The 144,179-nt window shown below is 40.2% G+C and overlaps 3 protein-coding genes across 8 annotated transcripts; all 3 read right to left on the bottom strand.

The window, feature by feature from the left end:
- Nucleotides 1–57,478: 57,478 nt before the first annotated feature.
- LOC132427148 (allergen Fel d 4-like) lies at nt 57,479–85,098 on the bottom strand. 6 transcript variants are annotated; one of them, XM_069540758.1, is made up of 8 exons: nt 84,980–85,076; nt 83,926–84,011; nt 62,216–62,363; nt 61,756–61,851; nt 61,419–61,492; nt 60,614–60,724; nt 59,766–59,811; nt 58,561–58,888 (listed from the first exon to the last, which is right to left on the bottom strand). In XM_069540758.1, the coding sequence occupies exons 5-8, from the start codon at nt 61,468–61,470 to the stop codon at nt 58,831–58,833; spliced, it is 267 nt and encodes an 88-aa protein (XP_069396859.1). In that variant the 5' UTR covers nt 61,471–61,492; nt 61,756–61,851; nt 62,216–62,363; nt 83,926–84,011; nt 84,980–85,076; the 3' UTR covers nt 58,561–58,830. The 6 variants fall into 6 exon arrangements, with proteins under 6 accessions (XP_059870293.1, XP_069396859.1, XP_059870292.1 ...); XM_060014310.1 differs by lacking the exons at nt 58,561–58,888; nt 61,756–61,851 and adding an exon at nt 57,479–57,679; XM_060014309.1 differs by lacking the exon at nt 61,756–61,851 and having other exon boundaries at nt 85,068–85,098.
- Nucleotides 70,190–71,221, bottom strand: ZNF883 (zinc finger protein 883). The gene is given in 1 exon segment (XM_069540757.1): nt 70,190–71,221. A coding segment is annotated over 1 exon segment (1,032 nt).
- Nucleotides 85,099–102,754: 17,656 nt separating the features above from the next.
- On the bottom strand, nt 102,755–141,922 carry ZFP37 (ZFP37 zinc finger protein). The gene is given in 7 exon segments (XM_060014305.2): nt 102,755–103,444; nt 103,446–103,602; nt 103,604–103,885; nt 128,780–130,280; nt 137,011–137,142; nt 137,452–137,578; nt 141,791–141,922. Coding segments are annotated over 7 exon segments (2,820 nt in total). The 3' UTR covers nt 102,755–102,955.
- Between the last annotated feature and the right edge of the window lie 2,257 nt (nt 141,923–144,179).

Below are 144,179 nucleotides of genomic sequence, written 5' to 3'. Positions count from 1 at the left end.
TATTAATTAACTGCCTGACACATCTCTGTAATACTTTTCCGCCCTCAGATTTGTTTCATGCTCTTTGATCACCTTTAGGCATGACAATAATTTTTTTTTGCAGTACACGGGCCTCTCACTGTCGTGGCCTCTCCCGTTGCGGAGCACAGGCTCCGGACGCGCAGGCTCAGCGGCCATGGGTCACGGGCCCAGCCACTTCGCGGCATGTGGGATCTTCCCGGACTGGGGCACGAACCTGTATCCCCTGCATCGGCAGGTCGACTCTCAACCACTGCGCCACCAGGGAAGCCCGACAATAATTTTTTAATCGATAGTTTAGAAAAGTTTCTCTCAACTTCACACCTCATGGTAATGTCTTGTGACTTTCTGGGATTTTGTCACATATGGAGACTTTAACAAGTTCTTTCAAGTATGAACTGCAAGATTTCCGGGCAATTCATTTTTTCTTGGGCAGTGACTAATATTACATAATCTTTGAATTAGTGACACATGAACCTGTTTGTGGATGATGTCCTTTTTGTGTTATATTAAGTGTTTTATATTATCTCTGTTGATGTCACTATTCCATGTCAAATCATCAATATATTAAAATATGTTTTTTTCTATATGTTCCTATAATTCACTCTTTCTTATTGGTTTATTAAGTAATATAGTAACATATTCATGGTACATTTAAAATTGTTTGGTCTGCATTATCGATAGATTTTCTCTTTTGATAGGTGTTATTGAGAACTGAATCTTTTGCTTCCAATTTTGCCATCAAACCACTCAACCTCTATCCACAGTGATTCCTAGGGAAGAAGAGGCCTAGAAGCCCGATTCAGATGGTTTCATTGCGCCTTGCGTACTCCATTTACCTACAACAGCAAGAAACTTGGGAAAGCAGGGCCTTAGGAGAACTGAGTAGGTGTATCAGCATTTTTTGAAAAGTAAAACTGACTTGGCAGTCCAAATCTATGGACTCTATGACTAAGGAGCTACCCTAGTGATGGGTTCTTGAACATTGCAGAGAAGAGGGACCCAGGGAAGGAAAGACCATAATCCTCGATAATCTGCAGGTAGAAGGTTTGAACTTTCGGCCCTGAGTCACCTTTGTGGGAAGTCGCTTCTTATACCCTAACCTGATATAAAGGAACTTTTCATATATATCTACTGTGTACCTTTCAAAGGAAGACTGTATTGAACCAAGGAGTTACTGTTATCTTGGTGTGTGTGTGTGTTTATACTTCTCTCTGGATAATAGATGTCTGGCATGGGTTCTTAAATTTTCAGATCGTCTCAAGCAATCCCACTCCTGGGCATATATCCAGACAAAACTATAATTGAGAAAGATACATGCATCCCTATGTTCACAGCACCAGCACTATTTACAATAGCCAAGGCATGAAAACAACTTAAATGTCCATCGACACATGAATGGATATAGAAGATGTGGTACATATATATACAATAGAATACTAGTCAGCTATAAAAAAGAAGAAAATAATGCCATTTGCAGCAACATGGATGCAACTAGAGATCATCATACTAAGTAAAATGAGTCAGAAAGAGAAAGACAAGTACCATATGATATCACTTATATGTGGAATCTAAAATATGACACAAGTGAACCTATCTATGAAACAGAAACAGACTTACAGAGAACAGACTGGTGGTTGTCAAAGGGGATTGGGCTGGGGGAGGGATGGAGTGGGAGGCTGGGGTTAGCAGATGTAAGCTTTTATATATAAAATGGATAAACAACAAGGTCTTACTGTATAGCACAGAGAACTATATTCAGTATCCTAAGATAAACCATAATGGAAAAGAATATATATATAAAAAAGAAGAATGTATATATATGTAACTGAATCACTTTGCTGTACAGCATAAATTAACACAACATTGTAAATCAACTATACCTCAATAAAACAATTTTCAGATCTTCCTTCCTTATTCCAGTAACAGTTGGAAGTATCTACCCATCAATTGCTGACTTATTATTTGGAGATATAAAAGAGAAACTGGAACCTAATCTCTGAAAACTTAACTCAAAGGAGCTATTGAAACATAACCAGATACGCATACTTAAAACCAGTTACATCGGGCTTCCCTGGTGGCACAGTGGTTAAGAATCCACCTGCCAATGCAGGGGACATGGGTTTGAGCCCTGGTCCCGGAAGATCCCACACGCCGCAGAGCAACTAAGCTCGTGTGCCACAACTACTAAGCCTGCTCTCTAGAGTCTGCGAGCCACAACTACTGAGCCCTTGTGTTGCAACTACTGAAGCCCACATGCCTAGAGTCCATGCTCCGCAACAAGAGAAGCCACCGCAATGAGAAGGCCACGCACTGCAACGGAGAGTAGCCCCCGCTCGACACAACTAGAGGAAGCCTGCGTGCAGCAATGAAGACCGAATGCAGCCAAATATAATTAAATAAATAAACTTATCCAAAAAAACACCCAGTTACATTGGATTTAGGTCAATTGAATCCCTGAAATTTCTGAGGCTGATCCATGTCTTCAACACTTGTATTTTATTTAAAAAATTATTATTATTATTATAGCCATCCTAGTGGGTGTGATGTCCATATTATTCTTTAGGTTAAAAAAAAACATGTTTTAATATATGATGTAGTGGTGTATCCTGCCAGAAGTGATGTGTTGCCAGAGATTAAATCTGTGGGTTCTCCTTCCCAACCCATCTTTGGTTATAAAAAGGGACTAACAATTCCACTCCTTGGATTTATTAAAGGTAACTCCTCCAGAACTTAGAAGCAGGTTCCTTAGAAGAATTCCTTAGGTTAGAGAGGGATTCCCCTGGGATCCCTAAGTGTAGCCTCCCTTTGGGGGAGGCAGGTGAGTAGCCTCATTGTCTGAAAAAGGGAAAACAGTCCGATTCTGTGTTTCGAGCGCTTAAAAGAAACAGAGGAGTGGGTCTCAGAGAGGGAGGGGAGAAATTTGTTTTGACTTTATGAGGTGAAGAGCACTGGAACCACATCTGATTCCATGCTTCTGGGGCTCACTGGGGTCTTGGAGGTCGGCTGGGGTGAGGGGAGGGGAAGGTGACCATTCAGTGCTATATACTGCGAGCCCTATGCTACTGTTACACTTGACCCTTTGCACTCTTTTCCAAATCGTGGGACTAATGTAGTTACCTTGTTGATGAAGATATTAAGTCAAATAGAAGTTGACTTTTTTAAACCTTGGAGAGCCTTCTTTCTAGCTGATGTTACTAGGGGAAGCAGTGAAAGGAAAGGCAAGATGTAGTTCTTTACCTCATCTATCAAAACCCCATTGGCCATAGTAAACCTTTATTAGAAACTTCAAGTAACAGATCAATGATCAATAGTCCCCTGGGAACAATTCTCCCACTTTTTTCTCCATCACTGCTTCACCCCCACCTCTGCAATTGTATGGACTCCTTGAAAAAAACAGACCAGTCTTTTTTTTTTAAATGCCCCACCTTCCGGATTTGTCTGCTTTTTCATAGTGCTATTTAGTTTGTTCCTGTATCCGTTGAATTTCCTGTAAAGTGGAGCTAAAGGCTTCATTAACTTCAAGTTAAACATTTTTGGCAAGAATATGTCATAGGTGATGCAGTGTACTTCATGTTGCAACTCACAAAGGGCCATATAATCTCATGTTGTCCCACTACTGGTGATGCTTTAGTCATCTGGTTAAGATGGTGACCGCTAGATGTCACCATTGTAAAGTAAGGTTTTTGTTCTGCAGTTATAAAGTGGAGTTGCTTGAAAGATATTCTCATTGACAAATATTCTTATTTAGGGTTTGAAAGCAGCCCCCCCATACTTTAATGGATTTGGGGATAACTTTGTCATCTTGATTCAGGGCCCTGTAAGTCATCTTTAAGTGGCAGAAACAAGTAGACATCGCAAGGTACAGCATTATGTTAGACACCTCACTTGCGGACTTCATATGTTTATATGTTCAATCCATCATAGTCATCTTTCCTTTTTGTGCTCCTCTGCAACTTAAAAAAACAGGATCATTGGAGCTTTGTTATTATAAATAAAAGCTGGTAGTATGTGTGCATGTGATTTTCTTAACAGAATCAGGTGTATCACAATGGAAGATATCAGAGATTAGGCAATTGTTTTAGTTAGAGGAATGTAATGGAAATTTTAGAAAATTAAAATTCAGGAAAAACAATTGAAGAGGCTTAAAGACGTGTTATCTCCAGTGATTTAAAGGAGATGAGAAAGTTCTCAAATCCTTTCCACCAGTTCTCAGAGCCTTGTAAAGCATTTCAGCTTTAAAGATAAAGAACATCCTCTTGTTTATTGATGTTTTGCAATAGGTGGTGCTATAGGAAGCCCCTCACTGGTCACCAGAAGATTTTGAGGGTTGATGTTGTATTTCTTATGTGTTCATTTCTTCTTCTTTTGGTTTTTCCTTTGGGGATTTGATGGTTTCCTTTTGTATTATGCTTGAGTTCCTTTCTCTTTGGTTTTTGAATCTATTGTATGCTTTTGATTTGTGGCTACCCTGGTTTTCAAGCATGCTAACCCATAAGTATATCTCCTTGCTTTAGAGCGATAGTCATATAACTTCAAACACATTCCAAAAGATCTACATATCTTTACTCCCCTCCCCAACATTTTATGATTTTGATGTCCTATTTTACATGTTCATGTGTATCTTTTTGCTGTTAATTGTAGTTATAATCACTTTTACATAATTTTTGATTGCGTTTTAACATATGTACTGGCTTATTTAAGTAATCTTCAATTCTCTTATATATTTGCCTTTCCTATGGTGATTTTCCCATTCCTACAGATCCTTTTCAAGCATGCAAGGAACATTCTCTAGAATAGACCACATACTAGGTCACAAAACACGCCTCAACACTTTAAGAGGATAGAAATTACTTCAAACATCTTTTCTGTCCACAATGTTATGAAACTAGAAATCAACCACAGAGAGCAAAAATGGGCAAAAAATAAACACATGGAAACTAAACAACATGCTACTAAAAAACCAATGTGTCAATGATCAAATCAAAGAGGAAATCAGAAAATACCTCAGAGACAAATGACAATGAAAACACAACCTTACAAAATCTATGGGATAAATGCTGCAAAACTGTTCTAAGAGGGAATTTCATAGCAATACAGGCCCTTCTCAAGAAAGAAGAAATGAGTAAAAAGAAATACCTCAAATAAACAACCTAACCTACCACCTGAAAGAATTAGGAAAAGAACAAACAAAACCCAAACTCAGCAGAAGGAAGGAAATAATAAAGATCAGAAAGAAAACAAACAAAACAGAAATTTAAAAAATAGAAAAGATCAATAAAACCAAGAGCTGTTTTTAAAAAAAAGATAAACAAAATAGACAAACCTCTGGCCAGGCTCACCAAGAAGGAAAGAGGAGGATCCAAATAAACAAAATAAGAAATGAAAGAGGAGAAATAACAGCAGCAGAAATACAAAAAGTCCTAAGAGAATACTGTGAGCAGTGACATGCCAACACATTGGACAACCTGGAAGAAATGTCTAAGTTTAAGAGAAACACAGCCTGCCAAAACTGAGTCACGAAGAGACGGATAATGTGAACAGACCAATTACTAGAAGTGAAATAGAATCTCTAATTAAAGAAAAAAACTCCTTATAAACAAAAATCCAGGATCAGATGACTTCACTGAGGAATTCTACAAAACATACAGGGGCTTCCCTGGTGGCGCAGTGGTTGAGGGTCCGCCTGCTGATGCAGGGGACTCGGGTTCATGCCCCAGTCCAGGAGGATCCCACATGCTGCGGAGCGGCTGGGCCCGTGAGCCATGGCCGCTGAGCCTGCGCATCCGGAGCCTGTGCTCCGCATCGGGAGAGGCCACAACAGTGAGTGGTTCGCGTACCGCAAAAAAAAAAAAAAAGAAAAACAAATGTAAAAACATACAAAGAAGAACTTATACCTATCCTTCTCAAACTATTCCAAAAGACTGGAGAGGAGGGGACACTCCAATATTCATTCTATGAAGCCACCATCACCCTGATACCAACACCAGACAAAGGCGGTACCAAAAAAAAAATAAAAGAAAGAAAGAAAATTACAGGCCAATATCCTTGATGAATAAAGATGCAAAAATCCACAACAAATTATTAGGAAACCAAATTCAACAATACATAAAAAGGATCATACACCATGATCAAGTTGGATTCATTCCAGGGTGGCAAACGTGGTTCAATATGCACAAATCAATGTGATACACCACGTCAACAAAAGACAACAATCACATGATCATCTCAATAGATGCAGAGAACCATTTGATGAAATTCAATGTCAATTCACGATAAAAAACCTTCACCAACGTGGGTATAGAGGGAGCATATCTCAACGTAATAAAAGTCATTTACAACAAACCCACAGCCAACATAATACTCAATGATGAAAAGCTGAAAGATTTCCCACTAAATTCAGGAACAAGACAAGGATTCCCACTCTCACCACTTCTATTCAACATAATTGGAAGTCCTAGTCATAGAATCAGACAAGAGAAAGAAGTAAAAGATATCCATATTGGAAAGGAAGAGGTCAAACGGTCACTATGTGCAGTGAAATGATACTCTATATAGAGAAGCCCAAAGACACCACACAAAAGCTATGAGAAAAAGCTTTTTATTTTTTACTCTAGTCTTAGCTTCTCTCCCTCCCCTTCTCCTCCCTTCTCTCTCTCTCCTCCCCTCCCTCCCTCCTTGTCCTGGTATTTTTTTTTTTTTTTTTTACTTCTGTAATGTTATTCTAAGTGAAGAAACATAAAAACTGTAATTAATCAGCCTGAAAGAAACAAATAAACCCCAAAATGAGGTATCACCTCACACCTGTCAGAATGGCTGTCAAACAGAGTAACAGATGTTGGCAAGGATGTAGAGATAAGGGAACAGTTGTACACTGTTGGTGGGAATGTCAATTGGTGCAGCCACTGTGGAAAACAGTATGGAGGTTTCCCCAAAAAAACTAAAAACAGAACTACCATATGACCCAGTAATTCCACTCCTGGGAATATACCAAAAAAAAAAAAAACCCAAAACACTAATTTGAAAAGATACATGCACCCTAAAGTTCACAGCACCATTATTTACAACTGCCAGGATTGGGAAGCAACCTAAGTGTCCATGAATAGAGGAATGGATAAAGAAGATGCAATTTATATATACACAAAAGAATGCTACTCAGCCATAAAAAAGAATGAAATTTTGCCATCTGCAGCAACATGGATGGACTTGGAGGGTATTATGCTAAGTGAAATAAGTCAGAGAAACACAAGTACTGTATGCTACCACTTATATGTGGAATCTAATAAAACAAACTAGTGAATATAACAAAAACAGACTCACAAATATAGAGAACTAGTGGTTACAAGTGGGGAGAGGGAAGTGGGGAAGGGCACGACAGGGGTAGGAGATTAAGAAGTACAAATTATTATGTATACAATAAGCTCCAAGGATGTATTATACAACCGAGGGAATATAGTCAGTATTTTGTAGTAACTATAAATGGAATATAACCTTGAAAAGTCTGAATGCGTATGTTATACACCTGTGACTTATGTAATACTGTACATCAGTTGTACTCCAATAAATGAAAAGACACTATAGAATGGCAGACATCTTTCATGCTAGATTTTTCTAATATATGTAAATGCCATTTCTAAGGTGGAAATATGTTTTAAATAGACTAGTATTTTTTCTGAGTATAAAATTATAAAAATAAATGTTAAGATACAGACAAGCTCTGAAGAAAAAATAAAAATCCAACCCAACAGGGTGACATAACCACTGCTAAAATTTTAGCACTTTGTCTTTAAAACTTATTTTTCCTCACTTGATAGCTCAAGGACGTTTTCCCACATCATGAATTGAATATTTGGAATTCTTGACTGAATAGGAGAAGCAATATAAAGTGCTTGATAGTTCATAAAGCTAAGATTTTAAACTCATTTCACTTTTAAAAAGTGTTTTAGTTCTTGCTTGAAAATATTCTGATAACTAATGAAGTTACAGAAGACATGTGCATTAGTCATGACAGGCTTGGTTATGCTGTAATAACAATTCCCAAATCTCAGTGGCTGAAATCGACCAAGATTTGTTTCAGGCTACATTTCTGTCATGGGTTGTCAGGGGAGCTCTGCTCACTCTAGTCATCCAGGGACCCAAGCTGATAGAACCACCACCAACTCAAACATTGCTGGTCACCATTTAAAGAGAGCTCTAGAGATTCTCACACTGGCAATTAAATACTTGGCCTAGGAAATGACATCCACCACTTCTGCTCAAAACTCACTGGCCAATAGACTTCATCCAAATTAGAAATGTTTGTGCTTTTAAGGACATCATCAAGAAAGTGAAAAGACAAACCACAGAACGAGAGAAAATATTTGCAAATCATGTTTAATAAGGGATTTGTATCTAAAGAATATAAAGAGCTCTTACACCTCAATAATAAAAGAATAGATGACCCAGCTTCAAAAAGGGCAAAGGATATGAACAGACGTTTCTCCAGAGAACATACACAAATGGCCAATGAGCACATGAAAAGAAACTCAACATCATTAGCCATCAGGGAAATGCAAGTCAACACCACAATGAGATACTACCTCACACCCATTAGGATGGCTTTAATCAAAAGGACAATGACAAATATTGCCATCTACATTACTGGTGGAAGGGAAAGTGGCACAGCCACTTTGGAAAACATCCTGGCAATTCCTCAAAAGGTTAAACACAGAGTTACTATATGATCTAGCAATTCTACTCCTAGATGTTTACTGAAGAAAATTAACATATGTCCTTATATACACTACCAAATGTAAAATAGATAGCTATTGGGAAGCAGCTGCAGAGCACAGGGAGATCAGCTCGGTGCTTTGCGACCACCTAGAGGGGTGGATAAGGAAGGTGGGAGGGAGGCGCAAGAGGGAGCGGATATGGGGATATACGTATGCATATAGCTGATTCACTTTGATATACAGCAGAAACTAACACAACATTGGAAAGCAATTATAATCCAGTGAAGAAAAACATATGTCCTTACAAAAACTTGACCATAAATGTTCATAGCAGTGTCATTCATGAGAGCCAAAAAGTGGAAACAACCCAAATGTCTGTCAACTAATGAACAGATAACGCAGAAGTGGTATATCCATACAATGGAATATTCTTCCACCATAAAAAGGAATGAAGTGCTGATACACACTACAACACGGATAAACCTTGAAACCATTAAGTGAAAGTCAGACACGAAAAGCCCCCTTTTCTATTATTCAATTTATATGCAGACTAGGCAAATCCATAGACACAGAAAATAGACTTGTGTCTGCCAAGGACTGCAGGGAGGGGGAAAATGGGAAGCCTGCTAATGGTAAGGGGTTCCTTTTGGGGGTGATAAGTGTTCAGGAATTATACAATGGTGACGGTTGTACAGCCTTGTTAATATATAAGATCCACTGCATTGTATACGTTTATTGAAGTATTGTTGATTTACAATGTTGTGTTAGTTTGAGGTGTATGGCAAAGTGATTCAGTTACACGTATCTATTTTGTTTCTTCTTTTCCCTTATAGGTTATTACAAAATATTGAGTGTAGTTCCCTGTGCTATACAGTAGGTCCTTGTTGGTTATTTATTTTATATACAGTGGTGTGTATTCGTTAATCCCAAACGCCTAATTTATCTGCCCTCCCCTTTCCCATTTGGTAACCATAGGTTTGTTTTCTATGTCTGTGGGCCTATTCCTCTTTTGTATATAAGGTCATTTGTATCTTTTTTAGATTCCACGTGTGATATGACATTTGTCTCCATCTGGCTTACTTCACTTAGTATGAATCTCTAGGTCCATCCATGCTCCTGCAGATGGCATTATTTCATTTTTTTATGGCTGTGTAAGATTCCATTGTATAAATACACCACATCTGCATTGGATACATTAAGGATGAACTTTATGGTATATAAAGTATATCTCAAATTCTAAAAATAGACTCAAAGCGGATTGTTGTTTATTAAAATCAATGTTTTAAATGGTGTTTCAATGACTTACGTAATTTTATCATTTATTCTAATTTCAGAGATAATCTTACTCTGAGTATGACCAAGCTTTTACATCATTGAATGATTTTAAATCTTTTTCCACTGTATAAATTTCATTAAAAATATGTATTACATTCTTGTCACTTAAAATTAGAAATTGCTCTGGAAGCAGTTTCTTTTAAATTGTAGCACATGATTTAGTTTGTAATTATGCCCACATTCGTGTCACTGTTTTATCACTAATATTCCTCACTAGAAATTTCCATGAGGATAGAACCCTATCTGTTTTTGACTCTCCAGCACCTAGCAATCTCATATTCAGCAGATATTCAATAAGTATTTGTGAATAAATCAGTGGATGATTAGTCAAGAGCTAGAATTTCAAAGTCTTTTCTAAAGCCGTTTAGCACTGCCTGGTCAATAATAAAAGATACTAATACAGACGAGAGGAAAGATGAAAGCTGAAGATAAACTCAGTTTTCTCAAATTGATTCTTTGTTTTGAAAAGGTGCTCTTTTTAATTTGTTGGGTGTTGGTCTGCAGCCTACAAGCCTTGTAGTTGCCCAGCCTCGAGACCAGAGAAAGAGCCCACAGACAGCAACAGAGACATCAATGGTTTCATAGGGGATCTTACACGTCTGAAGCAAAAGGTCCGGGAGCAACACCTCACTGTCTATGGCAGACAGGGCATGGCAGCACTACTCGGGGTGAAGCTACCATTTATAGGGGGAACTGACGTCAGATTAGCTTATCAGTTACCACAGAAACCAGCAGCAGGGGCACATCCCTCACAGCCCCTCAGGTTAACAACCACCACATGGGCAGATATTTCCCTTCAATAAGCTAGCAGGTGGAGCCGGTCTGGCCTAAGGATTTGAACAATCACTAGGTGGGGCAGGGGTCGAAGCACCTTCCTGTGAGTAGGGAGCAGGAAAGCAGGGACTGGTGGAGCAGGGGATGTACAAAGAGCGAGAGAAGAGCCCTCTTGAGTGGCCTGACAACACACTCCACCCCTGCATACTCTGCACGACCCTTACCATCTTGGTCCACCCCTCTTCCGCTATATCCTTGGGGTTGGAATGTAGAGACGCATGCAACCAAATACTGCAAATGCGATACAGATTAACAGCCGCTAACGAGTAAGCCAGGCGCTTATCGGGTCAATTTTTCTTGTGCAGAGGAGGACAACGGCATCTCGCGTAGACCCAGCAATCAGACTCATTTCACAGTGAGGCCACCATTGTCCCCCAGTCCACAAACAGATTCCCTCCGCTCAGACTAGGGAGGAGAGGTCAGACGTTTAACAAGCATAATACAGGGAAGATCAGGACCAGTAAGCCAAATACCACAGCAACAGCATTCTGAGATACCGCCACCCCTGCCTGTGGCTTTTGTCCTGGCCTGCAGGACCACAGCGCCTGTCCACCCTCAGTCCCCACAGCTGGAGCCGAACACTGGAGAGGCCGTGTAACAACAGACCACAGGGTTAACATGATGGTGGCTTTCTCCAGGAGGGGTCCTGAATAAATTACCTTAGAAATCTCAGGCGGGGCCAGGTAGAACACAGGTGAGATCTGTAAGTCCCTTTCCAGTCCTATTCCCCACGGGGCGGCAAACCCAGACCACCTGGAACCTACGTGCCAGTTCCAGGGCCGCTTTATAACGTGTTCCCCTGGGGCTAGATCCCGTGGCAAAGGCAAAAGGAAGTTATGGTCCTGACAGTTGGCCGGTAAAGTGGGTTGCTGTCAATGTTCATGGGGGTCCCGTATCGTTACACAGCTCTTCTAGACCCCAAATAATGGTTTTTCGCATTGCTCGACAACTCGGGTAGGCCTTTTGTACGTCTTCCACCTGCTGTAACACATTGTAGGCGGCATATAGCTGTTCTCCATCACATACATCATTGCTCGGCCCCTCCCATAGCTGAGACCTGAAGCCCAAGGGTACTTTTAATATTTTGCTGTTGCCACAGACCTCATGCAAACCCTTCTGGGCGACTGGCCATGTCCCATTCACAAGCCTGTCCCTGAGTTAATACCCCTAACGCCTATGTCTGTAATTGTTTATGGGTGGTTAGTCAGGGGTATGCTTGTATTTTATAGATAACCCAGGTCCTTACGTTTTGTCTGTACTAACCAGCCATCCCTGTGCAATCACATGAGGCATGAGCACAGGGCTGCTACTTTAAAATGTGAAAGGGACTCTGAGGTCAACAGGATATCATCAATGTAATGGAAGCGGAAGACAGCTCCTGTGGTGGTCAGCTGCCACAGAGCCCCACTTGCTAGCAGTCGGCCACCTAGGGTCACTCCGCCTCTTTCCATTTCCCATCCTTATTCCCCAACATCTCGGCGCTCACAGGAGTTTCCTTGGCCTCCTGGCTGGTATGCCAGTTGTTAGGCTGCACTGCGCAGGCCAGCACGCCTTGTAGCTGCCCAGCCTTGAGACCAAAGAAAGATCCTGGAGACAGCGACAGAGACATCAATAGTTTGGTGGACAGGGGGAAGCTTACACGTCTGAAGCGAAAGGTCCCAGAGAAACACCCCACTGTGGGAGGCACGGAGGCAGGCAGGCGCGCGGGCGGGCAATGGCAGCAACCTTTGCTACTTAGGGGAGAGGCTACCATTTATAGGGGGAATTGACGTCAGATTAGCTCATTAGTTACCAAGGAAACCAGCAGCAGGGGCATGTCCCTCGAAGCCCCTCAGATTAACAACCACCACATGGGCAGATATTGCCCTTCAATAAGCTAGCAGGTGGAGCTGGTCTGGCCTAAGGATTTGAACAATCACTAGCTGGGGCAGGGGGGAAGCACCTCTGTGAGTAGGGAGCAGGAGAGCGGGGACTGGTGGATCAGGGGATGTACAAAGTGTAGAACAGCCATCTTGAGTGGCCTGACCACATACTGGGCACCTCTAATCATCTTCCATATTTCTTAAAGATGACCAGTTATTATTCTGGCTTTAGATCTGACTGTTCTTTCAGTGTTTTAAAATATTTTCCATCTGGGCTTTAGATTAGGAGTAAATCAAATAATTATAAACTCTTGGGCTATCTTTTTCTCTAACTTTGGGCTTTAATTCCTTTTCATCATGTTTATTTTTCCCTTCTAAAAGTTCAAGTGAGTTTTCCTTGCCCTGGAAGGCAGTGTTGTGTCGTGGCTGAGAGCACAGTCCCTGAAGTCAGATTAGGGCTTGAGTCCAGGCTCTGATGCTTACTGATTGTATAACCTTAGCGTCTCATACCTTAGTTTTCTCCTCTGTAAAATGGGAATAATCTCAGGACCTACCTCAAGGGCTGTTGTGAGGACTAAATGAGTTAATGCACGTAATATGTTTTTTAAAGTCTCAATAAATGTTGATTTCAGGCTATTTCCAACAGCCTGTTGGAGAAGTCAGAAGTTAATCTATGATTTTTCCAGCTGACAGTTGTAGGTTTAACTCTTCCTTCTTTATTTTCATACTGTAATCAGCGTTTAACATCTCATTCCTATCTTTTGTGTTCATCATAACCTCCAGAGGCTTTGGCTCATTGAGGGATTTAGTCTTTATTGACCAACTGAGACTGTTCTGGGAGGGGCGGTGAGGATGGCAAAGGGAATTCATATTCAGGTCATTTGAGGATCTGTTAAAAGAATCGTGCTTTTTAACCAAGAAGAAAGGAGATTAAGTGATGAGGGTAAAATGGGGCAGAGTAAAAGAGGTGGTGGCACAATGCATTCCTTCATCTCCTTAAAGGTTTACCTTGTTGATGTGGAGTTGACTTGTTCTTTGTGGTCCCAGACAAAGAGCTAGGGCCACTGGACATGTCTGACTTTGATATAAGGAAGGAATTTCTAATAAAGCTTTTTAAACCCACCTCTGTACAAGCCACCGGCTTCTCTCCCCTGATCTATTTCAGTAACCTCCCAACTTGTTTCCCACACATCCCAAAGGCCCCTCCAACACATTAGCCACATTACAGCCAAAGTGAGTCCTTTAAAGCACAGATACCATCCTGTCATTTGCCTGCTTACAACCCTTCAATGACTTCCAGTTATTCTTAGAATAAAGACCAAAATCCATATGATGGCCTGAAGGCTTACCAGGTCTGGCCCTCACGACCCCTCCAGTCTCATCGCACCCGACCCTCCTCCTTGCTCACAGTGGTCCAGCCACATTGGTTTTCATCATTCACTTCCTTGAACTCCCCACAGGGCCCCTAGAACATGCTTTTTTCTCTGCTTAGGACATTTCACTTCCATTTTATCTAATCAACGCCTACTCTCCCTTCAAGTATTAACGCAACCATTCCGTTCTCAAGGAAGTCTTCCTTGAACTTCTTGTTTAGGTCTATTAGATGTTCTCATAACACTATGCACCTCTAATCGGTTAGTTCTTTCCACTGTTAGAATTTAATGGTGTTTGTGTGAACTTTTGATTAATGCCTGAAAGTTCCATGCTTTTTTCTTTTCCTCCGCACCTGAATCTTCAGCATGGAGCACAGTGCCTGATACACAGGAGGTGCTCTATCAGTGCTTCTTGATTGACTGTGCAAAGAAACGACTGAACGGCTGACTGAGTTGTTTTAAGTGGGAATTATACTCCTTCCACTGGAAGATTTTTTAAGGGGAGGCTATGCAAACTCAAAATTTCTTTGAGAATCTGACTCTGTAATCCCAGACGCTTGTCATGAAAAGGTTTACCTTGCTAAGAAAATGGCAGTGAGCTCACTGAATGGAATCTCTGAACCACTGCCAGAGCAGGTAGTTGAAAATTGCTAGACCGCTGCCTAGTGAGCAGAGGAAATGCTCCTTCTCCCATTCATCACCGTTCATTTTATTGATATTATGTGCTCTGCTCAACTCCAGCGGGGAAGGGCGGGGGAGGGGTGGGGCCATTTACATAGACGATGATGTCAATGGTGCCTTGTAGAGTTGGGCAACATGGCATTCCTGGCCTTCAAGTGTGGTTATTGGGAAGGATTTTAGGCTAACGGGAAAGAGCCAGGGGAAAGGAACTGGTGGAAGAATTATCATGGAGAGGGAACAAGTAATGGATCAAGATCTTATGGTAAAAAGGAAAGGATGCAGGGGCTGGCCTCCCTCTGAACTAGAGAAGGTCACGGAAGAAAGTAGGATGGGCCAGATATAGATGAGATATTATGTGGGAAGAAGGCACCATACGGGAGAATATCTGGACATTTTTGAGCTTTTAAACTACTCAAAGATAAATACTTTTCCACTGCACATGTCTTGGGTAAACATTATGTAAGTTTTCCCAAACTTACCACTTTTCACCAAGAAAATGACACCCACTCTAATTGTTTTCTGAAATCAGAGATCTTGACTCTTGTCCCTCCGTCACGTAGGAGACCAGCAAGCCCAAGTCTAGACTTTTTATGGGGTTGGGTCCAAGGACAATTACTCATTCTCTCCCAATGTGGGAGAAGTTCCTTTCTTCTGGTTCACTTCCCTCAATATGGGAATTCTCTCCAATCCCCTATTAGCTCACAGTCCCTCTTTTCCCTGAACCCAAGCTTACACAGCCCTATTTTGGTATCCTCGGACCTCAACCCTTCTTAGCTGAGGCCTCAGTTGTTTTTGATTGTTTGTTTGTTTTTTAGAGATAAGAGAGTAGGGCTCAATCTCTCACCATCTTACCCCCTTGGAGGACCAAGACACTGGAGCACCTGTTGTGCTATGAGAGAAGGGCTCGGACATGGGAGCCTCCAGTTCAGGAGTTTGTGAGTGACCTGGATTTGGGCCGACAATCTCCTCCATATCAAATACGAAGTTTTGGCTTAGAAGAGAGAGGTGGGGCAGGGGGGTTAGGAGAGTCCTGTTATACAGGATACGAGAGGAGCAATCATTTCTGTGAGGACCAGGAACAGCTGGCCAAGTGGGGCACTGTCGAGGCCAGGGAAAGAATAGGGCCGTGTCTGTGTAGTGGTGACGGAGATGTTCAATCTGGAATTAGAAGGAGAGGACAAGTATGTCTCAGGGGGTGAAGAGTCTTGCAGTCTAAGGAGCTGGGGGCCCTATATGTTGGGGACTGAGAGTGGAAGCTGAAAGTAGGTTCAGGGTGCAGGTCCACAGTCTAAAATCTGCACAGCCACGTTGGAGGGGGGTCATGTGTACCACGCCCTCCACAGGAGTTGCCCAGAATGAGATACATCTAAAGTTCAGAGAAAGCACACGCCGTGTGAACGGAGTCTGACTTTTTCATGCGCTTCTCGCAGTGTTTGTTGCACGTGCGTGCTGGGGCTTTCCCCTTGGCACCTTCTCTATAGGCCATTCACCCAGCGTTCAGTGGTCTCAAATCATCTGGTTGGAACTGACTACATTTACAAGGTCTTTTACATAAATCTCACAGCAGCAAAGCTGATAGCTAGACCAAGATTAGCAAGTCCCCCTAAGCCAATGTATGTGCACTGGCTGCTCCTACCCCCTCAGCCCTTCTGACCTCGCAGTGGTGTATCTTCCTTGTTCTTCTATCTCACTTAGGTATCAACAGAGCTTTCCTTACCTTGTGTTGCAAAAGATAAGAATGAACTGAGAAATAATTTAACCTATATAACATTTAGGGCTAATAAAGTTTTTAAGTTTTTTTTTAATCATTAAAAATAAGACAAACATTCTCAACTTCTATAAATAGTCCAGGGACTTCCCTGGTGGCGCAAGGGTTAAGAATATGCCTGCCAATGCAAGGCATGCAGGTTTAAGCCCTGGTCTGGGAACATCCCACATGCGGTGGAGCAACTAAACCCATGCACCACAACTCCTGAAGCCTGTGCGCCTAGAGCCCATGAGCCACAACTTCTGCGCCCGCGCACCACAACTACTGAAGCCCACGTGCCTAGAGCCCGTGCTCCGCAACAAGAGAAGCTACCGCAATGAGAAGCCGGCACATTGCAACAATGAGTAGCCCCCACTCACTGCAACTAGAGAAAGCCCACGGGCAACAATGAAGACCCAACGCAGCCAAAAATAAATAAATGTATGTATGTATTTAAAAAATAAAAAGAATAAAAATAACCTAGGTTGCGTTCCCTAAGAAACAGATTCTGAGACAGGGACTGTGTGCAGGAGGTTTACTGTGGGGTGATGTGGGGATGAACGCCCGTTGGGGAATAAGAGAAGGGGCTCAGAGGGCAGTATTGAATTGCCATGTGGTTGCAATAGAGGCTCAGCTGCTTTTATAGGCAGCTCGGATGATCCTTCAGGGCTGTCCCACCTTGAGGCAAGGGGACCAAGCCTTTATGCTCCCCTCCCCACAAGATTGACCACAGCCATTCGATTCAGGCTGCCCTGGGGAAGGGGGCGTGACTCTGGGCTAGGCAGCTCTTCAGCTGAAGCCAGCTCCCAGAGGGGACTCAGCTGAGAGCCGTCAGCCATCAACACTCTAGCATTTGAGGTGAATAAGCACAACATACAGGACGCCATGGAGGAAGATAAAGCCAGGAAGGGGAGCAAGCCAGGAGGGCAGAAGGGCCACTCCCCTGGCTGGGCCGGGTCTTGGGGGGTGGCTGCCATGATTAGGCTTTGCCTCTGGGAGGGGCAAAGCCCTGAAATCTGAAGGTTTGGGCCCCACCAAATTCACACACGTACGTGCTTCCCAACCCTGTAACTTTAGCTTTGCATGTCGAGAAGGGGCCACTGCCGTCGGGGGACACAGTCAGAATCCCATCACACTTTAAGCTATGGTGTTGCTCAGGCCCCATGTGCCAAGAGAACAAGGAAATGTAAGGTGAACAGGGCTGCTGCTCCTCAGCAGGGCAGGAAAGAGTATGTCTGGTGCTCGGGGATCCATGGAGTGTCTCTTGGTCTTTGCATGCCCAGTTTTAATGGTAGTCAATGGACAAGGGCAGTGACGACAGCCTGAGGAGGACATAGTAGATTTAGGCACAGACACCTTAGGGACAGTGATCTGGGTCACTTCACCAGCCACTTAGACCAGCAGGGGGATGAGGGAAATATACAATGGGAGGGGGAGGAGGGAGTATCGTTCCCGGCCTCAGTTTAGCTGTGGCAGTGGGGTCTGTAGGTCACCACACTAACCTTTCTCTTGTAAGTTTCCCAGCAAACCAGGTCAACCAGAAGTATGGAATGGATAATTCCATGGATCGTGTAGCAAAGTAGAATTTACTATTGGAAAAATCCTGGTACAAATTGACCCATGCAGTTCGCACCCACACTGTTCAAGTGTCAACTGTATTTATCAATTATGGAATTCAGAATTATGGAATTACAGAATTATGGAATGGATGAGATGGAACTGAGAGGTGCCAGCGGTCAGCTACAATGGATATTGTAGTGTTTATTCAGATCCCCTCTTCAGGGCCAAGGCCCCTAATCCCCAGCTGCGGCGAATATCAGACACTGCCCGCCCACAGCTCTGTCCATCAATGGTTAATTCCACTTGGCACAGTGGACTGCTTTGTCCAAGTTTCCACGCCCTTCCCAGGGAGCATCCCCCAGCTAACAACTGGCTATTGAGAGGGTACGAAAACCCAATTCCCTTGCTTCAATTTGGGACAACTCCAGAGGTCCTTATCAGAGTTGTTCAAGCTCCACAGAGCTAGGTGGCAACTGCAATCTCATTGCAGGTCAGCAGCTCCCTCTGCCCAATCCTGCCTTCCTGCTTTCCTTACAAGGGTACCTCCAAGAACACTCCTCGATAAAACTTCCTCAAGCAGTTCTGTTTCAGAGTCTGTCTCCAGAGAATCCAATATAAAACAGTGTCCATCTCCACGAATGAGCAATCATCAGGAATGATCACTGGTTGACTGAACCCAATAGTGCCAAAATACAGTTGACCCTTAAACAAAGTGGTTTCGAACTGCATGGGTTCATCTGTACCAGGATTTTCTCCAATAGTAAATACTACGTTGCTACACGATCCATGTTGGTTGAAAACATGGATGTGGGACCACGTACACGGAGGAACCAAGTATATGGGGGAAATGTGAATACAGAGGCCCAACTATAAGTCATATGTGGGCTTTCTACTGTGCAGATGGTGGGCGTCCCTAACCCCCGCGTTGTTCATGGGTAAACTGTAGTTCTTTATGAAATGAAGAAAAGCACTTGAATTGATTACACAAGGATTCTTATCAAGCAGAGAACTGTGTATTGTTTAGGAAAATATCTTGATAAACTGACTGGTAGGGACTGGGACTCAATAGCAAGAACGACGGCAACAAAGTGGAATGACCGAATTGCTCTGCTGCAATAAAGAGTGAAATTTGTATGGAGAGGTCGGAAAGGAAAGGATGGAGCGAGGTGGTATGATCAGACGGGGTGTTCTATGTAGTTGAAAGTTTAAGGGATATTTTAAAGAATGGAGATATGTCAAGGTCAATGGAGATATCAAGTGAGGTTGCTTCCATTACTGACTTGCTCCAAATTTTAAAGAAAATATAAAACACTTAAGTTGTTTGTGCAAATAGGAATTCTGTGAAAAGCGTAGAAGGAGCAGCCCACGAGGAGGCTGGAGCATGGAGGCTGAGTGAACATGAGAATATACCCTCTGGGTATTTGTAGGAGATGTTGAAAAAGCTTTGGACTCCCATAGACTCTAGAAGGGAGGGTTCAAGCCAGTGTTCTCTAGAACTTAAAGGGCTAGAAGCACCACCTAATAATATCTGGATTACATTCATGAGGATTGACCCACTAGGGAAGTTTAAACATGGAAGTTGGGTCTACAGTTCTGGAAATGAAGTAGGAATTCTTGGAAAGAGACTATGGGTATATGTGGCAAATTTTGCATCACCTGAGGGTATCTGATCAAAACTGGGGATCTAAAGATTGAAAGGCCAGTGATCCCAGGTCTGGATAAGGGAGCCAATACTTCTTCAGTGTTTTCTCTTTTTTTTAAATTAATTATCTATTTTATACATATCAGTGTATATATGTCAATCCCAATCTCCCAATTCATCCCACCACCAACCACCCCCCCCAACCCCGCTTTCCCCCTTCTTCAGTGATTTCTGAGGCCAGAATTGCATTCTGGGAGAAAACTCAGATAACACACCATCAAAAAGCTGATAGGAATCAGGAATATGAAGTTCTTTTCTCCCATGGCTGTGCCTCATTATCATACTAACACTCTGTTCTCTGCTAATCATTTGATAGCAGCTGCTTCACAGCTATTCAGTGTGGAAAACATTGTGAGAAGGAGCCGCAGCCCTGAAATGCCTCTGGAGAGTGACCTGTTAATGGTGATGTATCTGTCCCTGAACTCAAAGCTGCCAAAGGAGACAAAGAAGACCCTTCCTGGGTCTCCAAAGAAGGAAGAGTAAGGAGAAGCCCTCAAAGTTACATCTTTAGCCTTTATCCTTTTCTGGGGTCATAAATGACATGATCTCATACTGAGGAGAGACCTCATCTTGTCCATGGGCAGCAGTTTAGAGAGTGCGCTATGCCCCTGAGGGGCTCTTGCCAACCATGCATAGAGGGTGCCGCTCCTGTGGCAGCTGCTCTCTAGGTGTTCACACTGGAGCAGCTCCAGAGGAAGACCTACAGTGGCACCTTCCTTCTGGGCCAGCCTGAACCCTGCCAACGCTCTGTCAAGAGGTTTATAACATTGCTGTTATTCCCACTCTTTAGGCAGAAATCTGCTTGGTGTTTGGTTTTTTGAGTCATGTGGTAACTGAAATGTTTAAGATGTGGCCAGCAAAGTCCAAGTATACTTGGGAAGAACACCCACAGGATTCTAAAGTCTAATTTTGTTGTGCAAATCATGTAAACACAAAAGTTTATTATGCTGTATTTGAGAAGACACTATCTTTAGGTAACTGGCATGGCTTCCTAGTTGGTATGTAGAAATGCCTTCATCCTCTCATTCAGTGAACACTGTTTGAACATCTGCTTGTGCAAGGCACTTGCAATGTTAGAGAGACTGCCTGCAGGATCACCCTCACTTCTGACAGCAATGGAAAGTTCGGGGGGTTCCCAAGTCCACCCTCGGGTTTGCTAATTCACTCAAAAGACTTGCAGAATTCACTGAAAGCTGGAATACTCACAATTATGCTTCATTACAGAAAAAGTACATAGATTAAAATCAGCCAGAAGAAGAGATGCATAGGAGAGTCCAGGGAGGTTCCAAGCACAGAGCCTGCAGTAGTCCTCTCCCAGGGGAGTCATGGAGAGCACTACTCTCCTGGCTAAAATGAATGACAATATGCATGGAGTATGGCCAACCAGAGAGGCTCTTCTGGGACTTGGTGTCCAGACTTTTTATTGCAGCTCCATTATGCAGACATGGTTGACAGCCCATGTGGCTGACCTGTACTTTCTAGCCCCTCTGAAGGCCAAGGGAATACTGCACGGCCCCAAACCCCCATCCTACCCATCACACTGCTGGACTATCTTGTGTGGCCCAAGGCTCCTAGGGAAATAAAGACACTCTTCTCCGGTAGGATATTCTAAAAGCCTAGAGATCACCTCCTAGGAACGGAGGGCAAAGGCCAGAACTCTCTTTGGGCAAGGTTCATTCTTTACCACACAAAAATATTCTAGGCTCTGGGGATACAGCAGCAATTAAAACAGATAAAAATCTCTACCCTCCTGGAGTCCACTCTCACATATAGAATATTGCTCCAAGGTTGCATGCTCTAAGCCCCTGCTGGTTCATTAGCCTGAAGCACATTATTTTCCTAGGAACAGCTCCCCAAAGAATCCTAGCCATTTCCAGGGATCCTTGCAAACAGAACCCAAGTGTTACTTATATTAGGATCACTGATCCTCTTGGAATCCCGGGATAAAAGAAGTAGAGGAGAGATGTTTTTCTTACAGAACAGAACACCTGTTAGTTGGGTCTCTAGTGACAGAATTCTTTGTTCTGTACTCGAGCTCTCTCCTTTTCATGATCCAATCCTGTAAATCCTACCCTGTGCTTACAATGACTGCTCATTCCAAACTCTAGGCTTGGTGATTTCGCCTGGTCTGTTCTGCCAGCTGTTTTGTCTGTGGTTGCTCTGTCATCCCAGCTTGGCCTCCTTCAGAGATCCAGGCTATCTGATGGGTCTGATCACCTATTCTCTGCATTGGGGATCCAGAGGGATCCAGATGCCAGTTTGGGCTAAGAAAGCCAAAGCCGCCATGGAATAGAGTCGAGTCTGCATTGGGAAGAGAACTGCATTCCCTCCAAAAGGCAGGGCAAAGCCGACGCATTCTCAGAAAAGGTTGCAGAAAATGTTGCCCAAGATTAACAAGAATCCTGCCCAAGAGGATGGCCTTGCAAGGGAGATGCTGGGATGCACCACAGGAAGATGCTAAGTGCGGGTGTGGTACCGATAGGAAGAAGCCAGTCAAAGGAGCACTGCCTCCAGCATGGGGTGCTAGTCAGGGGACCCTCTCAGGGGAACCACTATGAGAAAGGATCAGCTTTAAACAGCCGTCAAGTCCAGAGAGCACAAAGTCCCCTTAGGATAGTATCAGCCAAGTGTGAACTTTTCACTGCTGCCTATTCTTTCCCCCTTCCTGTGCTCCCATCTCAGAGAGGCCAGAAACTGCCCTAAGGAGTCTGAGACAGGAGAAGTGGGGAAAAGAAAAAACTCTCCCTTGAAGCCTCCAGTGGCCTTGGCCCTGGGAGAAGGAAGAAGACCTGTCTCTGAACTAAACATGGAAATGTTGAATAGATTGAAGTGGACATTCTAATTGCAGAATTAAGACTATGTGACTTACAGTAACTCCTGGCATATAAAGGTGCGTTTGATTAAACAATCCTCTATTGATGAGGACACTCTGCACAGACGGAAGAGGGAGAGAGATGTTGTTCTCACGTTCCTCCTGCTCCTTCTGTAAATGATTTGATCTCATCCTCACTGGCCTGCAGGCACCCCTGCCCCTCACATGTTTCTGAGATCTTAGATCAGATCTCATCCTGATAAGCCATGGGTACCCACAAATTTTGCCTGTTTTCAGCTTGGACAATGTTCCCCGAGAATCTGCTTTATTTGGGGAAATATGTACTTAAAGTAGAAAATATGTGTTTATTAACATTCAAGCTCCCCCAGTACAAGGCCACAGAAAAATTTCTCAGCATTTTGATGAGTCTAAATGCTGAATACATAGTTAATATAGTATATAATTTAGTGTCTCACGATGTATTACTATCCATCACAAATTCTGTTAAATATAGGTGATCATTTTCCAATCAAATATTTGAAAAGAACAATTTCTCTGTTCATACTTCGACAGTTTAATTAGTATAAAAGATTTTTTGTTTAAAAACATGATCTGAGACTCAACAGAAAGTTGCTCAAGTTCAGCATTTCTACGCATGAGTTTATCTTTCTCATTTCTCACGCTTAATCGAAATCTTAAAGGATTCTGGCTCTTGGCAAATCAAGGCCAGAGACATGTTAGTTTCGCTGTTGAATCAAATTAATGTATACCACTTCAGTGTAATGAATAATCCTCTTAAGGTCATTATTTTATAATGTGCGTTACCCTAGACTGTTTCTGCCAGTGCAAATCTATTTGGTATTTGGAAAGATGGCTACTGAAGGTATCTTTCTCTTTAAGAAAAACGCTAAATGACTTATGTTTCTCTGGCACATGGTAGCCATTTGGGGAAGTCTCCAAACAGAGAGGCATTCCAAATCAACACTGCTAGATAATTGTTTGTTTTATAAAATAGTAGGTTGGCCCAGGTTGACTGTGGTAGTAGCAACACCTGTCCATTGTGTGAAACACATTTGCTTATTGGGATCTAATTTGATTTACACAAGTGATACTGTGAATTTTCTGTTTTTTTCAGTTTTATGCTGTGTGTTAGGCCGAAGGGTGGTCTGACGCTTGAGCTCCAGCACCTCTGTAATATTGCTTAAGTGAAATGAAGTAAACTCCCATGTGTTTACACTTGATTGAAAAACTATGTTGGCAATCTGATTCAGCTGTGGAATCATGTAATAAATTATTTCTACAGAGATATCTAAAGGATGCAGAAAATGCAAGTAGATACTGAAACAAACATTTTAAAGGGAATAACCTGAAGCAACCCTTCTCGCCACAGTCCCTCCTGAAGTTTGGCTAAGTTCATGGCTGGATCCTCAGCTGCTGAAAGGCAGAAGCTGATCCTTATGCTTTCTCACCTAGACTCCGGCATTGGGTTGCTGAGGGTCTCCCCGACTCCAGAGCCTCTCCCACAGCGTTCACAGAAGTTCTGATCACAGTAATCCCTTGCCTAAAACTCTCCCTCAGCTCCTGCTTTCTGCAGAAGAGAAGCCCTCAACTCCCTTAGCCTCAAGATCCTTTGTGGTTCAGCCTCTATTCCCTTTTCCAAGGTCAGCGTTGCCTCTTCCCCACAGACCCTCTTTAATTTCTCGGCTCAGAGAGAAAGCATCTTATTGGACATCACATTGAAATCAGGTTTTTTTGGCTGCACTACCTGGCTTGTGGGATCTTAGTTTCCTGATCAGGGATCAAACCCAGGCCCTGGCAGTGAAAGTGCCAGAGTCCTAACCACTGGGGCGCCAGGGATTCCCTGAGATCAAAGTGTTGTGGGGCCCGAAGTGCATGTAATTTGGGGACCTTCTTAACAAAATTCCAGATTATCCTAATAAAAGTAAACACTGAAGTACTTATTAAGAATGAGAAAATAAATCACAACAAAGTACAAATTCCACAAAGCTATTGATAAAATACACCTCAATATAATCTCTCACTGGTCAGGATGGCCATCATCAAAAAGTCTACAAGCAATAAGTGCTGGAAAAAAGAAAATGCTGGAGAGGGTGTGGAGAAAAGGGAAGCCTCCTGCACTGTTGGTGGGAATGTAAATTGGTACAGCCACTATGGAGAACAGTATGGAGGTTCCTTAAAAAACTAAAAATAGAACTACCATATGACCCAGCAATCCCACTACTGGGCATATACCCTGAGAAAACCATAATTAAAAGAGACATGTACCACAATGTTCACTGCAGCTCTATTTACAGTAGCCAGGACATGGGAGCAACCTAACTGCCCATCGACCGATGAACGGATAAAGAAGATGTGGCACATATATACAATGGAATATTAGCCATAAAAAGAAATGAAATTGAGTTATTTGTAGTGAGGTGGATAGACCTAGAGTCTGTCATACACAGTGAAGTAAGTCAGAAAGAGAAAAACCAAATACCGTATGCTAACACATATATATGGAATCCCCCTGCAAAATAAAAGGTTCTGAAGCACCTAGGGGCAGGACAGGAATAAAGATGCTGACCTAGAGAATGGACTTGAGGACACAGGGAGGTGGAAGGGTAAGCTGAGACGAAGTGAGAGAGTAGCATTGACATATATACACTCCAAATGTAAAATAGATAGCTAGTGGGAAGCAGCCACACAGCACAGGGAGAGCAGCTTGGTGCTTTGTGACCGCCTAGAGGGGTGGGATAGGGAGGTGGCGAGAGAGACGCAAGAGGGAGGGGATGTGGGGATATATGTATACATATAGCTGATTCACATTGTTATACAGCAGCAGCTAACACAACAATGTAAAGCAGTTATACTCCAATAAACATGTTAAAATAAATAAATCCCCTTGCAAGTGAAAAAAATATATTCCTTATACATCACAAAGTTCAGAATTATTTTTCTGGACTTTACTTAATACTTTTATTAATTAACTGCCTGACACATCTCTGTAATACTTTTCCGCCCTCAGATTTGTTTCATGCTCTTTGATCACCTTTAGGCATGACAATAATTTTTTTTTGCAGTACACGGGCCTCTCACTGTCGTGGCCTCTCCCGTTGCGGAGCACAGGCTCCGGACGCGCAGGCTCGGCGGCCATGGGTCACGGGCCCAGCCACTTCGCGGCATGTGGGATCTTCCCGGACTGGGGCACGAACCTGTGTCCCCTGCATCGGCAGGTCGACTCTCAACCACTGCGCCACCAGGGAAGCCCGACAATAATTTTTTAATCGATAGTTTAGAAAAGTTTCTCTCAACTTCACACCTCATGGTAATGTCTTGTGACTTTCTGGGATTTTGTCACATATGGAGACTTTAACAAGTTCTTTCTAGTATGAACTGCAAGATTTCCGGGCAATTCATTTTTTCTTGGGCAGTGACTAATATTACATAATCTTTGAATTAGTGACACATGAACCTGTTTGTGGATGATGTCCTTTTTGTGTTATATTAAGTGTTTTATATTATCTCTGTTGATGTCACTATTCCATGTCAAATCATCAATATATTAAAATATGTTTTTTTCTATATGTTCCTATAATTCACTCTTTCTTATTGGTTTATTAAGTAATATAGTAACCTATTCATGGTACATTTAAAATTGTTTGGTCTGCATTATCAATAGATTTTCTCTTTTGATAGGTGTTATTGAGAACTGAAAATTTTGCTTCCAATTTTGCCATCAAACCACTCAACCTCTATCCACAGTGATTCCTAGGGAAGAAGAGGCCTAGAAGCCCGATTCAGATGGTTTCATTGCGCCTTGCGTACTCCATTTACCTACAACAGCAAGAAACTTGGGAAAGCAGGGCCTTAGGAGAACTGAGTAGGTGTATCAGCATTTTTTGAAAAGTAAAACTGACTTGGCAGTCCAAATCTATGGACTCTATGACTAAGGAGCTACCCTAGTGATGGGTTCTTGAACATTGCAGAGAAGCGGGACCCAGGGAAGGAAAGACCATAATCCTCGATAATCTGCAGGTAGAAGGTTTGAACTTTCGGCCCTGAGTCACCTTTGTGGGAAGTCGCTTCTTATACCCTAACCTGATATAAAGGAACTTTTCATATATATCTACTGTGTACGTTTCAAAGGAAGACTGTATTGAACCAAGGAGTTACTGTTATCTTGGTGTGTGTGTGTGTTTATACTTCTCTCTGGATAATAGATGTCTGGCATGGGTTCTTAAATTTTCAGATCGTCTCAAGCAATCCCACTCCTGGGCATATATCCAGACAAAACTATAATTGAGAAAGATACATGCATCCCTATGTTCACAGCACCAGCACTATTTACAATAGCCAAGGCATGAAAACAACTTAAATGTCCATCGACACATGAATGGATATAGAAGATGTGGTACATATATATACAATAGAATACTAGTCAGCTATAAAAAAGAAGAAAATAATGCCATTTGCAGCAACATGGATGCAACTAGAGATCATCATACCAAGTGAAGTGAGTCAGAAAGAGAAAGACAAGTACCATATGATATCACTTATATGTGGAATCTAAAATATGACACAAGTGAACCTATCTATGAAACAGAAACAGACTTACAGAGAACAGACTGGTGGTTGTCAAAGGGGATTGGGCTGGGGGAGGGATGGAGTGGGAGGCTGGGGTTAGCAGATGTAAGCTTTTATATATAAAATGGATAAACAACAAGGTCTTACTGTATAGCACAGAGAACTATATTCAGTATCCTAAGATAAACCATAATGGAAAAGAATATATATATAAAAAAGAAGAATGTATATATATGTAACTGAATCACTTTGCTGTACAGCATAAATTAACACAACATTGTAAATCAACTATACCTCAATAAAACAATTTTCAGATCTTCCTTCCTTATTCCAGTAACAGTTGGAAGTATCTACCCATCAATTGTTGACTTATTATTTGGAGATATAAAAGAGAAACTGGAACCTAATCTCTGAAAACTTAACTCAAAGGAGCTATTGAAACATAACCAGATACGCATACTTAAAACCAGTTACATCGGGCTTCCCTGGTGGCACAGTGGTTAAGAATCCACCTGCCAATGCAGGGGACATGGGTTTGAGCCCTGGTCCCAGAAGATCCCACACGCCGCAGAGCAACTAAGCTCGTGTGCCACAACTACTAAGCCTGCTCTCTAGAGTCTGCGAGCCACAACTACTGAGCCCTTGTGTTGCAACTACTGAAGCCCACATGCCTAGAGTCCATGCTCCGCAACAAGAGAAGCCACCGCAATGAGAAGGCCACGCACTGCAACGGAGAGTAGCCCCCGCTCGACACAACTAGAGGAAGCCTGCGTGCAGCAATGAAGACCGAATGCAGCCAAATATAATTAAATAAATAAACTTATCCAAAAAAACACCCAGTTACATTGGATTTAGGTCAATTGAATCCCTGAAATTTCTGAGGCTGATCCATGTCTTCAACACTTGTATTTTATTTAAAAAATTATTATTATTATTATAGCCATCCTAGTGGGTGTGATGTCCATATTATTCTTTAGGTTAAAAAAAAACATGTTTTAATATATGATGTAGTGGTGTATCCTGCCAGAAGTGATGTGTTGCCAGAGATTAAATCTGTGGGTTCTCCTTCCCAACCCATCTTTGGTTATAAAAAGGGACTAACAATTCCACTCCTTGGATTTATTAAAGGTAACTCCTCCAGAACTTAGAAGCAGGTTCCTTAGAAGAATTCCTTAGGTTAGAGAGGGATTCCCCTGGGATCCCTAAGTGTAGCCTCCCTTTGGGGGAGGCAGGTGAGTAGCCTCATTGTCTGAAAAAGGGAAAACAGTCCGATTCTGTGTTTTGAGCGCTTAAAAGAAACAGAGGAGTGGGTCTCAGAGAGGGAGGGGAGAAATTTGTTTTGACTTTATGAGGTGAAGAGCACTGGAACCAGATCTGATTCCATGCTTCTGGGGCTCACTGGGGTCTTGGAGGTCGGCTGGGGTGAGGGGAGGGGAAGGTGACCATTCAGTGCTATATACTGCGAGCCCTATGCTACTGTTACACTTGACCCTTTGCACTCTTTTCCAAATCGTGGGACTAATGTAGTTACCTTGTTGATGAAGATATTAAGTCAAATAGAAGTTGACTTTTTTAAACCTTGGAGAGCCTTCTTTCTAGCTGATGTTACTAGGGGAAGCAGTGAAAGGAAAGGCAAGATGTAGTTCTTTACCTCATCTATCAAAACCCCATTGGCCATAGTAAACCTTTATTAGAAACTTCAAGTAACAGATCAATGATCAATAGTCCCCTGGGAACAATTCTCCCACTTTTTTCTCCATCACTGCTTCACCCCCACCTCTGCAATTGTATGGACTCCTTGAAAAAAACAGACCAGTTTTTTTTTTTTAAATGCCCCACCTTCTGGATTTGTCTGCTTTTTCATAGTGCTATTTAGTTTGTTCCTGTATCCGTTGAATTTCCTGTAAAGTGGAGCTAAAGGCTTCATTAACTTCAAGTTAAACATTTTTGGCAAGAATATGTCATAGGTGATGCCGTGTACTTCATGTTGCAACTCACAAAGAGCCATATAATCTCATGTTGTCCCACTACTGGTGATGCTTTAGTCATCTGGTTAAGATGGTGACCGCTAGATGTCACCATTGTAAAGTAAGGTTTTTGTTCTGCAGTTATAAAGTGGAGTTGCTTGAAAGATATTCTCATTGACAAATATTCCTATTTAGGGTTTGAAAGCAGCCCCCCCATACTTTAATGGATTTGGGGATAACTTTGTCCTCTTGATTCAGGGCCCTGTAAGTCATCTTTAAGTGGCAGAAACATGTAGACATCACAAGGTACAGCATTATGTTAGACACCTCACTTGCGGACTTCATATGTTTATATGTTCAATCCATCATAGTCATCTTTCCTTTTTGTGCTCCTCTGCAACTTAAAAAAACAGGATCATTGGAGCTTTGTTATTATAAATAAAAGCTGGTAGTATGTGTGCATGTGATTTTCTTAACAGAATCAGGTGTATCACAATGGAAGATATCAGAGATTAGGCAATTGTTTTAGTTAGAGGAATGTAATGGAAATTTTAGAAAATTAAAATTCAGGAAAAACAATTGAAGAGGCTTAAAGACGTGTTATCTCCAGTGATTTAAAGGAGATGAGAAAGTTCTCAAATCCTTTCCACCAGTTCTCAGAGCCTTGTAAAGCATTTCAGCTTTAAAGATAAAGAACATCCTCTTGTTTATTGATGTTTTGCAGTAGGTGGTGCTATAGGAAGCCCCTCACTGGTCACCAGAAGATTTTGAGGGTTGATGTTGTATTTCTTATGTGTTCATTTCTTCTTCTTTTGGTTTTTCCTTTTGTGATTTGATGGTTCTCTTTTGTATCATGCTTGAGTTCCTTTCTCTTTTGTTTTTGAATCTATTGTATGCTTTTGATTTGTGGCTACCCTGGTTTTCAAGCATGCTAACCCATAAGTATATCTCCTTGCTTTAGAGCGATAGTCATATAACTTCAAACACATTCCAAAAGATCTACATATCTTTACTCCCCTCCCCAACATTTTATGATTTTGACGTCCTATTTTACATGTTCATGTTTATCTTTTTGCTGTTAATTGTAGTTATAATCACTTTTACATAATTTTTGATTGCGTTTTAACATATGTACTGGCTTATTTAAGTAATCTTCAATTCTTTTATATATTTGCCTTTCCTATGGTGATTTTCCCATTCCTACAGATCCTTTTCAAGCATGCAAGGAACATTCTCTAGAATAGACCACATACTAGGTCACAAAACAGGCCTCAACACTTTAAGAGGATAGAAATGACTTCAAACATCTTTTCTGTCCACAATGTTATGAAACTAGAAATCAACCACAGAGAGCAAAAATGGGCAAAAAATAAACACATGGAAACTAAACAACATGCTACTAAAAAACCAATGTGTCAATGATCAAATCAAAGAGGAAATCAGAAAATACCTCAGAGACAAATGACAATGAAAACACAACCTTACAAAATCTATGGGATAAATGCTGCAAAACTGTTCTAAGAGGGAATTTCATAGCAATACAGGCCCTTCTCAAGAAAGAAGAAATGAGTAAAAAGAAATACCTCAAATAAACAACCTAACCTACCACCTGAAAGAATTAGGAAAAGAACAAACAAAACCCAAACTCAGCAGAAGGAAGGAAATAATAAAGATCAGAAAGGAAACAAACAAAACAGAAATTTAAAAGATAGAAAAGATCAATAAAACCAAGAGCTGTTTTTAAAAAAAAGATAAACAAAATAGACAAACCTCTAGCCAGGCTCACCAAGAAGGAAAGAGGAGGATCCAAATAAACAAAATAAGAAATGAAAGAGGAGAAATAACAGCAGCAGAAATACAAAAAGTCCTAAGAGAATACTGTGAGCAGTGACATGCCAACACATTGGACAACCTGGAAGAAATGTCTAAGTTTAAGAGAAACACAGCCTGCCAAAACTGAGTCATGAAGAGACGGATAATGTGAACAGACCAATTACTAGAAGTGAAATAGAATCTCTAATTAAAGAAAAAAACTCCTTATAAACAAAAATCCAGGATCAGATGACTTCACTGAGGAATTCTACAAAACATACAGGGGCTTCCCTGGTGGCGCAGTGGTTGAGGGTCCGCCTGCTGATGCAGGGGACTCGGGTTCATGCCCCAGTCCAGGAGGATCCCACATGCTGCGGAGCGGCTGGGCCCGTGAGCCATGGCCGCTGAGCCTGCGCGTCCGGAGCCTGTGCTCCGCATCGGGAGAGGCCACAACAGTGAGTGGTTCGCGTACCGCAAAAAAAAAAAAAAGAAAAAAAAATGTAAAAACATACAAAGAAGAACTTATACCTATCCTTCTCAAACTATTCCAAAAGACTGGAGAGGAGGGGACACTCCAATATTCATTCTATGAAGCCACCATCACCCTGATACCAACACCAGACAAAGGCGGTACCAAAAAAAAAATAAAAGAAAGAAAGAAAATTACAGGCCAATATCCTTGATGAATAAAGATGCAAAAATCCACAACAAATTATTAGGAAACCAAATTCAACAATACATAAAAAGGATCATACACCATGATCAAGTTGGATTCATTCCAGGGTGGCAAACGTGGTTCAATATGCACAAATCAATGTGATACACCACGTCAACAAAAGACAACAATCACATGATCATCTCAATAGATGCAGAGAACCATTTGATGAAATTCAATATCAATTCACGATAAAAAACCTTCACCAACGTGGGTATAGAGGGAGCATATCTCAACGTAATAAAAGTCATTTACAACAAACCCACAGCCAACATAATACTCAATGATGAAAAGCTGAAAGATTTCCCACTAAATTCAGGAACAAGACAAGGATTCCCACTCTCACCACTTCTATTCAACATAATTGGAAGTCCTAGTCATAGAATCAGACAAGAGAAAGAAGTAAAAGATATCCAAATTGGAAAGGAAGAGGTCAAACGGTCACTATGTGCAGTGAAATGATACTCTATATAGAGAAGCCCAAAGACACCACACAAAAGCTATGAGAAAAAGCTTTTTATTTTTTACTCTAGTCTTAGCTTCTCTCCCTCCCCTTCTCCTCCCTTCTCTCTCTCTCCTCCCCTCCCTCCCTCCTTGTCCTGGTATTTTTTTTTTTTTTTTACTTCTGTAATGTTATTCTAAGTGAAGAAACATAAAAACTGTAATTAATCAGCCTGAAAGAAACAAATAAACCCCACAATGAGGTACCACCTCACACCTGTCAGAATGGCTGTCAAACAGAGTAACAGATGTTGGCAAGGATGTAGAGACAAGGGAACAGTTGTACACTGTTGGTGGGAATGTCAATTGGTGCAGCCACTGTGGAAAACAGTATGGAGGTTTCCCCAAAAAAACTAAAAACAGAACTACCATATGACCCAGTAATTCCACTCCTGGGAATATACCAAAAAAAAAAAAAACCCAAAACACTAATTTGAAAAGATACATGCACCCTAAAGTTCACAGCACCATTATTTACAACTGCCAGGATTGGGAAGCAACCTAAGTGTCCATGAATAGAGGAATGGATAAAGAAGATGCAATTTATATATACACAAAAGAATGCTACTCAGCCATAAAAAAGAATGAAATTTTGCCATCTGCAGCAACATGGATGGACTTGGAGGGTATTATGCTAAGTGAAATAAGTCAGAGAAACACAAGTACTGTATGCTACCACTTACATGTGGAATCTAACGAATAAAACAAACTAGTGAATATAACAAAAACAGACTCACAAATATAGAGAACTAGTGGTTACAAGTGGGGAGAGGGAAGTGGGGAAGGGCACGACAGGGGTAGGAGATCAAGAAGTACAAATTATTATGTATACAATAAGCTCTAAGGATGTATTATACAACCGAGGGAATATAGTCAGTATTTTGTAGTAACTATAAATGGAATATAACCTTAAAAAATCTGAATGTGTATGTTGTACACCTGTGACTTATGTAATACTGTACGTCAATTGTACTCCAATAAATGAAAAGACTGTATAGAATGGCAGACATCTTTCATGCTAGATTTTTCTAATAAATATATGTAAATGCCATTTCTAAGGTGGAAATATATTTTAAATAGACTAGTATTTTTTTCTGAGTATAAAATTATAAAAATAAATGTAAAGATACAGACAAGCTCTGAAGAAAAAATAAAAATCCAACCCAACAGGGAGACATAACCACTGCTAAAATTTTAGCACTTTGTCTTTAAAACTTATTTTTCCTCACTTGATAGCTCAAGGACGTTTTCCCACATCATGAATTGAATATTTGAAATTCTTGACTGAATAGGAGAAGCAATATAAAGTGCTTGATAGTTCATAGAGCTAAGATTTTAAACTCATTTCACTTTTTAAAAGTGTTTTAGTTCTTACTTGAAAATATTCTGATAACTAATGAAGTTACAGAAGACGTGCGTTAGTCATGATAGGCTTGGTTAGGCTGTAATAACAATTCCCAAATCTCAGTGGCTTAAATCGACCAAGATTTGTTTCAGGCTACATTTCTGTCATGGGTTGTCAGGGGAGCTCTGCTCACTCTAGTCATCCAGGGACACAAGCTGATAGAACCACCACCAACTCAAACACTGCTGGTCACCATTTAAAGAGAGCTCTAGAGATTCTCACACTGGCAATTAAATACTTGGCCTAGGAAATGACATCCACCACTTCTGCTCAAAACTCACTGGCCAATAGACTTCATCCAAATTAGAAATGTTTGTGCTTTTAACAACATCATCAAGAAAGTGAAAAGACAAACCACAGAACGAGAGAAAATATTTGCAAATCATGTTTAATAAGAGATTTGTATCTAAAGAATATAAAGAGCCCTTACACCTCAATAATAAAAGAATAGATGACCCAGCTTCAAAAAAGGCAAAGGATATGAACAGACATTTCTCCCGAGAACATACACAAATGGCCAATGAGCACATGAAAAGAAACTCAACATCATTAGCCATCAGGGAAATGCAAGTCAAAACCACAATGAGATACTACCTCACACCCATTAGGATGGCTTTAATCAAAAGGACAATGACAAATATTGCCATCTACATTACTGGTGGAATGGAAAGTGCTACAGCCACTTTGGAAAACATTCTGGCAATTCCTCACAAGGTTAAACACAGAGTTACTATATGATCTAGCAATTCTACTCATAGATGTTTACTGAAGAAAATTAACATATGTCCTTATATACACTACCAAATATAAAATAGATAGCTATTGGGAAGCAGCTGCATAGCACAGGGAGGTCAGCTCGGTGCTTTGTGACCACCTAGAGGGGTGGGATAGGGAGGGTGGGAGGGAGGAGCAAGAGGGAGGGGATATGGGGATATACGTATGCATATAGCTGATTCACTTTGTTATACAGCAGAAACCAGCACAACATTGGAAAGCAATTATACTTCAATGAAGATGTTAAAAAAAAACATATGTCTTTACAAAAACTTGAACATAAATGTTCAAAGCAGTGTCATTCATAAGAGCCAAAAAGTGGAAACCCAAATGTCCGCAACTAATGAACAGATAACGCAAAAGGTGGTATATCCATACAATGGAATATTCTTCCACCATAAAAAGGCATGAAGTGCTGATACACACTACAACACAGATACACCTTGAAACCATTAAGTGAAAGTCAGACACAAAAAGCCCCCTTTTATATTATTCAATTTATATGCAGATTAGGCAAATCCATAGACACAGAAAATAGACTGTCTGCCAGGGACTGCAGAGAGGGGGAAAATGGGAAGCCTGCTAATGGTATGGGGTTTCTTTTGGGGGTGATAAGTATTCCGGAATTATACAATGGTGACGGTTGTACAACCTTGTTAATATATAAGATCCACTGCATTGTATACGTTTATTGAAGTATTGTTATTTATAGTGTTGTGTTAGTTTCAGGTGTATGGCAAAGTGATTCAGCTATACATATCTATTTTTTTTCTTCTTTTCCCTTATAGGTTATTACAAAATATTGAGTATAGTTTCCTGTGCTATACAGTAGGCCCTTGTTGGTTATGTATTTTACATACAGTGGTGTGTATTTGTTAATACCAAACGCCTAATTTATCTGCCCTCCCCTTTCCCATTTGGTAACCATAGGTTTGCTTTCTGTCTGTGGACCTATTTCTCTTTTGTATATAAGTTCATTTGTATCTTTTTTAGATTCCACGTGTGATATGACATTTGTCTCCATCTGGCTTACTTCACTTAGTATGAATCTCTAGGTCCATCCATGCTCCTGCAGATGGCATTATTTCATATTTTTATGGCTGTGTAAGATTCCATTGTATAAATATACCACACCTGCATTGGATACATTAAGGATGAACTTTATGGTATATAAATTATATCTCAAATTCCTAAAATGGACTCAAAGCAGACTGTTTTTTAAAATCAATGTTTTAATGGTGTTTCAATGCCTTATGTAATTTTATAATTTATTCTAATTTTAGAGATACTCTGAGTATGACCAAGCTTTTAAATCACTGAAAGATTTTAAATTTTTCCACTGTATAAATTTCATTAAAAATATGTATTACATTCTTGTCACTTAAAATTAGAAATTGCTCTGGAAGCAGTTTTTTTAATTGTAGCACATGATTTAGTTTGTAACTATGCCCACGTTCGTGTCATTGTATTATCAGTAATATTCCTCACTAGAAATTTCCATGAGGATAGAACCCTGTCTGTTTTGACTCTCCAGCACCTAGCAATCTGATATTCAGCAGATATTCAGTAAGTATTTGTGAATAAATCAGTGGATGATTAGTTAAGAACTAGAATTTCAAATGTCTTTTCTAAAGCCGTTTAGCACTGCCTGGTCAATAATAGAAGATACTAATACAGACGGGAGGAAAGATGAAAGCTGAAGATAAAGTCAGTTTTCTCAAACTGATTCTTTGTTTTGAAAAGGTGCTCTTTTTAAGTTGTTGGGTGCTGGTCTGCACCCTGCAGCCTGCAAGCCTTGTAGTTGCCCCGCCTCGAGACCAGAGAAAGAGCCCACAGACAGCGACAGAGACATCAACCGTTTATTAAATAGGGGATCTTACAAGTCTGAAGCAAAAGCTTCTGGAGCAACACCCCACTGTCTATGGCAGACAGGGCATGGCAGCACTACTCGGGGGTGAAAGAGGCTACCATTTACAGGGGGAACTGACGTCAGATTAGCTTATCAGTTACCAGGGAAACCAGCAACTGGGGCACATCCCTCACAGCCCCTCAGGTTAACAACCATCACAAGGGCAGATGTTTCCCTTCAATAAGCTAGCAGGTGAAGCCGGTCTGGCCTAAGGATTTGAACAATCACTAGCTGGGGCAGGGGTCGAAGCACCTTCTGTGAGTAGGGAGCAGGAAAGCAGGGACTGGTGGAGCAGGGGATGTACAAAGAGCGAGAGAACAGCCCTCTTGAGTGGCCTGACAACACACTCCACCCCTGCATACTCTGCACGACCCTTACAATCTTGGTCCACCCCTCTTCCGCTATATCCTTGGGGTTGGAATGTAGAGACGCATGCAACCAAATACGGCAAATGTGATACAGATTAACAGCCACTAACAAGTAAGCCAGGCGCTTATCGGGTCAATTTTTCTTGTCCAGAGGAGGACAACGGCATCTCGCATAGACCAGGCAATCAGACTCATTTCACAGTGAGGCCACCATTGTCCCCCAGTCCACAAACAGACTCCCTCCGCTCAGACTAGGGAGGAGATGTCAGATGTTTAACAAGCATAATACAGGGAAGATCAGGACCAGTAAGCCAAATACCACATTAACAGCATTCTGAGATACCGCCACCCCTGCCTGTGGCTTTTGTCCTGGCCTGCAGGACCACACCGCCTGTCCACCCTCAGTCCCCACAGCTGGAGCCGAATACTGGAGAGGCCGTGTAACAACAGACCACAGGGTTAACATGATGGTGGCTTTCTCCAGGAGGGGTCCCGTGTAAATTACCTTAGTAATCTCAGGCGGGACCAGGTAGAACACAGGTGAGATCTGTAAGTCCCTTTCCAGTCCTATTCCCCACGGGGCGGCAAACCCAGACCACCTGGAACTTATCTGCTAGTCCCAGGGCCATTTTATAACGTGTTCCCCTGGGGCTAGATCCCGTGGCAAAGGCAAAAGTAAGTTATGGTCCTGAGAGTTGGCCGGTAAAGTGGGTTGCTGTCAATGTTCATGGGGGTCCCGTATTGTTACACCGCTCTTCTAGACCCCAAATAATGGTTTTTCACATTGCTCGACAACTCAGGTAGGCCTTTTGTACGTCTTCCACCTGCTGTAACACATTGTAGGCGGCATATAGCTGTTTTCCATCACATATATCATTGCTCGGCCCCTCCCATAGCTGAGACCAGAAGCCCAAGGGTACTTTTATTATTTTGCTGTTGCCACAGACCTCATGCAAACCCTTCTGGGCGACTGGCCATGTCCCATTCACAAGCCTGTCCCTGAGTTAATACCCCTAACGCCTATGTCTGTAATTGTTTATGGGTGGTTGGTCAGGGGTATGCTTGTATTTTATAGATAACCCCGGTCCTTACGTTTTGTCTGTACTAACCAGCCATCCCTGTGCAATCACATGAGGCATGAGCACAGGGCTGCTACTTTAAAATGTGAAAGGGACTCTGAGGTCAACAGGATATCATCAATGTAATGGAAGCGGAAGACAGCTCCTGTGGTGGTCAGCTGCCACAGAGCCCCCCTTGCTAGCAGTCGGCCACCTCGGGTCACCCCGCCTCTTTCCATTTCCCATCCTTATTCCCCAACATCTCGGCGCTCACAGGAGTTTCCTCGGCCTCCTGGCTGGTATGCCAGTTGTTAGGCTGCACCGCGCAGGCCAGCAAGCCTTGTAGCTGCCCAGCCTTGAGACCAAAGAAAGAACCTGGAGACAGCGACAGAGACATCAATAGTTTGGTGGACAGGGGGAAGCTTACACGTCTGAAGCGAAAGGTCCCGGAGCAGCACCCCACTGTGGGAGGCAGGGAGACGGGCGGGCGGCCGGGCAGGCGAGCGGCCGGGCGGGCAATGGCAGCAACCTTTGCTACTTAGGGGAGAGGTTACCATTTATAGGGGGAATTGACGTCAGATTAGCTCATTAGTTACCAAGGAAACCAGCAGCAGAGGCATGTCCCTTGCAGCCCCTCAGATTAACAACCACCACATGGGCAGATATTTCCCTTCAATAAGCTAGCAGGTGGAGCTGGTCTGGCCTAAGGATTTGAACAATCACTAGCTGGGGCAGGGGGCGAAGCACCTTCTGTGAGTAGGGATCTGGAAAGCGGGGACTGGTGGAGCAGGGGATGTACAAAGAGTAGAACAGCCATCTTGAGTGGCCTGACCACATACTGGGCACCTCTAATCATCTTCCATATTTCTTAAAGATGACCAGTTATTATTCTGGCTTTAGATCTGACTGTTCTTTCAGTGTTTTAAAATATTATTCATCTGGGCTTTAGATTAGGAGTAAATCAAATAATTAGAAACTCTTGGGCTATCTTCTTCTCTAACTTTGGGCTTTAATTCCTTTTCATCATGTTTATTTTTCCCTTCTAGAAGTTCAAGAGAGTTTTCCTTGCCCTGGAAGGCAGTGTTGTGTCGTGGCTAAGAGCACAGTCCCTGAAGTCAGATTAGGGCTTGAGTCCAGGCTCTGATGCTTACTGATTGTAGAACCTTAGCCTCTCATACCTTAGTTTTCTCATCTGTAAAATGGGAATAATCTCAGGACCTACCTCAAGGGTTGTTGTGAGGACTAAATGAGTTAATGCACGTAATATGTTTTTTAAAGTCTCAATAAATGTTGATTTCTATTATCAACAGCCTGTTGGAGAAGTCAGAAGTTAATCTATGATTTTTCTAGCTGACAGTTGTAGGTATAAGTCTTCCTTCTTTATTTTCATGCTGTAATCAGCATTTAACATCTCATTCCTATCTTTTGTGTTCATCTTAATCTCCAGAAGCTTTGGCTCATTGAGGGATTTAGTCTTTATTGACCAACTGAGACTGTTCTGGGAGGGGCAGTGAGGATGGCAAAGGGAATTCATCTTCAGGTCATTTGAGGATCTGTTAAAAGAATCGTGCTTTTTAAACAAGAAGAAAGGAGATTAAGTGATGAGGGTAAAACGGAGTTGCCCAGAATGAGATACATCTAAAGTTCAGAGAAAGCACACGCCGTGTGAACGGAGTCTAACTTTTTCATTCGCTTCTCGCAGTGTTTGTTGCACGTGCGTGGGGTGGGGCTTTCCCCTTGGCACCTTCTCTATAGGCCATTCACCCAGCGTTCAGTGGTCTCAAATCATCTGGTTGGAACTGACTACATTTACAAGGTCTTTTACATAAATCGCACAGCTCACAGGAGCAAAGCTGATAGCTAGACCAAGATTAGCAAGTCCCCCTAAGCCAATGTATGTGCACTGGCTGCTCCTACCCCCTCAGCCCTTCTGACCTCGCAGTGGTGTATCTTCCTCGTTCTTCTATCTCACTTAGGTATCAACAGAGCTTTCCTTACCTTGTGTTGCAAAAGATAAGAATGAACTGAGAAATAATTTAACCTATTTAACATTTATGGCTAATAAAGTTTTTAAGTATTTTTTTAATCATTAAAAATAAGACAAACATTCTCAACTTCTAAAAATATTCCAGGGACTTCCCTGGTGGCGCAATGGTTTTGAGTATGCCTGCCAATGCAGGAGATGCGGGTTGAAGCCCTGGTGTGGGAAGATCCCACATGCGGTGGAGCAACTAGACCCGTGCGCCACAACTCCTGAAGCCCACGCCTAGAGCACATGAGCCACAACTTCTGAGCCCACGCACCACAACTACTGAAGCCCGTGCGCCTAGAGCCCATGCTCTGCAACAAGAGAAGCTACCGCAATTAGAAGCCGGCACATTGCAACAAAGAGTAGCCCCCGCTCGCCGCAAGTAGAGAAAGCCCACGGGCAACAGTGAAGACCGAACACAGCCAAAAATAAATAAATTATTTATTAATTTATTTAAAAAAAAAAAAAATGAAAATAGCCTAGGTTGCGTTCCCTAAGAAGCAGATTCTGAGACAGGGATTGTGTGCAGGAGGTTTACTGTGGGGTGATGTGGGGATGAACGCCCGTTGGGGAATAAGAGAAGGGGCTCAGAGGGCAGAATTGAATCGCCATGTGGTTGCAATAAAGGCTCAGCTGATTTTATAGGCAGCTCGGATGATCCTTCAGGGCTGTCCCACCTTGAGGCAAGGAGACCAAGCCTTTATGCTCCCCTCCCCACAAGACTGACCACAGCCATTCGATTCAGGCTGCCCTGGGGAAGGGGGCGTGACTCTGGGCTAGGCAGCTCTTCAGCTGAAGCCAGCTCCCAGAGGGGACTCAGCTGAGAGCCGTCAGCCATCAACACTCCAACATTTGAGGTGAATAAGCACAACATACAGGACGCCATGGAGGAAGATAAAGCCAGGAAGGGGAGCAAGCCAGGAGGGCAGAAGGGCCACTCCCCTGGCTGGGCCGGGTCTTGGTGGGTGGCTGCCATGATTAGGCTTTGCCTCTGGGAAGGGCAAAGCCCTGAAATCTGAAGGTTTGTGCCCCACCAAATTCACACACGTACGTGCTTCCCAACCCTGTAACTTTAGCTTTGCATGTCGAGAAGGGGCCACTGCCGTCAGGGGACACAGTCAGAATCCCATCAAAGTTTAAGCTATGGTGTTGCTCAGGCCATGTGCCAAGAGAACAAGGAAATGTAGGGGTGAACAGGGCTGCTGCTCCTCAGCAGGGCAGGAAAGAGTATGTCTGGTGCTCGGGGATCCATGGAGTGTCTCTTGGTCTTTGCATGCCCAGTTTTAATGGTAGTAAATGGACAAGGGCGGTGACCACAGCCTGAGGAGGACATAGTAGTTTTAGGCACAGACACCTTAGGGACAGTGATCTGGGTCACTTCACCAGCCACTTAGACCAGCAGGGGGATGAGGGAAATATACAATGGGAGGTGGAGGAGGGAGTATCGTTCACGGCCTCAGTTTAGCTGTGGCAGTGGGGTCTGTAGGTCATCACACTAACCTTTCTCTTGTAAGTTTCCCAGCAAACCAGGTCAACCAGAATTATGGAACTGGCCTCAAGAGAATGAGACTAACATTATTGCTCATAATTCCATATATCTTTGTTGGCATCAAAATATTTGTAGCTTGTTCTGCCTGTATATGTAAATGGGCAACAAAAATTGTCAGCAAAGAGATGCTACAGGTCCATGTTGACATCTTCCACTCTGAGAATACGGTACTCTATATCAGCATGAAGAAGTTACAGAAGATAGACCCTCGCCCCTAATCCCATAGAAATGGAATCATGTTCTGACAAGTGGGGATTTGTAAGCAGCTCCTTTCAGGAAACCGCCCTCACTAGGAAGCCCCTTTCTTGTCACTTTAGCAAAGCTATATTGTAACTAACTTTTAAACCAGACACCCCCATGATCTACTCATATCTGACCCAAGCACACCTTTCAAATCTTTTAATCACACAATACCTTGCCTAATTTATTGGTTCCTCCCATAGATCAAAGAAGTAGAAATGAAGAATAAGTAATTAATAGATGACCAGATTTCTCCCTAACTTCCCCTTCAGTAATCTCCTGAATAAACTGTGTGATCAGACTGTGTGAACAAGGTAGCATCTAGAGAAAGAGCACAAGGAATTGACAAGTCTGCACACCGTGGGGGAATGGCGATGACGCTGACCCCCATCTCAAAGATTCACTGAGATTACTTCTCTGTTTCTCTTTAAACAGTTTCATTTCCCAGGGCTTCCTTGGTGGCGCAGTGGTTAAGAATCTGCCTGCCAATGCAGGGGACATGGGTTCAAGCCCTGGTCTGGAAAGATCCCACATGCCGCGGAGCAACTAAGTCTGTACGCCACGACTACTGAGCCTGCACTCTAGAGCCCGCGGGCCACAACTACTGAAGCCTGTGCACCTAGAGCCCGTGCTTTGCAAGAAGAGAAGCCACCGCAATGAGAAGCCCACGCACTGCAACTAAAGAAAGCCCACAGGCAGCAACGAAGATCCGGACCCAACGCAGCCAAAAGTAAAATAAATAAATAAAAATAATAGATTTAGGATATTTCTCATTATCAAAAAATCTACAAACAATGCTGGAGAGGGTGTGGAGAAAAAAGAACCCTCTTGCACTGTTGGTGGGAATGTAAATTGATACAGCCACTATGGAGAACAGTATGGAAGTTCCTTAAAAAACTAAAAATAGAACTACCATACGACCCAGCAATCCCACTACTAGGCATATACCCTGAGAAAACCATAATTCAAAAACAGTCATGTACCACAGTGTTCATTGCAGCTGTATTTATAATAGCCAGGACATGGAAGCAACCTAAGTGTCCATCGACTGTTGAATGGATAAAGAAGATGTGGCACATATATACAATGGAATATTACTCAGCCATACAAAGAAATGAAATTGAGTTATTTGTAGTGAGGTGGATGGATATAGAGTCTGTCATACAGAGTGAAGTAAGTCAGAAAGAGAAAAACAAATACCGTATGCTAACACATATATATGGAATCTTAAAAAAAAAAAAGGTTCTGAAGCACTTGGGGGCAGGACAGGAATAAAGATGCAGACATAGAGAATGGACTTGAGGACACGGGGAGGGGAAGGGTAAGCTGGGACGAAGTGAGAGAGTGACATACATATATAAACTACAAAATGTAAAATAGCTAGCTGGAAGCAGCCGCATAGCACAGGGAGATCAGCTTGGTGCTTTGTGACCACCTAGAGGGGTGGGATAGGGAGGGTGGGAGGGAGACGGAAGAAGGAGGAGATATGGGGATATATGTACACATATAGCTGATTCACTTTGTTATACAACAGAAACTAACACACCATTGTAAAGCAATTATACTCCAATAAAGATGTTAAAAAAAAGTTTCATGAGCAGAATCTTCAGAGGTGGTTTTGGGGGGACGCTGAGCCCACCATCTCCCCAGATTGCTGGCATTCTGATTAAAGTCACCTTTTTCTTCTACCATTTGTAAGTATGTAATTGATTTTGTAAGTGGTGATCAATGGGACCCAATCCACCTGATTTATTCAGTAACAAAAGCAGCACCTGGGAGGTGAACCTGCCCAAAGCCTTCCTACAGGAGGAAAACCCATGATATATCTCTCCCAAACTGTTGCAAGAAATTCAACGGGCTGACTCTGCCATCCTCAGCCAGATGGTTCTGACCACTCTGAGGTGGATAGATACAAGCCAGCTGGTGTCGGGGAACAAACTAGACTGACTGTCCTTAGGCAGACCCTCCCAATGGACATAATTGGGAACTTGAAGGCTTACCAGTTGACTGGTAACTACCGTCAACCTGTGCTTTCCGACTGATGTATTGATAGATCCTACTTCAGAGGCCCTCCCCTCTACCCAAACTGTAAACTTTCCAAGGACACTATCTGTGCAATTGCTAATACATCCTGCCCCACTTGGATTATAATATGTTTTGGGTAATACAGAACATTAAGGAGAAAACCACTTGGCTTTCTAAGGTAGATACTGATAGTTGAACTTCGTTCAGCTGGAACCTTGGGGGACATAGTTGAGCTCAATATTTCAGGGTGACCAGCAGGTCTAATTCTGCATAGAATACAAATTAAATGGATCTGGTGTAAGCTCCTGTTGGCTTAACTAATCATAATGGCTGACTCAATGGTATATTCATAGGAAAACTTGCCAGAAGCCAGACAATATAGAAACCAGGGGTGGATATCATTGGGAAGGTAATCCTCAATAGCATTTCTATATATCTTGTGACGTTTGTGTGGCAAACAGCCTGGGAAGACAGATAATGTCCCTCTCTAGGGTAGAGGACATGTCTGTTTCTTGACCAGCATTGCAAAGATAGTGGATCACCATCGGCACTTGGATGTCCAATAGGCATCTCAAACTTATCTAAATCTGAACTGATCTTCTCTCCTAAGCCTGTAACTCCTGTGGTTTTCAACTAGTGTCATCTCAACTTTTCCTGTCACTTGGGTTGAAAAATCTAACATTCTTATTAGAATGTCATTCTTTCTCCTCTTTCCCTCACACTATGTGTCCCATCCATCATGAAATCCTGTTGGCTCTCTTTCAAAATAATTGTCACTCATTTTTCACAGAACTAGAATAAAGAATCCTAAAATTTGTATGGAACCATAAAAGACCAAAAATTGCCAAGCAATTTGGAAAAAGAACAAAGTTGGAGGCAGAGCCCTCCCAGACTTCAGACAATACTACAAAGCTACAGTAATTAAAACAGCATGATATTGGCACAAAAACAGACATATGGAACGATGGAACAGAATAGGGAGCCCAGAAATAAAGCCACACACCTATGGTCAATTAAACTTCAACAAAGGAGGCAAGAGTATACAATGGAGAAAAGAGAGTCTCCTCAGCAAGTGGTGTTGGGAAAGCTGGACAGCTGCATGTAAATCAATGAAGTTAGAACACTCCCTCACACCATACACAAAAATAAACTCAAGATGGCTTAAAGACTTAACTGTAAGTCACAACACCATAAAACTTTTAAAACATAGGCAAAACGTTCTCTGACCTAAATTGTACCAATGTTTTCTTAGGTCAGTCTCCCAAGGCAGTAGAAATAAAAGCAAATAATAAATAAATGGGACCTAATCAAACTTATAAGCTTTTGTGCAGGAAAGAAAACAACAAACAAAACAAAAAACTTATGAATGGCTAGAAAATATTTGCAAATGATGCGATTGACAAGAGCTTAATTTCCAAAATATACAAACAGCTCATACAACTCAATAACAAACAAACAATCCAATCAAAAAATGTGCAGGGGACCTAAATTTCTCCAAAGAAGACATACAGATGGCCAACAGGCACATGAAAAGATGCTCAACATCACTAATTAGAGAAATGCAAATCAAAACTACAATGAGGTACCACTTCACACTGGTCAGAATGGCCATCATTAAAAAGTCCACAAATAACAAATGCTGAAGAGGGTATGGAGAAAAGGGTACACTCCTACACTGTTGGTGGGAATGTATATTGGTGCAGCCACTATGGAAAACAGTATTGAGGTTCCCCCTAAAACTAAAAATAGAGTTGCAATATGATCTTGCAATCCCACTCTTGGGCATATATCCAGAGAAAACTATAATTTGAAAAGATACACACACTCCAATGTTCATAGCAGCACTATTTACAATAGCCAAGACATGGAAGCAACCTAAATGTCCATCAACAGATGAATGGATAAAGAAGATGTAGTACATATATATCAATACAATGGAATACTACTCAGCCACAGAAAAGAATGAAATAATGTGATTTGTAGCAATATGGATGGACCTAGAGATTATCATACAAAGTGAAGTAAGTCAGACAGAGAAAGACAAATACCATATGATATCACTTATATGCGGACCCTAAAATATGACACAAATGAACTTATCTACAAAACAGAAACAAACTCACATACATAGAGAAGAGACTTGTGGTCACCAAGGGGGAGGGGGGGTGGAGGAGGGCTGGAGTGGAAGTTTGGGATTATCAGATGCAAACTATCATAAATAGAATGGATAAACAACAAGATCCTACTGTATAGCACAGGGAACTATATTCTATATCCTATAATAAACCATAATGGAAAAGAATATGAAAAAGAATGTATATATATAACTGAATCACTTTGCTATACAGTAGAAATTAACACAACATTGTAAATCAACTATACTTCAATAAAATAAATTTAAAAAAACAAAAATAGTTATTCCTCAGTATCTGCAGGGGGAATTGGTTCCGTTCCAGGATCCCCTGCATTTGCTCAAGTCCCTTATATAAAATGACATAGCACAGTTGGCCCTCTGAAACTGTGAACGGACATCCAGACACTTGCCACTTCTCACTGCCTCCCCTACCCCTACCCTGGTACCAGTCTGGATGGCTGGCGGCAGAGGTGGTGCCAAAGGGCATCTCTGATCCATCTTCCAAGATGAACAGAGAACAAAACAAAGAGAAACAGTAATACCATTGAACATATACAGTTGCTAGGCACTGTTTTACATGTGTTAATCCTTACAAAAACCAAATGAGGTAAGTACTTTCATAATCCTATTTTACAGATGAGAAAACAAGCACAGGGAATAGGAAGCTTGCTCAAGATCACATATCTAGACTCTGACAAAGCTGTGATTCAGTCCTGGAAAGTCAGGATTTGAGTTCATGATATTAACTATCATGAGAGACTCTTCCCTTCATATAAAAGTTGAAACTGATGGATTAGAAAAAACAAAGTTGAACAAATAAAACCCAAAACTGGCTCTTTGAAAAGAGCAGTAAAGTATAAAACTCCCTGGCAAGATTGATTCAGATATTCAGTAAAAATATGATTGAGAATGAGAAAGGCAACATACGTCACAACATAATTAGAAGAGATGAGATGTATACATGAGAATATTAGGTATAACTCTGTGGCAATAAACTTGAAAGCCTAGAGGAATTTTGCTTAGTGTCCAAAATTGACTCCATGTATTCGGCAGGACAGTCATGTTATATTGTGGTAACAACCTTCAAATTTCAGTGGCTTACCACCATAAATGTTTCTCTCTCAAACCAAACCACCCATCACAAGATGGCTGAGGACTCCAGACTTTGGACCATCATTCTCTGGGACCAGGTAGATGGAGTAGCCATGGGGTGCTGGCAATGTGACAAAGGGAGAGATGGATAAATTGTACACTGGCTCTCAAAACTCCTGCCAAGGAATGACACACATCACTTCTACTAACATGTTACTGGCCAAACAAGTCACATGTTCACACTCAACTCCCAGGGCGGGGTGTGGGTGGAGAGAGCAAACCTACCGTGTGCCCCAGGGGAAAAGCAGAAATAAAGGCATATGCTACAGAATGTTCTCCAAGTCTTCTGGTTTTTAATACCCAAATCCTTATGGAATATTTGTCTCTCTCAATATAATGGGTTTTTTTTGGCAGTTCTTTGGGGGAAAACTTATGTTTACATTAAAAAAATATAGTGCAACATTTTTAACAATCCGGAAAGAGCTTGAATTGTATTCCGCATACAACTGGTAGAACTTCAGGATTATCAACAAAAGTGATATGCATCTCATATTCTAAGAAAAGCATCACAGGCTTAGGTGGACACAAGGCAACCCTGTTAGTTTTTGGTGATGAAATAGCAACGTTTTAAGCTTTTTATTCCCAACATTACAGTTTACTGTTTATTTCATATAAGCACTTAATGTGTCTTACCTGCATTTTAGGTAACTGTTGGGAAGTTCTGGGTTCTGTGTAACACACTACAATTTTTTCTACTTAAAATTCCAAGTGTTGGTTAGGATATGGAGGAACTGGAACTCTCATATACTGCTGATGAAAATGTAAAATGGTATGACCACTCTAGAAAAATATGTCAGCTTCTTACAAAACGTAAACATACACCTACCCTATGACCCAACCATTCCACTCCTTGGTATAACCCAAGAGAAATGTAAACATATGTCCGTAAAGGGATTTGTAAATGAATGTTCATAGTAGTTACTTGTAATAGCCAAGAACTAGGAAACAACCCAAATGTCCATCAACTGATGAATGGGTAAACAAATTGTGGTACATCCATCCAACAGAGCGTTATTCAGTAATAAAAAAGAACAGACTATTAATAAACACAATGTAAATGAATCTCAAAATAATTATGCCAAGTGAAAGTAGAACAACAAAAAAGTACATACTGATGACTGCATTTATATAACTCTCTAGAAGACACAAACTCTAGAGACAGAAAGTGGACCGGTGGTTGCTGGGGGGCTTGGGTGGCACCGTGGGAGGAAAGGATTACAACGGGACAGAGAAAACTTTTGAGGACGATGGAGATATTCACTATCCTGACTGTGGTGATGGTTTCATGGGAACATCTGTGTGAAAACATCAAATTTTGTACTTTAAATATGTGCAATTGTCATATATAGGCTGTCAACTATACCTCAAGAAAGCTATTATTAAAAATAGGAAATAACTTTCCAGTTAGCATTTTCACACAGAACCTCTGATTTCATGAAACTGATTTTCATTTCTGAGGTTAAGTGGGAAATGCCTATATTTGGAGGACAAAACTAATGACTTCCCCACACTGTCCTGACTCGCAGGCCTCAGAGAGGAGGCTGGAAGGCTATTGTGGGTGGGTGCTTCCTTAGTTCCTAAAGGCATTGGGATCGCTGGGTAAATGAAGACTCCAAATTCACTCGCTTCCAGTGCGATGCTAGTTCCCCACCAGGCCCTGGTTCTGAGGGGGGGGCGGGGGGGCTTAGAACATACCTAGGGAGGCCCTGGGCTCTGATAGGCAAAACTTCTGGTTCCCAAACACTTCTGGGGGTTACCTCTAACCCGCAGGCAGCAGAGAACAACCAAACACCCACCCGCTGTAGGTTCTGCCAACACAGGGCCCCTGCAGGCCCTAATTCTAAGTTCTGCAACTCCTGCGTTGAGAGGTCTAGGGGATTCTAGACACGCAGGTTCTAAAAATATTCTGTACCAGCCTCATACCTCCCTGTCAACCCACAGCCCTCTTGGGTGGCCTTCCCCTCCATGCTCCGCATCGACTTAGTTTCTCCGGCTCGCAGAGAGTCCGAGGGACCTCAGCATGAGCCCCTGGCCCCAGGCTTTCCGGAAGAGGCCTCCCAAAGTGGCGCGTGGCCTCTTCACTGCGGACCCTGCCCAGGCCCTAGGACACCCGGCTCTTTCAGAGCAGCGCGCAGGCGGCGGCGGCTGCGATGCGTGCAATCGGCCACCAGGCGGCGCCAGGCCTCCCGCAAATGTCCTCGGGGCGTCGCGCCAGACTCCTCGCCTCTGCCCACCCCAGGGGCCCGCCGCTGGCTGCATCTCTCCAAGCTGCGTGGAGACAAGCCTGAACCATCGGCTTTCGGGAGGCCACCTGTGAGGGGACCTAAGCCATTCTCTGGGGCTCCTCTGGGCACCCGGGAGAATCCGAAGGGGCCAATCGGCAATTTCCTTTCCTATTGTTTACCTCCTGGCCGGCAGGCCTGCATCTGCAGAGCACTGAGGTCTCCGCGGCTCCAGTTCTAGAATTCTAGTTTAGAGATACGTGGTGGAACCAACTCATTCCATCCTTACGGAAGCACTTTTTCAGCTTTGGCTGCACCTTTGAATCACCTGGGGAGCTTTAAAAAAAATCTTGATGCCGGGGACATATGGAACTTCCGCTCACTTTCACTGATTAAAGCAAGGCACAAGGCCAGATCTAATTTCCATGTGCCTAGAAGAAACATAAATCTTTGGTGGACGACACAAATATCACAGCCCTAGAGGAATAGAAAACTAGAAGAAACCAGTTACCAAAGATGATGGCCCAATGGTTTTACAGATACATTTTTTGTAATTTAATGATAGTCTCTAAAGAACAAATCCTCCCAAAGCTATTTGAATCATTTTCAGGTGGAAAACTCCCTTATATATTTTATGAAGTTACCATTATCGTAAAATCGAAACCTGATAAGAATCATTCAATAAAAATACACTATGGATGAATCTCAATTATGGAGATAGATACAAAAATTACAATTATTAGCAAACTGAATCAAGAAATGTATTAAAAGAATAATAACAGCCAACACATTAGATAGTACTTACTGTATGTCCGGCCCTATTCCAAATGCTTTGCAATATTAACTAATTTAATCTTCACAATAATCTATTATTTAGATATTATGATGATTATTATTCCCCTTTTACAGATAGGGGAGACATAAGTGGATTTGTATTATATTCCTTGCTTTAGAGCTCAGATGGAACAGTACAGTGAAGGAGTATTGCAAGCAGCAGCTCAGTGGTGGGGAGAAGCTTTCTACATATTTTTTCCTGGCCTTAAAGGAATGTGGAGATGTGGACATAGCTGTCAGTTTGCGGAAGAGGTATAGCAATATATGTATAATACAAGATGATCACTAATGTAGTAATTTCTTTGTTTTTGTTGAGCTGAGACTCATTTATCTACAAGAGTCTGAGTCAAATTAGTGAAACTGATTTGACGGAACGTAAAACAGTAAAGCACAGGCAAAGGCTGTCTCCTGAGCCTCCCACACACAGTCCCTCCTCTTCTTCTGAACCCTGCAAATCTGCTCTTCCATTTTTATCTGTATATACAGAGACCTCTAGTGCCTTCAGCCCACCCGGGCTCAACTCAGAAGACTGGGTCACATTCCAGAAACATCCATCTCCCTCCATCTGGACAACTCTTGTACCTACCATGTCAGTAACTTCTTGAATCTCAGCTTTTTTCAAGACCCCCAGGAGGCTGGACAGAAATGGAATGGGAGTAGCACGATGGCCGCGTTGTAGGAGGCGGGGAAGAAGGGTCATGGATTCCCTGCTCTTCTCTCAGAGGTTGACTGCTAAACCTGCTCTTCTTGTGTGTGTGTGTGTGTGTGTGTTTGTGTGTGAGTGACAACTAGGCCCGGTTCCAGAGCCCAGTGTTTTATGAAGAGATTTTCTGAAGCAATCTCCTTAGAGTTCCCATGTCTCCAATTTCACCAATGGGAAAAATGTTACAGGCCCCACATTCTTTGGTGTGAGCTGAGACACACTTGGGAAAATATTAGGACAAGAAAAGGGAGAAAGAGGATGGGTTCTCTAATCCTTCCCATGTAGGTCAGGAAGGCCACTTACTGAGGCAACAAACATGGCGTGCCTGTGTCATGCTAAGTGCTGTTTCAGCTGTTGGATACTGCAGTGAATAAAAGAAACTCCTTGACTTTGTTGCATTTACATTCTAGAGGGAGTGGGTACAGGAGTGGGTATAGGCAATAAACAAAGAAATATGAGAGGCCAGTCAGGAAAGGTGGGGAAAGAGTGCTACTTACACTGGGGTTTGGAGGAGTCCTCTGTGTCAGGTGACACAGAGGGGCCAGGAGGCCGTGAGGCAGCAGGTCATTCGGGTATCTGGGGGACGAGTATTTCATACAAAGGAAGCAGGAAGGACCGGGGTCCAGAGATAGGTTTGCTTGTGGGGTGTTTGAGGAAAACTGTGTGCAGAACTAGTTCGGGTTTAACGGAAACACGGGGATAGGAAGGTAGTTGTGTTAGGTTGTGGGAACCCTGGCAGCTGGATAATCCGCGTCAGCACTGCTGACCAGACCTTGTTTCCGGGGCCAGGCTCTCCTGAACAACAGGGCACTCCATCCTCTGTCTTTCTTTACCAAGTGGTTAGCCAGTGATTGTCTACTATTACCAAAATAGATCCATCATACATATTTGAAACCAACAAAACAATGTTTCTGAAATGCCAAATTTCAAGAACAATAGCTAGCATCCTGATGGGGCTGCCCCCAGGAGCGGACAATTTCAACTAAATGTCTGTCCTGGGACAGGAGAATCGACAAAGCCCCCTAAGGCAAGAATAGAGATTTGGAGTCTTCATCATTGTCTCTGAAACCCCCAGATAACCTCAGGGTGTCCTAGTTTGATATTTACTCTGTAAGTTTATTTGACATTTATCTAAATTCCCTCCATTCAGGTTTAAGTTATTCATAATATTTAAAGGGGAACAGTAACAGAACAACTTAAAAATATCTCCTTAATCCACAACCCTATAATTTCATGCCCATTTAATTGAAGGCATTCTGAGGGGTTCAATTTGATGAACTTGTTTATCTGGGAGAAAATGTAGTACAAATAACTATCATAAATAACAGTCAGGGGAAAGAGCAGGATGTAGAAAAGGGAATCAGCACACTTTTTCTCTAAAGGCCAGAGAGTAAATATTTTAGGCTTTGCACGCCAAGAGGCAGAATGGAAGATATTATGTAGATACTAATATAGTAATAGAGAAAACACATTTCCAAATTTTCTGATAAAATTCAAAATATAATATTGAGGACAATTAAAGAAAAACACAGGCCTATTAATGAGAAGAATACAATTCTGTTTTAGAATAACATTTTGCTTAATTGGGGTTAAAAATTAGTGTTTCTAATCTCACATCAATTGCAAATGTTCTTGCCTCAGGGTCTATACACAAATAGGCAGGCAGCTGAATTTGGCCTGTGGGCCATAGTTTGCAACCCCTGTTATAGAAAATATGGTTTCAATAGTTAAAGTATTCCTGGAGGTTCTGGCTGAAGTTATAAGAAGAGAGGAAGAAAAAGAGAAGTGTAAGGATTGGAAGAGATACACTGACATTACTTGCAGATAATATGATCATATATAGGTACCTATAAAGCCAACAGAATCCACAAAGTATTAGGACTAATTTTATTATAACTAATGAAAAATTTCATCAAGGTTGCTAGAGAGATCAACTTACAAAGCTCAATAACATTTCTCTATACCAGCAAAAACTCATGATAATAACTAATAGTCAAAAAACCAAAAAATTAGGGCTTCCCTGGTGGCGCAGTGGTTGAGAGTCCGCCTGCCAATGCAGGGGATACAGGTTCGTGCCCCGGTCCGGGAAGATCCCACATGCCACGGAGCGCCTGGGCCCGTGAGCCATGGCCGCTGAGCCTGCGCATCCGGAGCCTGTGCTCCACAACGGGAGAGACCACAACAGTGAGAGGCCTGCGTACCACAAAAAACAAAACAAAACAAAAAAATAAACAACAAAAAACCTATGAAAGTATATAGGAATTAACAACTGAGAATACACCAGAAGATCACCAAGGAGAGAACTTTAAAACTCTAAGAAAAGACATAGAAGATGATCTGAATACATTTATAGACACTGGGCTCACTTGGTTTTGGTCCAGGGAGCCCCGTGTCAGATTTCTGACCTCCCAAACTGTAATACAATAAACTTGTGCTGTTTGAAGCCATCAAATTTGTGGTTATTTGTTGCAGCAGAAACTAATATAGGACGCATTTCTCCTGTCCAGCTGGATGCCAAGAATAGAGCTTCCTAACTGTACCTTTGATACAGCGGCAGTTTCCTAACATACATTTTTAACTCTTGGAAGGGAGTGTAGCACATATGATCTTCTGTGCAATCCTAACTCACACTTGCCTGCATTTGGAATAATATTTTGTGGTGCTCTTTGAAGTAGACTTATTTCCCTTCCTTTAATCGACTCCATTTGTTTTCAGGCCCTAAGAATGTGTTCATGGGCAGTGAGGTGGTAGTAGGGTGATAAGGAACTAATAAAAACACAATTTAGGATTTCAATATCATGATGGAAAAATCCCCTATGGCTGCGGCCCCCAACCTTTTTGGTAACAGGGACTGGTTTCGTGGAAGGCAATTTTTCCACGGACAGGGCAGGGGGGATGGTTCAGGCGGTAATGGGAGCGATGGGGAGCGGCAGATGAAGCTTCGCTCACTCGCCTGCTGTTCACCTCCTGCTGTGCAGCCTGGCTCCTAACAGGCTGAGGACTGGTACCGGTCTACGGCCTGGCCAGGGGGTTGAGGACCCCTGCCCTATGGGACTTGGCTGTGAGCTTGGCCCTCTATCCCTGAGCAAAGTGGACAAGGAAGCCGTAGAGCTCCCAATGATGGCTGATTCCAAGATGGCACCTGGCACCCTTTGCTGCAGTGCTTGCACCTGGACAAACGTCTCCTCCCACAACAGAATACAAAGAAACCATAAGGGGCTGAAAATAGCTGCACACATGCCCAGTCAGGGTAATTATGAACAATAAGATACAAAAAAGCCATTTCTGAGGTGCTAAGAGCAAAAGCAGGGTACTGCACGCGATCCCTGAACACAGCACCACCACAGGGGTGGGCGGACCACCTAAGCCGCCTCTCCTGCTCAACCTGCAGACCCGCCCCCGTTGTTATCCTATTTAAGGAACGAGCTCATGCCCTCTCCGGGAGAAAACAGGGCCACCTGTTTCTTGTTTTCACTCCGGCATGCTGCAGCAAGCACGAGACCCAGTAAAGCCATGCTTGAATTCCTCGCCTGGCTTCTTACCAATTTCTATTGATTAAAGAGTCCGAGGACCCAAATCAGTAACAATTCCACCGTAATTTTCATTTGATCCCTGATTTCTGTAGATATTCTAGAAAAATAAAAAAGTTTTGAAAACTCAATGTCTTTCTGTCTTTTGGGTAAAATGATAACTGATTTGGGTTGACATTAGCAAGATGGTGGAATAGGAGATGCCAGCCCTCATAACCCCACAGACACACCTATTTTAACAACCACTCATGGACATGAATACCTTTATGAGTGTCCAGAAGTACAACAGAGAGGTTCTAGCACCCAGATAGAGCAAAATAATTGAAGAAAGTAAGAACAGTTTCACTTTACTTGCATCTCCCCTCTCCCAAGGCGGCATAGCACTGGCATCTCTGGGAGCTTGTTAGGTGGAATTTCAGGCCCCTCCCCAGACCTGCTAAATCAGAGCCTGTTGTTCAACAAGTTCCCCAGGTGATTCGTATGCACATTATAGGAAGCGCTGTGTTATCTTACATATAATAGAAATCCATAAAGAATGTATTGCATTGTTCTGTGTGTTATTTTAAAGTTATATATGGGACTTCCCTGGTGGCACAGTGGTTAAGAATCCGCCTGCCAGTGCAGGGTACACCAGTTTGAGCCCTGGTCCGGGAAGATCCCACATGCTGCGGAGCAACTAAGCCCGTGGGGCACAACTACTGAGCCTGCGCTCTAGAGCCCGTGAGCCACAACTACTGAGCCCACGTGCCGCAACTACTGAAGCCCGAGTGCCTAGACCCCGTGCTCCACAACAAGAGAAGCCACCGCAATGAGAAGCCCACGTACCGCAACAAAGAGTAGCCCCTGCTCTCCGCAACTAGAGAAAGCCCGCGTGCAGCAACAAAGAGCCAATGCAACCAAAAATAAAATAAGTAAATAAATTTTTTAAAATAAGTTATATAAATGGTGTCATACTGCACATATCATTCAACAACTGGCTTTTCTCATCTTACAATTTGTTTTTTAGATCTAACAATGTTAATATAGATTTAGTACATTTCCTTTTAACTTGCTGAAGAAAATTCACATTTATGTTACTGATAATGAAATCTATTATTAAGTTTTGAAATTAATTCTATCTTCACCAACCCATACTAAATTATGGTTGGGTCTCTCTCTTTTTTTTTTTTTTTTGCGGTACGCGGGCCTCTCACTGCTGTGGCCGCTCCCGTTGCGGAGCACAGGCTCCGGACGCGCAGGCTCAGCGGCCATGGCTCACGGGCCCAGCCGCTCCGCCGCATGTGGGATCTTCCCAGACCGGGGCACGAACCCGTGTCCCCTGCATCAGCAGGCGGACTCTCAACCACTGCACCACCAGGGAAGCCCGGGTCTCTTTTTTTGAATAGTAGCCTAGCTAGATAAACAAATTAAATGTCCGAAACAGAGATTTTTTTATCCTTCCCCACTAAACTGGCTCCTCTAGGTAGCTGGAGTAAATGGCAATTCCATCCTTCCAATTGCTCAGGCCAAAAGCCTTGGGGGCATCCTACGTGCTACTTAAGTGCACAGCATTAAAACAGGCCTTGCATTTGTGATTTAGCTTGGTGCTTCCCAGAATTCCGGGCGGCACATGCATGAAGTGGGCCTGGGTTCAAGTCCTAAAAATGTTAATACTCTTCAGCCAAAGACCACCAGGAACATACACGTAATTGAAAAATTGGGTTTATCACTGCAGCTAGGAAGAACGCTCACCAGGGGAACCATAGGTGTCTCAGTAGGAGCATATTAGGAAGGACCTACTGCGGGTTTGGGGGAGGATCTAAGGAAGCTCTAGATTGGGTGCTGTCAGAAAGCAGGGGCAAGTCTATGAATGCATATCTCAGTAAATCTTATCTATAGGAAGAGAAGCCCAGCAGGAGGATAAAGCTGTAATTAGTAGAAAAGTAGTAGTGACTCATTTTAGCCAAGAGGGGGGCGTGTTTCTGGATTGCACAATGATTTTTTTTAATGATCTCTGAGTGACCTTGTCTGTGTTGATGTTTCAGGAGATTGTTTACATCCAACAGAATAACTTGGCCTAGCTGTGAGCATCAGGCCAGCTGGTGATAACCTTGAAGGCTCATGATGCGAGTCAGGCCGATTCCAGGAGAGCAGGGACTGCTCTTTTCTTTCTCAAATGAAAGAAAGAGGTGATGGTGCCTCCTTTGCAGTCAGCTTCTCTCTGTGACTCCAGGTGAGGGAGAGGAACCGTCCTAAATTCATTCAGGCTCAGCCCCTGCTTCTCAGAGGTCCACATCTTCAGTCTGCAGCCCCACATGATTGGCCCCAACCCTGCATGGGTGATCCAGATCTGTCCCCAGACCCCAAACCCGGAGGACGATGCTGCTCTGGCCTGTTTACCCACATCATTCCTGTCTGTTTTTTTTCTTTTTGTTCCTCCTGAAAAGAACTGCTCTCTTTCTGATCCACAGAGATCTTCACTCCTTGCTTTTGAGTATCCTTAACATTTCATGCCTCATTTGCATTAAAATGTTTGGGGTTGAGGTGTAGGTTTCAGTGTGAGCTCATCTGCCAACTTGATCTGGGAACCCCTGAGGGTCTTTTTGTGCCTCCCGATTGGCTGTAGTTTCCTGACACGTGGCACTCTCCAGCCATTTCCCATCATCAACGTGGCCCTCTTGTGCATTGATTACTATTGTTGTTAATGCTCTAAGCATTCTCAAGGATATGCTAGGCCATGCCCTTCTGGGTATCAGCTGCTCTGTCCCTTAAATGCAAACTTTTAAAAAATGGGTGATCCTAGCATGACTGGTTGACTTTCTACATAGCCTTTTGTCATATTTCAGCAAACCAGACTGAGCACTTAAGTCAGGAGCAATAAGTCTGAACTTAACTTACTCTTCTGACCTGTAGGCAGAGTAAGATGTGGGGAGAGTCAGATGCCTAGAAAGCCTTCTCTTGTTAACATAAGCCTTATGTCCATAATGAATGAGTCATTCTTTCTGCATGACAACCCCTACCCACATCTTGCTCTGCCCCAACAACCATGTGTAACTCTTACACTGTTTTTATTATCAGCTGATGTTGGGAAAGGATTATAACTGGAAGAGGATCTTTAATTTCCCTTTCTCCAAAGCCTGTAAGCTCCCCAAAGAAGAGGTTAATAACACTTAGCCTCCTTGATGCCTCCTGAATGTACCACATATAGATTGCTGCAGATAAGTATCGCTCACATTTCATGGAATCTCATTTAACACGTTCCCAGTAGATAAAAGCAGTGGTTGAAGGAAGTTTTCCAAGAGTATGAAAAAACACTGACCAAGAGAAAGATAAATACCATATGATATCACTTATATGTGCAATCCAAAATATGACACAGGGACTTCCCTGGTGGTCCAGGGGTAAGACTCCACACTCCCAATGCAGGGGGCTGGGGTTCGATCCCTGATCGGGGAAGTAGATCCCACATGCATACCGCAACTAATAAGTCCACATGCCACAACTAAAGACCTGCATGCTGCAACGAAGATCCCGCGTGCCTCAATGAAGACCTGGAGCAGATAAGATAAATATTAAATAAATAAATAAATATGACACAAATGAACCTATCTATGAAACAGAAACAGAATCACAGACATAGAGAACAGACCTGTGGTTGCCAAGGGGGATGGGGGCTGGGGGAGGGATGGAATGGGAGTTTGGGATTAGCAGATGTAAGCTGTTATATATAGAATGGATAAACAACAAGGTCCTGCTGTATGGCACGGGGAACTATATTCTATATCCTGTAATAAACCATAATGGAAAAGAATACGAAAAAGAATGTATATATGTAAAACTGAATCACTTTGCTGTACAGCAGAAATCAAAACTGTAAATCAACTATACTTCAATAAAATTTTAAAAATGAAGATTTTCAGAAACTAACAGCATCTTATCATGGTAATTTTCAACTCAGATACCATAGATGTGCTTCTACAAAATAAAAGCATTTGCCGTACCAAAAAAAAAAGAAAAGAAAAGAAAAGAAAGAAAGAAAGAAAGAAGGGACACTGACCATCTCATAGGACGGATGGGTTAGAGAAGCTGGGGTATAAGGGCATATTCTGAAACATATCGAGCTGGTATCAGCCCCAGCAGCATCTATCTCTCAGTACCCCCACTGAAAAAGAGAATTCTAGGATGGAGCAATTTATAGCACAAGTCTTATAGTTTGTCTTACCAGGTCACTAAGAAATGGGCAAATCAAAAGGCAGGTAGCACTCATGGGGACAGAGAATTACTGCAGACAAGGGAGAATCCTGAAACTCAGGGAAGATTCTGAGAAGCTAGAGGAAGATTATGGACACAGGGCCAAGGAAGTCCCCTCATTTGCTTCCTGTCAACCCCACATCTCTTAACATACACAAAGACAAATCACATGACTGTAAGGTGAATCATTTATTGACCAGGTAGAGGAAGGTCTTATTCATGGTACTGTTGTGCTGAATATGGCAAAGAGAGTTAGAAATTTGCAGGAAACTTTGCTTTGTGGTGAGCTAATGAGTCTTCCTAGATAATTAGGGGAGATCCTGAAGATGAGGAGTTGATGCCTTCACGTGCGATAGTGATGGAAATCAGGTCACAGAACTTGTCGCAAGATGATGTGGGGACCACGGAAGAGAAGATCCTGGAGCCCAAGTGAGGTGGCACTCACCCAGTGCTAAATAAGCCGACGAGAACAAGAACAACGAGACTCATTAGGTGCTTCTCGGATTGAACTGAGGACAAAGAGAATTTCTATTACAAAAAAAATGTTGAAGAAATAGTTATCAACCTGCATTCTAACCCATGCTATTTGCCAGAATAGGAGTAGGGAGGGTGTTAAGTAAATGACTTTTTTTTTTTCTATTGCTGATCCCATCTTAAACTTCCCCCAGTTGAGTCTATGAAAAGAAGAAAAGAAGCAATGAAGGATCTTAGCAATGCCATCCTCAGCATTGGAAGTTTTAAAGAATTTTTGACAAATTGAGGAATCATGGCGAAAGCCATAGCAATCTTTCACTAAGTGCTTCCTTCATGGAAGCCATCGTTGCTAATGAAGCCCCACAATAAATCTGAGGCAGGAGACAGATGAGGAAACTCAAGAGTCCATTTTCCAGGTTGGAAGACAACTGGAAGGTCAGACAACTCTATTCCCAGATTAGAAGTTAAGGATGTGCAGGAAGAAAGGAAGAGATTGAAGGAAGAAAATTTTTCTATAAATTGGAGGGTGAGATGGTCCTCTGGGCTTGGAAGATGGACCACAAACACAGAGATGTATTTGAGTTTCACACTCACACCCTTTTCCCATTTAAAACTTTAAGTCATGATTTTTAGCACATTATCAATTACTGAGCCCTTTTCTCCAGCATTATATCCACACAGTAACTCTATAAGGTAGACATCATTGTTTCCCTTTTAACTGCTACATCATTTGCTCAAAAAGCTCATAGCAGGAGTGGATCCTGAATGCAGGTCCTCCAACTCCAAATTTCAAGCTCTCCCAAAAAGCTTCCTTACCAAATTATTTTTATTGTAATCTTTGGACATAAAACCCTAATGCTTTTGGGAGGCACTGATCCCTGAGCCAGCCCCTCTCCAGCAGAGCTCACCAACCTGGAGGCCTGGGCCACTCCACTCCCTCGGGCCTGGAGACAGTGATCTACAGAGGCAGAGAAGAGCACATTCAAATACCAACCCTGGTTTATTTCCCAGAATGAAACCAGATGATTCTCCAGGTTAGGGCAAAGGGGACTGACTGGGGTATTAACTTCTCTTGGATTTTTCCCTTCAGGAACATTCCCATTCAGTAAAATGGGAATTTAGGCAGAGAAAGCCAGAGAGATCTCAACTTAACGACTTTGGTAATATGGAAACATGTGGAAATATGTTTTCCTTAACAATCCCATATTTTTGGTAAATTTTCACAAACTTTTTCATGATTTTGGGCTCCCGTCTGGTTCTTGGGCGTGGAAAGAGTGACAGTAACTGCTTTGTCTTGTTTATTGGTCACTGAGTCTCATCAGAGGGGCGGGGCTCCAGCCAGACGGGAAAATGAATGGTACTGACTGGGTGCTTAGGCAGAAGTCTTGGGGATGAAAAAATAACCTATCTTGAATTTTTTTTTAAATGTAATCTCTCTTTATTTTTTACGTCTTCATTGGAGTATAATTGCTTTACAATGGTGTGTTAGTTTCTGCTTTATAACAAACTGAATCAGTTATACATATGTTCCCATAACCTGTCTTGAATTTGACATCTTTAGGATATCTTTCTGGCATGATGAGAGATTCATCATGTTCCCAACACTGAGCCTGAGAAATTTTACCAAAGGTGAGCATCTATCTTCAGAGGAGGAGAGATGTCATCCCAGGATAAGATTGGGAAGACCACTCTGTCTCCAGGCTTCCTTCCTTCCCCAGTCTCCCCACCCCACGATGAGTGTCAGCATGAAAATACTGTACCGTAGAGCTCCAGCAGTTGGAATGGTTCATTGTTGTTGACATTCATGAGATAAAAAATAATATATTCAGTATAGTTTGTTTGAAGTATGCGAAATTTATTGTCTTCATCATCTGTGGAGGAAACAGAACACAGCTCAGAACTCCTCTGGTCCATGGGAAGGAAGTGAAACCCTTTCACTTCCTATTCTCTCCCACAAAACAAATTCAAGTGCATATCCTGGAAGAAATAGAGAGTGATATCTACTGCCTTCCATTTGCATCTCTCTGGGATTCATGAGGCAACTTCTAAGGAACGCGGGTAGACTGACCACTAAGGGTAGAAAAATTCAGCCACAGCAGCAGCTTTCCCTCTATCATGCTCCCTGAAACTCACCTACCCTCCCTCAGCCGTCTCTGCCAACTGTGTGTCTCTGTCTTCTCTATAAGCCCCATTGCATTATATACCCAGGGCTGTGTCCCGAATAATGTGCTGTGGCAATGGCCCTCAGACATCATCAGAAAGCGGGCAAGGAATGAGAAGCTGTCCTGCCAAGTTACTTTTTTTTTTTTTTCTGCCAATTTTCTTTTGTGGCAAGAGGTACATGTGACCAAACTGCCTTCTATACCTGATGGTACTGTGTGCCAGGCACTGGCTTTTACACACACATTTCTCCCAAATTCAGGATATCGGCTATTAGATGGCCCCATTGTATTACCTAAACAAGCCTATCAGGAACTGACCAAGGTCCTGAAGATACTGGGGTTTAGCAAATTCCTTGCAGTTGGAAGTAGAATTTAGACAGACCTTTCTTTTTTGCATACTTACAGGTAACACTATGTACACCATCCTCTCCTGCTTTGTCAGAAAGCAAAGACATTTCAGTACATGCTCCACTTACCCTGTAAAACAGAATGAGCTGATGCCCAAGAGATACTGATGGCGCTGGCTCCTTCACACTCTACCTGTAACTTGAGTTTACGATTCCACTGATTAACTGTTGAACATTTTTGGGTATAATTTCCAAAGAACTTTTATTTACATTATTCACTTTATTTGCTGCTTTGAGAATGAGTCAACTACTTCTATCACTATTACTCTACCACTACTTCCCACTATTACTATTACGATAGCTACTCGTCTAGAGAATTAGCTGGGTTCTTACCATGTGCCAGCCTCTTAGATATGTGCCTTACGAACATAACCGCACTTGGTCCTCACAAAAAACCATGAGAGACAATTATTATCATCTTCTTTTACTCTAGGGAAAATTGGGGAAGAAACAGATGAATTTTCTTGGTCACATATATAGATTCAAGAACGAGATAGGCTGTTGATTCTGAATCCTGTGCTCTTAACCTATGCTGTCTTGCAACACTACTTATGATTCTGATACCCCTCTACCCCTTACCTCCTCTACTCCCGTTTAAATTCATGCCTGTCACCAATTCTTATCTCTGAATCTAGAAAAGCCACAGGTTCACCAAACCCGAAATCAGTTAGGTACAGGCCCAGAATGTATGTATACGTGTGTGTGTGTGTATGTGTGTGTTTGTGTGTGTTTAGAGGTCCAAGACCATATTCAGGCTTCTGGTTTTTCTTTCCCAAGCAAAAAACCCACTTACTTTGTATGAAATTTAAAGAACAAAGAAAAATTTTCCAAGGCATGGATGTGCTCCACAAAAACTCTCATGCTACCATTTTCTTCTATTTTTCTTCTATCTTTTCTTTGGCGTCTGAGGCCAAGAGAATGGAATCTCACTCCCCTGAAATCTGCAATAAATCAATAAAATGATTGGGTGAGAAAAGAGGAAAGAGATACAACATGAACACTTGTCTCCTTGAACTCTGGCCTGTGGGCCAGGACTCATCACGGTGACGTGAAGATGAAATTAGAGCTCAGGTCAATTGGCACCACACACCTAGGACTCTTTCAACTGTCCCTCCAGTGAGAATGGAGGTCCCCAAGTGCTGTCGTCTTTTAACATGGCACAACTGCCCTTCGTCTAAGGTCTGAAATCACCCCTTTTGCCTAATATGTCAAGGAACTGCTGCCCTCCAGGAGGGTCACCTTGCCTCAGAACCCTCCAAACCACCCCCCAAAATCCAAAGTCACTATTCTCCACTGTCCCTACCTTTGAAATACTGAAGTTGCTTCTCACAACACCAGGGTTTCCTTCCTTGTGGGCACAGACTAGAGTCAGCCCCAGACACAGCAACAGCAGCTTCATCTCGGCAGGGGACAGCGCTGTCTTCTCTGCAGTCACTGGGAGTGAGTTTTTCCCTGACGGCGGCTCCTCTCCCCAGGGCCTCTGTTTTTATATCTGTTCTGGGTCCAGTTTTTTGCCCACAAGGCACCACCTTTCCTCCAGGAAGTGGGAGAACCCATATCTGAACCCAAGACTATCTGATCCCAGAGCCCCTATAATTATTGACTCCATGACACAGGTTGAGGCTTGATGTCTTTGGCATGAAGGACAGATGGAAGAGGAGTAAGTACTGCTTTAGACCCTCAGGTGTGTCTGGCTGGTAGTTATTACTGAAGAAGCTGCATGTAGATTTCCCTAAAATGTGACGCTAGGGATGTAGCTGTGAGCCTGATCAAGGGAAGGGCAAGTAGCAACTCTCTCTTGGTCCAAAAATATTTGATGAATGAATGGATAATTTGAGGAGTATTGCTCTTCTAATAAGGAATTAGGAGATGCTTCCGTACCAAAAAAGCAAAAACTATGCCCTCCCATTTGTGGCCGCAAGTTAAGTAGCTGGTCACCAACCACATTAAGACTTCCTTGCCCCAAACCAAAATACTGCACAGAGCATTTTATAAGTGACCCACGGGAAGGGTGACAGTCTGCCAGGAGGCTGAGAAACAACTATCCTAAGTCATGACTCAGCATGGGTCAAGGGCTTATGGAGTCCATATATGACCAGATAACAATCCATTATAACAGGTAACTTGATTGAAACTAACAGCTGACTGGAAACGGACTTAGTGACCTTGTCTTTAGTCCCACTCTTAATTAATTGAACAAATCACTCATTGAGAAAGCCAGTAGGAACATTCAAGCCATCTTATATAATAGCAAGACATAGTCAGTGCCGAGAAGAATACCAAGAAATAGAGCTTATTTGATTCATGCGCCACATGAAGTACTCCTTGGTCCCTGGCACCCGGGGTGATTATATTCTGCTGGTATTGGCTCAAATCCAGTTCTAAAATATCCATTCTCTTCACTGATGAAAGGTTGCTTGGAGCTAACAGCATCCCATCTGTGTCATCTGGGTCCTTCGGAAAACAGATCCTGAGACAGATTTAGGAGTATAAAAGGCTTACTGGGAGTAACACTTGTGAAAGGAAAAAGGAGGAAATGGGATTAGGGAAGGGGAGTTGCCAGACCATGACATAGATCTGACAGTCTCTGTCAGCCCAGCAGGGATCTCTGAGCGTGTGAGAAGAGTCCTGTGTTAGGCAGAAATGGATGGGACCTTGTACCACAGTCTTGCACAGTCATTGGATGGGGCCACCCCAAGAAGACCACTACCTCAGCTCAGGAGTTGAGGCCGATCTGAACCAGTTAACAGTGGTGGCTGTGAGCCAACCACACTCCTCAAGGCTGCACAATGAGCCCTTTCGTGAAGAGGGAATCTGAGCAATACATGCCTATGTCTGGCACACCATCCTAATATCCAGAAAGAGGCAGTCCTGTCAAAAGGGATCCAGAGTTCTCTTCCCACATGGGTTAGGGGTGGAAGCAGAAACCCTTTCCTTCTTTTCTAGTTTGAAATTTCTACCACAACATGAGGGTTCCCTGTAGGTAAGAAACAAGGATAACAGTGATTGTCACCTCCAGACTCACTCATCAAAATTGAGCAAGTACTTACATACACATGGGCCCAGGTTACCCAGAGGTCCATCTGGGACTCTCCTGGTAGCACATCAGTTGCTGGTCAGTAGTAGGACCAGTTTATTCCAATGGTACTGACACCACCGGGCTTGGGGAGGTTGGAAGAGAGTTTGGGCAGTGGGAAGAATAATCATAAGTCTTGGATTCTGTGCCCTTTGGGAAAGGGTTAAGGAGCCCCAAAGATAAAAATCATTCATGTAACCATTTTGCCATAGGCTGGACCTAATTTGAAAAATAAGAAAATCTGCTTCATATCATCAATGTAAGTGTCTCATGGAATTATTTATGTAAAGAGCTTGGCATATGGACAGCTACATGTAAAAGAATGAAATTAGAACATTCTCTAACACCATACACAAAACTAAACTCAAAATGGATTAAAGACCTAAATGTAAGACCAGACACTGTAAAACTCTTAGAGGAAGACATGGGCAAAATACTCTCTGACATAAACCGCAGCAGTATCTTTTTGGATCCACCTCCTAGAGTAATGAAAATAAAAACAAAAATAAACAAATGGGACCAAATTAAACTTAAAAGCTTTTGCACAGCAAAGGAAACCATAACCAAAATGAAAAGACAACTTACAGAATGGGAGAAAATATTTGCAAACTATGCGACCAACAAGGGATTAATCTCCAAAATATACAAACAGCTCATGCAGCTCAATATCAAAAAAAACAAACAACCCAATCAAAAAATGGGCAGAAGATCTAAGTAGACATTTCTCCAAAGAAGACATACAGATGGCCCAAAAGCACATGAAAAGATGTTCAACATCACTAATTATTAGAGAAATGCAAAGCAAAACAGCAATAAGGTATCACCTCACACCGGTCAGAATGGTCATCATCAAAACGTCTACAAATAAATGGTGGAGGAAATGGAACCCTCCTGCACTGTTGGTGGGAATGTAAATTGGTACAATCACTATGGAGAACAGTGTGAAGGTTCCTTAAAAAACTACATATAGAACTACCATATGACCCAGCAATCCCACTCCTGGGCATATATCTGAAGAAAACCATAATTCAAAAAGATACACGCACCCCAATGTTCACTGCAGCACTATTTACAATAGCCAGGACATGGAAGCAACCTAAATGTCCATCGACAGATAAATGGATAAAGAAGATGTGGTATATTTATACAATGGAATATTACTCAGCCATAAAAGAGAATGAAATAATGCCATTTGCAGCATCATGGATGGACCTAGAGATTATCATACTGTGAAGTAGGTCAGACGGGGAAAGACAAATACCATATGATATCACTTATGTATGGAATCTAAAAAAATGATACAAATGAACTTATTTACAAAACAGAAGCAGACTCACAGACATTGAAAGCAAACTTATGGTTACCAGAGGGGAAAGGTGGGGCAAGGGAGGGATAAATTAGGAGGTTGGGATTAACATAGACACACTACTATATATAAAATAGATAATCAACAAGGACCTACTCTATAGCACAGGGAACTCTACTTAATATTCTGTAATAACCTATATGGGAAAAGAATCTGAAAAAGAATAGATACATGTGTATGTATAACTGAATCACTTTGCTGTACACCTGAAACTAACACAAAATTGTAAATCGACTCTACTCCAATAGAAAATAAAAATTTTTTCAAAAGAGCTTAGCACAGTGTCTGGCACATAGTAAGTGGTCAGTTAAGGGAAGCTAATCATATTCTTTACTTTTGATCCCATTAGTTATTCAACAAGCAGTCATCGTTGGCTTACTATGTCCAAGCTCTGAGAGTACACTGTTGACAAAAATAGCTCAAATTCCTGCCCTTACTGAGCTTCTACAGTGGTCCATTTTCTTTTTAATCTTCACATTCTGGATCCTATAAGGTCAGGAGCATGACCTGAGGAAAAAGACCAAACTAGGTGCCTCTCCTTTAATTGTAGCGTCTACAAAAACCCCTGACTTCTTTCTTCTTTTCCTCATGCTGCAACCCCTTCTGGAAAGCCCTCCCTTCTCTGCCTGTTCAAATTTTACCCTTCCTCCAAGGCCCCGCTCAAGAATTCCTTTGACTCCCCAGGGCTCACTCTTCTCATCCTTTGTATGTCCCCACAGCACCTAGAGTTTCACGCTTACTTTATAGCGGTCCGTCACTTATTGGATTGTGCTACTGTCAAAACATAATTCTCAAAGAGTTAAAGAACATAACTCTCATACAACTATATAGCGAGCCTGTGTCAAAGATTTAATGTTAAATCTTTTTTTTTTTTTTTTTGGCGGTACACGGGCCTCTCAGTGCCGCGGCCTCTCCCGTTGCGGAGCACAGGCTCCAGACGCGCAGGCCCAGCGGCCATGGCTCACGGGCCCAGCCGCTCTGTGGCATGTGGGATCCTCCCGGACCGGGGCACAAACCCATGTCCCCTGCATCGGCAGGCGGACTCTCAACCACTGCGCCACCAGAGAAGCCCTAAATTTCATTTTTAAATCCCACTGAGTGACAAGGATGCCAGGACAATTAAATGCCAAGACAATTAAAAGAACAGTCTTTTCAACAAAGGTGCTGAGAATACTGAATATTCACATACAAAAGAATGATGTTGGACCCATACTTCACACCATATATTAAAAAGTTACCTCAAAATGGATGGATCATAGACCTAAAAGAGCTAAAACTGTAAAAGTCTTAGGAGAAAATATGTAAATCTTCACAACCTTGGGTATAACAAGAGGAAACACAATAAAAGAAAAATAGGTAAACTGGACTACATCAAAATTGAAACTTTTTGTGCTTCAAAGAACATCATCAAGAAGTGAAAAGACAATCAACAGAATGGGAGAAAATATTTGCAAATTAGATATATAAGGGTCCAGTATCCAGAATATATAAAGAACTCTTAAAATTCAACAATAAAAAGATAAATAACCTAATTTAAAATGCCTGAAGAATCCAAATAGACATTTCCTCAAAGAAAATATACATATATATTTATGTATATGTATATAAATATATATATATTGTTATGTATATGTATATATATCTATCTCACAGAAAAAAACAAGTATTGACAATGACAGGGGAAAATAAGAACCCTCATATGTTGCTGATGGGACTGAAAACTGGTACAGCTGCTTTAGAAAATAGTCTGGCATTTCCTCAAAAGTTTAAACACAGAGTTAACATAAGACTCAACAATTTCACTTCCTGGTATATATGTGCAAGAGAACTGAAAACATGACATTACAAAAATTTATATGTGGAAGTTCGTAGCAGCATTATTCACAATAACAAAACAGTGGAAACAACCCAAATGTCCATCAATTGATGAACAGATAACAAAATGTGGTATACCCATACAATGAAATGTTATTTAGCCATAAAGAGAAATGAAGTAGTGATGTGTGCCACAACATGGACAAACCTTGAAAACATAATGCTAAGTGAAAGCCAGCCACAAAAGACCACATATTCTGTGATTTTATTGAAATAAAAAAGCCAGAAGAGACAAATACTCAGAAAAAGAAAGTAGATGAGTAGTTCCAGGAGCTGGAGGGAGAAGAGCAATGGAGAGTCACTGTTAATAGGTATGGGTTTCTTTTTGGGGTAATGAAAATATTCTGAAATTAGATAGTGGTGGCAGTCACACAACTCTGTGAATATGTTAATATCTGAATTGTACTTTGAAAAATTGGATTATGTGGTATGAGAACTATATCTCAATAAAGCTGTAATTTTTAAAAACTCTACTGAGATTTTGATTTAAGCTTGCAAATCAAAGATAAATTTAAAACAAACTGACATTTTTATACAATTTTTCTAATCGTGCCTCTTCATTTATTATAATATTCTATGTCCTTTAGAAACAAATTTATCCTATAATCATCTCTTGGAATTTTTTTTTATTCCTGGCATTTTTAGATTTTTTTTTGGTCAATACTGTGACTGTCACTTTTTTCCATTACATTTTTAATTTCTTTTATTTAAGAAAGCTTTTTATTTGGGCATTGTTGATAATATATATGTGCCCTACTAGCTGGATTTTCTAGCTACCAAATATATCATCTCATGATGTCAGGATTTTTTCTCTTCCTTTTAAATATTACTGGCTCAGAATTTTGTCTCTTATTGAATTACCTGAGACCTGTAGAACATTGCTAAGAGTGCTGACATTAAGCATCACTTGTCTTGTTCCTGCTTCTGATAAGAACATTCTAGTTATATGCAGTGTTTGGTAGGTTTCTGGTAAATATCTCTTATCAATTTAAGGAAGTTTCCTTCTATTCCTAACTTTAAAACAATGCCAATGACTGTAGAATATTGCCAAATCCTTTTACTGCATATAGTGTAATACAGTCTTTCTTTATTAACGTACGTTTCTCCTTTTGAACTAGTCTGGAAGTGCTATGACAAATATCAGTATTAATTTTACTAAACTGCTAGATTTGACTTGTTAATGATTGAATTAGAAAATTAAACTTCCCTTTTATCTGTATTTATATTCCTTTCCTTACTCCTAGATATTGTGTTTTCTCCTTTCTTTCCCATTATCCTACTTGCTAGTATATATTGACTTATCAAATGTACTTTTTGTACTTAGTTTATTAATGTATTCTTTTATCTTTATTAATGAATTCCTTTTTTATTCTTTGGGATTATATTATTATTTGGTTGCCTATCTTTTCAAATTGAAAATTTATGTTCCAGTTTTATTATTTTCTAATAATTGCATTTTTTCTGTTTGGATTTATTCTTTAACACAAAACTTACTTAGAAAACTATTTTTAATTTCTAAATAATTTGTGGTGCTATTTTCAGTTGTTGTTCTTTTCTTTTATCTCACTGTGCTAAAAATATATAAATAAACAGGGAAGGTTTGAATACTTCCCTCAGGGAGAAATTGTTGAAATTTTCTTTGTAGCCATATATATAGTCCATTAAAAAAATATATTCCAGGACTTTCCTGGTGGTGCAGTGGTTAAGAGTCTGCCTGCCAATGCAGGGGACACGGGTTCGAGCCCTGGTCCGGGAAGATACCACATACTGCGGAACAACTAAGCCCGCAAGCCACAATTACTGAGCTGGCATTCCACAACTACTGAAGCCCATGCACTTACAGCCAGTGCTCTGCAACAAGAGAAGCCACCACAATGAGAAGCCCACACACCACAACGAAGAGTAGCCCCCGCTTGCTGCAGCTAGAGAAAGCCTGCGAGTAGCAACAAAGACCCAACGCAGCCAAAAATATAAATTAAAAAAAAATTTTTTTTAATTCCATGAATACTGGAAAATAATGCATATTATCTCTGTGGAGGAAAGCATTCTTATCTATGGCTTAATTAAACTTGTCAAAATTTAAAATTCAAACCCTCTATAAAGGTGTTACTTTAATATTTAAAAATAAGATAAGAACTACTAAAAATATTATATATAAACAATTTTTATCATCTACCTAAAACTTCTGTGTATCTGAAAAGGCTTTAATTATAAACAAATATATACATTGGTAATAAATTATCTCTAAAACTAATTTCCTAAATGTCTTTAAAAGACAAATTTCAGTTTTAGAGATGACTGTTTCCATTATAAATTTTTATATCAATGATAACACATTTTTCAGATGAATTACAAGAACAGTGTTTCTTCTCAGTACAAACACTATAATATTGAGTAAATGAGTATTTTACCTCAAGTTTTTCTTGCATAACAATCTTAAGAGTTTTTTACTACTGTGAGTGCTCAGGGTTAAGGGATGACCTATGGCTGCAGGCTTTCCCACATTCATTACTCTGATAAGGTTTCTCCACTGTATGTGTTCGCTTATGTTTAGTAAGGGCTGAGCTTAAGCTGAAGGTTTTCCCACATTCATTACACTGGTAGGGTTTCTCTTCTGTATGAGTTCTCTGATGTCGAATTAGTGATGTTCTATAGTAAAATAGTTTTTGACATTCATTGCATCGATAGGGTTTCACACCAGAATGTATTTTTAGATGTTCAGTAAGGTGTGCACTTCGGCTGAAAGTTCTTCCACATTCCTTACAAACATAAGGTTTCTCTCCAGTGTGAGTTCTCTGGTGTTCAGTAAGATGTGCACTCCGATTAAAGGCCTTTCCACATTCATTACACTCATAGGGTTTCTCTCCAGTATGAATTCTCTGATGTTGAATGAAGGCTGGGGTATGGCTGAAGGCTTTTCCACATTCATTACATTTGTAGGGTTTTTCTCCTGTGTGAGTTCTCTGATGTCGGATTAGTGATGAGCTGTGGCAAAAAACTTTCCTACATTCCTTACACTGGTAGGATTTCTCCCCAGAATGAATGCCTTGATGTTCTATAAGATGTGTGCTCCGGCTGAAGGTTTTCCCACATTCAACACATGCATATGGTTTCTTTCCAGTGTGAATTCTGTGATGCTGAGTAAGGGCTGAAATATGGCTGAAAGCCTTCCCACATTCATTACAAGGATAGGGTTTTTCTCCAGTATGTATTCTCTCATGATTTCTAAGGGATGACCTATGACTAAAGGCTTTTTCACATTCATTACACTCATAAGGTTTCTCCCCAGTATGGACTCTTTGATGTTGAATAAGGTTAATGCTCTGACTAAAAGCTTTTCCACATTCATTACATTCATAAGGTTTCTCTCCAGTATGTATTCTTTGATGTTGAATAAGACTAGTGTCTTATTCACTAGTGAAGGATTTATCACATAGTTTACATTTACGTTTCTTTCTCATACAAATTTTCTCAGATTCCATTAGTACTGAATTATGGGTTTACATTTAAATTGTTTCCAGAATAAGGTTTGAGGTACAAATGCATCCTTTCTTATATTTAAAATTATTTTTCATTTACAAGTTGCCTTTAAAAAAAATCTATTGAAGCAGAATTATGTTTTAAGCTCCACTTGTGTCATAATTATGAGGTCTTTATCTTCTAGAAACTCTCAGTTGTTTAAAAGATTTGAGCTGAGATTTAATATTTCCCTCAAACTGTTATATTCATGATTTTCCTCTTGAATTATTTTTCCCTTATAATTTAATTTTATTTGTGTTTCTCAAATTGGTTATTGAATTCCAATTCTTCTAATGTGTAGAACCATCATTTGAAAAATGTTCTAACATCATGCCATGACACTATTTGTTTTTCAGAAGCTTTCTGCTTTGGAATTAATGCTCTGACTTTGGATATAATATTCAGGATTAAGCAGAAGACAACATTTCTTCCCTCTGGAATATAAAGGGGAAAACAAAGCTCACTCATCAGTTACAGAAAAATATATAATAAAAATAAACCACTGCTGATAAAACAAAAGATTATACAGTATCGGTTCTGATTAATATGGAAGTTTAAAGAAGGAAAGGATTAATATAGATAAGTGTGGTAAAAGAAATGATAGCACTGAGACAAAATTCATAGTATAATTAAAAATAAAGATATAAAAAGTACATGACATGACAAAGAGTCAATGATACTAGTTCAAATATATGTCTTTGGAAAGCAGAGGAAAAAATAAGAGAGGAAAAATGAAATGGAATCATATAATAACAAATTCTGACCAACAGAGAAATGTCATGTAGTAGGAGAGAGAAAAATTGAAGTTTTCTGTCATAGTAGCAACACGATAAATGTGTGATGTTTTAGATGAAGTGCTTGTTAATTTCATATAAAGTGGATAATAGGGGACTTCCCTGGTGGCGCAGTGGTTAAGAATCCATCTGCTAATGCAGGGGACACGGGTTCAATCTCTGGTCCGGGAAGATCCCATGTGCCGCAGACCAACTAAGCCCATGTGTCACAACTTCTGAGCCTGTGTGCCACAACTACTGAAGCCCATGCGCCTAAAGCCCATGCTCCACAACAAGAGAAGCCACTGCAGTGAGAAGCCCATGCACCACAACAAAGAGTAGCCCCTGCTCACCGCAACTAGAGAAAGACCACACACAACAACGAAGACCCAACGTGGCCAAAAATAAATTAAAACAAAAATAAATAAATAAAATGGATAATAGAATAAGGCTATCAAATTCAGCAAGAAAGTATAATATAAATGACATGGGCCTGGATTAGGATAATAGAAAAGAATTTAGTATAGGAGTAAATCTAAAACATAAAAAGGAAGAAAGAAACAAAAATATACTAACATTGATCATGAGGAATTTTTACAAAATGAGATTCATAAAGATACTTGGTTTCTAGCCAAAAAAGCTGGAAGTAATAGTGGTACTTCCCCTAAGTGGTACTTAGAGGAACTAATAGTACCAATAAATACTGGTACAAATTATAGAAATACTGAAGAAGGAAAAAGAGGCTACTTAGAGAAATTTGGTGATTTCACTTTTTACCATATTGAGTTTAAAGTGATTTAAAGTGAAGTGGGACATTCAAGTAGCAATATACTCTAAGCATGGAAACTATGGGGAATTCAAATGAGATACGTGAGCTGAAAAAATAGATCAGGGAATTAATGACATGGAAGGACTATTTTTGAGGATATCAGAATGCATGGTTCTTTGGGATAAAAAATAAACAAGTAAAATATAAACCTTAAAGACATGCATTTGTGTTAGGGAGGAAGTGAAACTAATGAAAAAGCACTTGGAAAGAGATTAAAACAGAAAATAATCTAGCGATGTCACACAAGCAAAGACAAAATATCAAATGCAGCTGAAAGTTTGAATATGGAAAGGACTAAGAACAGATCTCTATCAAGAAAGAATTCAGGATTCAGGGGTCTCTTCCAAATAATTTTAGTAGAAAAATAGATGATAAGAGTCTAACTTCAAAGATTAAAGTTGAATAGAATTGAGGCTGTTAGGTATGAGTAGAAAAGTTTGATAATGAAAGCAGAGAATAAAATTAAAAGGTAAATAAAAGAGCATCATTACAGAAGATGTTCTTTCAAAAGTAAGGAAAACTTTTTTTAAAATAAATTTATTTATTTTATTTATTTATTTTTGGCTGTGTTGGGTCTTTGTTGCTGCATGCAGGCTTTCTCTAGTTGTGGTGAGTGGGGGCTACTCTTCTTTCTGGTGCGCAGGCTTCTCATTGCGGTGGCTTCTCTTGTTGTGAAGTACGGGCTCTAGGCGCGGGCTTCAGTAGTTGTGTCATGCAGGATCAGAAGTTGTGGTTCACGGGCTCTAGAGCACAGGCTCAGTAGTTGCGGTGCATGGGCCTAGTTGCTCCATGGCATGTGGGATCTTCCTGGACCAGGGATCGAACCAGAATCCCCTGCATTGGCAGGCGGATTCTCAACCACTGCACCACCAGGGAAACCCAGAAAAACTTTTGATATCTAAAATTCGAAGAGGGAGACACTAAATTATGAAATAATCATTAAATCAAGGTCCTAAAACAAGTAGAAAATAATGGAGTCTGGGGTACAAATAGAGAGATTCATTAATAAATGAAAGAGGGGGGCTTCCCTGGTGGCACAGTGGTTGAGAGTCCACCTGCCGATGCAGGGGAAACGGGTTTGTGCCCTGGTCCAGGAAGATCCCACATGCCGCGGAGCGGCTGGGCCCGTGAGCCATGGCCACTGAGCCTGTGCGTCCGGAGCCTGTGCTCCGCGACGGGAGAGGCCACAACAGTGAGAGGCCCGCGTACCACAATAAATAAATAAATAAATAAATAAATAAATAAATAAATAAATAAATGAAAGAGGGTTATCCCTCCCTCTGAGATCACAAAGATATGTGAGAAGATGAATAAAGATATGTAGAAATTAAGTTGAATGTTGCTCCCACTGGGTGAACTCTGTTTTATACACAGATAAGAGGGGGCTCTGCACAGTGGACACTAGCCAGCATTTCCAAATCTACCACCTAGTACCAGTATCATTGGTACCACCACCACAATGAACAGATGAACTATTATTTACAAGGATTTCTTGCGACTTGCTTGTTAGTTATCTGATTCTTTCTTGGCTAAGTATCTTGTGACATTTCTCCATTTTTTCCTCTGTTATCTATTAATATGGTTCTTCCTACTTAGAAGATAATATCTGATTTGAAAAGCTGATGCTCAGAATCTTGGTGAAGGATATGGGCTTGGGTGTTTATGATGGCTCTCAAAATTGTATCCTAAATTATCTTCAGGAACTATGAAATGTAGGAATGTTGATGCTGCTAAGGCAACATAATAAAGTTATCTATGTACAATATTTTGAAGAAAAGAGCAATCATCTGTTTAATAATAAAAGAAATATCTTGTCTCCATGCACAAATAAAATTTTAAGATCTCTGGTCCCTAAACTCAAAGCCCAGCTCAGATAAACACTTGTAAATCCCATAATCCCACACATTTTGACGTTTGAAGAAAAAGTCATGGCAGTCCCTAGTAATTACAAAGCTATACTTAACCCATGAGACAAGGCTCCTGCAGTTGTTATCACTTATAGTATCTGACAGTGGTTTGATTCTTTTCATTACCACAAGGTAAAGTCCACTGGCACACCCTTCAATGCCACTGGTTCCCAGAACAGCAAACAAATACCTTCTAAGGGATCATTCATGCAACTACTTATGAAAGAAAGAGTAAAGCTAATAACTCAAAATGACAAAGTAGAGGGCTAGGAAGTTGTTCAAAGAGAGTTCAGGGTTCTAAAGTTCTAGATTCAAGAATGGCCAAAAGTACTTATTTGGTGCCTACTATATATCTGTTGAGAGTATACAGAAGCAATTCTGAAGTTTCCCTACAAAAACACTGAAAATAAGAAATTATCTATCTATCTATCAACTATAAAAGATCAATCAAAAGTAAAGTGATGGGGCTTCCCTGGTGGCACAGTGGTTGAGAGTCCACCTGCCAATGCAGGGGACATGGGTTCGTGCCCCGGTCCGGGAAGATCCCACATGCCTTGGAGCGGCTGGGTCCGTGAGCCATGGCTGCTGAGCCTGTGCGTCCGGAGCCTGTGCTCCACAACACGAGAGGCCACAGCAGTGAGAGGCCGTGTACCGCAAAAACAAACAAAAACAAACAAACAACAAAAAAAGTAAAGTGATGGTAACAGAACATAGAAAAAAGAGGTGTTAGAGATACAAAAAATGGTAGGCTCCTCCTAGTCACACAAAACCTGGAAGAAAAGAGACTAGCACCAAATACTAGCTAGATCTGTTTATCTCAGTAAGCAGGTAGAGTTTATTGTGGGGCTAGAACTAATATGATACCTTTATCTAAGAGCTTTACATATTTGCATCACACCATTAACTCCCTTTGGTATAACTGCACATTTGCCAAGCAAAATTAGGATTAGAATTTTGTTTCCTTTTTTTTTCTTTCTTGCCAGACAACATAAAAATATGAATTCCTTGGTAGTTCTGGATCTTAATGTAATATAAATCCACTTTCCGTTTAACTCATCGGTCACTTGTAAACTTACATGGTTAAATCTATCTCTACACTAACTTCAAGTTTCTGAAACTGCAAATATGAGGATCAGACCATAGGTGATAAGTAATTCACCAAGATAAGTGCCACAGTGAGATACCTCAGATGTCAAACAGCTAATCAACTTACCCAGAAAACGCTGATATCACTGTCTGTCATATTTCACACTGCAATATAACTTCCCTTGTGCTACCCTCTTTAGGTAATAGGACAGATAAAACAGATACAAGATTTGATATTAAAAGATATGTCCTCTACTTGGAAAGAAAAGTTTAATGGAGACTTGGGAGGAGCTTGAAAACAAAACAAGCAAAAGAAAGCTCTAGAGGAGTAATAAACTGACGCTGAGGATACACAGCCACTTTTCACCTAGAGGACCTAAATTCTTACCAATTCTGGCTGAGAATCCAAGACTGAAGCCGCACAGAAGGCCACTCAAGAAGGGCAAAGGAACCAGTATAGATTTTGGCATTTACAACTGGCTAAAGTAACGTTCAGGATGGAAGGGACCTCAAACACATGACCAAATTCTTCTTCTTCTTCTTTTTTGCCACGGCATGTGGCATGCGAGATCTTAATTCCCCGACCAGGGATCAAACCCACGACCCCTTCAGTGGAAGCACAGAGTCTTAACTACTGGACAGCCAGGGAAGCCCCGACATGACCAGATTCTTCCCAAAGAATCTGAATTTTTAAGCTGTATGGAGTGGGGCTCTGGAGAGCTAGGCTGAAAACCTCTGAATGTCAGAAGTAAATCTCCCACAATTTTTCAGGACTGAGGAGACAAAGAGCTGCCACATTTTCAGTTGAGTGCCCAGGAGGGCCACATCCTAGGAAAGGAAGCAACCAAGAGGTAAAATAAATCGTATCAAAACTGCAACCCAGCACTAACTCAGCTTGGCTGAGATGATCCTATCTACTTTAAAGAGAAAAAAAGAGAACTCTTCCTGGTGAAAGATGACATCAGCTTGAACCTCTATGGTGCTTTTATCATGACAACAAGCACATAATCAAAATTTAGTAAACAGGGCTTCCATTGTGGTGCAGTGGTTAAGAATCTGCCTGCCAATGCAAGGGACACGGGTTCAAGCTCTGGCCCAGGAAGATCCCACATGTTGCGGAGCAACTAAGCCTGCGAGCCACAACTACTGAGCTGGCACTCCACAACTATTGAAGCCCGCATGTCTAGAGCCCACGCTCCGCAACAAGAGAAGCCACCGCAGTGAGAAGCCCGCACACCACAACGAAGAGTAGCCCCCACTCACCGCAACTAGAAAAAGCCCGTGTGCAGCAATGAAGACCCAACACAGCCAAAAATTAATTAATTAATTAATTTTTTAAAAAAGAAAAGGAAACAAAGGTGGATCTATTAAAAAAAACAACAACACTTAGTAAACATACAAAGTGTTAGTACCACTGACCAATATCAAGAGAAAACAAAATAGAAGGATAGACAAAGTAGAAAAAAGAATGAAAAAGTTTAACAGCAATTTGGAATCAACCAAAAGGAATCAAATAAGCATTTAGAACAGAATACCTGAAATTAAAAACTCAATTGGATGGATAAAACAACAGATTGGGCTAAGGGAAAGATCAATAAAAATAAGCAAATTGAAGAACAGAGGTTTAAAAAAAAAGACTAAGGATAATTTTAAAAAGGATTAGAAAATATCATAGCCAAGAGGAGTCTAAAAAGAAATGATGACTAAATATAACATGGTATCTTGGACAGGATCTTAGAAATAAAAAAAGACATTAGGTTAAAAACTGAGTTAATGTGAATAAAGTGCAGACTTTAGTTAATAATAATGTATCAACCTTCATTCATTAATTGTGACAATGTACCAAACTAATGTAAGATGTTAATTGGGAAAACTGGCTGTGAAATATAGGGAACACTCTGTACCCTCTTTGCAACTTTTTTGCAAATCTAAAACTATTATAAAATAAAAAGTTTATCAAAGAAAACAAAAAGTTATCCCATTGTATTTCAGTTAATCTCCTGTTTCACCACAATTTTCCTATAACTTATGTTTTTCTTTTGACCATTATTTAGTCTTATTTTATGTTTTATTTCCTGATGATGCAGTTTACATAGTTCTTTTCATATATCTTTTCATATAAGCTTATCTCTTTTAAAAAAAGGATTAGAGAGAATTCCCTAGCAGTCTAGTGATTAGGACTCCAACTTTCACTCATGGGGCCCAGGTTTGATCCCTGGTAGGGGAACTAAGATCTCACAGGCACCAGTAAAAAAAAAAAGGATTGGAGCATAAGGGACCTATGAGATTTACTCAAGAGGTTTAACATGCGTATAACAGGAGTCTCAAAACAAGAGGAGAGAATAGAAATAACACAATAATTGAAGCAATAGGATGGAAGATATTCCCAACTGATGAGTTATAGATTCAAGAAGTCCCAAACCATAAGGAAGCTAAATCTAAAGAAAAGCACACCCAAGGATATCATAGCCAAATTCTAAAATCAGAGGCAGAGAACAATCTTAAAAGCAGTTTAAGAAACAGGCACAGGGCTTCCCTGGTGGCGCAGTGGTTGGGAGTTCGCCTGCCGATGTAGGGGACGAGGGTTCGTGCCCCGGTCCGGGAAGATCCCACATGCCGCGGAGCGGCTGGGCGCGTGAGCCATGGCCGCTGAGCCTGCGCGTCCGGAGCCTGTGCTCCGCAACGGGAGAGGCTGCAGCGGTGAGAGGCCCGCGTACCAACAAAAAAAAAAAAAAAAAAAAAAGAAACAGGCACAGTAACTTCAAAGCAGCAACACTGCTGACTCTCAACAGTTGAAGAGAATCAATTGAAAAATCCATGTTTTGGGGTGAAAAGCACTCAATAATTTAAAGATGCCAGTTCTCTCTTGTTATGAGTTAAATGTGTCCCCCACTCCAAAAAATTATATATATATATATATATATATATATATACACACACACACACACACACACACACATATATACACACATGTACATATATATGTACACACATGTACATATATATATATATATACACACACATACATATATATATCTCCTTACCCCTAGTACCTCAGAATGTGACCTTATTTAGAAAGGGGGTCACTGCAGATACAAGTTAAGATGAAGTCACACTGTAGTAGGGTAGGCCCCAATCTAATATGACTGGTGTCCTTATAAGAAGATGATTATGCAAAAACACAGAGACACACAGGGAGAGTACCATGTGATGATAAAATTACGTTGCTGTAAGCCAAGTAATGCCAAAGACTGCCTGCAAACCGCCAGAAGCTAGGAAGGATTCCCCTACAGGTTATAGAGGCAGCATGGCCTTGCCAACACCTTGATTTCAGACTTCTAGTCCCCAGAACTGTGAGACAACACATTTCCATTGTTTTAAGCCACCCAGTTTGTGGTACTTTGTTAACAGCAGCCCTATGAAACTAATATGCCCCCAACTTAATATATATAACACATATTTTTGAAAAAGGAAAAACATGCGTATGAGGGGAGATTTGTCCATACTAGGTAACAAAACATACAGCTACGTTAATTAAAACATTGTATTACTGAAACAAGGATAGACTGAAGGAATAATAAAACAGAACAGACTCTAGAAATAGGCCCATTATTTATAGGGACTTAATATATGCTAAACAGGGCATTTTGAATATTTGGGGAAAGAAGGAAATTCAAATGATTTGGGACAACTGGCTTACCAATCTAGGGAAAAAAATAAACGTACCACTGCTACCTTATAAAAATAAATTATAATTGCAATAGACATTAGGAATAAATCTATAAAACAACCAGAAAAATATCAGAATATTTTTATAATCTTGCATGAGAAAGTCCTTAAAAATATATAAAACCTGGAGATTATATAGGAAAAAGCTCTCAGATTTGACTACACAAACATACAAGGCAATCAACAAAATTAAAAGTGAAAAGTCATACTGGGCGTAAATATTTGCAACTAATAAAACAGAAGAGATCATTAGTTATATAGAGTTCCTACAAGTCAGTTAGGAAAACATAATGCAATACAAATATGGGCAAACGATATGAACAGGAAATTTACAAAAGAAACACCAATGACCAACATATAACAAAATTTTCAACCTCACTTTTAATCATGGAAATGCAAAGTAAATTATGTTTCAAACATCAAATTGGCAAAAATGTTAAAAGCATATAATATCCAGGCTGTTTAATCATGTGGGGAAATAGATGCTAAGCCAAAATAGCCTTTGTAAGGGGAGGAGATCTTTCCCAGGAAGGACACTTATTTATATGTATTAAAGTCACATTACAATCATACCAGGTTCATGATAATAATTTATTCTTATTTAAATTATATATTAATAATAATTATGTTACCTGCAAAAATTAACTCACAGCCCCTTATATTTCCCCAATTACTACAGTCATTATACTTCAATGTTCTACTTCCAATGTCTTGTCTTCCTTCCTTAGACTTTTAAGTTTCTTGAGGACAGTTATATAGGACTAACTTATATACTCTTTTGTCCTCAGGGCCACACACAGAACCTGGCATATATTACATAACTAATAAGTATTTCTTGAACTAGTGAATGTATAAAATTTTCTCTTGATTCCTAATCAAGTGGTCTTTGTACTACAGCGTGCTGATAGTTACCTGCTATCTTAAAGAAGTGGGATTCAAGACTATTTTTTTCTGTGTCTCAACATTGTATAAAAGTATCCAGACTGCCTCAAGATATTGCTATAAAGTTCAGAACCGGGTAGGCTTTAGGATCCTGAAATATCATTTAATCGGTCCCCCTTCCTCTATGTAGACCTATCTCCAGCTAAACCATTATTAGTTACATTTTTCGATTCAAGATTTTTGAATGTCTTCTAACTGCAAAGCAAAGTTCGAGTTAATGTTTCCTGTGGTCAGCTCTTACAGTTCTGTGCAAGGACTATGACCAGTTCTTTGCGTTTTTTTTTAATCCCCATGTACTTAGTAGAGTGCCCCTCACACAGTAGCTGTTTTAATGCGTACTCGCTGATGAATAGTCTATAAACTGATATTTACTCCTTTATCAGTTTAGGCTCTGGAAGCCTGCCTATCAGAATTCTAAACTGTATTTCTGCTGTTGTTGCTGAATCTGCGGCTTCTGGATCTGAGTTGCCAGGCAGAACCCATGAATACCCACCAAAATGTGATTCTAGACCCTGTCTTTCTTACTTTCTGATATACTGGCGACCTGGCATCTGTTATTAAAAACGCCCTGTGGTTACTATGCTCTCAACTCATAACCACCCCAGCAATCAGTCAGGCAAAGATGGGTGACTGTGCTAATCCTTGCCAATCCTTCAGACCATCCAACTGTGAATTCTTTGCTTTTTCAAGGCTGACTCTGATGCTGTTAGAGCAGTAAAGACAAGAAGATGAACACAAGGACCAGATGCTAGGGGCTCCTGCTTTCCAAACCTCACAACTGATGTCATAATGTCAGAGTATTTGAGCTAGAAAGAGGCTCAGGAAATATTAAGGTTAATTTCCTTAGTTTCTCCAAGATGTGCAATTCAAGGCAACAGTCACAAGAGACTTGCTTAGGTCACACAGTTAGCCACTGGCGGGCTAGGACTACAGCCTCTACCCTATTCTTGAGTTCAATATTATTTCTCTCCACTTAAAAATAATCCAAACACTATTTCTGAAAAGAAAATGAAAAGAATGGCTCAAAGAATAATTTTGAATTATTAACCAAATTCATAGAGGGAAACAAATGATTTTTAAGTTATTGGTTCAGAATTCTGTAGAGAGATTTTATTAAAAGAACACTGAGCCATTCAAATCACTGAGTCTTTAGAAAGACATGAATACATTATAAAGTAAATGTTTAGGGACTTCCCTTTATTTACTTTAAATAAATTAAAATTTATTTAATAAATAAATTTATTTATTTATTAAAATAATAAATAAATAAATGTTTAGCTAATGATTATCATGATAATATATTAGCTTTTAATCAAATAGGTAGATAACTATAAACATTTAAAATGGAAAGCCTCGTGGTTGACAGATGCAATTTATTGTCTGTAAAGCAAATTCACATTCACTAATGACACTGGACTATGTTTGCAATTGAAGTGAGATCAAGATAGATTTAAATGATCTAAACCCAGGTTGAACATATACATATCAGAGCTTTGAGAATTGGCTAAGATGTCTTTTCTTAACATTCTAAGCTTGAAGTACACTAAACTGAAAATGAGACAGGATCTTGGAAAGCGGTGAGGAACAGAACAATAGGAAGAGATATTTATGAAAAGGAAGGAAATCCTGTGTGTTTAATTCTCTTCCAATGAGGTTATAGTTAAACGTTTAATAGAAGCTCCCTTGTAACAGAAGAATGATAAAGGCATAATATATGTGTAAAGATTTCTTCCAGAGCAAATTAGTGTTGATGGATATTAGGTCATTTATAATTTTTAAAAATCAGCGCTTCATATTTGAATTTTTCTATTTTTCTGGAAAAATTAATGCTGTCCATATACCCAAATAAACAAAAAATATATATAAATGACAGACCAGGAATTTTGCCCAGTGATTACCCTAGGCACTGTCCTGGGTAGGTGAGAGGAAGTGGAATCTAATGCACAAGTAACATTTAATTGGAAATAAATTAGAGCACAGACCTTTTCTCTATAGTAACAGAAGGGAGGACAGACTCTACGGAAATGTTTCCAGGAAGGCTGGTGGATGTGGTGGTAACGTTGGAAGTTTTTTTCTGCTTGTTCTCTTCTCTCAGTGAAATAGAAATCAGCATCATCACTGAGAGTGAAGGTGGGGGAGGGGTTGAAGGTCTGATGTGAGTGAAGTGTCAGATGGTTCCCTTAAAGAGCAGGAGAATGAAGGGAATGAGGAAATCATCTTTCACCTGGATTACTGCCTTAGCTTCCTAACCAGTGTCCCTAGTCTCCTCTTGATCCCCTACAGTCTGTTTTCAACAGAGCATCCAAAATGATTTCTTTAAAATATAAGTCAAATGATGTCACTTCTCTCCTCAAAATCCTCCTGTGAAAATTAGTAAATTGTATGTAAATTACACCTCAGTAGAGCTGACTAAACAATAACAACTACAACCACCTCCCTATGGCTTCCCTTCTCACTCAGAGTAAAAGCCAATCTCCTCCAAGTTGCCTGCACAGCCCTGTGTGATCTGGACCCCTCTTACCTCTGTCATCTCAACCTCTACTATGCTATGTCTTCACTCCTCTGTCCACAATGGCCTCTTTGATGCTCTCCACACAGGCTAAGGACATTTGCACCTCAGAGCCTTTGCATTTGCTGTTTCCTCTCTCTGGGAACTTTTCCCCTCCCAGATATCTGCAAGGCTCACATCCTCATTTTCTTCAAGTCTTTATTCAATGTCACACTATTAGAGAAGCCTTCCCTGACCCCATACATGAAAAAGCAGCTGTCCCAGGCCCTCCCTAACATCACTACTATAGTGCAGTTGCCTCCAACAGCCACCATCTGACACACTGTATATTGTGTATGGTCTGTGTGCTTATCCTAGACTGTCAGTTCCATGTAGGTGGGGACTTTGCTTTACTCACTGGAGGTATCACCAGTGCCTCAAAACTTACCTGGCTTTTGCCTTTAACTAATATTTATTCAATGAATGAAAAAAAACCCTTTCCTCCCTCTGGGCACAGAGATATTTCAGGAGAGAAAAAATAAAGCCAAGTTGATTCACTTGTATGTTTTATGTGTACAAATTTGCCAAATAGGCTCAAGAAAATATGCTATCTGGAGTTAAGTGTGAGATGGGAGATTCTGCTGTTTCCTCAGTCTCAATTCTCACAATGCTCTCATAAATGAGCATTTTGCCAGGGTAAGAGTTATCTTAATGTTTAAAGGATATATTTGGGTACATTTATACATACATTACTGCATGGTTATATACACACAACATGTACATATAAATTATAAGCAATATAAGAGAATTTCAAGGGCTATTTAACTACATGTGATTTTTCAAACTGCAGATGTTAACTTTAGAAATTAAACCCAACAAGGTAAATACAAAAGGCTTGAAAAGTTTTGCTCACCAAAGACATGTAATCAGGGGCCAATGGTCAGGTCCTCCTTCTTAATTCCATCTTATCCAGTCAAGTAGAGACTTAAGAAAACAGAGCTGCAAAAGAAAAGGGGCCCTCAGAAATCAGGATTGCTTTATGGAACCCCTATCTAACCACCTGGATGTAACCCAAACCCCCCCTAAAACTAAGGTCAGAATGAGTCTAGGAACAAACTTCTTCCCTGCAGAGTACAAAGGGAAAGGCCACTGACATTGCTGTCTGGGGCTCTGACACCGTCACTATATTCTCAGCAGTGTCTAGGGGCATGGCTCCAATCTTGCGATCCAGACACAGGGTTAACTCCAAAGCTCTGGCCCTCTCAAGATGGGTGATACCTACTACATCAGTCCTCTCCCGTTTATTAATAAAAATAGTAACATTTGCAAAGCATTTTAAGTTGTTGAAAGCTCATTCACACACAAATGCCATCTCAATGAACAACAATCAACAGCTCTTCATTGCGCACAGAAAGTAGGGAATCATTCCCACAGCTCTTTACAGAAGAGGCTTCAGGAATTCACCGAAACAAAACAAACAAAAAACTACCTCTGGGCGAGGTGCATTTCATTTAACAGAGCAAAGAATTGGATGTCCGGAGCCCTAAATTCTAGGGCCACTTAGTTCCTAGATCAGCTTTCCTGCGATTTCCTGCCAAAGTCCAGGATGCCCGCCCCTCCCGTCCGGGTATTTATCTGCCCGATCGATTCCATTACTGCCAAAGCCCCCAAAGCCCCCAGCTCTGTCCTCGAGATTTCCCACCCCCCAGTCCCCCACCCAGAAGTGAGAGCCCAAATTCTTGGCCCTTAAGGCGGGGAGGCACAGCTAGGGCTCTGCCTCCCTCTAACCCAGAGACAGCCCTAGACCCGCATAACACCGATTCGGAGTACAGGTCACTACTCCGCACTCGACTCCAACGAGAACCAAACACCAACCCCGACGCCCTAATCTCCGCCTTTCACCCCCACCCCACCCCGCCCCAAACCAAGCCCGACCAAAGCATTCTCTCAGGCCCCTCCAGCCCCACCTCATCCCTAGGGTGGGGACGTTATTCCGAAGCTGAGTCCTCCCTAACTCCCACCCGCGTGCACAAGTCGGGTTAAAAACGAGCTCACCAGCTCCACCGAAAAACAAAGGACTCAGTCGGAACCTGCAAACCAACAAATGCGCATGCGCCCTCAGCCGCCTAGAACTACATTTTCCAGCACCCTCCGCAAAGGCAGGGCGTCTGCGCGCAGTGTCGCTTATTGGGCTCTGGAGTTGCCTTTCCATATCCTTGCAAGTTGTGAATGTGCGTTGCTCCTGCGTTATTTAAATGGAAAAAAGGGGAAAAAAGCTTTTCTTTTCGCTAAAGAGAAAAGGAGTCTAAAAGGATGCAAGTTTTTCGTTAACAAACTTTTTCCCTCTTAAAGTAACGCCTATTCATTATATCAATCGATTATTTATAAATAACCGTTTATTCAACAGGTAGGCAAAAAAGGACAGAAAAAAAACCAAACCCACCCAAACTAGATGGAATTCCATAACAGAGAGATAATCACTATTAACCCTGTGGTGCACATATATCATTCTAAAAATAAATCTCTCTGACAGCCTCATTCTTCCTTATGGAGAGAGAGACAGAGATCGTCTGGAACCAAGAATGAGGCCATTTGTTTATTTTTGGTTTTACTTCCATTTCTCTAGGAGGTAGGCTAATGAAACTTAAAAGTGTGTGCACAGCAAAGGAAACCATAAACAAAACAAAAAGACAACTCTCAGAATGGGAGAAAATATTTGCAAATGAAGCAACTGACAAAGGATTAATCTCCAAAATTTACAAGTAGCTCACGCAGCTCAATATCAAAAGAAAAAAAACAACCCAATCCAAAAATGGGCAGAAGTCATAAATAGACATTTCTCCAAAGAAGATATAAAGATTGCCAACAAACACATGAAAGGATGCTCAGCATCATTAATCATTAGAGAAATGCAAAGCAAAACTACAAGGAGGTATCACCTCACACCAGTCAGAATGGCCATCATCAAAAAATCTACAAACAATAAATGCTGGAAAGGGTGTGGAGAAAAGGGAACCCTCTGGCACTGTTGGTGGGAATGTAAATTGATACAGCTACTATGGAGAACAGTATGGAGGTTCCTTAAAAAACTACAAATAGAACTACCATACGACCCAGCAATCCCACTACTGGGCATATATCCTGAGAAAACCATAATTCAAAAAGAGTCATGTACCAAAATGTTCATTGCAGCTCTATTTACAATAGCCAGAACATGGAAGCAACCTAAGTGTCCATCAACAGATGAATGGATAAAGAAGATGTGGCACATATATACAATGGAATATTACTCAGCCATAAAAAGAAACGAAATTGAGTTATTTGTAGTGAGGTGGATGGACCTAGAGTCTGTCATACAGAGTGAAGTAAGTCAGAAAAAGAAAAACAAATACCGTAGGCTAACACATATACATGGAATCTAAAGGTCATGAAGAACCTACGGGTAAGACGGGAATAAGGACGCAGACCTGCTAGAGAATGGATTTGAGGATATGGGGAGGAGGAAGGGTAAGCTGTGACAAAGTGAGAGAGTGGCATAGACATATATACACTACCAAACGTAAAATAGATAGCTAGTGAGAAGCAGCCACATAGCACAGGGAGATAAGCTCGGTGGTTTGTGACCACCTAGAGGGGTGGGATGGGGAGGGTGGGAGGGAGGGAGACACAAGAGGGAAGAGATAAGGGAACATATGTATATGTATAACTGATTCACTTTGTTGTAAAGCAGAAACTAACACACCATTGTAAAGCAATTATGCTCCAATAAAGATGTTAAAAAAAATGATGTGGCACATATATACAATGGAATATTACTCAGCCATAAAAAGAAATGAAATTGAATTATTTGTAGTGAGGTGGATGGACCTAGAGTTTGTCATACAGAGTGAAGTAAGTCAGAAAGAGAAAAACAAATACCGTATGCTAACGCATATATGTGGAATCTAAGGGGAAAAAATGGTTCTGATGAACCGAGGGGCAGGACAGGAATAAAGGCGCAGATGTAGAGAATGGACTTGAGGACACGGAAGAGGAAGGGTAAGCTGGGAGAAAGGGAGAGAGTAGCATTGACATATATAGCATTGACATATATACATTACCAAATGTAAAACAGATAGCTAGTGGGAAGCAACTGCATCTCACAGGGAGATCAGCTTGGTGCTTTGTGACCACCTAGAGGGGTAGGATAGTGGTTAAGAATCCACCTGCCAACGGAGGCGACACAGGTTTGAGCCCTGGTCCGGGAAGATCCCACATGCCATGGAGCAACTAAGCCCATGAGCCACAACTACTGAGCCTGTGCTCTACAGCCCATGAGCCACAACTACTGAGTCCACGTGCCACAACTACTGAAGCCCATGTGCCTAGAGCCCGTGCTCCACAAGAGAAGTCCCTGCAATGAGAAGCCCGCACACCACAACGAAGAGTAGCCCCTGCTCTCTGAAACTAGAGAAAGCCCGTGTGCGCAACAAAGACCCAACGCAGCCAGAAGGAAAGGAAGGAAGGAAGGAAGGAAGGAAGGAAGGAAGGAAGAAAGACACCCTCATTTAAAAAAAAAAAGAATGAGGCCATATTTTGTGATAATTTTTTTCTAGCTTTTTTTGTCTTTCTGTTAAGTCATGTTCACTTTAACGCTACTGAAACTGCACTCCTTGCACTCCTTCTCAGATGGGACTCAAGTCCAGCCAAACCTCAGATTGGGACTTGAACCCACTGATCCCTATACTTAGGAGGGGACTCGAACCCACTGTCTTTTAATTAAAACCACTCACCTGGTGTCAGAATTTACTGACGCTCAGATTCTTTTGTCTCAATGCAGAAAAGATTCAGAGAGAGACAGACAAAGAGTGAGTTTATTAGCATAGTATGCTTGTGAGAGACAATTGGCCTGTTGAGAGGGCTCTGCCTTGAAAACAAAAAGGGCTACATTTTTATAATCAAAGAAAAGGTGGGGAGGGGAGAAGACCACCTTCTTCCGCATTTTGGGGTAGACATCAAGGCTTACATCATTAGTTCCTCTTTGACCCTATATGGTCTAACCAAGACTGTCATAGTGCTATTTAAATCATATGTATATTAGCAAAAGGGTGGTGATATATACTAAAATATGGTAATTCATCTCAAGTTTCAGTATAATGTCCCCTTTCACCTACATTCCTGTCGTGGCTACATGCAGAAATGATACTCTTCAAGAACCATTAACTCCCTGACTTCATGTAACAAGATGTAGATCCGTATCTACTGTCTTACATTTTAATTATCAGGACTTGTGGCTTGAGTGTGCCTGGCGCTTGAATGCACCTGGTCTTCCTTCAAGGTAGATTGTTGCTAGGTTACTGGATTTTTCCTTGAGAGGTCGTTAGCTTGCAACAGTCTCCCAAACTCCCTTAAAATTCCCTATCTTTAATCCCCTAGTGGGTTTTTTAAAACTATTTAATTATCCTACTCTAGCCCTATCACTACCAAAAATAGTACTCTTTGGTGAATCCTCGTACATTAATTTGTGCCCTCCTCCACATCTGTTTTTGAGAATAAGTCCAATAAATGGATTTAATTTAAAAGGAATGTACATATTTAACTTTTTCATATACAAAGAATATATATAGACTGTAGAAAAGAGAGATAAGAAAAAAGAACAAAATTAAAATCAGATAAAATCCCACTCTATATACCCACTATTATATTTTTGCATAATAGGCTATTTCTATGCATATATGTGCAAATTATATATAATTACATATGCCTAAATATGCATTATATATGCTTTTAAAATTAAAAATAGAGCAATGTGATATATTGAAAAGTGCTTTTTAAATTTCGTTTTTTGGTAACTATTCCTTCATGTCTTTAAATATTATTCTACAGTATTATTTTAATGGTAATGATACTGACCCAAGTTCTTGGACTCTTTAATCAATAGAAATTGGTAAGAGGCCAGACGAGAAATTCAGGCAAGGCTTTATTGGAACTCGTGCTGCAGCACTAGGGAGTGAAAACAAGTAACAGGTGCCCTTCCTTTCTCCCCGAGGAGGGGCGAGCTGGTTCCTTAAATAGGGTGAGAGTAGGGTGTGATATGTGGGTCTGGCTGCAGGGATGACTTAGGTGATCTGCCCACTCCCTTGGTGGTGCTATATGCAGGGATCATGCACAGTATTCTGATTTTGCTCCAGGTACCTCAGAAGTGGCAATTGGGTTTTGGCCTTTTTGTATCTTATTGTTCATAATTTGCCCCAACTAGCATGCATGCAGTTATTTTTAGTCCTTTATAGTTTCTTGCAAGCACTCCAGTAAACGGTACCAGGTCCAGCCTATCTCAGTAACATAGTTTTCCATCAAACTGAGTCTAAATAAAATACTTGAATAGTGTCGACCAAAAAATAATGCAGGAGTCTGCAAATAAGAAGAGTTTATTTGGGGTCTTAAGAATTGCAGCTCGGGAGACACAGATTCAGGTGTCCGTGAAAGAGTATTCCAGCGAAGAGAGTCAGATAAAGACTCTCTGATAAAGATATCTTAAAGATAAAGATAAAAAGCCATGAGGTTGTTAAAAGTTGCCTGGCAAGAACTGTGATTGACTCTGATGTGTCTTTCTTTGTCCTTAAGAAATCACGAGTCATTTTAGGGTAGGTATCTTGAGTTTCTAGCAGATGTTCTGGATGACTTCATCAGGACAATAAGTGGTCAAAGGTCATATTCCATCCAGGCTGAGATGTGCCTGTTACACTTCCTTAATGGCATCCTGGCTCCATTTTAGAGAGCCCTCTTAGCAATACTGACTCCATTTTTATTTTCCTTCCACAATAGTTAGCATATTATTTCCAATTTTTGCTATCATAGACAAATGTGAAATAAATACACTTATAGCCAGATCTTTATCCACACCCTTATTTGGTTAGGACACAATCACAGAGGATTAAATAAATTTTAGATATTGTCTAATTATCTTTCTAAAAGACTGAGATGATTCATACTCTTACCAGCAGTGCATGTCTTAGTCCATTTGGGCTGCTAAAACAGAACACATACCATGGACTGGATGGTTCACAAACAATAGAAATTTCTCACAGTTCTGGAGGCTGCGAAGTCCAAGACCAAGGCTCTGGTAGATTTACAACTCTAATGAGGTTTGCTGGTTCACAGACAGCAATTTTATCCTGCGACCTCACTTGGTGGAAGGGGCAAGAGAGCTCTCTGAGGTCTCTTTTATAATGACACTAATCCCATTTATTAGGGCTCCAGTCTCAAGACCTAATTACCCCCAAGGGCCCCACCTCCAAATACCTTTACAATGAGGATTATGTTTCAACATATGAATTTTGGGAGGACACAAATATTCTGTCTCTGGAAGCATGGAAATTCCTATTGGTGCTAATCTTTGGTGTGTCTCACTTTCCCCTTTTTGCATTTTTAAGGTATTCTTACACCTTTGCTACAACTTCCCTGTATTGAAGTCCCTCTGTTGAACCATCTAGCATAGGTTCTATTTTCCTGACTGGAACCTAACTCATACATCAATTTTTAAAATTATTTCTGCCTATTTGATTTTTTTTTTCATTTTTATTTGTGCTTGATTACTAGTAAAATTAGGTATCATTCATATGTTTCTTTGGACAAGTACCTGTTTTATCATTTGAAACTTTTTATTTCAGATAGGTTACCTTTATATGTTTTATTTATAGAAACTTTTGCTATATTCTGACTATTAATACCTTTCCTTTGTATGCATTGCAAATATTTCCTCTCAAATCTGTCTCTCGTTTTTCTGACTTTGAATACAGTATTTTGGTTTATTTGTTCAAATCTACCAATCCCACTTTTGTGGCTTTGCATTTGAAATGCCAAATATATATCCCTGTAAATAAATAAATATACACTGTTCACCCTTGAACAACGTGGGGGTTAGGGGCACTGACTCTCCACGCAGTCAAAAATCTGAGTATAATTTACGATCAGGGCTTCCCTGGTGGTGCAGTGGTTAAGAATCCACCTGCCAATACAGGGGACATGGGTTTGAGCCCTGGCCCTGGAAGATCCCACATGCCGTGGAGCAACTAAACCCATGCGCCACAGCTACTGAGCCTGCACGCTAGAGCTCATGTGCCACAACTACTGAGCCCACGTGCTACAACTACTGAAACCTGCACACCTAGAGCCCGTGCTCCCCAACAAAAGAAGCCACTGCAATGAGGAGCCCGTGTACCGCAACGAAGAGTAGCTCCCGCTCGTTGCAACCAGAGAAAGCCCATGCACAGCAACAAAGACCCAACGCAGCCAAATAACTAAATAAATAATAAATAAATTTATTTTAAAAAAATAACAACTTATAATCAGCCCTCTGTATACAAGGTTGCAGTTCCTCCATATCTGCGGTTTTGCATCCACAGATTTAACAACCACATAACATGTACTATTTACTATTGAAAAAAAAATCCACATATAAGTGAACCCATGCAGTTCAAATCTGCATTGTTCAAGCATCTGCTGTTATATATGTAATACATATATATATATATATATGTGTTATATATGTGATACATATATATATTTGTATATATATGTATTATATATACATATATAATTTTTGGACTCCCCCTTTTTTACTACTGAGCTACTCCTGGGCCAGTACTACACTACTTTAATTATTATTGTTTTCTACATAAGTTTATCAGGTAGAGAAGTCCCTCTGTGAGTGTTCTTTACAAAAAATTTAGGGCTATTTTTTGAATTTTAAATTTCAGATGAAGTTGAAAATACATGTGACCATTCCATTCTTAAAAAACTTCTTAGGGGAATGGGGTCGGAGGTAAGAATTTCACTACCATCCATGATGGAATAAAAGAAAGTAGATTTACCCTCTTACCTTAAACAACTAGAAAACTGGACAAACATATAAAACAATGGTTTTCAGACACTGAATAACAGCACAGAACTGTGATACTTAAGAAAAATGAATCCGGTGAGCTCTATGACTGCCCCAGTCTGCATCCCGGAGGAAGTCTCCAGGATAAATTCTCAGGGAGGAATACTTCAAAGAGAGGCCAGGCGTTCACTAACTTGAGGAGAAAAAGATCAGACAACAGGGAGGCCAAGGAGTTTAGAATATTCAAAACAGATTACTTAAGAGGAGTGAGCTGCACAGAAATATATAAAAATAACGTATGAACAAGTAGGGTTTACTTCAGGAATGTAAGGTTGGATTAAAGTTTAAAAGTCAGGAAATAAAACTATTAACAGAACAAAAAGGAAAAACCATATGCTCATCTCTATAGATGTAGAAAAAAGCATTTGATAGAATTCAGTACCCATTCAGGATAAAGGAAAAAAACAAAAACAAAAACTCTTAAGACTAGGAATGAAAAGGACTTTTTCAAATTAATAAGGGACATCTACAAAAAACTTACAGCTAACATTATCTTTTATGGTGAAAACTTAATGCTTTCTTCCTAAGATTGAGAAAAAAGCAATGAAGTCCACTCTTTTCACATTTAGTTAACGTTGTGTTAGAGGTAATAGCCAGTGTGCTAGGACAAGAATAAAAACTTTTTAAAGGCATACACAAATTGGAAAGGAGAAAATAAAACTAGTTTTTATTTGCACATAGAAAATTTACACAAACAAAATCCTAAGAAATCTATTTTAAAAACTACTAAATCCAGTAAATAATTAAACAAGGTAACAGAATAAAAGTAATACAATAAATAATTATACTTCTATTGTGTGGGCCAAAAAGGCGCCTTCGGTTTTTAAGTAAAAATAAAAGACACATTTTTCATTTTCACCAAGAACTTTATTGAACAATGTATTCACCCTTTTGTTCACTACCTTCTGCCATTTTTCAGGCAACTTCATAATTCTATCTTCCCAAAACTTTTTATCTTTTTGAGCAAAGAACTGTTCCAGGTGCCTTTTATAGTCTTCCAGGGAATTGAAATTTTTTCCATTAAGAGAATTTTGTAAAGACCAAAATCAATGGAAAGCCGAAGGTGCAGTGTCTGGTGAATACGGCGGATGAATCAGAACTTCCCAGCCAATCTGTAACAAGTTTTGCCTGGTCATCAAAAAAACATGTGGTCTTGCATTATCCTGATGGAAGATTATGAGTTTTCTGTTGACTAATTCTGGATGTTTTTTTATCAAGTGCTGCTTTCAGTTGGTCTAACTGGGATCAGTAGTTGTTGGAATTAATCGTTTAGTTTTCCGGAAGGAGCTCATAATAGATGACTCCCTTCCAATCCCACCATATACACAACATCACCTTCTTTGGATGAAGACCAGCCTTTGGTGGTGGTTCATTTCGCTTGCCCTATAGTCTCTTCTGTTCCACATTGTTGTACAGTATCCACTTTTCATCGCCTGTCACAATTTGTTTTAAAAACAGAACGTTTTCCTTGTGTTTCAGTAGAGAATCACATGCAGAAATGTGGTCAACAAGGTTTTTTCACTTAACATTTGTGGAACCCAAACATCAAAGCGACTCACATAACCAAGCTGGTGCAAATGATTTTCAAAGCTTGATTTGGATATTTTGAGTATGTCATCTGTCTCCCGCGTGGTCTAATGTTGATTGTTCTCAATTATTGTTTCAATACAATCCCTATCAATTTCAACTTGTCTACCTGACGATGGAGCATCGTGCAGTGAGAAATCTCCAGCACAAAACTTCACAAACCACTTCTGACATGTTCAGTCAGTCACAGCACCTTCTCCATACACTGCACAAATCATTTTATGCATTTCAATTGCGTTTTTACCTTTCTTGAAATAATAAAGCATAATATGCTGAAAATGTTGCTTTTTTTTCCTCTTCAATATTAAAATGGCTACACAAAAATTCATCAATTTTGATAAGTCTTTCTTTAAATGCACACTGATATGACAGCTGTCACAAATTGTTTTGAATGAAGTTAAAGACAACTAAGTGCTACTAGAGCTGTCTTACGAAAAAACCGAATGAACCCTTTGGTCCACCCAATATATGAACAATGAAAAATTTGAATTAAAATGAAAATAAAATAGCATTTACAATAGTACCCTAAACATATGAAATCTTGGGAGAAAATTTAACAAAATATGTGTAAGGCCTGTACATTGAACACTACAAAACACTGCTGAGAGAAATTAAATAAGACTTAAATAAATTGTTATATCATGCCTTGTGGAAAGGAAAATTCAAATTGCTAATATGTCAATTATCTCCAAATTGATATATAGGTTCAATCAAATCTCAATCAAATCCTCAGTTTCTTTGTAGCAACCAACATGCTTATTCTTAAATGACATGGAAATGTAACGGAACTAGAATAGTTCCGTTATTATTATTATTCTAAAAGAAGAAGAAGAAAGTTGATTTCAAGAATTAAAAGAAAATTACAAAATACAATGTGGTAAGCATAGATGTAAATATAAGTGGAAAAAGGAAGAAAGTAAAATATATATATTTGATTTCTGACATAGGTGTCAAGGTAATTCAGTAGAGGATAATCTTTCTGACAAATGGTGCTGTCAGTTGTGTATCCATATACAAAAATATATACCTCAACTTTAATTCACAAATATATTAAAATTAACTGAAAAGAGCTCTTAAACATAAGTGTAAGAGCTAAAAATACAAAATCTCTGGAAGAAACCACTGGAAAAAAAATCTTTGTGACTTCAATTTAGGCAAAAATTTCTTAAAGAGGATACAAAAAACACAAACCATTAAAAGGAAAAATTGATAAATTGGACTTAACAAAATTAAAACTGTCCTCCTCTAAAGAGACCGCTTAGAAAATGAAAAGACAAATCATAGACTGGGAGAAAGCATTTGCAAAATATATCTTATAGAGAACTTGAATTCAGAACATAGCACTCCAAAATAAATACTAACAATTTTTTTTAAATGAGCACAAGATTTGGAAATTTTACCATAATAGATAAACAAATTGCCAATAAACACATGTAAAGATGCTCAGCATCGTTAGATATTATGAAAATGCAAATTAAAACCAAAATGAGATACCACTACACACCTAATAGAATGGCTAAAAAATTTTTTTTCAATTAAGGGACATTTTACAAATTCCTGAAAAGTAGCCCTCAAAACAGTCAAGATCATGAAAAACAAGGGAAAAGTAAGAAGTTGTCTGTTGTGCTGATTTTTGTTAAATTAACATCTTACATATAATCCTGGGTGTTGGATGGCAAGCCAAGGTTCAACAAAGACCACAGGGGAAAGTGAAATAGTTTACTATTCACAGGTCCTGCAGGCACTCCTCAAAGGGCCACTTGGCAAGGTCAAGGCAGGGAGCAAACTGCAGGAGCTGGAGCATGTGCCTTTATAAGGTTCTGAGAGTGAAGTGCTTTGGGGTCCTCAGGCTAAGGCCAGATCAGTCAATTCAAACCACAAAAGCAGAGTTTTGCTAAGTTTTGGGGAGGGTTTCTTATCTAAAGGAGACACAAGGGGAAAGAGCAGGGGGGCAGGAGAGACAGTTTATCACAAGGGGCATTGGAGAAGTCATATCAGGAACTTAACACTTTCTTGTGACTCTGTGGACTGTTATCTAGGGCATTCACTTGAGGGAGGGGCTAGTGTCAGTTCAAGACCCTGCTGGCCACTTAGCCACATAAAATGGATGCCAAGGCAGCAATATTACGGAGGAGTTTAGCTAAACTTTCAACACTGTCACAGACCAGAGAAGACTAAAGAGATATGATAACTAAATGATATGTGATGTCCTGGATTGGAATCTGGAACAGAAAAAGGATAGTGAAATTAAAATAAAACCTGGAATATGGTTAATATAAATGGACATATGTTGTTTTTCAAGTTTTCACTCATGTATCACAATAATGTAAGACGTGAATATTAGAGGAAACCAGGTGAGGGGCATATGGGAACTCTATTATCTTTGCAACTTTTATAAATCAAATAATTCCCAAACAAAAAGTTTTTTTAAAAAATCAATTGACCATGTATACGTGAGTGTACCTCTGGACACTCTCTTCTATCTATTTCATTGATCTAGGTCTATGTTTAGGCCAATACCACACTATCTTTACACTTCCACTTAGGCCAATATTTTGCTGACTTGAAATCAGATAGTGTTAAGTCCTCGAACTTTGTTCGTTTTCCAAATTATTTTGGCTCTTCTAGGTCTTTACACTTCTATATACGTTAGAATCAGCTGATCAATTTCTCCCCCCTGACTCACACTAAAAAACAAAAAACAAAAACCTGTTGGTCTTTTTTTTTTTTAACATCTTTATTGGAGTATAATTGCTTTACAATGGTGTGTTAGTTTCTGCTTTATAACAAAGTGAATCAGCTATACATATACATATATCCACATATCTCTTCCCTCTTGCATCTCCCTCTCTCCCACCCTCCCTATCCCACCCCTCTAGGTGGTCACAAAGCACTGAGCTGATCTCCCTGTACTATGTGGCTGCTTCCCACTAGCTATCAGTTTTACTTTTTTATTCTCTCTCTTTTTTGTAAAATTTATTTATTTTTATTTTTGGCTGTGCTGGGTCTTTGTTTCTGTGTGAGGGCTTTCTCTAGTTGCAGCAGGAGGGGACCACTCTTCATCGCGGTGCACGGGCCTCTCACTATCGCAGCCTCTCTTGTTGTGGAGCACAGGCTCCAGACGCGCAGGCTCAGTAGTTGTGGCTCACGGGCCTAGTTGCTCCGCGGCATGTGGGATCTTCCCAGACCAGGGCTCGAACCCGTGTCCCCTGCATTGGCAGGCAGATTCTCAACCACTGTGCCACCAGGGAAGCCCCCCCGGTTTTACATTTGGTAGTGTATATATGTCCATGCCACTTCTCACTTTGTCCCAGCTTACCCTTCCCCCTCCCCATGTCCTCAAGTCCATTCTCTTGTAGGTCTGCGTCTTTATTCCTGTCCTGCCCCTAGGTTCTTCATGATCTTTTTTTTTTTTAGATTCCATATATATGTGTTAGCATACAGTATTTATTTTTCTCTTTCTGACTTACTTCACTCTGTATGACAGACTCTAGGTCCATCCACCTCACTACATATAACTCAATTTTGTTTCTTTTTATGGCTGAGTAACATTCCATTGTATATATGTGCCACATCTTCTTTATCCATTCATCTGTTGATGGACACTTAGGTTGCTTCCATGTCCTGGCAATTGTAAACAGAGCTGCAATGAACATTGGGGTACATGACTCTTTTTGAATTATGGTTTTTTCAGGGAATATGCCTAGTAGTGGGACTGCTGGGTCATATGGTAGTTTTATTTGTAGTTTTCTAACGAACCTCCATACTGTTCTCCAAGTAGCTGTATCAATTTACTTTCCCACCAACAGTGCAAGAGGGTTCCCTTTTCTCCACACCCTCTCCAGCATTTATTGTTTGTAGATTTTTTAATGATGGCCATTCTGACTGGTGTGAGATGATATCTCATTGTAGTTCTGATTTGCATTTCTCTAACGATTAATGATGTTGAGCACATTCTTTCATGTGTTTTTTTGGTCTTTTAATTGGGATAGAATAGACCAATGTGGAGACAAATGACATCTTAACATTATTGCATATTTCAATCCATGAAGATGATCAATCTTTCCACTTATTTAGCTTTAAAGTGTCTCTCAACAATATTTTGCAGTTTCCAATGCTTATCCTTGGTTAATTTTCTTAAACTGTTTTATGGTTTATGTGCTACTGAACATGGATTCTTAAATTTATTTTGGTCATTAATATGTAGAAATACAATCACTTTTTGTATATTGGCCTTTTATCCTGGAACCTTATAAAATTCATTTGTAAGTTTTAGTGAATCTTTGTAGATTCCTTAGGATTTTATATGTATGAGATCATGTTAATTATTCATAAAGTTTTATTTCTTCTTTCCCTATTTGTATGCCTTTTTAATTTTTCTTCTCTTACTGCACTGGCCAGGACTTCTATTACCTTGTTGAATAAGGATGAGAACAGATATTTTTGCTTTGTGTCTGATCTTATGTAGAAAGCAATAACCATAAAACTGGTAGATGTAGAGAAGTTACTACCTATTGCTCGTTTGTTGAAAGTTTTCATCACAAATGGATGTTGAATTTTGCTAAATACATTCTTGGTATCTACAGAGATGATACATGAGTCTTTCCCTTCATTATTTTAATATGGTGAATTACATGGAGTGATAATCAGATGTTTAAATAAAAACTTGAATTCCTGAAATAATCTCCAGAAATTAATCAGGACATATTTCATTTTTCATGTATTGTTGGATTCAATACACTAATTTTTAAAAGAATTTTTACATCTATAGTCATCAGGGTATTTACTGGCTTATAACTTTACTTATGATGTCTTCATCTGGTTTTGGTTCAGGGAAATACTGATCCAATATGATGAGCTGGAAAATGTTCATCCTCCTCTACTTTCTGAAAGTTTCTGTAGGTTTAGCATTGTTTATTCCTTAAATACTGATGGAATTTATCAATGAAGCCATCTAGATCTTGAGTTTTCTTTCAGGGAAGATTTTAAATAACACATTTAATTTCTTTTATTATTATAGGGTTATTTAAGTATTCTATTTCTTCTTTACTCAGCTTTGGTAACATGTATTTCAAGGAAATCTTCCATTTCATCTAAGTCATCAAATTTTTGAAAAAAAGTTATCAGTAACTTACTTATTATCTGTTGATTCTAGGATAGTGGTATCATCTCCTTTATTTCCTATTCATAATTTTGGCCTTCTCTTTTTCTTTTTTTAAAAAATAAATAAATTTATTTATTTATTTTGGGGGCATGTTGGGTTTTCATTGCTGGGCACAGGCTTTCTCTAGTTGCAGCAAGTGGGGGCTACTCTTCATTGAAGTGCGTGGGCTTCTCATTGCGGTGGCTTCTTTTGTTGTGGAGAATGGGCTCTAGGCACACGGACTTCAGTAGTTGTGGCACACAGTCTCAGTAGTTGTGGCGCACGGGCTTTGTTGCTCCATGGCATGTGGGACCTTCCCAGACCACGGCTTGAACCTGTGTTCTTTGTGTTGGCAGGTGGATTCTTAACCACTGTGCCATCAGGGAAGTCCTGGCCTTCTCTTTTTCTTGATCAGCTTATCCAAAGATTTATCAATTACATTGATCATTTCAATGAACCACCTTTTGTTTTTATTGACTTTTTTCTACTGTTAGTGTAGGTTCCAGTTCAGGAATTGGTAAACAGTTTCTGTAAAGAGCCAGATCGTAGATATTTTAGGTTTTATGGGCCATATATGGTATCTGTTTTGTACTCTTTGTTTTATAGTTGTTTTACAACCCACTAAAAATGAAAAATGACTCTAAGTTTAAGGGTTATATGGAAATATAAATATAATGGTTATATAGCTAAATTTGGCCTATAATCTGACCCCAGTTCTAGTTCATTGATTTGTGCTCTTACATTTATTACTTTATCCTCCTACTTATTTGAGCTTCATTTGCTCATATCTAACTTCATAATGTGGAAGCTTAGATAATTAATTTTAGTCGTCTCTTCTTTTCTAATAAAACACTTAAAAGTTATAAAAAATTTCTCTTTAAGCTCTGCTCTAGCAGCATCCCCAATACTCTGATAGATTGTGTTTTCATTTCAGTATTATCTAAATATTTTCTAATTTCTCTTGTGACTCACCCCTACCTACGCTACCAAATAGAAAAGGGGCTTTGAAATTCCATTTTCTTCACCTTCCCAGAAAAAAAAAAAAAAATCCATGGTTTGACTCCTTTCCATCTTACCTCTCACACAATTGTATAATGCCCCTTTGATCTATTATTCCCCTAAGAATGTCTGAAATAGGGTAGATTCATCTGTGAAGTATTCACCTGTGATTAGAACTTGAAGTTGAAATAAACATAATACCTAAGCATTTGAGTGACCACCAGCATATAAAAGTTTAAATACACATGAGTATCTCAATGAATGGCATTCATGATTAACATTTTAATCATTTAATTTGCAAACCATTTTAAACCATATTATTATTAGAGTAGTTTCCATTTTTTTTTTTTCTTTTTTTTTTTTTGCGGTACGCGGGCCTCTCACTGTTGTGGCCTCTCCCGTTGCGGAGCACAGGCTCCGGTCGCACAGGCTCAGTGGCCATGGCTCACGGGCCCAGCCGCTCCGCAGCATGTGGGATCTTCCCGGACGGGGGCACGAACCCGCGTCCCCTGCATTGGCAGGCGGACTCTCAACCACTGCGCCACCAGGGAAGCCCTAGAGTAGTTTCCATTTTTAACTCTGCCTGAAAACTTTGAAATATCTAAGAATTTATGTATATTGTAATGTTTCCGAGTCCTTGGGTGTGAGTCATGGTTTCTTGTATAATCTCTCAAGTTCCAGTTGTTTAAAACAAGATAGTATCTGACTCATAGTGCCTAATAAATATCTATTAGTAATAGTAATACTAATGAAGTAGAAAGGAAGCAGTATGAAGTATCCTTTTAAAGAGAATAGAAGAAACTAGGGTCAGACGTCAAAAATATTAGAAGGCAAGTAAAAAAGTAAAGGAATTTCAGGCCTGTTCAATGTTCATGGCAATACCAGCTACAGGTAGGAAACCATGAAGTAGAAGGCCAAAATGTGAAAATAAAGATATTGAATCTTCTAAGGATCTGAGACTTGAAATGACTATAGAAAGGGTATGAACTTTTTCCTTGCTGAAGTCAGGGACAGAATTAATGGGTTGATAGTGGGGAGGGATAAGGAAGGGCTAGAAAGACAATGAATTCTAATGACTGAGACTCTGAAAATATTACTTGGTTTCCTATGAGGCCTAACAGGTAAGCTGGACCTGAAGGAAATTCTAAAAGATAGGGACTCCATAAATTACTGGTGACTGAACAACTTGCATTATTAAATAGGTTCCAAGATGACAACACTGAAGGGCAAGACACACATGGATATTTTAGTTGCTGATATGTTTGTTTAGAAAATTAATTGCATACATTTATATCCCAGATCTTCAAAAATGACTAATAAAAAAATTGCATGACTGTAATTTACTTCTTTTAGTTTAAAATCATTATTTGAAAGCTTAAATATTTTAAAATTTAAATTAATAATCATGGTTGTTATTCACTAATTTCAATTTTAAAGCATGACTTTTCCTTTAAAAATATAAGAAAGAAGTATTTGATATAAAGAAATTTAGGGGGCTTCCCTGGTGGTGCAGTGGTTGAGAATCTGCCTGCTAATGCAGGGGACACGGGTTCAAGCCGTGGTCTGGGAGGATCCCACATGCCACGGAGCAACTAGGCCGGTGAGCCACAACTGCTGAGCCTGCGCGTCTGGAGCCTGTGCTCCGCAACGAGAGGCCGCAATAATGAGAGGCCCGTGCACTGCGATGAAGAGTGGCCTCCACTCGCCACAACTAGAGAGAGCCCTCGCACAGAAACAAAGACCCAACACAGCAAAAATAAAATAAATAAATTAATAAACTCCTATTCCCAACATCTTCTTTGAAAGAAAAAAAAAATTTAGGATCAAGTTCAATGTGGTATACCAGCTTCATATATCAGCTTCACCTTCATTCAAGAAAAGTTTTAAAAGGTTTTTAGATATCAATCCCTCTTTTCATAATATTACTTGACAATGAATATTTATATAAGGTTAGGTTATTGTGTTTCTAAAAAGAAAGCATGCCTTGGATAACGACTGGATTTGAAGAAAAGTTATTTGTGATAATAAAATGACAACTCAACAAAACAATTTTTTTTCAAATGAACTAGAAAATAATACTAAAATTTCTAATGTTTAGGCTGGTCATGAGGAAATTTACAGGGCAGCAAAACAGATATCCCTGAACAAATATCTCAAAAAGTATATAATATCTTCTGACAGCTCTTACATATAAGAACATAGAATCTAATAATCCCTTTAAAATGCATGTTTCTTGTTAATTAAGTCAACATAATGGAGGGCCAGGATATAGGTACCCAGTCCATGGCCTGTTAGGAATGGGGGCCTCACAGCAGGAGGTGAGGGGCGGGGGAGTGAGTGAGCTTCATCTGTATTTACAGCCTCACTCGATCACTTGCATTACTGCCTGAACTCCGCCTCCTGTCAGATCAGCAGCGGCATTAGATTCTCATAGGAGCGTCAACCCTACTGTGAACTGTGCATGCAAGGAATCTAGGTTGCGTGCTCCTTATGAGAACCTAATGCCTGATGATCTGAGGTGGAGCTGAGGTGGTGATGTTAGCACTGGGGAGCAGCTGCAAATACAGATTATCATTAGCAGAGAGGTTTGACTGCACAGAGACCATAATAAATCCATTGCTTGTAGACTCATATCAAAACCCTATCAGTGAGTGGCAAGTGAAAACAAGCTCAGGACTCCCACTGATTCTGCATTCTGGTGAGTTCTATAATTATTTCATTATATATTACAATGTAACAATAATAGAAATAAAGTGCATAATAAATGTAATATGGTTGCATCATCCTGAAACCATCCCCCTGCCCCAGGTCCATGGAAAAATTGTCTTCCACAAAACTGGCCAAAAAAGTTGAGGACCCGTTTTAGTGTGAAAAAGCAAGGCAGGTGTAAATATCCATATTCACTTCCAACCAACAGATAATTTGGGTTTAAATGCCATTCTTAGATCACTGGCAGAATGACTACATATCATTGTCACTTTATTGTCATGATAAATCAATTTACTCATTAAAAAAATGTGTACTTCACAGTGAACAAGTCAATCATGTGTAATTGAGATTTTTCTAGTACACTTAAAAAACTTTTAGCTCTCAACCAAGATGTCCAATATATATGTTGTTTTGGGGAAACATGATTTTTCAAAGATCTTCTTAGTATGAATCTTCTGATGCTTAATAGTTCTGGAACTATTGTTGAAGCTTCCCATGTTTAGTACATTTATAGAGTTCTAACCTATATGAATTCTATGAAGTGTAATGAAATTTTGATCACTGAATTAAAGCTTTCTCACTCCATTAAAAGTGTTTCTGTTCAATATGAATTCTCTGATGAACAATGAGAGTAGATTTCTTGCTGAAAGCTTTTCTACAATGACTGCATTCATAGGGTTTTTCTCCAGTATGTATTCTATGATGTACAGTAAGGTGTGACTTCTTGCTAAAGGCTTTTCCACACTCAGTGCATTCATATGGTTTTGTCCCAGTATGGATTCTCTGATGCACAATGAGTTGTGATTTCTGGATAAAAGCTTTTCTGCATTCACTACATTCATAGGGTTTCTCCCCAGTATGAATTCTCTGATGTTCAATGAACTGTGAACCCCGGATGAAGGCTTTCCCACATTCATTGCATTGATATCTTTTGTCCCCAGTGTGAGTTCTCTGATGTACAATGAGATCTGACTTCTGAATGAAGGCTTTTTTACATTCATTACATTCAAAGGGTTTCTCTCCAGTATGAATTCTGTGATGCACACTTAGTTCTGACTTCCTGTTGAAGGCTTTTTCCACACTCATTACATCTATGGGGTTTCTCCCCAGTATGAATTCTCTGATGTACAATGAGCTGTGACCACCAGAAAAAGGCTTTTCCACATTCATCACATTCATATGGTTTCTACCCCGTATGAGCTGTTTGATGAACACTGTGTTGACTTCTTGATGAAAGCCTTCCCACATTCATTGAATTCATAGGGTTTCTCCCCTGTGTGAATCCTCTGATGAAGAAAGAGGTTTGACTTCTGGATGAATGCTTTTCCACATTCACTACATTCATAGGGTTTCTCTCCTGTATGAGTTCTCTGATGTACAGTGAGCTGTGACTTCTGAATAAAGGCTTTTTCACAGTCATTACATTTGTACGGTTTTTCCCCAGTATGAATTCTCTGATGTACAATAAGTCCTGACTTTCCGCTGAAGGCTTTCCCACACTGAATACATTTATATATTTCAATTGTTAGAAATTTTGGTTGTGCAGAGAGGTGAGACTTATGTATGAAGGCTCTGATGTGTTCATTAGATGTTCTGTTCAGATGAACTACTTTCCACAGTGCATTATATTCTTGGTCTATCTCCTCAGTCAGTGACTTATTGTTAATAAATGTACTTGATTCAAAAGCTTGTCTTGGTTTTCCTGGTAATATCTCATCTTCAAGTTTCCAGTCTTCAAAAATTGAGTATACTATCATGTTATGGAGTATTACTTCTTCAGAAATGCTCTTCTGTGGAGCTAATTCTTTCATTTTGGGTCTAATTTCAAACTCTAAGAGAAAACTCAAGTGTAAATAATGTTATTTCTCTCTCGAGCTTTGAGAAACACAAAACACACACACACAAAATAAAGGTCTTCATTTTAATGGAAATAGACAGAAATCTGATAATGAGTATGTTCAGCTTTGAAATTTAAGAATATGATATTAAAACCCAAAGACACAAGAAGGAACAGACATAAAAAGAAGTGAGCAGGAGAGCAATGGAAAAAGCAGAGTTGATGAGCTCAGTGTCATGGTCCCACACAGCCCCACACACTTCTGCCCCATCTCCACTCCATCACAAGGCTCTGTGAGGAACGAAGGCAGACCAAAAAATAACTTCAGGAAGACAGAGGAAGCATGCTCGCAAAGGGGACAGAGAGTGAGTTGATGTGACTAGCAGAAAGATTAAACTCACAGTAAATATAAAAATGTTTTATATGTGGGCTTCCCTGGTGGTGCAGTGGTTGAGAGTCCGCCTGCCGGTGCAGGGGACACGGGTTTGTGCCCCAGTCCAGGAAGATCCCACATGCCGCAGAGTGGCTAGGCCCGTGAGCGATGGCCGCTGAGCCTGCGCGTCCGGAGCCTGTGCTCCACAATGGGAGAGGCCACAACAGTGAGAGGCCCGCATACCGCAAAAAAAAATTTATATATATATATATATTTTATATGTAACCAGGCAGATTAGAGCACAACTAGAGGGAGAGGATTTCAAAGTACATGCATCTTAAAGGGTCAGATGACATTAAAAAGGCACAAGATAAGATAGACTCTATTTAAAGGGGACAGTCCCCAGAAGAATACCAGTTTCAAAGGGAGACAAAAAGCAAAAAAGAAGGAAGAAGTACCCTCTGGTAACTGGGTGGTGGCAATGGGGAAAAGAAAAAAAACAGGAAATTTAGGGTCCTGGAAGACAAAAGAGAACCACAAAAACAGAAAACTCAAAACTCCTCCTTAATCACAGAAAGGAAGGAAGGCAGGGAGGGAGAGAGAGAAGAAAGGACTCTGCTCAAGTCCCTGAACTTTGCTATATTAACAGAAAAGGGATCCATAAAATTAGAAATCTCATAAAAATACTGTGATATGATAAAATGAAAAGAAAAAGTAAAGTCCATAGAGAACTATTACATAAAATCAGGAAATGAATTTGTGCAGAAATAAACAGAGGAAATTGTCCTCTTCAAAAACTTGCCATGAAACAGAAGAAAATTTTGTTTGAACTCCAGGCAGAATTAAATATACTCAAACAAGCATATCAGGACATGGAAAACCACCATGAGTCAGAACTTCAAAAGATAAAAACCAAAATGAACAAAAAACAGAGAGAAATTAAAAAGAATTGATTGAACTCAGGGGAAAAAATGGAAGATTAAATTACAGGGTGTGGTCAGGAAGAAAAGAAGGGAAATAAAAATTTAATAAGTGGCACTGACTAAAGGAAAGAAAACAATCAAGGTAATAAAAATGACATAAAGAATCAGATTAGGGCTTCCCTGGTGGCTCACTGGTTAAGAGTCCACCTGCCGATGCAGGGGACACGGGTTTGTGCCCTGGTCTGGGAGGATCCCACATGCCGCAGAGTGGCTGGGCCCGTGAGCTATGGCCACTGGGCCTGTGCGTCCGGAGCCTGTGCTCTGCAATGGGAGAGGCCACAACAGTGAGAGGCCCGTGTACCACAAAAAAAAAAAAAAAAAAAAAAAAAAAAATCAGATTAAAATGGTCATAGAGAATGCAGTGGAAAAGGAAGACAGGAAAAGAAGGAATAATATTTCTATTACTGGAGACCCTAAAGAACTTTTTTAAGAAACAAACAAAAGATTGTAACTCCAAGACACTTCACACTGAAAGGTGAGAAAAACAGATGGTAATTAGAAAGAATATGAAGATCATTCGGTAAGTTACTTTGAAAGAGAGCATACCTAAGAATGCCTGAGTGCATGAGGAGAGGAGTATAAGACCACTTTGGGAGAATGGAGTGCTAAAGATATTAGTCAAAGAGATGCTAACTAATTAAGAAGTGTCCTAAATATGTGGACTAGATAAGATTCAGAGTATAGGTAGGAGGATTACCTATTTCTCTAAAAGTCAACTAAAGGAAAAGGATTATGTGGGTGTTTGATACGTAGCAGTGTCATTTAGGTATTCCACAAACCCACATCAATTATTTTCAGCCATTTGTAAACATCTATGGCCTTCAATAATAATTTCCTAAAAAATACTTCAAAGACAAACTTGTCACTAATCAATATGAATCTTCCTTCCCTGCCTCCCATTTGCCGGGTTCTCAACTTACCTGAATAGGCCCAATTTGACATTTCTCCCTCCTCCATCCATGGTTCTCCTTGCTTAAACAAGAAGATTACATCTGAATTCAGAGACTGATACCCTGTTTATGGGAAATAATATAGGACTTGGGTGTTAGTGGATAAACTAACCAACCTAGAACTCACATCCATTACATATGTACCAGAATGGCTAAAATTTAAAAGACTGACATTACTCAAGGTTGATGGACTTGGGTGTTAGTGGATAAACTAACCAACCTAGAACTCACATCCATTACATAGGTACCAGAATGGCTAAAATTTAAAAGACTGACATTACTAAAGGTTGATGGAACTCTACTACATTGCTAGTACAATATAAATTGGTATAATCTCTTTGGAAAACTGGTAGTATCTACTAAAGCTAAATATACATATGCCCTATGACCCAGAAATTCCACTCCTCTGTATATACCCAATAGAAATGATATGCTTATTTCTACCAGAAGATACGTATAAAAATGTTAATAAGCACTTTATTCATAATTGCCAAAATCTGAAACAACCCAAATGACGATCAACAGTAGACTAGATAAACTGAAGAATTATTATATACTCATTAAACAGAATACAATACAACAATAAGGAGCAACAAACTACTGTCACATGCAATAACATGAATGCATTTCACAGATATTATGTTAAATGAAATATGCTAGACAAAAAAAAAACCGTACATACTGTGTGATTACATTTATATGAAGGTCAAGAACAGAATTAATTTATGGTGATAGAACCCCAAGTTGTTATCTCTGAGGAAGTAGGTAAATGGTAAGGGGGTGGTTCAAGGGAGCCTGCTGGGGTGCTAGAAATATTCAGTATCTTGATCTGAATAGTGGTCAGGTAGGTGTATACATATGAAAAAATGCATCAGCTGTATAATTAATATTTGAACACTGTATTATATACATTATGACAATTAATTTATAAAAACCAAGAACTTCGGTCCAGCCCATTGTCTTCAGCCTCTGAAGAATGAGCAGGATGCAGTACCCATTTTCTTTCCATCCAAGTTCACTGGAGAGGTAGAAGCACGATATTTGGTACTCAAAATTAATATTCTTTTGACGTTTATAGGTTGAAATGAAGCTAAGCATTCAGAGACCCAGTAGCTTTTAGCAAAATATAAAGGAAAGGCAGTCGATTGGGTACTATGGTGGGTTTAATATATCCCCATAAATTCTTTGACATGCTTCCCTTCAGGAAGTAGAGCTTATTCTGCACCCCTTGAGTGTGGGCTGGACTTAGTAACTCATTTTTTTTTAACATCTTTATTGGAGTATAACTGCTTTACAATGTTGTGTTAGTTTCTGCTGTATAACAAAGTGAATCAGCTACATGTATACATATATCCCCATATCTCCTCCCTCTTGCGTCTCCCTCCCACCCTCCCTATCCCATCCCTCTAGGTGGTCACAAAGCACCGAGCTGATCTCCCTGCGTGATGCAGTTGCTTCCCACTAGTTAATCTGTTTTACATTTGGTAGTGTATATATGTCAGTGCTACTCTCTCACTTCCTCCCAGCTTACCCATCCCCCTCCCCATGTCCTCAAGTCCATTCTCTATGCGTCTTTATTCCTGTCTTGCCCCTAGCTTCATCAGAGCCATTTTTTTCTTAGATTCCACATATATGCGTTAGCATATGGTATTTGTTTTTCTCTTTCTGACTTACTTCACTCTGTATGACAAACTCTAGGTCCATCCACCTCACTACAAATAACTCAGTTTTGTTTCTTTTTATGGCTGAGTAGTATTCCATTGTATATATGTGCCACATCTTCTTTATCCATTCATCTGTCGATGGACACTTAGGTTGCTTCCATGTTCTGGCTATTGTAAATAGTGCTGCAATGAACATTGTGGTACATGACTCTTTCTGAATTATGGTTTTCTCAGGGTATATGCCCAGTAGTGGGATTGCTGGGTCATATGGTAGTTCTATTTTTAGTTTTTTAAGGAACCTCCATACTGTTCTCCATAGTGGCTGTATCAATTTCCATTCCCACCAGCAGTGCAAGAGGGTTCCCTTTTCTCCACACCATTTCCAGCATTTATTGTTTGCAGATTTTTTGATGATGGCCATTCTGACCGGTGTGAGGTGATACCTCATTGTAGTTCTGATTTGCATTTCTCTAATGATTAGTGATGTTGAGCATCCTTTCATGTGTTTGTTGGCAATCTGTATATCTAGTAACTCACTTCTAATGAACACAAGAAGGTAGAAGTGATCATGTGTGATTTCAGAGACTTGGTCACAAAAGGCACTGTGACTTCCTCCTTGCTCTCACTCTATCTAGGGGAAATTACTTGCCAGGTCGTGAGAACAGGCCCACATGGCAAGGAATTGAGATCTCCAGCCAATGAACAGCAAGGAACTAAGGCTCCTGTCAACAGCCATGGGAGTGAATTACCTTAGAAATGGATCCTACAGTCCCAGTCAAGTTTTCAGATGAATTCAGCCCCTGCTAACATCTGACTACAACCACATGGGAGACCACAAGCCAGAACCACCCAGCTGAGTTGTTCCATATTCCTGACCTACAGAAATTGTTTGTAAAAAAATGTTTACTTTAAGCCACTATAATAATTGTTATACAACAATAGGTAACTAATATCAGTACCCTCTGAGGGAAGATGTCCTTACCCACTGAAACAAGGTTGCTATAGTTCTCCAGCATCACATCCTTGTACAGGTTTCTTTGAGCAGAGTCCAGCTGCTGCCACTCCTCCTGAGTAAAGTCCACAGTCACATCTTTGAATGAAACAAATCCCTGTAACAGAACATTCCTATTAAATCTAAAGTGAAAAACACTGAGTGATGTATAAGAGATGAATGAAAAATAATTGCTGTTTTCATCATGCAGGGTTCATCACAAAAAGTTAATGTTTTAACTTAAACATGTTTAAGAAAATGTTTACCATGAGGCCAATTTTGGGTTCTACTATGTGGGAGAAGTCAAACTCCTATTAGAAAAACTTTGCCATTGAGAATCACCCATTCTCTTTCCATCAGGCATGTATTAAGCACCTATGTGACCAGCACTATTTGGTGCTCAGGATGCAAATATGAATAAAACACAGCAGGTTTACAGACTAGTAGTTGGAGGCAAACAAGTAAGTATATAAATGCTATAAGATGTTAAATAGGTTATGACAGAAATAGGAAAGAAAGTGATTCTATTTTGGGCTTTGTAAAGTTATACAAAATGAATAATGAAAAATGTAAAAATAAAAAATTTTAAATGTAAAGATAAAATAAAAAGTTTTTGAAACATAAAAAATGAATAGTGTATTCTCTGGTAACCTGTGGAGGAGAGAGAAAGATCATTCCAGATGAAGAGTGGAGTAGGAAAAAGGCATGTGAACGTGAAGAACATGGTAAATTCAAGGACCTGTGAGCACTTCAGTATAATGCTCTCAAACATCATTTATTCACATACAGCCTTCAGAGGTTTTACCATATCTGCATGTCACCTGCGCTATTATTGACTTAATAGTTTTAACTCAACAACTTCTTTACTTAAATAAATGTATTTTAAAAGGAAACCACTAAAGGGAAAATCAGTATCACTTGTCAGAAAACGAAGATAACAACAACAGTAATCTGCAAAGCAAGTATATACTGGCAAAATGCCATGTATGAGATTTGCTTTAAAATGTGCAACTCTAGAGAACAAATAAAAGAAGAGAAAGAGGAAAGATGTCAGATTGGTAAAATATTAATTGTTGAAAATATATGAGGAAGTACAAGGGGTTTATTATACTGTTCTCTATATTTTTATATATGTTTGAATTTTTCCATTAAAACACTTTAAAAAATTAAATAAAGCAGAAACCATTGTTTTTAAAGTTTAAATTAAAATAAAAAATGTAAGTAATATTTAATCTACTCAATTTTTTAAAATGTATATCTGGACATAATGAGAAAAATGAAATAATTTTTGATCAGTTAGTAACAATAAAGTACTAATGAACTCATTGTTCCTTACTTTTCAAACCATGATTAAGTTCTACCTCAATAAGAGCACTCTATTTTAAAATTTGATCTTAATCAAATCCAACCGAGATACTTCTGAAAGACAGTGTATGAGGAAAGGAGAGGAATCAACTAAAACTCCTTGGTTTTTGGTGTAAGCAACTGCATCCCACTGAAGTCCAGGAGACAAGAAAGATCTGGTCTTGGTGGAGGGAGAGGTGGAATCAAGAATTCTATTTGTTCAACAATAAAAAGACAAATGATTCAATGAAAAAATGGGCAAAGAACATGAATAGACATTTCTGCAAAGAAGATACGCAAACTGACAATAAGCACATGAAAAGATGCTCAACCTCATTAGTCATTAGAGAAACAAATCAAAACCATAATGAGATACCACTTTACCCCAGTAGGATGGTTATCAACAACAAAACAGAAAATACAAGTGTTAGCAATCATGTGAAGAAACTGGAACCCTCATAAATTGCTGTGCAGTTCCTACAAAAGTTAAACATAGAATTACCATATGACCCAGAAATTCCACTCTTAGGTATATACCTAAAAGATTTGAAAACAGGTACTCAAACCGATACTTGTATACAAATGTTCATAGCAGCTTTATTTACAATAAAGCCAAAAGGTACAAACAACCCAAGTGTCCATCAGCAGATGAACGGATAAACAAAATGTGGTATATCCATAGAATGGAATATTATTCAGCCATAAAAAGGAATGAAGTTCTGATACATGCTACAGCACAGATAAACCTTGAAAACATGCTAAGTGAAATAAGTTAGACACACAAGGACAAATATTGTATGATTCTACTTGCATGAAGTACCTCGAATAGGCAAATTTACAGAGTCAGAAAGTAGTTTTAAGTTACCAGGGGCTGTGGGAGGAAGGGAAGAATGGGAGTTATCGCTCATTGGGCATAGAGTTTCTGTTTGGGGTGATGAAAAGGTTCTGGAAATAGTGGTGATAGAATGCACAAGTTGTGAATATAACTAATACAACTGATTGTACACATAAAAATGGTTAAAATGGCAAACTTTATGTTATATATTTTTTACCACAAGAAAATCTACTTGCCCCATTAAGCTCGAGGTACCTATTATAATTGACATGTACATGGCAATAATGGGTAGGCAACTGGACTTCCGTGGGGTGACAGTTGCACCTAACAAAAACTGAGAAGCATGGAATTCAAGCTGAGAAAAGAGAGAATTAAGAAGTGGGGAGAGGAATGTAATAAACAGTGAAAAAATGGATGGTCAATTGATCAGAGGTCTGTACAGAACTGAAGAATTGCTGGAGTCAAGGTACTAGATAATGAGCTAGAAATAGAAATAATGGTCAACAACAATGAGAAACCCGTGCACCGCAACAAAGAGCAGCCCCTGCTCACCGCAACTAGAGAAAGCCCGCACACAGCAACGAAGGGCAACGCAGCCAAAAAATGAAAGAAAGAAAAGAAAGAAAAGAAGGAAGGAAGGAAGGAAGGAAGGAAGGAAAGAAAGAAAGAAAAAGAAAGGAAGGAAAAGAAAGAAAGAAAGGAAAGAAAGAAAGAAAGAAAGGAAAAGAAAGAAAGAGAGAGAAAGAAAGAAAGAAAGAAGGAAGAAAGAAAGGCCAGAGAGTGAAATGCTTGGAGCTATTGGTAATTATAAATCTGGACTATGACTATGGGAGTTGGTGGCTGAATAAAGGAAACGAGAAGATGCACTAGTACCAATGGTACTGTGACATTGTGATTTATAATAAAGTATATTTGCTCCTTATCCTGTTCCTGGCACAGAGCTCCTAAAAACCCTTGAATTTTCTGTGAGGAGTGGGATAAAGGTATCTTTTGTTATGTTAATGAGGTATCTTTGGAAAGCACCTAAGTATGGGGGCTAGTTGCCAGGGAAGCCAACTGTGAATAGAGGGTGCTTATGTTTTTTTAGCCTCACTCCCTGATTTCTAGGGAGCGGAGCAGGGCTAGAGTTTGAACAAATCACCAATGGCCAATGATAATCACGCCTACATAATGAAGCCTCCATAAAGACCCAAGAGGAAAGGGTTCAGAAAACCTCCAGGGTGGTGGACCAGAATGCTTCCATGTGTCACATGCTGGTCCCCAAGCTCCTTTGTTCGGAACCTATGTATCTCTTCATCTGGCTCTTGATTCATATACTTTAATATCCTTTATAACAAACTGGTAATCTAGTGAGTAAACTGGTTTCCTGGGTCCTGTGAGCCCCTGTAGCAAATAAATCAAAACAAAGGAGGGGGTGGTGGGAACCTCTGATTTACAGCCAGTGGGTCAGAAGCACAGATCACAATCTGGACTTGCAACTAGCATCCGAGGTGGAGGGCAGCCTTGTGGAACTAAGCCCGTAACCTGTAGGATCTGATGCTTTCTCCAAGTAGGTAGTGTCAAAATTAAGTTAAATTGTAGGACACCCAGCTGGTGTTGGAAGACGGCTTGGTGGTATGGAAAAACCCACACATTGAAACTGGGTACAGAATTATAGGTACAAATCCCAGTAGTCCTCACAGATATAGAGAACAAATTAGTGGTTACCAGTGGGAAGACGGGAAGGGCAATATAGGGGTAGGGGACTAAGAGGTACAAACTATTAGGTATAAAATAAGCTACAAGGATGTATTGTATAACATAGGGAATAAGCAAATATTTCAGTCTTCTCCCTGGCTCTTGGTCATAGCTCCTAAAACTTTTGTAATTTTGTAAGCAATAAAGGTATCAGGAGCATCTTTTGTTCTGATATTTGATCTTTGACTCTGATTTTTTGACAGAGCTCCTAAAATTTTTGGAATCTCCTGGTTGACAGGAGCATATTTTGTTCTAAAGAGGCGAATCTTGCTGAGACATTTTTCAGTTAAAAAAAAAAAAAAAGAGCACACACATCAATAATATACACCTTAAAAAAACATAAGTTATATGTAAGTAACTCAATACTGAGATATTATGATCATAAAAAGATATATAAGTAGAATTTCTCATCTTTTCTCTCCATTTCCCAGGGGATCATCTTGCACATCTCCTAAGGAATGCATGCTCCCCACTTTGAACACTACTATGCTGAAGCTATATGCTACACAGTGGGAATAAACCAATGGAACATTATAGGTAAAAATCAAACAATATATACCTTCAAATAAAAACATTTAAAACTGTATGACAATTACAACCACTAAGATGCTGGCTAGTAGCTGAGTGATAAACACTTCGAGGTTCTCAATCTATTGCATTTTAAAGGAAAAATATCTGATTATTTATTGGTCAAAAACTGCAAATTAAAATTATTTTAAATTTAATAAAATTAAAATTAGTATTACCTTTAATGACATGAATCCCCTGGACTAATTTTACAAACTCCCAGAAATGCTGCTTCCAAAATTACAGATTTTATTCATGGACCAAGCCAGACTGTTTGACAGCTGTGTACTTGGCCCTCTGATTTTACTGCCTAGAAATTGAATTCTGCCTTGTTATTATGCCCTATACTTATTTGGAGAAATGGTTTAAGAAACAGCCAGGGAGAAAACTGCTATGGAATTTATCATGTGTTGGTAAATGTTAAGGACACTGACTACTACATCATATGCATGAAGTCCCATCAGGAGAATAACTTCAAACCTAAATGCAAAAAAAAATCTTTACTATCTTCAAGAAATTATCAAATTTAATGTACAATGTAAATCATATAATTGCAGATGGTATGCTCAACTTTAACTCTGAAAGATCCTACAACTTGTATGTCTATGTTCCAAGTTTCCTTGGTCAGATCTTCTATTTTATTTCCCCCAATCTCTATTTCCATTTTTTCAGTTAATTAATTCTTTTAAACTGCCTCAAATACAGTGGAAAACAAAATGGGGTATAAATAGCTCACTTACCTGAGACTTGCTCATTTTCTGTTGCTCTTCAGAAGCAGTAGATATCTGTACAGAGCTGGGATGAGCAGGGAGGGGAAAAAGAAGATAGCTTTGAGAGTCTGAGCCTGCACTGTGATTCCCACAACCATGAGCCTATGAAATCCTATGATCAACTACATAAAAGACTACCCTTTAGAGACTGCTCCTTTCAAATATTCAGAGAGACCACGAAGAATTACACCGTGATAACATCAATCTATTAATTTACAGTTCTGAAAGGATCAGGACATGATGTTTTTCCTTTGAGAATGTGAATGTTTGTATTCCATTATATGTTTAGAAAGTTTTTCCTCCTTTGACTCTACAAATCTACTATTAAATATGTATTCTAAAAAAAAATAGGCATGGATATACACAAAGATGTATCTGCAAGAATATTTATCACAATGCTGCTTTATCACCTAAAAAGTAGAAACCACTTAGATGTTTGACAATAGGGATTGGTTAAATCAATTACCGAAAAAATAGAATACCATACAGTCATTAAAAATGTCTTATAAAAGTATTTACATACTGGAAAAAGTTTTTCTTGTTGAATTACAAAGCAAGAAAAATAAGTCATAAAACAATAAACATGTTGAAAAGAAAAAAGTGACTAAAATGACATACATCAAAATGTTATGGTTGTCTTTGGGTGGCAGGATTAGAAGTGATTTCTATTAAGTTGCGTTTAGCATTTTCAGTTTCCAATTTTTCTAGAATAAAGTTATATTATTTTTGAAACAAAAAATGATCGTTATTTTTAGCAGCTATTGTCCTACTGACCTCTTAATCCAAGATCATATCAAGGAAGTTCTAAAGGGCACAATTCACTAGAGGGAGTTTGCCTGAAAGGAAATAATAAGGATTTCTGGATTTTTATTATACCTATCTGGATGAAGAGTGATGTCATTTATAATGATGTAGAATATAGTAGGATGAGTAGGTAAAGTATGAAGAAGGAAGGTAACTATTTTGATCATGCTAAGATTGAAGTGTCTGTGAGTAAACCTCACAGAGGTGTGTAGGAGAGAGCTGGCTACTGTGAATCTGGAGCTTGTTAGAAAAGTCTGGGCTGGACTTATAGACGGTAAAGTCATGAGTTTAAGGGTGGAAACTGATACAATGAGTGTGGTTAAAATTGTCCAGGGACAGCGCACAGATTGAAGGACAGGGAGAAGGCAAAGGAGGTTTGAGAGAGTGTTTCTGAGTAAAGGCTTTGGCTTGAAGTACTTGACTAGTTACAAGATTAGTAGCAGAAACATAAACTGCCTGAAGTCTGTTTAGGAGATAGATCCAAGGATGGAAACAGAACCTCTGGGGGAAGGATGGGAACTCTCCCCCAACCTCAACATCCTTGCTGGCATAAACCCACACGAGGAAACCCAGCACATAATGATATGTGCAGAGCGCAGCCTGGATGCAAGCTGTTAAAATTTAAGCTGTAGCCCCAGTCACTGACCACAAGCCGCCTGCTCCCTAAGCTATCACAGAGGCGCCCCGCAGGTGCACTACAGCCTCCACTCACTGACCCTAAATAACACTAAGGAAGGGATACCCCCCCTTCAGGGCCCCAACCATTGACTTCTGTCACTTCAACCCATGACCTTGAAAGACTCTGAATCACTCACACAGGCAGGGCCAATCACTAGCCCCACAAACCCCACAGTAAGCCTCTGACCCTCCTCAGAGTCCACTACCAGCAGCACCACTGGGCGGCAATCACTATCTTAGGCAAGCCGCCTTAATGACTAACAACGACAGGACCGGAATACACGGACCGCTACAAACGCTCAATCGCTGGTCAAACATGACGCCCTTACTCCCAACACCGCAGTCAGTGACTGAAACCTTTCCTGAGAACCGGACTCCTCACCTTCCCGCCTCCCCTCCCTGGCCCTTAGCTGAAAGCTACAATCCGCCCCTTACAACGCCGCGGACACTGAGCCCTCTGCGCTATCGCGGAAGGTGGCACGGATCCTGAGTTGCCTTTATCGCGAGACTTCCCCGGTTGTTAGTCTCCCTTAGCCAGTGGGTTTACATGGCCGCGCCCGTTGACAGAAAAGTGGGACAGACTGGGAGGCGCCATATTTCGAGTACGTGTTGGTGCCGTACAGCAGAAAATTCTCAGAGCGAAGTCTGTGAGAACTGGAATACGGGAGCTACGGAAAAGGTGTACGGAAACAATGAAGGAGCAAAGACATAAACTAGGAAAGAATTCCAGGTATAGGGGATGGAACCTATTCAGCTAAGACGTGTAGAAAATGGAAACACAGCAGGAGGGTGCAAAGCAAAGATGGGGAAGTGGAACAGCAAAGCAGGGGAAGCCCCTCCTGTTAAGGAGATGAGAAGTCTCTGAGGGTTTAAGTTGTTTGATCTACGTAACATTGCCTCACTTTGACAATCTGAGATATGGTAATAATAACAGTAAATGTTTATTGAGCACTTATTGTATGTTTACTAAAGTAGGTTTTAACTGAGTTTTAACTGAGGTGGAGAAGTCAGAGTGGTGCAGTGTTCTCCCCCGGAGACAGCCCTGGGAGAGGGAAAGTCAGGTTGCCTTTCATCTAGCAAACTACTGATAATCATCCTGAAAAATGAAATTCAGATGTCTTCTCCCAGGGGCACTTTCCCTGACTGGGATGGGAAGACTCTGCCCCTGCTAAAGACACATCAGATAGTAGCAGAGGGAAAGTGTTTGGGGTTAAACTCTGAAGGATAATTCAGAACTCCTGGGTTCTCCTCTCAATCTGGTCTTGAACTTTCTCTGTGGCCTTGGGTCAGCCACTTTCCTTTAGTCCTTTCTATGTTGTAAAGTAGAGGAAGGTTGTGAAATACTTATTTGGGTATTTCAATGTTTGCTGACCTAAGGAAGAAAGCTACAGCGTCAGTGTCAGTGAAAAGCACTTTAGAATCTACAGTTTGGTTTTTTTTTAAAGATATTTTTGATGTGGACCATTTTTAGAGTCTTTATTGAATTTGTTATGATATTGCTTCTGTTTTATGTTTTGGCTTTTTGGCTGCGAGGCATGTGGGATCTTAGCTCCCCGACGAGGGATCGAACCTGCACCCCCTGCACTGGAAGGCGAAGTCTTAACCACTGGTCCGCCAGGGAAGTCCCAGAATCTAGTTTTAAAATAATAAATACCATATAATGTTATTACTGTTAAATTAATTAAACAAGGAGGCCATTAGACTGAGATGATTCTAATGCCTTAGCAGCTTTCATAAGCAAACCAAAACCTAAGCCTGTCAAATGCCTCGACGTTAAGAAATCAAAACCTAAGGAGAACCAATCACAAACAGCCAACAAGCTTTCCCAAATAAGGGGAACTACAAATAAGGCAACTGCTTAAACTACCAGCAATCAACTAATTTCCTTGCTTTGCTTCTGTCTTCTCTGTAAAAGTCTTACCCCCCAGCTCCTGCCAGTGGAGTACTTCTAACCACCTCTGGTTTGGTGCTGCCCAATTCAAATCACTTTTTGCTCAAACTCTTAAAAATTTTAATATGCCTTAGTTTACCTTTTAACATTACTACAGAATAGCCAGCCCTAACTAATGCTTAAAGACACTGGAGATTAATTCTCAGGGGTCACTCAGCTCTTTAAAATCAGATACAGTGTACTTCATGCTTCTGGAATATCCTTCCCAACCATATGCCAGGAGAACTACTATTCATGCTTCAAAGCTGGGCTCCAACATCCTCTTCTCTCTAGGTTTTTCCAGATCCCCCAGGCATCTGTTCCTTTTTATGGGCACAGCTGAACATGCCTTCCTCTGTCACAGCCATGTTGTTGTCTGGAACTGGGATTTCCAATACTTGTGTCTTTCTCCCCTTTGGTCTGACAGCTACTCAGGGCAAGACTGTGTCAGAATCAGTTTAGCTCCCCTGATTTGTTAGCTATATATTTATGTCTCCCAACTTTTTCTCTGTAATGTAAAGCTCATGCATTCCTTCAGTCACACACATTTATTATTGCCATGCTTGATGATGCAAGGGAGGAGCTCAATCTGATAATGCCAGTGCAGTGTGATCAGTGTTCTGACAGGGGCATGATGTGTGCTGCGGGGGCACAGCAAGAGGGGGCTGACTCTGTCAGGGACTGGGTGGTAGTGATGGAGGTGTGGGAAGGGCTCTCAGGAAGGCTTAGGACATGAAGTCTTGGAAGAGGAGCAGGAATTTGTCAGGAAAAGAGTGAAGAAGGGATTTCTCAACAGAATAGCAGGTATAATAAACCACTTTTCACATCCCTGGATCTGACATACTGATCGTACCTCCACATCTTGATTCAGGTGACTCTCTCCATTGGGAATGGCCACACACTCCTGTTTTGGGGGGAAGTTCCTTGCCAAGGATCAGGGGAATCTCCTTTGCCTTATGAGGCCCTAAATTAATAGTTCTTTTACATGTATAATCTAATTCAGGGGTCCGCAATCTACAGCCCGTGGGCAAATCTGGCCTGCTGTCTGTTTTAATAAATAAAGTTTTATTGGCCATGCTCACTCATTTACATATTGTCTATGATTGTTTTTGTGTTATAACAGCAGAGTTGAGGAGTCGTGACAGAAACCATATGGCCCCCCAAATCTAAAATATTTATCAATATTATCTATCCCTTTAGAGAATAAATTTGCTGACCTCTGATCTAATTTAATGCTGAGGGGGAAAACCATTATTATCCCTGTTTTACAGAGGAGGAATTTCAGGCACCAAAAGGTCACACAGTTTGTTAGCGGTGCAGCCAAGATATAATGATATATAGGAGATATACACAGATATATAGATATGTATGGAGAAGTATATCTGAGCAGAGCAAGGGATGGATTATGATAGACATAGAGGTGCATATCCAGATTCTTCTGCAAGGAAGGTCTTACTGCTCAGCTGTGGGGAGTACAACTAGAAGACAATTTCTAGCTGTCAGCTACTTAAAGGTGGGCCTCAGCTACAGAGAGCTGCCTCACCCAAGGTCATGCCCTTTGCAGGGAAGCCTGCATCTGGTGAATGAGCAAGGTTGGGGTCAGGGTATGAAGACCCAATACAGGACACTTGGAAGAGAAAAACACTCATCCCAGAGCTCCTCACCAGGTTGACATTTTTGGGCCTATAATGTATTTAAACTTCCTTTGCCTAATCCTGCTTCTCCCCCTTCCTTTCATGGGTATTGATCTTTAAGAAACATCTGAAACTTCAACTCTATCTCAGAATCCGTCTCCAGAGATCCCAATCACAATTGTATTGTGGTCAGAGAACAAACTCTGCATGATTTTAATTGTTTTAAGTGTATCAAGACTGGTGGTGTGGCCCAGCGTTTTTCTATCTTGGTGTACATACCCTGTGCACTTGAAAACACTGTATATTCTACAGTTGTAGAGCTAATGTTCTAGAAATATCAAGGTTTTTCACAGTGCTCTTCAGGTAGTCTATATCTTCACTAATTTTTTCTGTCTAGTTTGTTCTATCAATTGCCTAGAGGGGGATGTGAAAATCTTCAATTACGATTGTGGAATATTGATATCTCTGTTTAATTCTTTCAATTTCTGCTGCATATACAGGCATACCTCATTTTATTGCGCTTTGCAGAAAAAAATGTCTTTTAAAAATTGAAGGTTTGTGGCAACCTTGCATTGAGCTAGTCTCTCAGTGCCATTTTTCTAACAGCATTTGCTCACTTTGTGTCTCTGTGTCACATTTTGGTAATTCTCACAATATGTCAAACTTTGTCATTATTATTACATTTGTTGTGGTGATCTGTAATCAGTGATCTTCGATGTTATCACTGTAATTGTTTGGGGATGCCACGAACGTTGCTGTCTTATTTTCGGAAACTGCCGCAGCCATCCCAACCTTCAGCAGCCATCACCCTGATTAGTCAGCAGCCGTCAACATCAAGGCGAGACCCTCCACCAGCAAAAAGATTACAGCTCACAGAAGGACCAGATGATGGTTAGCATTTTTTAGTAATAAAGTATTTTTTAAATGAAGGTATGTACATTTTTTTAGACATAATGCTGTTGCACACCACAGGCTACAGTACGGTGTAAATATGATTTATATATGCACTGGGAAACTACAAAGTTCATGTGACTTGTTTTATTGTGATACTCACTTTATTGTGGTGGTCTGGAACCGAATCTGCAATAACTCTGAAGTATGCCTGTACCTTGGAACTCTTTTAGGTGCATAGACATTTATGTATGTTACGTATTCCTGATGAATTGATCCTTTTATCTTTTTTAATTGGCCCTCTTTATGTCTGATAACACTCTATCAAGAAGTCTGTTTTGATTAAAAAATGGGCAGAAGACCTGAATAGGCAGAAGATATTTTTCCAAAGAAGACATACAGATGGGCAACACACACATGAAAAGATGCTCAACATCGCTAATCAGAGAAATGCAAATCAAAACCACAATGAGATTTCACCTCACACCTGTCAGAACGGCTATCATCAAAAATACCACAAATAACAAATATTGGAGAGGATGTGGAGAAAAGGCAACCCTAGTGCACTGTTTGTGGGAATGTAAATTGGTGCAGCCACTGTGGAAAACAGTATGGAAGTTCCTCAAAAAACTAAAAATAGAGCTACCATATAAGCCAGCAATTCCACTCCTGGGTATATATCTGAAGAAAACAGAAACACTAATTTGAAAAGATACACACACCCCAATGTTCACAGCAGCATTATTTACAATAGCCAAGATATGGAAGCAACCTAAGTATCCTTCAACAGATAAATGAATAAAGAAGATGTGGTACATATGTACAATGGAATACTCCTCAGCCATAAAAAAAGAATGAAATTTTGCCACTTGCAACAACATGGATGGACTTGGAAGGTATCATGCTTAGTGAATTAAGTCAGAGACAGGAAGACAAATACTGTATGTTATCATTTACATATAGAATTTAAACAATAAAACTAATAAATATAAAAAAAAGAAACAGATTCACAGATACAGAAAACAAACCACTGGTTACCCATGGGGAGGGGGAAGGAGGAAGGAGGAAGGGGAAAGATAGGGGTAGGAGATTAAGAGGTACAAACTACTATGTATAAAATAAATAAGCTACAAGGATATATTGTACAGTACAGGGAATATAGCCAATATTTTATAATAACTATAAATGGAGTATAATCTTTAAAAATTCTGAATCACTATGCTGTACACGTAATATTTATGTAATATTGTAAATCAACTATACCTCTACTTTATTTATTTATTTTTTTGCGGTACGCGGGCCTCTCACTGTTGTGGCCTCTCCCGTTGCGGAGCACAGGCTCCAGACACGCAGGCTCAGCGGCCATGGCTCACGGGCCCAGCCGCTCCGCGGCATGTGGGATCTTCCCGGACCGGGGCACGAACCCGTGTCCCCTGCATCGGCAGGCGGACTCTCAACCACTGCGCCACCAGGGAAGCCCTATTTATTTTTTTTAATTAATTTTATTTATTTATTTTTTTGGCTGTGCCATGCAGCTTATGGGATTTTAGTTCCCCGACCAGGGATCGAACCTGGGCCCTCGGCCATGAGAGCTGGGAGTCCTAACCATTGGACCGTCAGGGAATTCCCTATACCTCAATTTTAAAAAGTTAAAAAGCTAAAAAAAAAAAAAGAAGAGAGAGAAGTCTATTTTGTCTGCTATTAATATAGCCATTCCAGCCTTTGTATGCTTACTATTTGTATGATATATCATTTTCAATCCATTTAATTTTAACTTACCTGTGACTTTTTAAAGTTTGGATCTTGTAGAGAACATAAAACTGGGTCTTGCTTTTTTTCCTCCATTATGTAAAGCTCTGCCTTTTAATTGGAGCTTTTAGTCCATTAACTTTTTTTTTTAAATTTTTATTGGGGTATAATTGATTTACAATGTTGTGTTAGTTTCAGAGGTACAGCAAAATGAATCTGTTATATATATATACACATATCCACTCTTTTTTAGTCTTTTCCCATATAGGCAATTACAGTGTAAGTTCCCTGTGCTATACAGTAGGTCCTTATTAGTTATCTATTTTATATATGGTAGTGTGTATGTGTCAATCCCAATCTTCCAATTTATAGTCCATTAACTTTTTTTTTTTTTTTTTCCGGTACGCGGGCCTCTCACTGTTGTGGCCTCTCCCATTGCAGAGCACACAGGCTCTGGACGCGCAGGCTCAGTGGCTATGGCTCACGGCCCTAGCCGCTCCGCAGCATGTGGGATCTTCCCGGACCGGGGCACGAACCCATGTCCCCTGCATCGGCAGGCGGACTCTCAACCACTGCGCCACCATGGAAGCCCTCCATTAACTTTTAATGTAATTATTGCTATGGTTGGATTTAGATCCACCATATTATTTGTATTGTTTTTCCCCTTTGATTTTTTTCCTCTGTACCTCCTTTCCTGCTTCCATTAGGAATTTTAAATACTTATTAGAGGTTCATTTAAGTTTATCTGTTGTGTTTCTGGCTATACTTCTTTGCTTTACTCTTTAATGGTTTCTCTAGATATTGCTCTATACAACCTTGACTTTCATTCTACTTTCAATTGCCATTATTTATAGCACATAAAATTTAGAAACTCTCTATAATATAGGTCCACTCCCCTTTCTTTATGCTAGAGTTGTTATATGTACTGCATCTAAATACCTTACAATCCACATAAGGCAATGTTATAAGTTTTGTTTTAAACAATCCTAAGTATTTTAAAGAAATTAACAAGTTAGAATAGTCTTTTATATTTACCTATGTATTTACCATTTCTGTTACTCTTTAATGCTTCCTGAAGAGCTGAGTTTCCATCTGGTATTATTTCCCTTCAACCCAAAGAACTTTATGGTCATTGGGTCTCTTAATTCATTTATCTAAAATGTCGTTATTTCACCTCCATTCTTTCTTCTTTTTTATCAAAATTCATTTTTGTTAATAGAAAATAAACACTTATTCCAGTTGTTATACTTGAAGTTGCTAATAAAAAAAAAGAATTTAAAATCACCACTTAATAATCCTGTTTTAACTAAGACAATGAAACTGTGGCTTAAAAAAAAAACTATTTAGCACCATTTGCTCCACCTCCATTCTTAAAGGATAGTTTTGCTGGATATAGAATTTGAGGTTGAGGTTGAAGTTTCTTTTGTTTTTTTTCTACAGCATTTTTAAGGATACCAATCCACTGTCTTCTGGCCTCCACAGTTTTTGATAAGTCATCAATCATTAAGATTGTTTTTATCAAATATGTGTCATTTTTTCCCCTGGATTTCAAGATTTTCTTTCTTTCTTTTTTTAAAGATATTGATTTGGAACATGCTCTTCTTTTTTTAAAAATATTTACTTATATATTTATTTTGGCTGTGCTGGGTCTTAGTTGCAGCATGCAGGCTTCTTAGTTGTGGCATGTGGGCTTCTTAGTTGTGGCATGCAGACTTTTAGTTGCGGCATGCATGCAGGATCTAGTTCCCTGACCAGGGATCAAATCTGGGCCCCCTGCATTGGGAGCGTGGAGTCTTGGGACCACCAGGGAAGTCCCAAGATTTTATTTCTATCTTTAAGTTATAGAGCTTGTCTAGGAAGTACCTAATCATGGCTTTCTTAATTTTCATCCTGCTTGGAGTTTGCTGAGATTTTCAAATCAGTACATTTATGTCAATTACCAAACTTGGGGAAATATCAGCCATTATATCTTCAAATATTTTGTATGTCCCATTCTCTCCTCACTCTCCTTTTGGGACTTCATCTACATATATGCAAGACATGGTTTTTTGTCCCCCAAGTCACAGGTTAATGTCTTTTCATCATTTTTCTCTCACTTGTTTGATCATTTCTACTGATCTATTTCAAGTCAATGACTCTTTCCCCTGTAATTTACATTTGGCAAACTTATCCTGTGAATTTTAAATTTCAGACATTGTATTTTTCAGTTTGAGAATTTTCTTTTGGTTTTTCTTTGTAGTTTTTATTTCTTCTCTGAGTTAAAAATCTTTACATTCATTTTGAGCATATTTTATTTCATTAAGCATAGTTATAATAGCTACATTAATATCCTCATCAGCTTATTCCAATTTCTGGGTTGGTTGTCTGTTCTTGAAATGGGGTCACATTTTCCTAATTCTTTGAATGTCAAGTAAGTTTGTCTTGTATCCTGGATATCATGAATGCTAAGTTGTGGCAATTCTGGATTCCATTATATTTCTTGGAGGAGTGTTAATGTTTTTGTTCTATCAAGTAGTTAACATCGTTGAACTCAGACTTTAAATTCTGTCCCTGAGGAAGCAGCACAAATGAAAGCTCAGTTCAAAAGACAAAGGGTTAGGAGTTGAGCCATACCTGCATGATTCAGGGGTCAGCCAGAGACTTGTGCAGACTTTATTCACATAATTTGGGTTTCCCTCCCTTTGAGTCTCTCTTTTCTGGGATTCTCCCCTCATTTTCCAGTAGCTGTGGTTGCTATGAACTCAGTCTTGTGGTTTTTCATGTTAAAAAAACCTGCATGTTTTCTCTCAAATTATCTCCATCTACCACACCAACTTCTATCTTATGAGGGTGTCATACTTTATTTAATCAAGTAATTGGCAACTTATGTTTTATCCAACTTCTCTGTGTTCTGTGATAATTATAGTACACCCTGATTGTGTTTCATAGAATAGATTCCTGGAAGTAGGAGTGCAAAATATTTTCAGGTTTTGATGTATACTGTCAGATTTACATTTAAATAGGTTGTACAAACTTGACTACCAAAAGCAGTGTATGAGCTTTCTACCTCTCCTGCACATCTGATTATTTTTCAAATCTTGATTTAATAGAAAACTTTCTTACTTTTTCCTCTTCTGTATGTCAGAGGAGTTCAGCATCTTTCTCTCTCTTCCCACTCCCTCAGATTCTAAAAAATGTATGCCTGGAACACTCTTCCATCATATATACATGACTTGTTTTCATATTCGTCAAGATTGTGTCAACACTAAGTAAGCTTGAGCTTGTATCACCACTACCACCATATTTAAAACTGCATTCTCTTACAATTGCATTTCCCTTCCCTGTTTTGTTTTTTGCCATACCACTTGTCGCCCTCTGTCATACTCTGTATTTTAATTACAGTTGACTCTTGAACAACACAGGTTGAACTGTGTGGGCCCAATTATACATGGATTTTTTTCAATAAATATATATAGTGCTACATCATCCATGGTTGGTTGAATCCTTGGATATGGAACCACAGATTTGGAGGGCCGACTATGGGACGTAAGCATTTGCAGATCTTGGTATCTGTGGCTGGTCCTGGAACCAGTCCCCTGTGGATACCAAGGGACAACTATATTTAGATTTACTGCCTGTCTCCCACTCTAGAATTAAGCTCTCTGAGGACAAGATTTCTTTTCTTCTTGTTTTGTTGACTGCTATATCTCTAAGACTTAGAACAGTGCCCAGCATATAGTAGATGATCAATATTTCTTGAATAAAGAAATGTTTTAAAACTGTTAATAATTAATTTTATGGATATATGCCTCCTCCTCTTCTTTACATTGAAAAAATGTCTCAGGAACATTTAAAAATATTTTTAAATTTTACTTAAACAATTATTCAGATGAGTGATTCTCAAAGTGTTGTCCCCAGACCAGTAGCATCAGCATCTTCTGGGAACTTATTTAAAATTCAAATTCTCAGGTCCCATCACAGACCTACTGAGTCAGAAATTTTGTGGGTGGGGCCCATTTCTAAAGTCCATGTTTTAACAAGCCCTCCAGGCCACTGTGATGCATGCCCAAGCTGGTGTATCATTGATTTAGACTCACATCTGTATGTCTATTTTCTTTCATTGTTTGCTTCTAATTTTTTAAAAAAAATAAATTTATTTATTTTTGGCTGTGTTGGGTCTTCGTTGCTGCACGCGGGCTTTCTCTAGTTGCGGCGAGCGGTGGCTACTCTTCGTTGCAGTGCACGGGCTTCTCATTGCGGTGGCTTCTCTTGTTGCAGAGCACAGGCTCTAGGAGCACGGGCCTCAGTAGTTGTGGTACACGGGCTCAGTAGTTGTGGCTCGTGGGTTCTAGAGCACAGGCTCAGTAGTTGTGGTGCACAGGCTTAATTGCTCCACGGCATGTGGGATCTTCCCAGCTCAGGGCTTGAACCTGTGCCCCTGCATTGGCAGGCAGATTCTTAACCACTGTGCCACCAGGGAAGCCCTGTTTGCTTCTAATTATTTTTAGACATCATTTCCTATTAATTGATACTAAATTTTAATTCATTTTTTACTGCACAGGATGACTTTCAGCATTCATTTTTACTGTTCGGGTATACCTATATTCTTGACTGTCCCAGGTGTGGCACTACCATGGGTTCTCCAAGAAGTGTAGGAAATTTCTAGCCATATGTGCAACTGTTTTATTCTTCTACAAAGTACAGATTTTCTACAGCTCTGGACAGTGATGATTCATTCTGTGCATAGTGCTAGATTTTCACCTGGTAATAAATTACTGATGGAAATGGCTTTCACATTTCATTTTCTTCCCCGACAGTAAATAAGTTACTTGGTAATGAGAGCATAATATCCGTGAGTTAATCTTTCAATACATGTATGTGCACATGTGCACACACACACGCACACGTTTCATTCTAAATATTCATACTTTTTAATTCTCCAAAATGAGTTCAAGAAGGCAGGCATTGGAATAGGAAATATTTGCAAAGATGGCATTTAATCACATATGGTTGAGGGTCCATAATTATGCTAGGCTAGTATCTAGGTGAAATATTTATTGAGAAGTATTGACCATGACTAGCCAAGTCTTTCCTACCAACTTATATGTTTATTCTGAGGAATAAATCAGGTAATGCAGTGAATGTGTTCTGAAAAATGTAAAAGGTGACATACATATCAAATATTATTATTACCTTATATTACAAAACCATTTTTGTCCTTATGTTACTGTTTTTAGTATAACAACTTAAATTTTAGAACAGTTCAGCTGTATTTTTTAATCTATGACTCATGAGTAAAAATAGGAAAATAGGTTTCCTGTGCAAACCCAAATTGATTAACAGTATCTTCTGGAATGCATGCTTAAGAATGATTCTGAGGCCAAGTCTAGATTCACTCAGAAAGAGTGCAGTGATACATTAACAAGGTCTGCTATTGGGCAAGAACAGGAAGTAGTGCCATTTGCAGTAATATATTTGAAATCCCAGATTGAGGTATTTGTGTATAAGCACTTTGAGTATGAGATAAAATGGAGTGATTGTGCAGAAAATCACTTTCATTCAGCTGCAATCACAGTTCATCTTCAGTCTTTAAAAATGTGATGAATAAAAGAAACACAGTGCTGAGTTATCATTATAATTCATTATTTTAATGAAAGAACATGTTTGATAGGAAAAGCCTTTGTGAATTCAATATCAAATTTAATACCATATCCTCATTCATGAATAAGCATAGAAACTCTTACTTTGTCAAATAACATCATGGAGTGGGTTCAGTGAAATTTTTCATTAGTACTGATTTATACATATTAAAAGGATTTTAATTGTGAAAATAATATATGTACATGATTTAAAAATGTAAAGAGTATACAATAAAAAGGAGGTCTCCGTCCCATCCCAGACCCCATTCCTGTAGTCCTGTGCCCAATGGCAACCGCTAAGTTTCTTTTGTATTTTTTCAAACCAATTTACTCACATATAAATATACATATATATACACAAATACATACATACATACACACAGACAGGAAAACACACACACCCTTTTGTACACAAGTGGGAATAAACTATATACACAGTTGAGCAACCTGCTTTTTTCACTCAACAATATATCTTGGATAGCATTCCCTACCAGCACCTGTGTGTTCTCAGCTGATTTCTTTCATTTTCTCTTAATTTTGTATTAACATTTTTTTTAACATAGATAATAACCCTTCTATAAAGTTTTTTGCTGACGCAGGTACTAGCAAAGACATTAAGAAAGAGCTGCATGATAGCATCAAAGATGAAACTCATACCAATGGTCACACACATTTATACATGGCAATAAACAGATACGCAAATTCAATTCTCACATGTGGTGCTTAAGTACACAACCCTCAAGCAACTCAGGAATTGTCAGAAAATGTAATTTGTTTCTCTAGTGCTCTGATTATTCAGTTATTAACAATTTTAAAAGCTTTATATTCAATCTGAATATATAGATCATTTAAAATATTTTTAAAACAATATTTTACATAAAAGGTTTAAACTCTCCGTCCATTTCTTCCATGTGGTGATTCATTTTCAAATTCTCTCATGTGTAACGAGGTGTAACTTCTTGTTAAAAGCCTTCTAACATTCTTTAAAGTTAGAATACTTCTAAGGTTAAATAAAACCTTTAGTTCAGATTTCCCACACTAATTTCACTCATGAGATTTGTCTTCTGAATGAGTTTTCATATGTTTAGTAAGGGATGCATTTTGTTTGAAGGCTTTTCCACATTCATTACATTCATAAGGTTTCTCTCCAGTGTGGGATCTCTGATGTATAACAAGTTGTGACTTTGCATTGAACGCTTTTCCACATTCATTACATTCATAGGGTTTCTCCCCAGTATGAGTTCTCTGATGTACAATGAGGTGTGACTTTTGGGTAAAGGCTTTCCCACATTCATTACACTCATAGGGCTTCTCCCCAGTGTGAACTCTCTGATGTTGAGTAAGACCTTCAATTTGCTTGAAAGCCTTCCCACATTGATTGCATTCAAAAGGACTTTCACCGGTATGAGTTCTCATATGGTAAGTAAGAGATGAGCTATGTCCAAAGGCTTTTCCACATTCATTACATTTATAGGGTTTCTCTTTAGTATGAGTTCTTTGATGTATAATGAGGTGTGACTTCTTGCTGAAAGCTTTCCCACATTCACTACATTGAAAGGGTTTCTCACCTGTATGAATTCTCATATGTTTAGTAAGGGATGAGCTATACTTAAAGGCTTTTCCACATTCATTACATTCGTATGGTATTTCACCTGTATGAGTTCTCACATGTTCTGTAAGAGATGAGTTATACCTAAAGGACTTTCCACATTCCTTACATTCATAGGGCTTCTCGCCTGTATGAGATCTCACATGTTGAATAAGGTTTGAGCTATGTCTGAAGGTTTTCCCACATTCAGTACATTCATAGGGCTTTTCACCAGTATGAACTCTCAGATGGTCAGTGAGGGCATGTTTATGACCATGGGCTTTGCCACACTGAATACACTCATATGGTTTTTCTCCAGTGTGAGTTCTCTGGTGTACAACAAGGTGTGATTTTTGGCTAAAGGCTATCCCACATTCATTACATTCATATGGTTTCTCACCTGTATGAATTCTCTGATGGTCAACGAGTCCTTGTTTGTGGCTGAGAACCTTCCCACATTCATTACATTCATATGGTTTCACTTTATTCTGAGTTTTGTCACACTTAGTAGGAGATGAGCTATGGCTGGATGATTCCTTATGTTTTTCTCCAGTTTGAATTTTGTTCCGTTCAGTATGTTTCTTGCCAGTTTGAGTTTTGTCAGGCCTATTAGATGAGCTATGGTTGGGTAATTTCTCACATTTTTTTCCAGTTTGATTTTTGTCTTTCTTTGTATCAGGTAAGCTATGGCTGAATGATTTCGTATGCTCTTTAGCTACATCAGGTTTCTTTTCTACATAATTTCTTACATGACCAGGTAAGTCTAAATTCTTTCCATGTGAATCAAATTTAAGAAGCTTTTTTTTTGAAGGAACGTATTTTGTACTCACATTTTTTTTCCCCAATGAACTACATTCATGGCCCTTTTTCTTAGTCAGAGTTGTTTTCTTGAAAGCAACTTCCCCAAGGAGTTTGTTTTGAGATTCCTGGTGGTTCTCTAGCTGGTCATCATCTTGCTGGACTTCTTCTAAAGTGGAATTCAATGAGACATTCTTGTGAATCTTTGCACTCTCATATTTTGGAATACAACTTATAAAGAAATGCCTTGTTGTGGGGCTGAATCTTTATTCAAGCCTAGTATCCTAAAGTGAATGAAATATCAAGTGCAAATGTCCCTGTCTTTTTGGACTGGAGAGGCAAAGTGCTGTAGTAAAAACAGGAAAAGAAAACTGACAATAGTGATTAGAAAAGGCTTTGGCTGTTTATAAATATGACCTTGCAACCTGGGATAAAAGATGAAATAAACACAAGGAGTAGTGAATAAAAAACAGATGAAGTTAAAAGCTTGTAATTGTTGTTGACACTTTTTGAAGTCTCTCCTCAGCCCAAGCTGCCCAGATTTAATAACTGCCAATCCACCAATAGTATTTGGCTCTTACAGCCCATCTATATTCATCCAACTCTCCATAGTCACGGTTGGAGACAGCTGGCTCAAGCCAAGATGTCCAATAAGAGTATGTCTCCTAAAAACTTAGACCCTATTTAGTCTCCACTGGGTGCTAAATTTAAAAATGATATAAGACAAGCACTACAAAGCCACATTTTCCCTATGTAAACAGAAAGTTCATCAGTACAAAGAATAAAGCATACCTCCACAGAAAAGCAGAGATGTAAGATCATGTGTCCTCAAAGAGACCATTTGCATAATCCCAGTTCCTAATGGCTTCCCAGTACTGGTTCTAGTCCCCAGCTGAAGTATCACCCCTTAGGTTACAAGAAGCCTTATAATAAATTCCTCCATTTACTTAGGATAGCTCAAGTAAAATTTTGTTATTGCTCCCCAAAGAGCCAAAATAAGAGAAAATAAGGTAAGTCCATCAAAGAGTACTGAACAGCATATAGATGACTGAGGGATTAAGCAGGAAAGGATGGTCCACTGCTACCACCCATGATTAATATAATAATGCAATTCCTGTAGTAAGAAACATCCCACAGTTTCTATGAGTTACCTGATGTTTTTACCATATTATAAAGTTTGATATTGGCAAATAAACTTTACACCATTTGGATTTACAGTGTACACACACACTTGTTTTCCAATAGTTTGCAATGGAGCACACCTTCCTGTCAGGTCACTCTAATTGCCAATTATAAATTTTAAGCTAATTCCTAACTCTAAGTGATTGCTCACATTCTTTCCTCCATACATTATACAATTATACATTTTGAGATATCTTCTCAATCTATGCTTCCCTTCTCTGAGACCACCACCCACATTGACAGATGTAGGCAGCCATGTTAGTAGTATATGATCTAACTTCTCCTTGAAAACAATTGATCAGACAGTGGTAAACACCAGGCTCCAGCTATTCAACAATTCTCCTAAGAACTTAGAATTGAAACATGAAGACTTCTGTTAGCTAGATATGGATGTTACATATGTAAAAACCAAACAATTTAGAAGCTAGGACTACCATTTTGGGGGTGGCCTTTTTCAGCTATGGACATGGAAAAACAGAAAAAGTTTCAGGATAGGAATCAAAGAGACTCAAAGAGAGAAGCATATATAAGAGTCCCCATGACCTCAGAAAGAAAGAGATAAAAAGTGAATAGTTGTTTTACTAGTAAAAGAACATTACATGGATAAAGTGAAAACTGAGTTCAAACAGAAAAGAGTTATGGTGTTTGAATATACAGCCAGGAAATACTATTACTTTTATGGAGAACTTGTAAGAGATTAGTTCCCATGGAGTAGATCAATTTTTATAAGTATACATAAGAATTGGAGTTGCCAGCTGCTTTTTCATTTAGGAAATTTGAAGTGATGCAAGCATCCTGAGAGAAAGAGTATAACAAGAACTTTTTTTTTTTTTTTTTGGCAGTACACGGGCCTCTCACTGTTGTGGCCTCTCCCGTTGCGGAGCACAGGCTCCGGATGCGCAGGCTCAGCGGCCATGGCTCACGGGCCCAGCCGCTCCACGGCATGTGGGATCTTCCTGGACCGGGGCATGAACCCGCGTCCCCTGCATCGGCAGGCGGACTCTCAACCACTGCACCACCAGGGAAGCCCAACAAGAACTTTTACGTAGCATGACAAGGCTGCATCTTCCAATGTCCAAGGATGCTGGGGAGGATGGAGGCAAATCTCCTTCTGGGAAGAAAGGGATCAAAACTCAAACCTTTCCCCTTGAGGTGTAACATTATAAGAACCTCTTATTATGATGATTTGGGCTGGTCCCAACTGACATTGGCCAGCTGGAAAAGATATAAAGCACCACAAGAGAAATTTACCATGAGGGAGGGGAGGAGGCTCTGAACTAGTGAACTGGTATAATAATAGGGTAATACTAGGGGAGAGCTGGGTCTGGCAGAGCATGTAATTAAGGCTATAAGCTTGTCCTGAATCTGAGACAGTAACTAAGACATGAATTTTAAGCTAAAATGACTGTAACTTCAGAAACTGAAGCATGGAGCTCATTAGACCCAGCAAATCATTGGAGGTAATAGAACAGTCCTTCCTTGAAGAAACTTCAAGGATGATAGAAGAACCTGAGCCAAGAATAGAGTCACTGTAGCAATGACAAAAATGTATGTATTAAATGACTCAGGATTATTTTTTGGTTGTAACACCAAGTATCAGCGAGAAAAGTGAAGACAGCCAAAACTGGAGCCACTAATGCATGGATCAAAAATTCTATGAAGGACTTCTCTGGTGGCTCAGTGGTTGAGAATCCGCCTGCCAATGCAGGGGACACGGGTTTGAGCCCTGGTCCGGGAAGATCCCACATGCCGTGGAACAACTAAGCCCGTGCACTGCAACTACTGAGTCTGTGCTCTAGAGCCCGTGAGCCACAACTACTGAGCCATCATGCCACAACTACTGAAGCCCGGGAGCCTAGAGCCTGTGTTCTGCAACAAGAGAAGCCACTGCAATGAGAAACCTGCACACAGCAATGAAGAGTAGCCCCTGCTCACCACAACTAGAGAAAGCCTGCGCGCAGCAACGAAGACACAACGCAGCCAAAAATAAATAAATAGAATAAAATAAACAAAAACAAACAAACAAAGAAAACTCTATGAAGTCTCTTCATTTGTCATTTGAAGGACTGGTCCCTCTGGTCTTGGGAAATTCATGGAGTCTTGAAAAATTCAATGTTAGAAGAAACTTAAAAAGATATTGTGGACATTCTGCTAATTTGGGGACTGAAGTGATATATAATAACTGAATATTTTAATGTTTGGTGGCAACATCTAAGATGAATATTTTTAAGGGGGGGATTTAATAAGCTACCTAATAATTGGAGCAATTTAGGTATGGGACAATATGAATATAATTTGGGTGATGTCAGTCAGAACTGAGGGGGGAAAAAGAATCAGGAACTGAGGAAAGGATAGTAAGAGGGAAGGCAGAGAGCAAGGATTCATGGGAACTCCATGGCAGACAGGCCTAAAATCTGACCCTGATAAAAACAAGGAAGGTGTAAGGAAGCTCTAATTTAGAAAGAAAGATAAAGCTTTCAATTTCTGACCATCTGAGAATAAGCTATCCAGTAAGGAGGTAAAATATAAGACAAAGGAATTGAAGATTTATCTGGACAAGATAAATTTATCTTGGAAGTCACCAGTATAGGATAAATAGCTTGTATTTACACAATAGATTATTCCTTTGAGGAAAACAGAATTTAAAAAAAGAATAGATAGTAGAAGACAAAACCTTAGGGACACTTCAAAGTGAGAAAGAAGAGAATCTGGTGAAAAAACTGGTAAAGGAACACTTAAACGATAAAATCAGATTCAAGTGGTATAATTCAAGCTAGGTGGGCAAGAATTTCAGGCTGATCAAAACTATTAAAATATGCACTGGAAGGTTACCACTGCTGACTTTAAAGTCAGAAATTGTTAGAGGCATGGATCCTATGGAATTTGACTGCAAGGGTTAGGGAGAAAATGGAAATAATGCTGGTGGTATAGACCACAGATCTAGAGCATTTCACAGTGAAAGGGGGGAAATGGAAAGTAATGAGGGGCAGGAGGATTACACCAAGAGATCTGGATAGAGGACAGATTTAAGAATGCCTGAATCTCTAAGGAGAGGAATTTGATACTATGGGGTCTAAGAGTGTGGGTGGATGAAGGGAGAAAAGCTGAGGATATTAGGAAAAGGGAGGATAATTTTAAAAAGCATTGCTTTAGAGAGGTAAGCAGGAATGGGATTACTTAAGAAAACAGCTAAAAGGGTTCACTGCTCTTTCTCAAAACTGAGCAACAGAGAGCATGGATGAGGAAAGATGGCTATGTGGAAGGGTCAGTTAGGCATCTGATGGTCTGGTATCCAAGGTTTAGAGCCCTGTTTTTCACCTTTTTTCCTACCACAACCCGAGTGGTATGGCAGACTGTATTATTGTTCCCTGTGGATTACACCTCCCAGCCCCACTGTATGGCCATTTGAATCCTCCCTGTGAAAGGAGTATACGTTCCTACCCAGTTGAACTCGGGAGTGGCCAGGTGATCTGCTCTGACTAATGAACCAATAAAATGTAAGCAGAAAGAGATATCTACCACATCCAATCAGTGATTTTAAGTCATCATATGGTTCCACTCCCTCTTCATTGCCTCTGTAATGAGACCAGAATTGGCCAAATAGGGACTGCTGTTTCAGTGTAGGTCACAAGACAATGTGGAAAAGGGCTGCAGCTTGAGCAAGAAACAAATCTTTCTTTTTTTGTTGTTTTTGTTTGTTTGTTTGTTTTGCGGCACATGGGCCTCTCACCGCTGTGGCCTCTCCCGCCGTGGAGCACAGGCTCCGGACGCGCAGGCTCAGCGCCATGGCTCACGGGCCCTGCCACTCCGCAGCATGTGGGATCTTCCCAGACCGGGGCATGAACCCGTGTCCCCTGCATCAGCAGGTGGACCCCCAACCACTGTGCCACCAGGGAAGCCCCAAATCTTTCTTTTTGTAGGCCACTAAGATTTTGGGGGTCTTTCTTTAATGGGACGTAACTTAGACTAAGCTGACTGATACAAATGGTATAAGCAAATCCCCATAAGTCACACTGGTGCCCAACTACAGTGAATCTCCTATGAGAACCTCTCATGTGGACAGGTTCACAGAAGGAAGAGATATTAGAATCTCCAAGGTTGGAGAATCTTTGTAGTTTGAACTCTTTTTCCCCCAGGAGATTTTGATATTTTTCTACTGCTACTTCCTAGGACCTATAAGACGAATTTAAGAATAAATTATTCGAAGAATTCCAAACCCATGCACCTATGGTCAATTAATCTATGACAAAGGAGGCAAGAATATACAATGGAGAAAAGACAGTTCTCTTCAATAAGTGGTACTGGGAAAACTAGACAGCTACATGTAAAAGAATGAAATTAGAACATTCTCTAACACCATACACAAAAATAAACTCAAAATGGATTAAAGACCTAAATATAAGATCAGATACTATAAAACTCCTAGAGGAAAACACAGGCAGAACAATCTTTGACATAAACTGCAGCAATATCTTTTGGGACCTTCTCCTAGAGTAATAGAAATAAAAGCAAAAATAAACAAATGGGACCAAATTAAACTTAAAAGCTTTTGCATAGCACAGGAAACCATAAACAAAATGAAAAGACAATCTACAGAATGGGAGAAAATATTTGCAAACTATGCAACCAACAAGGGATTAATCTCCAAAATACAAAAACAGCTCATACAGCTCAATATCAAAAAAAAAAGCAAAAAACAACCCAATCAAAAAATGGGCCAAAGATCTAAACAGACATTTCTCCAAAGAATACATACAGATGGCCAACAGGCACATGAAAAGATGCTCAACACCGCTAATTATTAGAGAAATTCAAATCAAAACCACAATGAGGTATCACCTCACACCAGTCAGAATGGCCATCAAAAAGTCTACAAATAATAAATGCTGGAGACGATGTGGAGAAAAAGGAACCCTCCAATACTGTTAGTGGGAATGTAAATTGGTACAGCCACTATGGAAGACAGTATGGAGGTTTCTTAAAAAACTAAGAATAGAGCTACCACATGATCCTGCAATCCCACTCCTGGGCATATATCTAGAGAAAACCATAATTTGAAAATATATGCACCCCAATGTTCATTGCAGCACTATTTACAATAGCCAAGACATGGAAGCAACCTAAATGTCCATCAACAGATAAATGGATAAAGAAGATGTGATATATTTATACAATGGAATATTACTCAGCCATAAAAAAGAATGAAATAATGCCATTTGCAGCAACATGGATGGACCTAGAGATTATCATACTAAGTGAAGTAAACCAGACAGAGAAATACAAATATCATACGATATCGCTTATACGTGGAATCTAAAAAAAAATGATACAAATGAACTGTACAAAACAGAAGCAGACCTACAGACATAGAAAACAAACTTATGGTTACCAAAGGGGAAAGATGGGAGGAAGGGATAATTTAGGAATTTGGGATTAACATATACACACTACTGTATATGAAACAGAAAACCAACAAGGACCTATTGTATAGCACAGGGAAATATACTCAATGTTTTGCAATAGCCTATAAGGGAAAAGAATCTTAAAAAATATATGTATGTATAACTGAATCACTTTGCTGTACGCCTCAAACTAACACAATATTGTATATCAACTATACTTCAATAAAAAGAAAAATATATATTTTTAAATTAATAAATAATAAAAATGTGAAAAAAAAGAATTCCAAAGTTACCACCAAGAAACTAGGAACTTACTTCCATTGGCTCCTATTCCCTTGGGTCTTGCTATTTCACTCAGACCACCTTGTCTGGGTCTTTTCCCCTTCCCCAGCCATGGCTCTTCTCCTTTTCCCAACTTGGATATGTCTGGTTTGAGAGCTTGATATCCTATTCATGAGAAAAGATAGAAATTGAGTGTTAGAACAACAAACATTCCAGAAATCAAGCCCTACCATTTAAGCTTCAGAGCTTTTAAAGGATAAAAGAACACACGGCTTCTGAAATTTCACAGTGCAGATGTCCATGTACCCCATCTGAGTAGATCCTCCATTTTCAAGGCAGAGGAGCACAAGTATTCTGACTAGTACCCAAAAGGGATTAAAACTCTTTGATTCATAAAAATTAAGGATAAACTTATCCAAGGACTTCAGAGAGAAGGCATCACAGTAGGCACACTTTGAATTACTTTGTCCTTACCCATTGAGGCTAGGTTGCTGTAATTCTCCAGCATCACATCCTTGTACAGGCTCTTTTGAGCAGGATCTAGTTGCTCCCATTCCTTCTTGGTAAAGGCCATAGTCACATCTTTGAATGTTACCGATCCCTGTAATAGCACATTCCTAGTTCAGTCCAATGTTATCCACATCAGTGAAAGATGCAGACAATAATGACTTTCTCTTACCTTGACCATTCACTGATGATCATAATGTTATACACGGGGCTTATTTTTTTACCCAATTTTGCATTTTTGTTTTTGAGAGACAAAAATCATATTAAGAAATGTCCCTATAATGGACTCAATGTTTGTGTCCCCCCAATTCGTTGTTGAAACCTTGCCCTCCAATGTGATGATATTAGGAGATAGGGCCTTTGGGAGATAATTAGGATTCAATGAGATCATGAGAGGGGAGACTTCATGAATGGGATCAGTGCCCTTATAAGAGTCATGAGAGAGCTTGCTTCCTGTCTCTGCTCTTTCTGCCAAGTAAGGATCCAACAAGAAGTCTGAAACCTGGAAGAGGGCTGTCGCCAGATCCCGACCCGATGTCGGACTTCTAGCCTCCAGAACTGTCAGAAACAAATTTCTGTTGTTTATAAGCCACTTAGTCTACGGTACTTTGAAAAAAAATCCTATGATTATCAGAGAGAGACAATTACAACAAACAAACCAGAATCAGTCTTCATCTTTTCTTCTGTAACTAAAGACTATGGAGGAGTGTTTATAGAGTTCTGAGGTAGAAGAATCGAGACCCTTGGTTTTTATGACCAGTCAAAAAATCATTTATGTTTGGAAGCAAAAGTAAGGTATTTTAGGCATGTAAGGATGCAGAAAGTATATTACCTATGTACTTTAGAAATAAAGAGAAGGAGGGAGGGAGAAACTGGGAATGTGGTAGGAAGAGGAGAGACAGGAGGAGAAGAAGAAGAGGAATGATTTTTAAAAGAAGGAAAATTGGATCAGAATAAAGATTTCAAGACTGGGAAAGACTTGAGCATATACAAGAGAGAACTACGAATAATAAAACCAGTAAAATGTCCAGTTACATCCAAGTAACTTGATAACGTTCTTGTGCAATTGTTATAAAAGTAACCTTAAAATCAAGAGGCATGATGTAAGAAAAATAAGCAGGCATATAACTGGTTGGGGACGGGGAGAAATTAAAGCATGTTAAACTTCTCCTCTTATTAGGCAGCTACTGGAGAATTCTGAAACTGATAAGTATACATTCAAACATGTCTGTTTAACATTTAAAGATCACCCCTGACCGCCATAAGCCACCAATAAATTAGCTGCATGTGTCACCAATCTCTGACCTCACAAACGTCGTCACTGATTCCTATAACTCCCGTCATTAATTGTCACTGGCCTCCCAATCACTGAGCCAGCATGGCCCTTCCTAATCACTAAGCCTATAATTCCAAAATTACTGATCCCAACAAACTCCCAATCACTAACAGCAACAGATCTCCCCAGTCACTTGCCGCACAAACACTCTGATTACATATTCCCACAGGTTCCTCAACTATTGATACCAGTGGAACATATCAATCTCCATCTCTGATATCACCCCAAATCCTATCAATCTCCAGTCACTGATGCCAACAGAACTCTCAAACAGTGCCTTTTACAGAAACTCTAATCACTGCCAGTAAACTTCACTACACGCTCACCCTCTTTAGCCATTCCCTTTGCCTGCTTGCTTTAACCGAAACCTACCTGTCTCCTGAGGACTCTGTTCCCTTACAGTGATCCCCGTGGAGGTTGTTTGCCCACCTCCACCCCAACCCATGTACCTCAGGGCCTGAAAATGAAGTAAATTATACTTTCAACAGTTTTTCACTCATCCTTCAAAATCCCTAACTCGTTTAGAGTATCACCAGACTTTAACCCATTAATAGTCTGGTTCGATGATTCACTAGAAGGACTCACAGTGTTCAGCATATAGCTGTACTCATAGTTATGATTTAGCACAGCAAAAGAATTCAGTGCAAAATCAGCTGGAAAAAGCTGCATGAGGTGAAGTCCAGAGGAAGCCAGGAACAAGTTTCCAAGAGTCCTCTCCCAGTAGAGTCACACAGTACATACTTAATTCTTTCAGAAATGAGTTGTGCTAACACATGTGAAATGTTGTTTACCAAACGATGCTACTAACAAGGGCTTAATTTCTAAAATATACAAACAGCTCATAGAACTCAAAAAAAAAAAAAAAAAACCCAATAAAAAAATAGGCAGGGCTTCCCTGGTGGCGCAGTGGTTGAGAGTCCACCTGCCGATGCAGGGGACTCGGGTTCGTGCCCTGGTCCGGGAGGATCCCACGTGCCGCGGAGCGGCTGGGCCCGTGAGCCATGGCCGCTGGGCCTGCGCGTCTGGAGCCTGTGCTCCGCGGTGGGAGAGGCCACAGCGGTGAGAGGCCCGCGCACCGCAAAAAAAAAAAAAAAAAAAAAAAAAAAAAAAATAGGCAGAAGACCTAAATGGACATTTCTCCAAAGAAGACATAAAGATGGCCAATAGGCAGATGAAAAAATGTTCAACGTTGCTAATTATTAGAGAAATGCAAATCAAAACTACAATGAGGTATTACCTCATACTGGTCAGACGACCATCATTAAAAAGTCTACAAATAATAAATTCTGGAGAGAGTGTGGAGAAAAGGGAACCCTCCTACACTATTGGTAGGAATGTAAATTGGTGCAGCCACTATGGAGAACAGTATGGAGGTTCCTTAAGAAACTAAAAATAGAGTTGTCATAGGATCCAGCAATCCCACTACTCTTGGGCATATATTCAGAAAAGATGAAAACTCTAATTCGAAAAGATACATGCAACCCTATGTTCACTGCAGCACTATTTACAATGGCCAAGACATGGAAACAGCCTAAATGTGTGTTGACAGATGAATGCATAAAGAAGATGTAGTGTATATATATATATATACCCACACACATACAATGGAATACCACTCAACCATATAAAAGAATGAAATAATGCCATTTGCAGCAACATGGATGGACCTAGAGATTATCATACTAAGTGAAGTAAGTCAGACAAACACCATATGATATCACTTATATGTGGAATCTAAAATATGACACAAATGAACTTATTTACAAAACAGAAACAGACTCACAGACATTGAAAACAAACTTAGATTACCAAAGGGGAAAGGGGGTGGGGGAGGGATAAATTAGGAGTTTGGGATTCGCAGATACAAACTACTATATATAAAATAGATAAACAACAAGGTCCTACTGTATAGCACAGCGAATTATATTCAATGTCTTGTAATAAACCATAATGGAAAAGAATATGAAAAAGAATATATGTGTATATATATATTTTTTTCACTTTGCTGTACACCAGAAACTAACACAACATCGTAAATCAACTATACTTCAATTTAAAAAAATGTTGTTTACCAGTGCTTGGTAAACAACATTTTTAGGGGTTGGTCAAATAGGCACTCTCTGCCTAGCATATACAAAAGTCCCAGATTCCCAGAAGGAAATCAGACATTCAGCATAAACCACATTGTTTACATAGTTTAGGCACAGTGAGCCACTTTTAAAATTCCCGGGAATAGGGGGAACTCTCCTGAAATCTAAGTTCTCGGATGTTGGCCAAAGGTTAACCTTGCAATCAGACCTTTCTAAGGACAGCTGTTTCAGGTCTTTCATGTCAACTTTTCTGCACAGTCATCCTCCCTCATTCACTGAAAACTTTTACACCAGATCCCTTTTCACCACAGCCCTGCACTATCTCTATATCGATGCAGAAGAGCCTTTCAACATCCTGGCCTATTGTAAACCATTATCATCATCTCTTCGCTTTAACTACTGCAATAAGCTACTAACTGACCTCCCTGCACCTCTGCACGCAGCCCGGGACAATCCAGTCTAACTACCAAAGGCACCGTAATCGCTGGCTCCCCTAGAGGTTCCCAGTTGCGACCCCCACAGACTCCCCAATCTTTGATACACCCCAAAGCCCCCATTTCTGATCCCCATGGCCTCCCAAACTCTGACTTTTCAGGGGCCGCCACAGACCCCTCCCCTCCAACCACTGTCACCGTATATCCCTCAAACACTGATTTCCTCAAACTGCAGCAGTCACGGACTCCACAGACACCTCCCAAGCACTACTCCATCGATCCCTGAGTGTGCTAACACCATCCCCCCACCCCTGCAAGAGGCCCTCCAGTACCGACTCCAACTTCCGAATCACCTATCTTCACAGACTACAGTAACCCTCCAGTCACTGACGCCCGATTCGACCGCAGCTGACCACCAGACCACCCCTCCCCATCATCGCGCTCACCGCGGCGCTGCCCCCGGGCTCCGACACAGCCATCTCCGGGGGACACCCGGCCTGTCCTGTCGTCCCTACACTCCTCCTCCGGTCCGCGGTGTCTGGCTTTGTCAGGATCAGGGGGCAAGCGGAGGCCGACATGGCGGCCCCCCAGAGCGCGGCCTCTGCCAGTTCGGCAGCTGCGATGGCGCCGCCCCTGGGTATCCGCCCGGGCGCGGCCATCTTGACCGAGTCGCCGCCGTACAGTGGGGACCTGGCGCTCTCGGCGGGCTCAGAGGTGGGTGGCCCGGCTAGCTGAGATGGTCTCGCAGTGGTGAGGTGCAAGCGGGCAAAACCTGGCTCGGAGACTGCTCCCTGCAGAGTGCTTCACTGTGCCTGACAACCCACCCCCGGCGCTCAAAGGTTTCAACACTTGAGGACAGAATTTGGAGTTGCTTTTCCCAGTCAGTGCAGCCAGCTGCGGGGAAACCGGGAATCGCACTGCCTACCGCAGACTCCAGAAAGCTGGGATGATGAGAGAAATTGGAGGGAAAAAGAAGAAAAAGCCCAATGGGGCAGATGCCATTGTTTTATAGAGAGAGAACGCTAATCTTTGAAATATATGTCTCTTCATTTATGGTATAAGAACAATGAGAAAACATGAAGGATCAGATTAAGTGAATACATCAATCCTCAGGGAGAACCAGTTTGATGGTGATGTTTCAGCCAAATAATCAAGCCCAAATAATCAAGCAATTGGAGTAGAAATAGTTTCTCAATGGGCTAGTTCATGTACAAACTTCGTTCATTTAACAGTTATTTGTTGAGCTTTTATACTATATGCAGACTAGGTTGCTTGGGTTTGCTAGGTAATGAGAAAACTGGAGATTCAGACACAGCCTTTGTTCACCCTTGTGGAATTTACAATGAGGCAGAGGGCTGGTAAAGTTATCACAAATATATTGTTCTTTTTTCCAGAGCCAAACATACCCTGTTTTGCACCTTCAACTTTTATGTGCTAAAAAAAACCCAAAATACAACGGAGTAAATTAGAAGATCTAATTGGCTTTATTAAACGATTCATCAATGGGGCAGCATCCTATCTGGCAAACAGAAAGGCCATCTGAGGAGTTGTACAAAATGGGGAGCTTTTAAAGGCAGAAAGGGGCTGGGACAGGGGAGTCAAAAACAAAACAAAGGATTATTTCAAGCAAGGTCACTTTCCTTTGAGGAAAAGGCGGGGGGTGTCCCCAGGCCCAGCAATGCTTTCCTAGTCTTCTGACATCAACTCTAGGGCTTAGCAAAATATGTTGTAAATATTATGATGCATAGAATCCTAATATGGCCCCCATTAACTCCGCTCCCTAGCATAATACCTTTGTGAGATCTCCTAACTTTCAATGCAAGAGGAACCTGTGGTTTGGTGGAATATTACTTCCATGATTAGATCCCAAATCAGTTGACTCTGAGTTGATAAAAATGGAGATAATCTTGGTGGGGCTGATTTAATTCGGTGAGTCCTTAAAAGTGGCTAGACCCTTCCAGAAGTCAGAAATTCCAAAATTCCAAATGTGAGAAGGCCTGTGGAAGGAGCCACATGGCACGGACCTGAGAGCAGCGGCTGAGGACTGAGAGTGCTTTTTGGTCTACCACTGGCAAGACAACATGGACCTCAGTTCCACGACTGCAGAGCAAATGTTTCTGACAAAAACCTGAGGGAGCTTGGAAGGATATCTTTCTCTAGTGGAGCCCGAGATGAGGACACAATCACCCAACACCTTGATTTCAACTTTGTGTGCCCTTGAACAGAGCCCAGCCATACAATGCCCAGACTTCTGATGTCCTGAAACACTGATATAATAAATCTGTGTTGTTTTAATCCAGTAATTAGTGATAATTTGCTCTGCAGCAATAGAAAACTAAGGACTCAGCGAAAATTGAAGGATAATTGTGATTGAGATTCCTCTTCATCTACTGGAGACACAGCACCTCCCCTGTGTCCGTGACAGAGCATCTTTGAGCCTCACCTTCTTGGTGTGAGCAGTTGACGCCCATCCTCCTCAGATAAAGTCCTGACTTTGTCCTTACAGTACAGTCCAAAGAGGTCCATTACTTACATCAAAAAAAAAATAGGGGCTTCCCTGGTGGTGCAGTGGTTGAGAGTCCGCCTGCCGATGCAGGGGACACGGGTTCGTGCCCCGGTACGGGAAGATCCCACATGCCGCGGAGTGGCTGGGTCCGGGAAGATCCCACATGCCGCGGAGTGGCTGGGTCCGTGAGCCATGGTTGCTGAGTCTGCGTGTCCGGAGCCTGTGCTCCGCAACGGAAGAGGCCACAACAGTGAGAGGCCCGTGTACCGCGAAAAAAAAAAACCCAAAAATTCTACTTTCTATCTGATCCCAGCTAGTTGTGAGAGAAG

This window comes from Delphinus delphis, chromosome 6, assembly GCF_949987515.2.
Source record: "Delphinus delphis chromosome 6, mDelDel1.2, whole genome shotgun sequence".
Lineage (NCBI taxonomy): Eukaryota > Metazoa > Chordata > Mammalia > Artiodactyla > Delphinidae > Delphinus > Delphinus delphis.
This window is presented reverse-complemented; position numbering and strand designations above follow the sequence as displayed.

Excerpts from the sequence above, each read along its gene's own strand:
- LOC132427148 (XM_060014309.1), bottom strand. The coding sequence starts at position 62,283 with ATGAGAGTTTTTGTGGAGCACATCCATGCCTTGGAAAATTTTTCTTTG. Across the intron at positions 60,725-61,418 it reads TGGTGTACATAGTGTTACCT|ATGATGAAGACAATAAATTT; the intron begins GTAAGTATGCAA and ends TTTCCTCCACAG. Across the intron at positions 58,889-59,765 it reads GGAGTGGCCCAGGCCTCCAG|TTCAATCCGAGAAGCACCTA; the intron begins GTTGGTGAGCTC and ends CTTTGTCCTCAG.